Below are 143,045 nucleotides of genomic sequence, written 5' to 3'. Positions count from 1 at the left end.
GGGTGGGCCTTAATCCGCAATGACTACTAGCCTTACAGAAAGGAGAGACTTAGACACAGAAGGGGAAATTGTTGTGAGAAAACATAGGGAAAGGCAGCCAGCTACAAGTCAAGGAGAGAGGCCTGGAATGGACCCTTCCCTCACAGCCTCAGGAGAAAACAACGTGAGTTCAAGCCCAACACTGGGCATAGAGCTGACTTCAATCAATCAGCCAGTCAATAAAAAAGTAGAAGAAACCCGCCCTGCCTTCATCTTGATTTCGGACTTCTCGCCTTCAGAACAGTGAGACAACCAATGTCTGTTATGTAAACTACCCACTGTGTGGTACTTTGTATAAAGCCTATTTGGAGGTGTTCAAGGGGCCCTCCATGACCCACTTTACAATTTAACCAGGATTGGGTTGTTAGCTGGTAGGGCATGTTTTAGAAACATTTTGACAATACCTCTAAAATTACCCCACCGACCGTAATGTAATATCATGGCCAATTTAGCTCCACTGTTGTGGATAATATCATGAAGAATTCTTGCTAAAATCGGTTTGAAAGGATTTGGCAGTACCAACTAGCCACACTGACAAGTGCCAAATATTCTCTTTATGCAATGAGCCTTCAAGTATTTCCCAGGTATCTTTTTTCCAAACTAAAGGCTTCTCTCTGGCGGTTAACAATAGTTAATGACAATCTGTCTCTGACAGTTAACAACAATCTCAGAAGAATCTATTAATTCCTCCAAAGTCTTCTCCTTTCTGAGTGATCACAGGAGCAATTATCTGGGCCAAATCTACTTGTCTAGCATAGTGGCCAGCTAAGGTTTTCTTAGAAGATTCTGGGTCCTTGCACTTTGAATTGCACTCCCCTTTTATTATAGCTGTTTCCTTGCATTAACAGCATCCAGAAGTTCTTGACTTGGTCCATTTTTACAGGTGTTTCTGTCAAGGTCAGCAAACCTCTTTGTTTCAAAGCATTTTGAAGTCAGATTAACCTAAAACCATGTGCTATCAATATAAATATTCCTCCGTCTCTTGCCATTTGGTCAATCTAGGCAAAGACCACCAATTAAGTCATCAGAACTAACTTAATTTCTGTTGTAAGTTTATATTTTAAGAGTAAATTTAAGTCTGTGATAGCACACCCTGTTTGTCAATTTTGGGTTTTTGCTTTTCATGTATGAACAATTAACAAGCACAGTGAAATCGGGAGTCTCTAGAAGGTCTATGCACTGTATGGATAGTTGCTTGTTGTTGTTGTTATTGTTGTTTAACAGAGACAAGCATTTTAGGGGTTTCCTCTTTCAGGCAAAGGAAGGAGGCTGGGTTAATAGTGTTGCAGCAATGGGACAGTGGTGTCCGAAGGAGAAAGCAACACCTTATGGGAGGTAGGTAACAAGCTGAAAAGTAGTGAGCATTGTTTTTGATTTTTTGTTTTTGAGAGAGAGACAGAGCATGCACAAGCAGGGGTGGAGGGGCAGAGGGAGAGGGGAAGAGAGAATCTTTTTTTTTTTAAGATTTTATTTATTTATCAGAGAGAGAGAGAGAGGCAGGCAGAGGGAGAAGCAGGCTCCCTGCTGAGCAAGGAGCCTGATGTGGGACTCGATCCCAGGGTCCTGGGATCGTGACCCAAGCCGAAGGCAGAGGCTTAACCAACTGAGCCACCCAGGTGTCCCGGGAAGAGAGAATCTTAAGCAGGCCCCACACCCAGCGCAGAGCCTGATGCAGGGCTTGATCTCAAGATCCTGAGATCATGACCCGAGCAGAAATCAAGAGTCAGTCCCTTAACCGACTGAGCCACCCAGGCACCCCCAAATGACCATCGTTTTTTTTATTCAATACAAGAGGGCTTTTTTATTTTATTTTTTAAAGATTTTATCTATTTATTTGACAGAGAGAGACACAGCGAGAGAGGGAACACAAGCAGGGGCAGAGGGAGAGGGAGAAGCAGGCTTCCCACGGAGCAGGGAGCCCAACACAGGGCTCGATCCCAGGACCCTGGGACCATGACCTGAGCCGAAGGCAGATGCTTAGCGACCAAGCCACCCAGGCGCCCCTACAAGAGGGCTTTTTTAGTACAAAAGCATGAAGAACCATTAGGTTTAACTAGAACTGACCTAGCTGCAGTTTCACATTTAGCTACTGCTGATATAGTTCTGAAGCCAGGGGGATGTGGCTTGGCTACTGGGGCTGATGAAAGACTGAAATAAGCAATAGGGCCTCTGATGAGTGTCAGGAGCTTGAAAGGCAGCAGCCCCAGTGCCTGTTTTCACTCTTTATGAACAGAAGGAGAGGTGGGGTTGTGCTTCCAGAATTCTGAACAAGTTTGTGGGAAGGTTATTCAGTCATTGAATAATGACTGCAAAGTATTTTTTTTTAAAGATTTTATTTATTTATTTGAGACAGAGAGAATGAGAGACAGAGAGCATGAGAGGGAGGAGGGTCAGAGGGAGAAGCAGACTCCCCGCCGAGCAGGGAGCCCGATGCGGGACTCGATCCCGGGACTCCAGGATCATGACCTGAGCCGAAGGCAGTCGCTTAACCAACTGAGCCACCCAGGCGCCCAATGACTGCGAAGTATTCAGTCATTGAACTATATCCACCTCTAACCTAGTCCTGGTCCAACTATGTCATATTGCAGGCCAGGTCATAGTGGGTTGATGAGCACACAGTAGTGCAGTCTGGGGGTATAAATACAGGCTGACTCCCTGAGACAGCTCAGACACTGGAGAGAGCCTAGATGAAGACGTCTAGAACCCACCTTCGTGGAGGGAAGGCTTGTATCCAGAGAACGACCAACATTTATCCACCTACCAGAGGAGCAGTCCCATCAGAAGAACAAGGTAATGAGGGGTGCGGCAGGTGGGGTACGTAGAACAAGTAGGGTTTAGAGGTGTAACTCTCTGAAAGAGACTATTTCTTTATTATTTCCTTATTCATTTATTCTATTTGTTCCACAACGAACTGGAGATAGCTTACAAGGACTCATTTGATATAGCAATCTTTTTTTTTTCAATATCGCAATCTAAACAAATTTTAAAGAAAGAAAGAGATAGAGGGCCGAGGGATAAAGGTACTAAGCAGCTAAGCTAGTTAAAGATCCAGTTCTGACACTGAGGGTCAGTTCAAACTCACAGCAAAAGGGGGCACTTCAACCAGAGGGGAGAGGGCTTCGAAGGAGAGGTGAACCTGGACTTGGAAGGTAAGTAGCACTCGTATGGGTGAAGATGAAGTAAAGAGGCATTTCAGGCTGAGGGCAAGCCCTGATACCTATGCGCCTAGTGCGCCTAGAGCAGAGATGGTGGGGAGGAGCCTTGGGAGGGGGCGGGGGTGGTGGAGGGGACCAAGCAAGCCACATGGGGTTCTGAAAGCCTGCTAAGGAGCAGGACTGGGCTCCTTTGCAATGGGGCACAGCAGTTTCCAAAGGCTCTGAGGCGTGAAAAACTGAGATACGCCTTAGAAAGTATGTTGGACTCATAAGGTAAATGAGCTGTCTCCACGTAAATCCCTAGGTATGGGAACAGGCGGAGATGAGTATCTTCAACAAGGATTACCTGGTTACTGTGATGTAAGGAGTCTATGACACCACAGAAAAGCAGCAGGGATACTGGGTGGAGATACCAGGGCGGGAAAGACTTCAGGGATCTCTTAGTTGATAGTGGCTCTCTTTATTTTCACTTTTGCCCACAAGGGAAGCTGTTCAGAGGGAGAGATACATTCCCTGACATTATTATTCATATGTGAGCACAAGGTACACTCTTGAGGGGCTGAGGGACCCATGGTAGGAAGGAGCCATGATGCCTCCATTGTGAAGTGTTGATGACCTAACAAACTAAGGACTCCCATTGGTGGAAGCTGGCCAATGGCTGCCTCCTACATAATCACATACTCTGCATCAGCAACCAGTGGGCTTGATTCCCACTAAAGCACCCATATCATAGGGTAGGACTGTTAAGAGGAATAGAGATGGCCCTAGAAGTTAGTGCTCCCCGCCCCAACTTTAACATTTCCACCTCACACACTGAATCCTGCTCTAGGGGAAGGGATACAGTGTAGCATTAATCATCCTTGACATCACTATTCACACGTCAGCACCAGATTTTGTCAGAATAGCTGTGGGACCCGTGGAGGATGGTGGGAGAGGGAGGGGGAGGAACCATGATGCCTCCATTGTGAGGCGTTGATGACCTAACAAACTAAGGACTCTCATTGGTGGAAGCTGGCCCAATGGCTGCCCCCTACTTAATCACATCCTCAGTATCAGCAGCCAATGTGCTTGACTCCCACCTCAGCACCCATATCATAGGGTAAGACTGTTAAGGGGAATAGGGATGACCCTAGAAGGTAGAGTTCCTCTCCCACCACATTTCCACCTCACACACTGAATTCTGCTCTAGGGGAAGGAATAGAGGGTAGCATTGGTCATCCCGACGTCACTATTCACATGGCAGGGGGCAAGGGGGTAGTCATGATGCCTCCATTGTGAGGTATTAATGGCCTTGCAAACTAAGGTCTCCGATTGGTGGAAGCTGGCCCAATAGCTGCATCCTACTTAATCAAGACCTCTATGTCAGCAGCCAGTGGGCTCGATTTTAATTGCAGCACTCCTTATGATAGGTCATTAGGAACAATAGGGGTGGCCTTGGAAGGTAGTAGTCCCCCATGACGCATCCACTTCTACGTGCCAGATCTCGTCCTAGGAAAAGGACTTGAGAGGGTAGCAGAAATCGTCCCTGACATCACTATTCACGTGACAATACAAGGTGCTCTCTGGTTGGCTAAAGGACCCACGTAGGGGCAGATGATGCCTCTATTGTGAGGTGTTGTCAGTCTCTCAGACTAAGGTCTCCCATTGGTGGAAGCTGGCCCAATGGCTGCCTCCTACTTAATCACATCCTCAGTATCAGCAGCCAATGCACTTGATTCCCACCTCAGTACCCATATCACAGCGTAGGGTCATTAGGGTAAATAGGGATGGCCCTAAAAGTTAATGTCTCCCCCCCCACCAATAACACTTCCATCTTCACACTAAACCCAATTCTAAGGGAACGAGTAGGAGGTATCTTAAGTCATTGGTGACATCACTACTCATATGTCAGCACAAGGTGCTCTCTGAGTGGCTGAGGGGGGAGGGGGAGGAGGGAGGAGTCATGATGCCTCCATTGTGAGGCATTGATGGCCCCTCAAACTAAGGTCTCCCATTGGTGGAAGCTGGCCAATGACTGCCTCCTACTTAATCACATCCTCAGTATCAACAGCCAATGTGCTCATTTACCACACATGCATTCCAAATCATAGGGTCAAACCATTAAGAGGAATAGGGGTGGCCTTGGAAGGTAGTAGGCCCCATGACACATTCACTTCTACCCGCTAGACCTCATCTTAGGAGAAAGACCTGAGAAGGTACCATTAGTCATCCCTGATATCACTATTCGTGTGTCAGCAACTAGGTACTTTTCTGAGTGGCTGAGGGACCCATGGTGGGGAGGAGCCTCCATTGTGAGGTGTTGATGGTCCTACAGACTAAGGCTTCCCATTGGTGGATGCTGCCCAATGGCAGCTGCCTCCTGAATCAGATACCCTGTATCAGCAACCAATGTACTTGTTTATCGCCCCAGCACCTCAAATCATAAGGCCTGGCCATTTAGACAGATAGGGGTGACCTTAGAAGGTAGTGGTCCCCCCGTGACACCTCCACCTCCACACAGTACAATTCACCCTGGGGAAGGAATTCAGAGTGCTCCCAAAGTCATCCTGACATTACTATTCATATGTCTGACCAAGGTTCTCTCTAATTGGCTGAAGGCGGCGAGGAGCCATGACGCCTCCATTGTGAGGTGTTGACTGGCCTCTGAAGCTACGCCTTCCCATTGGTGGAAGCTAGGCCAATAGCTACCCTCCTGCTTAATAATGGTCTCTCTCTGCCAACCACAGTGGGGGTTTGTGTTAGATCTAAAGGTGAAAAGGTCTCTCCCCCATTACCACTCTCCTGAGTATACAAAAAGCATAAGTGGGTTTTAATGAAGGGATTATTATGCCTTGAGACATTAAGTGATAAATGTCGCTGAGAGTTTGTGGAATAGGAAAGACAGTATTACACAAAATGGGAAAGTAATTTTTAAACCTTTCTGCATAATTATATGTAAATGTATATAGCATATGATCTATATAATTTATATATTATATAAACATATAATGTAAAAAACACTGCCAGTCAGGAAAGGTATGGGCCTTTTCCTGACCCCATTTGAATCTGTTGAAAGGGATTTTAATTTCCTTTTGGGATATATATATGAACTGGGTCGTGGTTGCTATGGAGATCTCAAAGCTCATCCTAACTTCTCCGTGGTTATGTCTGAAATTATGTCTTTGGGGAGATTCAAATTATGAGAATGAGGACTGTGGGTGTCTGCCTCTTAAGATGCCACTTGTTATCAGCTCCCCTCATCTACTAAACTAGAAAGACTCATAGATTCCCAATCTTAATAGATGATTACATTTCATAGTAGATCTTTTATCCTGTCAACCATCCTGAATAACACACCAAATTAATTTGGGGGCATAAATGGATGTGCTTTTTAGGAGAGTTTGGCTCTATTTTCAGCCGTGAATTATGCATTAGTAAGAATTATTTGGACAGCATTCATCATCATTTCCGAAGTTAATGAAATTCCATTACACTTCAGTACATTTTCATTTCACCCAGTGGTAAATTAATTCTCTCTCCCTCTTTCTGTCTCTGTCTCTTGCTCCTCTTTTGCATCATTTACAGTAGTTACCGAGTGGGAACATGGCGAGGCTTCCTAAGTAGAATAAGTTAAATAAGGGCCAGGAAAGACAGATGTTTCTGATTCCCTCCATAATGACGATGTACTCTATAACTCAATGCCAAGATGAGCAAGGCTGCTTGTTTTCACAGCTGTCACTGCTGTTCCTCTGCTCGAGGATTCAGGGCAGGGTCTGGGTTCGGGGACATAGCTAGGCTACAACTTAGAAGTCTGACATACAGCTCATCTCCTTAACACCCAGCTCCCACTTGTGTGCATGCCACCCTGTCACATCACTGAACACATTGCTTGACCTGGGAGAGCTCTTTGGGCAAACAGGAGGACCAACAGCATTGCCAGGTCCATCTTTGTTCTCACGGAAGAGAAGCAAGCCCGGAGCTCTCCTAGGTGCTGGATAGCTCCCTTTAATTGTTATTGGTCTCATCATTCCTGGTCCCACCCCGCTTCCAGCCTAGTCAGTGGCTCAGGCCAAATCCAGCTCCCACAGTTGCCCAGTGGGCAACAAATCTCTCTCTTCAATCGGGCTCTCTAGCAACCGATCAAAGTGCACCCTGGAAGCTACTTTGACCCCCCCACTCACAGGAGGCCCTGCATGTTTCTAGACTCTTCTTCCGGCTAATAGTACAGTGGTTAAAAGGGAGTTCTGGCTCTGAACTCAGAAAGACCAGGGTTAGAGTGCCTTGGACTTCCATGAGAACACCGCCAAGCTCTGTACCAACGGGAGTCCTAGTTTCCACAGCACGAAATGGAGATAATATCTCTCTCACAGACTCATTATGAGCAAGATATGAGATAATGTATGGGAAAGTATGGAGCATGGGGCCTGGAACTTGGTAAATGGCAGTTATTATGATTATGACTAGCTCATTCTAATGATGCTCACTGACTGCTTTCTGATTTCCTGCACCTTTTCCCTTCAGTTTGCTGTTGAGCACAGCCTCCTGCCCATCCCCCATGAGGCTTCGAGTGGTAACTGGAGGCACTAAATCGTGGCAGGTCCAGCCCCACTCATACTAACAACCCCCAGCTTCCCAGTATAGGCCGGTCTAGGCCAGTCCAGGCTACCCTGAGCGTGCCGTTTGCTTCCTCCCCCATTCCCCCCCCCCCCCCCGCTCTTGTAAATCCACCCGGCCAGCTTAGTTTACATCGACTATTTGGAGGTTGCATTCTGCCTACAGAAAGTGAGGGAAGGGTAGGGCAGCTCTCTTCTAACTGTTCCATTCAGCCCAGCACGGAGCCCCATCAGGCACTGTGCTAGGCAGAGAAATATTTATTGAGCGCCTGTAAGTACTAGGAGATGCTGGGAGTCAGGGTGTTCTAGATGGAGAGAGATAATAGATATGAAAGTCACCCCCAAGATGCTGCAGGACTTGGGGCAAAGAGGAAGGTCATTTCCAGAGTGTTTAGTGATTTAATTATACAAGTAATAGGCAACATATTATCAACTTTCAGCCTTCAGACCGATGTGTGTTTTACCTACGACAAGAATGGAACCTTTGGGATACCTGGGTGACTCAATGCGTTAAGTGTCTGCCTTCGGCTCAGGTCATGATCCCAGTCAGATGGATTGTTTTCTGGTCGAAGGTATTTGGCCAAACTAACCGGAATGAAATCAAGCAACTGGCAATCCCACTGACTGTACAATCGTTGGTCATTTTCTAGTCCAGAAAAATGACCTCCACATGAGCAATTCAGGCACGTTAAATAACAACACAGATTCTCGCTTCTCTCCAGTAGTTACCACTTTAGTTTACTCTTCGGCTTGATTTAGTTGCCCTGTGTAACACAATGTATATTTATTCAGATTATTTGGCATTCCCTATTTCAATTAACTCCAGACAGGTCCCCTCCAGAGGTAAAAGGCAGAGAGCGTAAGTGTATTTACCTACATTAACCAAATTGGCAGGTAGTCAGGCAAACAGAACCATGGCAACATCTGTCTAGAAAGCTGCCCCGAGCTCCGGAGCCAGGAGGGTGATTTGAGTCCAGGGGAGATAAGAGCATAACCTTGACTGTAATTCATAGTTGTCAGGGAAATGGCAGAACTGGGGAGGTGCCTTATTCTTGCTGAAAGCAGAAGCCGTTAATGCGGGGCAGTAATTAGTATTGATTGAGATAGGTACAGTAAATCCTGGGGCCACGTGCAGCCCCTTATCAGGAAATGGTTTCCAAGGGTCACCAATCCTAGGAAGCTCAGGTTGCTGGGACTCATTTGGGACACAGTAAATCTGTACATAAACCTGAGGGCTAAAAGGCTGCAGGAGGCAATCATTAGAGGGGGCACTGAACTGGACCGGGCGCCCAGAAGCTCTGCAGAAGGAGAGTTACACCAGCTGATCACAAGGTCTCTCCCTCTGTCTCTTTTTCCCTCCCGCCTCCCCCCACCGCCCCCATTCCACAAACTTTCCCCTACAAAAAGCAATCTACAGAAGTGATCAATTTCTTAAAGTTGAAAGGAGACGTGTATTCTCTCAATGGTGGAAATTAGGTTTCCAGAGGGGCGCCTGGCTGGCTCAGTTGGTAGAGCATGCGACTCTTGATCTCGGGGTGGTGAATTCAAGCCCCACGTTCGGCATAGAGCTTACTTTAAAAAAAAAAAAGGTTTCCAGGGGCACCCGGCTGGCTCAGTCAGTGGGGAAGGCGACTCTTGATCTTGGGGTTGTGGGTTCGAACCCCTTGTTGGGTGTAGAGATTACTTAAAAATAAAATCTTAAAAAAAAAAATTAGGTTTCCTCGGGGTGCCTGGGTGGCTCAGATGGTTAAGCGTCTGCCTTCGGCTCAGGTCATGATCCCAGAGTCCTGGGATCGAGTCCCGCATCGGGCTCCCTGCTCCTTGGGAGCCTGCTTCTCCCTCTGCCTCTCTCTCTCTCTCTCTTTGACTCTAATGAATAAATAAATAAAACATTTTTTAAAAAATTAGGTTTCCAGAAATATGTAATCCTAATAAAAAGAATATCAAACTCCCCATCTTTGGAGCAGGCTTCAGGCTGAGACTGGGAACTTAGTTAAAATTGTTTCTCCGGAGTTTTTCATTTTACTCTGGAATGATTTAGTCCCCACCTAATATGTGGCCATTACTGTTTTTAGCTAATGCCCTGGTCAGGACCTGCTTATAACAATACTTTATTTTAGCCGCCGACAAGAAAAGGTCCATTCTAGACAAGAGACCAAATTAGTACACATTTTCATCTTGCTCTCCTTGAAGATTTCTCCTCTTACCAGCAATATTCGAGGGGTTCAAATAATCTGCATCCCTGCCAGCATTTTGATAGTATCAGTTTTGTTTTTGCTTTGTCTCTATTTTAACCATCCTGATCTGGTATGCAGTGGTATCTCACTGTGGCTTTAATTTGCATTTCCCTCATGACTAATGAGGTGTGGAGCATCTTTTCACATGCGTGTTTGCCAGCATTATGCCTGGCACATAATAATTGCTCCGTGCCAAGATTTCAGGTGGCTTCTACCTTCTTCCCAAATGCATGATTTCAACAGAGGCCACCGAGAGACAAGATCTTACCTCCCCACTGGGGGTTTTAAGTAGCTGTCACGAGCTGTAGGAGGAAGGCATGGGGGCGCTAGGGAGACAAAGGGGTGTCCTTGGGAACTTCTCACACCACACCATGTAAGTGAACACAAGACTTCTGGTAGTGAGAATTGTCCTAATTCTAAAAATGCTTTTCTTTTTTTTTTTTTTTAAGATTTTATTTCTTTACTTGACAGAGAGAGACACAGCAAGAGAGGGAACACAAGCAGGGGGAGTGGGAGAGGGAGAAGCAGGCTTCTTGGTGAGCAGGAAGCCCAATGCGGGGCTCGATCCCAGGACCCTGGGATCATGACCTGAGCCGAAGGTAGACTCTTAACGACTGAGCCACCAAGGCACCCCTAAAAATGCTTTTCAATACTAAAAATTCTTTTTAATTCTAGCTTCTCAGGATTAAACACACACACACACACACATACACACACAGAGGCAGTTTTCTATTTTTAATTAAACAGTTGTTTCCGTGAATTGTACCCTACAGGTAGACAGCTGGATTGCAAGGTGGCTGTAACCAGCCACTGAAGAAGCTGCCCATGCCCTGGCTGGCTGCATTATTACAGTTATGATTCATGTAAAATGAGATGAGAACATTTACTATCTTTACAGCCTCCCCTTCACACTCTGAAATCAAGTCTCTATAGTTCCTCATTTCTTTTGCTGCTTAACAAGAAAAAAAGCAACTTAATTCTTGAAGCCTGGAACCTGATTGCATTTCGACTCACTCAATATTTATTGAGTAGCTAAAACATGTAAAACTAGGCTAGACAATGGGGGGGGGGAATTTAATGAAATATGAGACATAATCTCAACCCCAGGAGGGCAATTTGTGGTCATATACCTTGGGCTTATTTCAGGAAACAGCTGAAAATTCTGCTTGTAGTCCAGACTTGGCCCATGGGGCCTAGGCATGAGAGGCAAGGCTTCCTTAAAAAAAAAAAAAAAAAAAAGGTCTTTTTCTTTTTTGATGAACACAAAGTTTCCTTTAGTCCCCCACTCACTTCCTCTTTTTAACGGCATTCTCAGCTTGTGTTCAACTGTTTCCTGTTCACATTTTCCAAATGCCCTTTATTATGCTCCGCCTTAGAAGAACTACAGAGAGACAGCATAAAATGTTATCTAAGCCTTAGTATGTATCCTTAGCCCAAGGAACCAACAAAAGTCAAAAGTGCAGGGAGAGGTGGGGCGAGAGATGTACAATAGTACAAATTATCAAATTACAGAGATGTGTATATATGTAGTAGAGAGCTGAATGATAGATAGATGTTCTTGTTTAAGGAAGCTCTTCGCCTAATTGATAATTTACTGGGAGGAGGACAGGATTATATCTGGCAACAAACACTGGAAGGAAGTCCGTCCCTTTCAGCGAATAATTCTGTGCCTGCTTGTTTATTACCGAAGAGAATTTTATGTGAGCCAGGAAGGTTTGAATCACTTAACTACGCAGTCAATTCTTAATTATCCACGTTAAGAGAGAGAGAAGCAATTGCTCTGATAAGCTGAAACAACAGATAATAAAAAATTCTTCCCCTTAATTAGTCACCTGTCCTCCTACAGTCTGTCTCCCCCTCCGCCCACCAAACATTTGTTGTAAATTAGGGAAAATGTTTTCCCGAGGTAATCTCTCCCCCTACAGGCAACTAGCCTACCAAACCGGTGGATCGGCTCCCCAAGGGGAGGCTGTCTCACCAGAGTGCCCTGGCACTCGTCTCGGGTGGGGTCTGGGGGTGGGGGGCTGGCGAGGACAGCCTCCTCTCCGCGAGTTGGAAATGTGCGTGTCCGCTAGCCAGAGTGCACACGCGCATCTCCTGCTTCCCGTCCTCGCGCATCCGGGAGGCCGAGCTGGCTGGGAGGAGGAGGTACAGGGTAGTGATCAAGGACTGAGCACGTCAGGGGGAGCTGCTGGGGCTCTGGGTACGCTGCTCTCTGAGCCTCAGCTTAAAATGAGGATCATAACAATTATTACCTCATTGGGCTGTTGTCAGATGTAAACGGGAGACAATGCAAAGCCTCTGACTCACAATGGATGCCCTTGGTGACGTCAGCCATTTTAGCCTTATTATTAAAGATTGTTGATTGTGCGGGGCGCCTGGGTGGCTCAGTTGGTTAAGCGACTGCCTTCGGCTCAGGTCATGATCCTGGAGTCCCTGGATCGAGTCCCGCATCGGGCTCCCTGCTCGGCAGGGAGTCTGCTTCTCCCTCTCCCGCTCCCCCCTCTTGTGCTCTCTCTCTCTCTCTCAAATAAATAAATAAATAAAATCTTTAAAAAAAAAAGATTGTTGATTGTGCAAAGAACTATTAGAGAGTAAGTGGATCCCCTCAACTGGGCACCGTGAGTTCGCTGCAAGTGACTCATTACAATCGCACTAAAAACTTTTGACTGCTTAAAATACATTCTAGCAGAGGCAGGTTAGCCTGCAAGAACCATTGCTTTCGTTCTCACTTCTGAGAACTCTTTCCGGGAGGCAGAGGGGAAAGCTAAGATTACACTTGGGGCCCTGGGGGCCCTGGGCACGCCCCCAAGGGTGGGAAATGTCTCTCCGGAAATTGAGATTCCCGGGCTGGGGGCCTCAGGGAGTCCCGGGGAGCACTTCCTGCAGCACCGAGCACCCCGTTGAGCTTAAAGCTCGGGTAAGCGAGGGCTCCTGGCGGGGGTGGGGTGGGGGTGGGGCTTTCCGGCCTGACCACCCTCTCTTCACCACCGGAACTACTCAGGCTTTCTTTAAATATGTAAATATCATTGATTACATCTCCAAACCTTGCTCCAGGCCTGGGAGCTATTCTCTTGGGAAGGTGATTTTGCAAAGAATTTAATCTCATCCATTTTGGGTGGATTTTATCAGACCACCTTCCGAAATTCTGGGACCAGTCTACTGTTACCGCCGCCTACATTAACTACCTGTGTGACCTTGGTCAAAACACTCGTCCTCTGTACTATGAAATGGGTTGCCCTAGAAATTCTCTGAGGATGGTTCTTTCCTGCTCAAACCTAGGGTTCTAGGATTACAGGTGGGAGGGGGATATGGGAAACAGAGATGGGTTACGTGTACTTAATAATACCACCCAGAGAAGCTCTTCTCCTAACCTCATTTTATTTATTTGTTTTTAAAGCTAATCTTTTTTGAGAGATTGAAAAGGAGCAGAGGGAGAGGGAGAGAGAATCTTAAACAGGCTCCATGCCCAGCACGCAGCTGCTAGCGGGGCTCCATCACAGGACCCCAGCATCATGACCTGAGCAGAAATCAAGAGTTCGTGGCTTAATGGACTGAGCCACCCAGGCGCCCCTCTCCTAACCTCATTTTAGATAAAGGGAGAGATGGGCTTGCAGAAACACCGTAAGGTTTAACTGTGAAATCCCGTAAGTTATCTGGTCAATTGAATGATTTCTGCTAGTTTTTCCCTAGGCCACCACAGAAGGACCAGACCTTGCCCGGAGGCCGTGCTCCTTTTCCTCACTAGGTGGCAGCAACACTTAGCTTTGCCAAAGAGAAAAAGGGTCTATTGTCACTAGTAGGAGGATCTCTATCATCTCATGTTTGATTTGGGAGCCTTGCCATACTGTTTGTTTCTATTTCTATTTTTATTTTCCTGAACAACTAGTAATTGTAAATAATGATACAGGTTTCAGGGGGGGGAAAAGCCATAAAAGAACCAAAGCCAGAATGGAGTAGGAAGCTTCACCTTGTAGAGAATGAAACGGCTCTGGCCAAGGTCATACCGACGGGTGAAGTGGCAGAGTGGGAAGAGCTCCAGTCTCTTAACTCTGCATCCCAATCTCTTCCACTTTCCTTCTTTGGGGAGGTAAAAATGCCCAAAGGTTTCATTTAGCAACTGTGTGCCTTGAGGCAGATTAGTTAACCTCTCTGGGCCTGGAGTTCCTCATCTGTAGTAAGGCCATAATGATAGTATCCACTTCCTAGGATTTTACAAGACTTAGAGACCAGGGGACCAGGGGCACCTGTCTGGCTCAGGGGGTAGAGATGACTTCAGGAAATTAAAAAAAAAAAAAAAGAGTTAGAGACCATGGGAGTAAGGGACAGAGAGGCACGTGACGGAGTCTGATACAACATACTACGTACACATGCATTTTTTAACAAAAGCAGTAAAGCCATCCTCGGGAAATCGGGAATGAGGAGAGGGTATTCAAGGCCTCTTTCAAAACTTAACAGTCTCCCAGCAGTCTCTGATTCAGTATGAAGGTGAACTGTGTCTAACTCCAGGTCTCTTCCTTAGGAAAACAAGTGAGACGGAGGCGCCTCCCATTATTATCCCTTAACATCATCACTCGCCCGCAACAATAAGACCTGCGGTAGAGAGCCCAGCTTGCTCAGAAAATGAGTCTCTGAGTACCACGTCCTGTCTAGTTCATTGAACTCTTTCCGAAACATGCAAAAGGACATCAAGAACAAGAACATCAATCCAGGTGAGTTTCATCTTCCATCTTCGTACAGATGGGTAGGCATTTTGTCAATGTCAGCCATTATTATCACTTGGATTTAAGTTAGCTGAGGGGACTCTGTAGGACTCTACACCAGGCCACATCACTTAGCGGGGCCCTAGGCTTTCTGGAGAGACTTGGTGGTTTCTATCCTAAGAACAATTTCTGTCAAGTGGGTCCCTGATTAGAGGAAGCACGAAGGCCTTCGAGTCAGACAGACCTGAGTTCATATCACAGCTCAGGCAGTTTCTAGCTCTGTGACTCTGGGCAAGTTAAATCATCTTTCTAAGCTCATATTTCCTCATCCATAAAATGGGGATGATAGTAGTGTTCACTCCAAGGATGGTTGTGAGGATTAAATGAGATGCTGCATGGAGGCAAAGGGCCTTGACACTCAAAAATGTAACTTATTGTTATTAAATCAGTGACAATTTGTAAGTGACAGAAGTCAGAACAGGCACCCCCTCAAGCCCAGTGGGCCGAATGTTTGAATTCAAGCCCACAGATACATAGAGCCACAGTTAGATTTTTCTTTCTGAAATGGCAGGCTTTTCTTCAAAACCCAAATCGCCATTTTGTTTGTGATGGAAATTCACAAGTAAATCTCCAGCATTTGATTTGGTGAAGCCCTTGGGATAGTCACACTCCATGTGAGGCTTTTGTTAGATTTTAGTACAGAAACTGTTCATCCTGTTCTGTATTAGCACCGTCACTTTTGCTCCAAGACCCTGAACAGGAGGAGGAAGTCAGAAAAAGGCCAGGAAAGCATGATCACTGCCAAGGGTACAGGGGTGGGGTGGGGGGGTGGGAAAGGAAGTTTCAGGCAAGAATCCCCAAGTTCCTTTTCTATGCCTAGACAGAACAGTTAAACCACTTTTTTTTTTGCAATAATATAGCCTCCCGTCACTGGTGACACACAAACACAGTAAACTGATGGTATTTCTCTGGAGAGCAGTCTGGTTTGAGAGCTTTCTCTGTCTCATTCCATTTTTGAGAACATATTCCAGGGAAACAACCCCAAAAGGGGTACAGGGGTGGGAGGGCGGTAAGCTATGTAAGATTGTTCCAAGTCCCACTATTTATAATGATGAAAAACTGAAAACAACCCAAATGTTCAATAACGGTAAAGTGTCTAAAAAAAGTGGAGTCTACCGACCAGATGGACGTTCTTCAGACATCAAAATCGTAAGTATGCGGGCTGTGTTAAGTGTAAAAAGGAGATCACAATGTGGTAGAGACACAAACATTACAACCATGGAAACCTAAAATATATGTGGACGTGAATATAAAGGAAGGAAAATGTGTAGTGCCTAGAACACGCTCATTCAGTTTTGTGCAGCTACTATGCTCCCCGCTTTACAGACATTATCTCATTTAATATTCATGGCAACTAATCATCTTTTCAATTTCCACACACAAAAAGGCCCCCTGCTGGGACTGGATTGTGTATAACACAATTTTGAAAATGGGGCTTTAAAACATATGACTCTGCCATTTACTAGCCGTGTGACCTTGGACAAGTCGCTCCCTCTAAATTGTTTCCTTTGTAAAAAAGAGGAAGCTGACTAAAATTTAAATCTCAAGCTCTCAAAATCGAGTGCCTTTGAGCTATAAAATAAGCCATCATTTAAGTTTTTCTCTCTCTGGTGCTTCTGAGGAATCTCAGCTCAGAATGCTCTCCCCAAAGTGTTCCTTAACTTGTTTATGGCACAAAATGCCACCTGAGAAAAATATAACTGACTTTCCTATTTTATTTTTTTTATTATTTTTTAAAGATTTTATTTATTTGACAGAGACACAGTGAGAGAGGGAACATAAGCAGGGGGAGTGGGAGAGGGAGAAGCAGGCTTCCCGCTGAGCAGGGAGCCCGATGCGGGGCTCGATCCCAGGACCCCGGGATCATGACCTGAGCCGAAGGCAGACGCTTAACAACTGAGCCACCCAGGCGCCCCTTTCCTATTTTAAAACAATACACAATTCCAAATATCGTATTACTGTCATTCACATTTCCACGACTTTCGGAGACCGGACTGAAAGCGCTTCCTTTCTCCCACACCCAGAGAATTGGCAGAGATTTGGGGGGGGGGAGGGGGAAATGTACTCAGAAAAAATTTGGAACTATGCACCGATAGTGTAAGTGAAAAATGTTGAAATTCTGTGCTGTGACATCCCCAAGGCCAAAGGGAAATTTGAACCTGCTTTGGTTTCAGTTAGTATTAAAATAATCTTGTCATGAAAGAGACACCATGTGTCCTGCAAGTGCAAGCTGTCCTTCTGGGATGGGAGGAGGGGTGTGTTTAGTCATGTGACCTGGCTTAACCCCAACAGACCTGAGGTTCTTCAAGGCCCATGTGCTTCCCTCTTTGCCTTTCTCTTAAGAGAACTGCTCTTGCAAGATCTAATAAGACCGTGTCCATTGGGAAGACATGAGGGGAGTGCCAGCATCCTCATGGCTGCAAACTACATGTTTGGGCTCTATCTGCTCTTTCCTTGTGCCTTCCCCACGAGGAGATGTACCTGCAGGTGGGGGACGGGGTCTGTGACTGCAAGCCACCTCAAGGGAATAGACCCGACCCTGTTCCCTTCTGAAAAAGGCCTCCCCTCCCCTACAGCAAAGGAAAGCAGAGAAGGAAGGAGGGTGAGGAGCAATGACGCAAAGGGTAGTGACTCTTCTGGTTTATTATAAGATTTCAAGTGTGTGAATGATTCCCGTGTTTGTTTCCCCCCAAACAAGCCTCTTTGTTAGTTGCTCACAGTTATGATTCTTTTTGTGAAAACCTGACCACCTCTTGTCTCTGACTGCAAACCCCCTTCCAGCATTTGAGCTCCAAAATGCTCGTTCTCTTGGTCTCCGGTCTTTACTATCCTATTGCCTTGTGAAACATCTCCAGCCCTCCAGCCGCAAGTGAAAACTCGGTAGCGGAAGGTGTGGGGGCGAATAGGCAGGATTAGAGAGTGTGGAATTATCTATTCCAATCTGAGTTGTGTGCTGTGTTGTCATTATTAATGGTATTAGGCATTTTAGGGGGTAATTCTATTGGTCTCGTAACCTAATTGTCAAGAATAAGTGAGACAACGTGAAAAAAGCACGTAACTCAGGCCTGGCACGTGATACGTGCCTCCAAAATGTTAGCTGTTGTTGCTACTACTATTTTATATTGAGCTCATACTGAGAACTGTACCTGATCCTTTCTATCAACAAAACAGTTTTTTAAGATTTTTTTTTTATTTATTTGAGAGAGCACAAGTGGGGGGCGACGGTCAGAGGGAGAGGGAGAAACAGACTCCCCGCTGAGCAAGGAGCCCATCGCGGGCTCGATCCTAGGACCCCAGGGTCATGACCTGAGCCAAAGGCAGACATTTACCCGACTGAGCCACCCAGGTGCCCTGTCAACAAAACCTTTTAAGCAACTGTTATTATCCTCATTTTACAGATGCAGAAACTTAGACTCAGGGTCAAATAGTCTTTAAGTGGCAGGACTGGGACCCAGGCCACCACACCGTAATGGGTAAAGGGCATGTTTGGGTACTTCACAAATTAGCCAATCTGTTACTCTCCTAGCCAGTCAGTTACTAAATTTTGAAAGCTTATATAATGACACCATTTCTCCCAGAACCAATTTTCTTCAAATGTCATTTCCTCCTTCCATAAACAGACTGAACACATCCCTGACTCACATTTGAACAAATTCATTTCACATTTTGAATATTCTTTCCCCTGCAGTCAGCCCTATGGCAATTCCACAGGCCCAGGGCCAAATTCCAGCTCATAGTGGAGGATGTGTGAATACCATAGGCTGGGAAAATAGCATGAGACCAACTGACAGTGGTCCCCGAAGTGCTATCTTACCCAGCTATTCCCCAGCAGGCTGTGGATTAAGATATAAATGAAACATATGGAGATGGGAAAAAGCATATGTCAGGCCTGCTGTGGCCCGTGTTCCTGTCAAGCTCACGCACTGGGTCATTTTTAATCATGAAAACACCACCAAGCAGGCTTCCCAAATATTTCTACAAAACTAAAATTGAAATCAGTGCTGTATTTCTCACACCTTCCTTCTGAAGTCAGGCTCAGCTGCAGTATCCCAGTGTACACACATCCAGAAGGAACCAGGATTTGGCACATACCCTCCTCCTCCCAGAGAAAGAACTAGTTAGTTCCTCCTGGGTGTGTTTCCGTTGAATTAATCCCCCCCCAGGCATGATAATAAATAGCATCAATAACAGCATAAACCCTCTACGGAACACCATGCAGAGTTCTGAGGGTACCACATGTAAGAATTTACCATCCAATAAATAGCAACCATTTATACAGCCTTGGTTGTAAGAGCGACTTCTTCCGGGAAGCCTCTCAGGCTTCGCGGGTGCTTGGCCATCCCATGCCCACTCCCAGACTCAAAGAGCGATCCGATGTTGCTACTCTTTTTGCCCTTGGCATAGGCTGCCAGGCACTGTTTTTAGGGGCTCTCTCTTGCTCTGGCTCCTCCTACCTCTGGAAAGCTCGAGAACTCTGGCATCGGATTATCCTGAATCTGAATCATACCTCTGCGAGGTGGGGGAAGAGTGAAGAGGTGCCCAAGAATCAAGGTGTTTGCCTGGTTCTGCTGTTGCAGAGAAGAGTTCCCGGGAGGAAGTAGTGAGAATTGAGTCCAGCACAGCAGACAGGGGCCAGCCCATTGGACCCGTCACAAAAATCATGGTGGCTCAACATCCTTTTAAGCACGCCAACGTAGCCGTATCTCAATCTGTTTCCCTCCCATGTCCCTTTTCTGTTTCATTGGGAGGATATGGGGCAAATTCCAGCTGGATTACCTAATGGTTCCCAGCACCAGATCAGCAATTCTCACTTTTTTTTCTTCCAAGATTATCTAGACAGCCTTTCACGTGTGCGCAGGGAACAGCGCCTTAGCTAGGGTTCCAGCTATGGGGGCTGGAGCCGAAGTGAAGGACTAAACTTCGTGGCCTTGCCGGTCGTCTCTAGCTCTCACCTTTTGTGGCTGTCTCGACAGTAATATCTAGAAACTACAGAAAAGCCAAATCAAGGGTGTGTGTCTTTCATGAGAGCAGAAAATGATGGTCTGTGTACCCATTGGCCTCAGAGATAACCTGCACTTTCTTTTTTTTTTTTTTTTAAAGATTTTATTTATTTATTTGACAGAGAGAGACACAGCGAGAGAGGGAACACAAGCAGGGGGAGTGAGAGAGGGAGAAGCAGGCTTCCCGCCGAGCAGGGAGCCCGATGCGGGGCTCGATCCCAGGACCCTGGGATCATGACCTGAGCCAAAGGTAGACGCTTAACGACTGAGCCACTCAGGCGCCCCTAACCTGCACTTTCTCTTCTCCACCTCATCCACCCCGAGAGTCTTCTCTGAAAACACTCCTCGAGCCTCGAGGGGCTGGCTGTTGGGCGACTCTGACCCTGAGTTTTGCTCTGTGTTGCTGAGTCCTTCACCCCAGCCGCACACATGGATGAGAACCCATTGGTGAAACTTGCCTGGCCTCTTGGCTGGCCAAGTGTGCATTCTGCTAGACCCACGTGGCCTGAGGAGTGTGCACACAAGGTTCCCTTGTACTCTCAGGCCTGTTTTTTTTTTTTTTTTCCTGAAAGTACACATTCTCTAAATAGATCTGCAAGTTGGCCCTCAAGAAACAATGGGCTTTACAGTGTAGGCTTTCCACTACCACTGCATCGGCCCGTTGACAAACAATTGAGTTTTGCAAAGGGAAATTTTTTTAAAGATTATTTTTATTTTTAAGTAATTTCTACACCCAATGTTGGGCTTGAACCCATATCCCCAAGATCAAGAGTTGCATGCTCGAGACTGGGAGAGCCAGCACCCCCCCCCCCACCCCCCCGACTGCCACAAAGGGACATTCTTAAGAAGAGCCAGAATAAGGATGGAATTTTTTTTTTTAGAGGGAGAGAGAGGAGGAGGGGGAGAGGGAGAGAGAGAATCTTAAACAGGTTCCACACCCAGTGAGGAGCCCAACACGGGGCTTGATCTCACGACCCTGAGATCATGACCCGAGCTGAAATCAAGAGTCGGACACTTAACCGACTGAAAAAACTGACAATGGTTTTATTAATTCTTTTTTAAGTAAACTCTACCCCCAAAGTGAGGCTTGAAGTCACAACTCTGAGATTGAGAGTCACATGCTCTACAGACTGGGCCAGCCAGTTGCCCTGAGTCTCAAAGTCTTAAAGACCTAAGGAGTTTTTATTTTTTTAATTTATTTTTTAAAGATTTTATTTATTTGACAGAGAGAGAGAGAGACAGCGAGAGAGGGAACACAAGCAGGGGGAGCGGGAGAGGAAGAAGCAGGCTTTCCGGCGAGCAGGGAGCCCAATGCAGGGCTCTATCCCAGGACCCCAGGATCATGACCTGAGCCAAAGGCAGACGCCCCAGCCTAAGGAGTTTTTAGAACAGTATGCAGTCCCAGATAAAATTTGATGACTAATGAAGTGCAATATATAAATATGGATGAGATTCCTTCTATCCACATAACTTTCAAACTTCTAGATCAAACCCAAAGCAACAAACCATTCCCTCTGCTGCAGAGGCATGAGCTTACTGCATGATAAACTAGGGGCTGAGTGTAGTGGGTAAAGGGACAGAATCTACGCTAAATCTGACCAGAGTTCCCTGGGAAATGTCTCTCCGTTTCTCTGTCAGTCTCTCTCTCCAGGAGAGGAGTTTCTTTTACATTTCACTTCCTCTGGGTGATCTGGGTGTTTCTCCCCTCGGTCATCCAACCAGCTCCTTTTAAAATGTACACTGTGCTGTGGGGTGGAGGGAAAGAGAAGGAAAACCAAGTGTGTTGTGTGTTGTATCAGAGACTGGCATAGGGAACTGTGGTACAAAATGTCCTCCGGCATCCCGGCCACGCCTCCCTGGATGTGGTGCCCCTCCCTCCACTGTGATGCTCTTCCCTGTGTGACGCGTCCAGGCGTTGCCATGACAATACCTTGGCTTTCAATGCGCTCTAGGGCAAAGCATCTGCCTGCCCTCAGTCTAAAAAAAAAAAGGTTAAGTATTAGGAACTAGGAGACACTAGGTCTGTATTAGAATTTTTCAGATTTATCATCATCAAAGCGAAATAACATTAAGTACTCAGGTGTACCTGACATCACACTAGACATTATTTGATGTATTTCCTTAGAGGTATATGTTATACAACTAATAACACTTAAAGAATCAGAAACTCGGGGAATGAGGCTCAGCAATCTGCGTTTTTAACAAACTATCCCAACTCCTCTTTTCTTATTTTCTCCCATCTGGATTTCACCGATTTTTAGCTCTGTTAGAAATTCCGAAGTGCCTGTAAAGGGCATTCCTTGATATTTTATGCTTTTTGGCATCCTCTGAAGCGTCCTTTATATTACAGGCCCATATTTAGAATGAGAAGGCCCAGCCCGTGTTTGCTCTACTTTATTTCAAGTTAAGGGGGAAAAATGAGGACATTTTCTTGCCCTTTAATAATTTTAAGTCTAGACCTTTTCAACCCCCTGGTGGCCATCCAAAGTATTTTCATTGCTTCCTCCAGTACTATAGAGGCTTTTAGTACTTGCTCTCATTCATTCAACCAACATTCATTGCAGGATAGACTACAATAGATGGGGCACCTTTCTCTTTACACGTGCATTTTTTTTTTTAACATGTGCATTTTGAATCCAGTCCTGAGTACTCAGCATTCATTTATTGACTCTGTTGAGCCTTTCTAGAAGAAAGCTGTTTAAGATTCCTATTGATTTCCACTACAAGACCTGTATTAAACACCCATTTACAATGGTTTCTTATTCAAGAGCTTGAGTCAAAATTTTTTAATGATTTATTTGTTTTAGAGAGAGAGCACGTGGCAGGGAGGGGCAGAGGGAGAGGGAGAGAGAAACTTAAGCAGGCTCTGTGTGCTGGGCACGGAGGCTGACACCCGACAGGGGCGGGGCTTGATCACAGGACCCCGAGATCACAACCTGAGCGGAAACCAAGAGTCAGAGGCCTAACCAACTCTGCTGTCCAGGCACCCCGTGTCAATCCTATTAAAGGCTTAAGAGCCAGCTACAGACACTTGGGTTCGAAGATGTAGTTGTAGGAAGACTGCCAACTATAGAAAGGGCAGCTTTGAAAAGGCTCAGGTGCCTGAGTGGGGGGACTGGATCAATGGCAAAGCAGAAGACATGGGTTAGGAGTTAAGAGTGGACTGGAGATCATCACCTAGTAAACTGGGAGACACAGCAGAAGGCTTACTAGACATACGTGGGCTTGAGTCCTGGCTCTGCGCCTTGCTGGCTATACTAACCATGGATAGGCGGGTTAGTCAACGTCCCCGTGCCTTTCTTCATCTGTAAAATGAGGATGAGAATAGAAGCTATCTCATAAAATTACGGTGAGGATTATGTGAAGGGATCCATGCAAAGCCTTCAGCACTGTGCCTGCCATTGGGTAGGCACTGGATAAATGACAGCTCTTACTGTCTACCCTAAGTGTCCCAAGACTCACCTACTGCTCCAAGCAGAGCTCCGCCACTGCCACCACACGCTTTCCCCTCTGAGGTTTGTCTGAATTGCCAGTTTGGAGGGAAAGAAGGTGGCCTCTTCTTCCTCGGAAGCTCACTGCCCCCACCCTGGTGAGCTCAGGCCATGATGATCAATCAGCCCCCCAGACCAGCCCAGGAAGGGCCAGGGACTCCCTAAGAAGGAGAGGGTATGGAGAGCAAGGCCACCCTCGTTCTCCAGGCAAAGAGAAAGGGGGATGGCTGTGAAGGGTCATGGCATGGGTGGGGGGAGGGTGCTGCTGAGGTGGGAATTCCAGAGCTGGGAAAGCTTTGAGAAATGACCAGAGCCTGTAACTTAGGAGGGAAGAAAAGTGCCGATTTGAGGAAAGAAAGGAAAATGTGAGTAGATTTGGCAAGAGATGAGTCCAGAATGAAACCTCACTCTCCCCCCCACCATCCCCTCGGTGTCATGGCCAAGCTGTAACAGATGGGAGGTAAGAGTCAGAAATGAGAGGCCAAGGAACTCAAAACCAGATCCCTGCCTCCACTGTGTGCCTTATGGATGAATCTGACAGGTAGTTCAGGGATGGAGAGGAGAGCCATCTCATGGCTGTGGAGCTTTAAAATCACAGTACAGTGCTTTGGTGGTGGTAGTTTCTATGCAAATTTGTTAGACTCGGTCACTCCACCGAGTGTTTATAACACGTGAATTCCACTTTTAAAAACGTCACCATTTGATAGAAAAAAAAAAGTGATAAATCCTAGACCTATTGTGCCTGTGGTTTCTGAATGTTCTTCCTGCTGGTGTCAGGTTTAAGGGAAAAAAATAACCAAGTGGGGAAAAAGTGAGCAGGATTCCAGTTCTTTTTTGCTCACTGGAGAACATACGCTTTCCAAACACAGGAGGAGAGGAGCCGCCTGGGTTCCTTCCCAGCTGAGTCTGGCTTGGCTCCAGAACAGACTCACTCTACCCAAGCTGACAGCCTTCAGTTCCAATATTTTTCTGAGAAATATACAGTGTCATGGGGGCTCCTTAGGGAGCTGCCCTAGTCCCAAGGAAATTTCTAAGGTGGGGCCCTGACGTCTAATAATCAGCATAGACTCAATGGAGGGCGGGGCTCCATCCCTGTCTCTCAGGTACCTACCAGTTTGAGTGACTCCACCTATGGAATGAACAAATGAATGCTAAACTTCACGTTATCTGTAGATTAAAAGAGACTTAAAAGGCATATCGATGCCGTGTATGGACCTTGTTTGGGTTTTTAGTCAAACATAGAAAAGGAGACAGGAAAGTTGACCACTGATGAGATATCCGACCATTTTATTTGCCTTGCGACGTGTTTTCCAAAACTTTTAACGTTGTCATCATTTTTACAATAAGAGATTTCACATTAAAATCCAGATTTCCAGCTTATTTTGGAAAAATGGGAAGATCTGGCCACAGATAGGCCCATCTCCTCACTCAGCTCCCACGGGCTGGGATGAAGAAGTGATTGTTCTCTTTTGGTCTTCAGGTCCAGAAATAAGTGCCAATTCTTCATGAAGGCTTCTCTGAACACCCCAACCAGAAGTGATTTTTCATCCCTCTGAGCTCTTGGAACACATTTTAATTACTCACCCAGCTCCCAGCAAACACTGCCCATACTTGTTTTTTTGTAAACCTCTTACTACCCCTCCTCCCCACTCCCCTTACACCTGGGCGGGATTAAGGCCTTTATTTTTTTTTAAGATTTTATTTATTTATTTGACAGAGACACAGTGAGAGGGGGAACACAAGCAGGGGGAGTGGGAGAGGGAGAAGCAGGCTTCCGGTGGAGCAGGGAGCCCGATGCGGGGCTTGATGCGGGGCTCGATCCCAGGACCCTGGGACCATGACCTGAGCCGAAGGCAGATGCTTAACGACTGAGCCACCCAGGCGCCCGGGGTTAAGGCCTTTAAAGGCTCTAAATGCTGAAAAGATCATGGAGGGCGCTTCCCCGTATGTACTTTCAAATCAATTTTATTTTATTCAAAGTGGTGGTGTTTACAGGTCAGCTGAAGCCACACTTTCTAGATTAAAAAAAATTCTCCAACTTCTGATTTTGAAAAATTTCAAACCCACAGAAGAGTTGAAAGAATAGTAAAACAAACATCTAGATAATTCACCGATTTTTAACATTTTGTCATACTTGCTGTTTTTTCCCTCTGAACTGCTTGACAGTTTCAGACATTAAAATACTTTGCCCCTAAACTCTTCAGCATTGATTTCTTAAGAGAAAGGACATTTTCCATAGTATCATTCTCACACCCAAGAAATTTGACCTTGATACAGTATTATTTAATACATGGTTCATATTCAGATTTTCCCCATAGCCCCAATAATCAATGCTCTTTAAAGCTGTTTTTTAAATTTAGTTTCTTTTTTTTTTTAAGATTTTATTTATTTGAGAGAGAAAGAGAGCACAAGCAGGGGGAGTAGCAGGCGGAGGGAGAAGCAGGCTCCGGGCAGAGCAGGGAGCCGACTCAGGGCTCGATCCCAGGACCCCAGGATCATGACCTGAGCTGAAGGTAAATGCCTAACTGACTGAGCCACCCCGGCGCCCTTTAGTTTCTAATCAAGGACCATGCTTCACACTTGGTCTCTTTAGTCTCCTCTGATCCAGAACACTCTGATGTTTTTAATCTTTCATGACATCAACATTTTGAAGCATCCAGGCCAGTTGTTTCATAGAATATGCCACAGTCTGGATTTGTCTGAATTTTCCTCATTAGATGGGCTCAACATCTCACAATGGGTTCAACATTTTGAACATTTTTGCAAGAAACCATAAAGGTGGGGCGCCTGGGTAGCTCAGTGAGTTAAGCATCTGCCTTTGGCTCAGGTCATGATCTCTGGGTCCTGGGATCGAGCCCAGAGTTGGGCTCCCTGCTCAGTGGGGAGCCAGCCTCTCCCTCTCCCTCTGCTGCTCCCCCTGCTTGTACGCTCTCCCTCTCTCTCTCAGGTAAATAAATAAAATCTAAAAAAAAAAAAAGAAAGAAAGAAACCATAAAGGTGATTTTGCATTTTTCTAGATTGTGAAGTTCCAGATAAATTCATCAAAGCTGAATTTATGTAGATCTGCTTTGCTGGCGCCTTAATCACATGTGTGTCATATTAACAATCATGGCTACCATCATGTACATCATGCAAAACATTGGTCTCTGCATACACATAGGAGCAGGGCTTTGGGTACTTTATAATGCCAAACTTCCTTCTCCCCACTCCCACCTCACTCCCACTCTACACTCCCCCTCCTGAGTCCCACTGAACCCCCCACTCCCCCACTTCCACCCCCAGTATTTTTTTTCCTCCATCCCCAGTATTAATCTACAACCTCACCAACACTTACTGTCCACTCATTAAATTTGCTAAATCTGTAGGTGTAACATGGTATCTTGTGGGTTTCGTTTGTATTCTCTCAACTGCTAAAGAGTTTGAGCATTTTTTCTTATGTTTATTGGTCATTCGTGATTTTTCTCCCGCGGGAGACCTGTTTATGCCTTTTGCTCACTTCTTGGAGGTTGTCTTTTCCTTATGTATTTTTAGATCTTTATGCATTCTGGATGCTAATCATTTATGAACTATATATATATATGAATATCCAACTTTCATGAAACAGTATCGCTTGAGGCTAAGCACCTGGAGACTACTGGTCAGATATTTTGGGTTCAAATTCCAGTTCTGATAGTAACTGTGTGACTGTGAATAATTTAACTTCTCTCGGCTTTAATTTCCTTATCTATGAGATGGGAGTGATAATTGTGCCTACTTTGTCAGGTAGTAGGGGGATTAAAAGAATGAATATAGGTAATGCAGTTAGAACAGTGCCTGGCACATAGTAAGAGTCAATAAATGTTTGCTGTTATTAGCTTCTTCCATTTTATAGCTCCCATGTAATTTTGAGATACAGAAGGCTCATCAAAGTGCATGTCCCACAAGTGGCCTCCTGCCCCATACCTACAGCCCCACCATAAACTGCTTCCCTGTGCCACACCACACTAATAATAGGGGTGACTCGACCTTTTACAGGCGAGCACCCAGGAAGTGATGTCTGCCCCTCAAACGTGCATCAGGCAAATTAAGTTTTTCCTTGTGAATGGGAAAAACATTCTGCAATCTTGAAGGGCCTCCTCCAAAACCTAGAGAGATTAATGTCAGTAAGCCCTCTCCTTAAATAAAATCTTAAAAAAAAAGTAAGCCCCCTCCTTCACTGTGAAGACCCACAAACACCCTAGAGATAATTCATGCAACTTTGAGATCTAACCGTGTCATGATTTATTTCGCAACACTTTATTTTTTTTAAAAGATTTTATTATTTTATCTGACAGAGAAACACAGTGAGAGAGGGAACACAAGCAGGGGGAGTGAGAGAGGGAACACAAGCAGGGGGAGTGAGAGAGGGAACACAAGCAGGGGGAGTGAGAGAGGGAACACAAGCAGGGGGAGTGAGAGAGGGAACACAAGCGGGGGGAGTGAGAGAGGGAACCCAAGCAGGGGGAGTGGGAGAGGGAGGAGCAGGCTTCCCGCCGAGCAGGGAGCCCGATGCGGGGCCGGATCCCAGGACCCTGGGATCATGACCTGAGCCGAAGGCAGACACTCAACGACTGAGCCACCCAGGCGCCCCTATTTCGCAACACTTTAAAGAAAGGCTCTACTCTTGATTGAGCCCCTAGCACCTCACAGGAACCTCTCCCCGCCCCCAGCCTGTCTCTGGGCCTCTTCCCCCTAACTTGGGCCATTCTGTAGTGTCTCAAAGACTAGCAAACTCCGGATACAAGCGCACCCAGCAGGCACTCAGTATAATGCTCCCTAAAGGAACGAAGGAACAAATGAAGAAAGGAAGGAATGTTAACTGCGTTGCTATGCAGACGGGATGAAAGGAAAAAAGGAATGTTGGAGGGCCAAGCCGGCTGATGATTGGCTGGCTCCCCGCACAGGGTTGCGAGGAGAGCATGGAACGTACGAGAGGGTTTCTTTAGACCAGGAGGTCCCTGCCCAGCAGGTCAGGACGTGGTGCGCAGGGAGCAGCACGGCAGACTTTGCGGGTCCCAGGCGGGCGCGGCGGCTCTGCGGGCCCCGCCCCGCCCCGCCCCGCCCCTCGGCGCCCCGGCCAAAGCCGGCCAGACGGCCGCGCCGGAGCCTGCGCACTGGGCCTCCAGCGCCACCAGCGGTTGCAGACGCGGCTGCTCGGAAGATGGCGGAGCGTGCCGGCGCCGGCGGCAGCACATCCCTGAGGGGGATGCGCGAACGGATGGGTGAGCGGCCTGGCGGCTCCCGGGGGAACTCGGGCCCGCGCGGGAGGCGGGCTTCTCGCGGCCCCGGGGACCGTTGGGGCGGCGCGGAGGGCGCCAGAAAACTTTACTCCGGGGTGCCCTCGCGCCGTCCGGTCCTCTCCTCACCCGCCCCGGAGTTCCCCTGGACGGGAGAGAGAACCGTTGTGGGACGGGGGTGGGGGGACCGGCCGGCCGGCAGCACCGACGGCCGAAGTCCCCGCCAACGGCCCAATGGTCGCCGCCACCGGCGGAACCCCGCGGGCGGGGCGCGAGGGAACTAACGGGCGCTGTGGGCGCGCGGGGGGGGTGGAAGGGCCTGGGACCCCGGACCCCGCGGACGGTCCCGAGCTCCGCCTGCCGTTGGGGGGCGGTGGACGCCCGCGCAGCCGCCGAACGGACGCGCCACAGCCCGGGATGTGCGGGCGCCCGCCCAGACCCCGCGCGCCGGGGCAGCCCTTGCAGGCTCCGAGAGCCGGGAGTTTTCCGTCTGCGCGGGGCGCTCGCGCTCGCATCCTCTCCCACGGTCGCAGTCCTTGCCTCTCCCAAGGGCTTAATCTGCCGCACCCTCCCGGTCAGTGTCGGGTGAGGACGGAGCCCTGGGGGGCTGTTGCTTTGAAAGTTGGAAGAAACTTGCCTCTCCGCTGCTCCTGATTTGCCTGCTGTAGCACATGACTTCGCCAAGATGTCACCTTCCGTGGGACATCTTGCAGACCCTAGGCTTCAGTGAACGGGAAGCAGCACTTCAGTGTGCTTTCTTCTAAACTGGTCCCAACGCCAAAATGTTTTCCCCCCTAAAATCGTTAATTTTATAAAATTTGGCAACGCATTGCTTAGCGCAGGAGACTGCTCCGCTAGCTGAGGGAAATGGTATTTCTCGCTTTGGGGAGATTACTTGCTGTTCTCAGGCTAGTTTCCTATTACTATGAACTTGAGAATAAGACGATCTTAAGTGATTTTATTGAAATCCTTAGGGATTTTTTCATTTGCAGTTGAAAATTGGCTGCGAATGGGGAGGCTTTGTGTCACTTCAGATTACTTCGAATCAACTTCCCAGCGTATCAGAAGCAAATACACTTTCCTCTTTACCTTGAGAATCAGAGTTTGCAGTAAATTCGGATTGTTTTATTGCTTGTTGACACCTAAGGCTCTCTGCCGTTGGTTTATTTCAGTGATTTAAAGTAACCAACATTCTGGATAACCCCCCTCCGAAGCATTTTTGGGTATTGAATGTTGTGAAGTATTTTTAAATCTTGTATGAGACAGTTGATTGGATTCACAGTATTTCAAGCCAAAAACTTAGTCATGCAAAAAGGGCTTAACCCAGAACCCTAATTGACTCCTTGCTGCCCATTTCCTATTAGGAATTGAAAACATCACATGTTATATGTTAGACTTTTCACAGAGTACCAGCTTTAACTAGATTTGCCCTCATGGTCTCAGCATTTTCTTGAAGGGGACAAGGAGTCATTGAAATGTTTTGCCACTTTGTGGCAAATGAAATGCCACTGTGACAGTTGCTTTTTATTCTGTTATCCAAATAACTGTGAGTAGCCCTGAATCTGTTAATCTGGTCAATTTTATTTCCTGCTGGGAGCCTGGCTCCAAGAGTTAAAACATTGTCCCTGAACAAATAACTTCTCAGGTGCAAGAATTATGTACATTCATTGAATTATGTTTTCTGTGCATAGCACTGTGCTAAGATTGTAGCATACTGAAGAAATACACTTTTTAGAAATTTTTATTTACTTGAAAGGGGGAGGGTGGGAGCATGACGGGGGAGGGGGGTGGGTGCTGAGCAGAGGGAGTGGGAGAAGTGACTCCCCGCTGAGCAGGGAGCCTGATGTGGGGCTCGTTCCCAGGACCCTGAGATCATGACCTGAGCGGAAGGCAGACGCTTAACTGACTGAGCCACCCAGGTGTCCCAAAATACATTTCTTTTAACAAAACGTGTGTTTTATATTTTTATATATGATTGTTTTAAGATAATTTATGTGAATGTTTCAACCTGATGAGCATAAGAAACTTTGCCACTGACTTGTCACCTTTTTTGTTTTTCTAAATTCACAAGTAATTTCTAAGTTTAGGGTAAGTTACTCAGAATACTTTAAACAAATACAGAAAAAGCTACTAAGATTGAGTCAGATCATTATAGAATTTTAGAGCTGGAGAAACCTTAAGGTTCTCAAGTCCAGCACCCAGAGTCCTAGCTATAAAATCCTGGGCAGCTTCTACAACTTGAATGTGTATTCTAATAGCTTAACAGTTTTCCAAGTAGCCATTCCACTGTAGATAGCTCTGAATGGTAGGAAACTGTAATTTACTTTAAGACATGCTGTCTTTGAGGAGTTTTTTGTTTTGTCTTAAATTTATTTTTTAGTGATCTCTCTACCCACTATGGGGCCCAGAGATTAAGAGTCTCATGCTCTTCTGACTGAGCCAGCCAGGTGCCCCAAGACATACTATCTTTGGATTGGATCTAGGGATCTTTAGGAAATCTCTCTCAGCCCTATGACTTTGTTGCTGTTTTAGGCAAAACTACATGAATCTGCCTTATTTTTGTGTGCCCCTAATTGCAGATATCTTTGATTTCCTTTTTTTTTTTTTAAAGTATTTTCCCACCCTCTTCCTTGCCTAAAGACTGTCCTAATGCCATGAGGAGAGATCCTTGGTATGGGTGGAATCGATCTGCCAGGGACTATGCCACTCTCAACTGCTCAGCTTTGAATGAGAGTGGATCTAGGACAGAGCCAGCAGCTGTGGGAAGAGGGGTCAGGTATTGAGCTGCTGGAACAGTCTACTGCTAGACCCCCCCCCCAGTGCACTATATCCAGCAGGAGCCCATGATAGGAGTTTGTGGCAATCGCAGCTGCTTATTCTGTTTTCCAAATAACAGTGAGTAGCACTAAATCTGTTAATCTGTAACAATTAGTTTCATAGTATAGTGGTTCTCTGCCACAATCATAGCCATTCTATTAAAAAAAAAAAAAAAACAACCTTTCAGTCATTTTTTGCAATCTATGCCCTTTGCTACCTAATAAAAATACTAGTTTATGTGATCTAATATTTCTAATGAGTACAGAAGAAAGGAGCTTGGGGAAGAAAGGTCATGGTGAAGTGGGGCTACAGGTGTTATGTTGAATTCTGAGTGATATCAAGAGCAACAGCTGTGGCAGACAACAGAATTGCTGAATAAATATTGGGATGAGTATTTATCATTGGCATCTCATGGGATTAAGCATTTTGAAGTGATTGTGCAGCTTTAGGAAGATTATTACCGTACTTGAACTGGTTGTCACGGAAAAGTGTTCTTCCTTTGTTGTGTTTAACTTGCCCTGGTGACACAGATCCAGTGTGTATTGGGGGGGGGGGGGCTGTGGCAGAGAGAAGCAGAAATTTCCACTATATTGAAGTTGGTAATGAGCTAAAATACTTTATCTCCAAAAGAAGCCTCAAAATTTCAATGACATCTTTTAAAAAAATCTATTAAATGTAAAGCATTCTTTAACTTTGGCATCTTTAATGGTGCCTATTTTTGGTTCATTTCATTCTGAGGCTTTTATTGGGCTAGATATCCAGGATGATTGAGTTTTTAATTAATTTTCCCCTCCTAGAAGGAGAATGGTTTACTTGCATTGTCTTTCACATGTTTTTTTCTAAATTTAGGCCTTTCTTAGTCACAGCATATAGTGCTTTATTTTAAAATATTTGCATTGCTGTATTTTCAAAGTCTGTTTTAAACCAAAACACCTATATTTCATTTACTTATTGTTGAGTCAGCATTTAGATCTTAATTCCTTCTTTGTGATGTTTTTTTTTTTTTAAAGATTTTATTTTTATTTATTTGAGAGAGAGAATGAGATAGAGAGAGAGAGATCATGAGGGTCAGCAGGAGAAGCAGACTCCCTGCTGAGCAGGGAGCTGGATGCGGGACTCGATCCTGGGACTCCAGGATCATGACCTGAGCCGAAGGCAGTCGCCTAACCAACTGAGCCACCCAGGCGCCCGATTCCTTTTTTGTGATGTTTTAAACAGAAGTAACTTTAGAAGTAGCAGAGGTGGGAATAAAGAACTAAGTCGTATAAAGGTTAATGTGGGTTTTGTACAGTCTGGTCCTTGATAAGAAGTAAAGTTGTTTCGTTTTTTTTTGTTTTTTTTTTTTTTTTAATACAGAGAGAGACAGCGAGAGAGGGAACACAAGCAGGGGCAGTGGGAGAGGGAGAAGCAGGCTTCCTGCTGAGCAGGAGCCTGATGCGGGGCTCGATCCCAGGACCCCGAGATCATGACCTGAGCCGAAGGCAGATGCTTAACTGAGCCACCCAGGCGCCCCAGTTGTTTCTTAATCTACAATTGAATCAAGGTCTGGCTTCACCAGTTACTACCTGTGTGATCTGGGAAAGTAATGTTTAGCTTCAGTTTTTCTTATCTATAAAAAATATAGGATTGTTAGAATTTAATGAAGTCATACAAATGAGAAGAATTTCGTAAATGGTGAGGTGATACACATTATTTGTTATAGCAATTTTTAGGAAAGTACCATAAATATAGATTAAGGTTCATATTTCCGTTTTAGTAATAAACTCTATGCATTTTCTTAACTTCCAGGCAAAAGGTAACTTTTTTCTTTAAGATTTTATTTATTTGAGAGAGAGAGAAAGAACATGACTGGGGGGGTACAGAGGCAGAGGGAGAGGGAGAAGCAGACTCCCCGCTGAGCAGGGAGCTGGATGGAGAATGGATGCAGGGCTCCATCCCAGGACCCTGAGATCATGACCTGAGCCACCCAGGGGCCCTGCAAAAGGTAACTTTTAACTTTAATTTGGGATTCAGAATTAGTATAGGAACTACAGAAATAACTGTAGTATATTTAAACTGTACCTTACTGTAGCTTTAAAATGAATGGTAAGTGAATTCCTTCATTCAACGGAGTTGAATAAAATACTCTGTTCAAAGTTCAGACATAAAGCCTTTCTCTCATTGCCTGGACATTTTAAATAACTTCTAGAGCCTGTCCTTTTGGTGAGTATATTTCTTGCCAGTGGGAATTTGGATATGAAGTTCTATGAAGTTCTAAAAATCAGACTTGATATTATTACCACATTAACCTTTATTTAGTTCATTATTCCTACCACAGCTAATTCTGAGGTTACTGCTGTTTAATAAGATCTTTAAATATGGTAAAATTGTACCTTTCGAGAGAAATTGTCCTTATGGTCAGGTAATTTGTGCCAAAATATGAACTTTCTTTGGGACTTCTAAGCAGGAAAACGGAATGTGCAAAACCAACTGTTGTTTTTTCTGTGCTCACATAGAGATGTCACAAGTGGGAGAGAGTGTAGGAGGGTTTAATTAATTTATAGACTATATTTAAGAATTGTTCCTAACATACTAGTATGCAAATTCAGAGGATAATCTGTGGTCCACAAAATTGCTGGTAGTTGAAGGAAGCTGAGAAGAGTCTAATCTTCAAATTTAGCGAAATCATGGATTATCTGAGCTGTTAGGTCTCTGGGGTAAAAAAAAAAAAAAATCCTTTTTCCCTTTGGAAATAGTGGTCCCTATGGCAGCAATTATGACGTCACTTTCAAGGTAAAAATGACTGTAAAATGACTCCCAGATATCTTTCCTCAGTGGCAAGGAACATCTCAGAGTCCTTTCATTCTTTAAGGACAATGACAGCTACTCTGTTCCTTTAATTATTTTAACTGCCCATCTTCAACTGTTATATTTTTTCTTGATATATAGAAAACAGAATTGTGTGCAGTATCACAGGGGCATATTTCCTGTGCTTTCACAAAGGTAGAGGAGAGTTTTCAGTGTTAATCTCCAGATCTTCCTGAAGATGCCCAGCATTGTGGGGCATTTTAGATACAGCCATAAATGGAATTAAAGGGCTCAGGAATCCCCTATAATAATTGGTGTGTGTATCATCCTGGCATTTGTTTTTCTTACTCTCCCTCAAATTGTGCTCCCCTAATCTTGTATTTCACTTTTATTGAAGTTATTTACCACTTTTGGGCCTGTTTTACAAGGCATGTGTAAATTTATCTTTGTTTGCCTAACATTTTTCTACCTAGAATAATACTATCTCAATGGAAATTCCTTGAGTGCTTCTCCACTTTCCCTGCATTAGAATAGAGCTTTTAGCAACTGGAAATGCCTGGGCCTCCACCCCAGAGACTGGGGGTGGGGAAAGGCAGGCATCACTAATATCTTTAAAGCAACGTAGGTGAAGAAAACCCCACATCTAGGTAATTTATAAATGTACTTTTTAATATTGGGCCCAATCTCTGAGGATCTCACTGTTGACACTTCTGCTTCCAAATTCAGGTCCGTAAGCACCAAGTCTTTTCTAAATTCTCAGTTTATGGTAAAACAGTTTTTCCAATTCTGTCCCGGTTCAGTTTTTCTAGTACTTGGTGTAATGTCTTATCTGAGGCATTTTTGAAAGCTATTAATCATTAGCTCCTACTCATCCACAAGCTCGTGCTGCCACTCCCACTAACAACTCTCTTTAAGTCCACAGATAGGCTGGCACATCCACAAGAAACAGCTTTAGTTTTTTCTTCAATTGTTGAACATCACAGGAACTCAATATGGCTTTGTTGTTGACCTGGATTAATCTGTCATGATTTTGTCTTCTAGATGAGAGATGCTATCCTGTATCATCAAGGATGATTGCTGGAGCTTTGTCTCCCCTTGTATTAGCTGTTTGTATTCATAGTATCTAGTCCCTTCCCTTTATCTCCCTGTATTCTAGTTGCTGCTGCGCACGCCATTGCTGAAGAAAGACGGAGTCAGAGTGGTTTCTGCCCCCTTCCATCTCAGTCTGCAAATATAAGATCAGCTTTTAAACCAGGTGTAATTTCTAGAATGTTTTTTGATAGATGTCAGAGTGTCATGTCATTAAAATCGGATCTATTAATGCCTTACTATATTTTCCTTTTTTGTTTTTAGTAATCGATGGATCCGTACTTAAAAGCGTTGTGAGGCAGAGGTTGGCAAAAGAACGTAGAGAAGAGAAGACCAGACAGCAAGAAGGTATATTTTAGACTTTTTTAAAAAATCGGAATGAATAAGTTTTCTGTCAAGGTTACGTATTTTCAAAGTGATTTTATCTACTTTTCCTGATCCGTTTTATATCATAGATTACATTTTTTCTAGGATGTATTTTATTGGATTCAATGATTATACTAAGGCAGATAAAGAAGGCCTATGAAAAATATTTGATTAGTTTAATTTTTGAAGTAGTTTCTGTTATCTCTAATTTTCTGAAAACTAAGGTCTGAACATTTCAACATTTGTAGAAACAAGCAGAATGGGGTTTCAATAAAAATGACTCTCAAAAGGAAAATGAAGTTGCTAATAATCCTAACATAAGCTTCTCAAGTGTAAATTAGGATCTAAAAGAATAATCTTTTTACACCTCAAGAGAATGCTTTTCTCAACTACTACCCATTTTTCTCTGGCCTTTGAAATCCCTTGACAAAACTTGTGCTCAGCTTTACTCAAATGGATATCATTTGTCTTTGTTTTGGTGAGGAGTTATTTCTTCCTGGAGCTCTTAAGGAGAGTATTTTGGAACTGCATAGATGCTCTCCAGGCTTTAGTGAGGGGAAATCTGACACAGGAAAACATCATGCTGTTCCAAGTGTGGTGTCGAACTCTGTGAATGTAAAACTGGCATGCTTAAATACGGTCTGCATAGCTGAGGCCTTTGAAAGAAGTTTCCCAGTAGAAGGAGAAAAAGAACATTCTGGCCATGTGTTTTCTTTTTAATTCTCATTTTAATGTATTTAGCATGTTAATCTGGTGGGGTTTAACTTCAGCTCAAATCAGCGGAAATATCCCATGAAAGAAAATATTTGTTTTTAATTTGGAATTTTCGTTTGGACAGGATATGAGGGTCATCTAAGCCATCTCTGTTCTCTGGAGTTAAATGAACACCCAGTGCAAATGCTTCTTTAGTGGCCATTCTCGTTCACTTATATAATGTAATCGTTTGTTATTAGCATAGGTCATGTTATTTTTAAGAAAGAGAAGGCGATATATTAACTTTGTGGATTGTGGAAAACTTAAATATTTTCTTGGCTCTTACACCTCGAAAATGTATTTGGAATATTTCAGCTAATAAGGAAACACAACTGCTTGAAAAAGAAAGAAAGTCCAGGATCCAGTATGAAAAACAGATGGAAGAGAAGCAACGAAAACTGAAAGAACAAAAAGAAAAGGATGAGCAGCGGAGAATATCTGCAGAAGAAAAAAGGAAACAAAAATTACAGGAAGAAAGGGTACAGTACATGTTTCCTAGCCTGTTAATCAGATGCCACACGGTGTAGCCTGGCACTGGAATACTTTTTTCTTAGCCTTTCACTGCCTTTTCCTGCCGCCCCCCCCTCCCCCCCAGCCAAAGGACCCAGCCCCAGTTCTCTCTTCTTCCCTTCAGCAGTAGAACCTCTTGTCCCTGTCCTCTCAGATCCCTGAGTTTCGACCTGCTAGCTGAGGTAAAGAGGAGCCTCACAGGCCCGGGAAGAGAGCCCTTCCACCCTCCGGGATGTGGCCCACTGGTGTCGAGGCCCAGGGTTTGCTCTGAGCTCTATACCAGCGCCCTCATGTTCACAGACCCTTCGATAGGCCCCCATCTTACTTCTCACAGGGTCTTCTCTGACTTGAGCGCAGGCCAGTCAGATGACAGTGCTTGCTCTCCTCCCATCTGGCTTCCCCTGCCTTTCTGCCCGGCGCGCTCTTCCTCCCCGCTGTGCTGGGGCCCTGCCTCTCTCTTTACCTTCCTGGACTCTTTTGGTGTCTGGCACTCTGTTGGTATGAGTCACTGCCTTCATGATGCCCTCTCTTTCCCCTTCTGTTCCTCTTCAGTCAGTTTGTCTTTTAGTGTCCGTACTTGGGCATTTAAAGGCTGTCTTGTTCTGACGCTCTCTGACACCAGAGTTTTCTCCTGTAGGTCATTCCACTACTTTATTCTGAGGATCCTTGGCTCCTTATGAATCTGCCATGGTCTCTGGGACACCATTCTCTTTCTTCCTGGCATTCTCTCTTTTCCTTTATTCCAGTGATTCTCAAGGGTCCCTAAGTCTTTGTCTTCTGGTACTCCGGCTGACTGTGACCTTTTTCAGCCTGAGGCGCCTTACTTTTCCTTCCTCTTTGTCTTAGCTTTTTTCTCTCTCTCTCTCCACCCTCCCCCCCATCTTTGGGCTTTCTGCCTGTTCTCTCAGTATGTGTGTTTTTATCTCTCCCTCTTTTCTTCTGTTGCTCTTATTTATTTATTTATTTTTTTTAAGATTCACTTAGAGCGTGCGCAAGAGAGCAAGCAGCACGAGTTGGGGGAGGGGCAGAGGGAGAGACTCTCCAAGCAGATTCTCTGCCAAGTGTGGAGCCCAATACAGGGCTGGATCTCAGGATCCATGAGGTCATGACCTAAGCTGAAACCAAGAGTCAGACACTTAAAACTGGCTGAGCCACCCAGGTGCCCCTGTTGCTCTAATTTAAAATTTTCTTTTTCTGTCCTTTCTTTTTGGTTTCATTTGTCCCCATGAGGCTTCTTCTCTGCGGGGCTCACTCTTTCTCCTTGTGCACATAGTTGCTCTCAACACACCTCACCCCCAACCCCTGCCCCATCTGTGGCTCTTCCTTATTCTAGGACTGTTCCCATGCCATTTCTTCCCCACCCCTGGTCCACTATCCCTTCTCTCTCTTTCTGTACCTTTTTCTATGGTGGTTTACACTGTTTTTTCATATTCCAGTATTTGATGAACTCTCGTTCAGAATTTCTATCACTTGCCATCTTCCTCTGTGAAAGAGCTCCTTAATTTACTTCTGTGGTGAAGAGAATGAAGGCCAGAGATAGAGAGATTTGAACTAAGAGACTGAAAGAATGTAAAACAGAACACTGCACAGTGTCCCTGGAGGAGAGAGACTCCCAGAGACCGAGAAAAAAAAAGGCAATCTTAGCGAAAGAGGAACCTGAGAGAGATCCCAGAGAAAATGTGATAAAACGGCACTGCAGAGGGGGAGGGAGCCAGAGGTGTGGTGGGAGAAAAGAGGCAGAGGGACAAGGAGAAAAGGGGCAAAAGAGAATCAGCCTCACAAAACTAGTGTGGTGGAGGGAGGGTGGTCCCCGACAGAGCAGGAAGGGTCCATGGGACACTGTGAGCAGCCTGCACATAGAGAGAGAATGATTCCTTAGAGCAGGCGTGGTGCCGAGGAGTGGGGGAGTGTGGACAGGAGACCTGTAGGAACCACAGATGCTAGAGGAACCTGAGAGCACAGAGGGCCAGCGCATTTGGAAGCAGGGGCATAGGGTTCTTACGAATCAGAAATGTTTCAATAACACAAGACGAATCACTGTTTTCAGTCTTTATTATACTTTCTGGGTTGTCAGTAATTTGAGCAACTTATTTTCTGTTAAAAAATATAATTGTAAAATATTGCCATTAGATACATTTTACTTTAAGAATTGCAGTTGCTTTTCTCCTCAGAGGATATGGATGACTCTCCATTTTCCTAGTATGTTTATCTTTTCCCTCAGAGAAATGGTGGGGGCATTGTAAGGATGATGTTGCTATGAAACGGTCCTTGTCAGGGAAGAATAGAAAGCCTCCTGGCCCTGCAGTTGATTGCTTACCTGAGTATAGTCCACGGTCTGTTACAGCACAAGGACTTGAAATATCAGAAAGGAAAACCAGGCATGCCTCTTTCTGGCAAGTGGGGTTGTTTTGCCACAGTGTGTTTACAGTTGAACAGCTATTATCCTGAGCCCTTGCAATTAAAATTGAGGTCAAGGGGCACCTGGCTGGCTCATGCAGAGGAGCCGGCTTGACACTCTTGATCTTCTGAGTTGGAGTCCCACGTTGGGTGCAGAGATGACTTAAATAAAGAAAACTTAAAAAAAATAAAGTTGAGGTCAAGACAGACACATCGATTATCTTTCTTTTAAACTTTATTATCACTAGAATTTAAGATGTTACAAACATGGGTATTATAGATGATTCTGGCATAGATTTCACTTATGTGTGTGTTAGTTGATTTTTTTCCCTGCCTGATTCTACAAAGAATTTAAGGTGTATTTTATTTTTTAAAGATTTTATTTATTTAGAGAGTGAGCAGGGGGAGGGGCAGAGAGAGAGGGAGACAGAATCCCAAACAGACTCCATGTAGAGCGCAGAGCCCAGTGTGGGGCTCCATCCCGTGATCCTGAGATCATGACCTGAGGCAAGATGAAGAGTTGGACGCTTAAGTGACTGCATCACCCAGGCGCCCCTTAAGGTGTATTTTAAAAAACATACCACAGGGGCACCTGGGTGGCTCCGTTGGTTAAGCATCTGCTTGGCTCTGGTCGTGATCCCAGGGTCCTGGGATTGAGGCTCGCATCGGGCTCCCTGCTTCTCCTCCCTCTGCCTGCCACTCCCCTTGCTTGTGCGCATTCTCTCTCTCTGTCAGATAAATTAATGAATGAATGAATTAATTAATTTCCTAATGATATAAGTAGAGGGAAGCACAGTCTGTTCCTCAATTCATATCCACAGGGTTAAAGCCTGTTATTTAAGAGAAGCATTGACATTGATTGATACCAGAAATATGATCTTCAATTATTTTTTTTTTTTGGTCTTCATTTTTAACTATTACCTGATGCCCCCCCCCCCAATTTTGCTTGATACAAAAATTTGGTAATGGGTTGGTTTTCTAATCCACAGATCTAAATTATACTAACCAATATAATGAATGTGTAAAAATTTGTTGGCATTTATTTTAAATAGGAGAGATTTAAAGCTGTTCTCTATCGGACATCGGAACGGAGCAACCGTGTTGATCATCGTCAAAAAAGATGGTCATGGGAAGGCTCTACATCCATGAACCCAGAAACCAAAACTGGTAATTAATACCACTGTTTAAGTTCATTCATGTTCATATTTAGATATTGGCTATTGCTGCAAGGTTGCATTTACAACAAGGTTTTGAGCTTTGTATCTTAAGTGAAAATGCTGCCATGTGTGTGGTGTGCACAGTAAATTTATGTTTAAATTTATGTCATGTAAAACTGCAGAAGAAATTTTATTATCATTTTATCCAGTATATCCAAAATCTTACCATTTAAATTTGTAATCTCTGTAAAAATGATTCAGCTTTATACAGCTTTATCCAGTGCCTATTTTAAAAATAAGTCTGCCCCATTTACTATTGAGGGTACTCTAAATTTTCCTACAAATGGACAGAATTCTACAGTTTCTTAAAACTCAAATTTATATTATTTGTAAGGAATGACAGTGAACATTGTGCACCTAATTAATGCACATACTCCATAGAATTACATCATGAACATACTTTGTTTCAGCTAAGGATGCTTTAAGTATGAGTACAGTAAATATTACATCTTTTCTCAGCTAATACACGTTCTGTATCGACTGAAAAACTTGAACAAGAGACTTCTGGTTTACACAAACAAACGTCTGTGTCATCTGCAGGTCTTCAGAATTCTGTTGCAAAGAGTAAGTAGTTATTTCATGTATTCTGAATTTTAAACCAATGAAATAAATTCTTTTTATATCTTTTCACAGTACCACTTATCCTTTAGATTGTGGAACATTTAGATGTATTTCAGAAGAGCACCACCTTGTTTTATAGTAGATAGAGATGATCATTACTATTTTGTATTTTCATCAGTATTAATCCTTGTTTCATAATTTGCATATGAATCATCAGAGGGGTTTGTTGAGTTCAGGTAGCCCAAACTGAAACATATTTTGACCAAAAGACATTGCCATTACCTGGCACAATAACTTCTTATAAAAGTGATTCATAGTGTACCTAACCAGTAAATGAAATCCTTTTTCCTAGAGAGTAGCTAGACTGGTAATTCAGTTTCCATTAAGTTTTACGAATAACACCTCATTTAAGGGAAATGTTAGCATATATACAGCAGTGGACAGGTTGATCTGCTTCACATGTGTCATACTTGTTTATTCATGACAACCTTGTAGAGGTGACAGGCAAGTGTAATTACCTTCCTGGCTTTAGAGTTAAGACCTCAAGAAATTGAGTGCTCTTTACTCTGTCATGCTTATGGTTTGTATTTTGGTCATTTGATAGATGGATCATGATGTTGAAATGGCACATTTCAATAATAAGCCTGTGCTTTCCTCCAAAGCAAATAAAGTGGTACCCATGTTTAATGAGCAAAGCGTTGCTAACCTCTACTTTACAACTCTTTGTAGTGCTAATGTGGTGGTGGTGTTTTTTTTTTCTTTAAGATTTTATTTATTTGACAGAGACACACACAGTGAGAGAAGGAACACAAGCAGGGGGAGTGGGAGAGGGAGAATCAGGCCCCTCGCCGAGCAGGGAGCCTGATGGGGGGCTCGATCCCAGGACCCTGGGATCATGACCTGAACAGGCGCTTAATGACTGAGCCACCCAGGCGCCCTGCTAATGTGGTGTTCTTGAAAAGACAAAGAGATTATCTACTATGACTACCTCAGATAACCTTTTGCTTCTGGTGTTTGCCCCCTTTTTTTTTTTTTTAAGATTTTATTTATTTATTTGAGAGAGACAATGAGATAGAGAGAGCATGAGAAGGGGGGAGGGTCAGAGGGAGAAGCAGGCTCCCTGCCGAACAGGGGATCCCGGGACTCCAGGATCATGACCTGAGCCGAAGGCAGTCGCCCAACCAACTGAGCCACCCAGGCGCCCCGGTGTTTGCCCTTTTAATTAGTGTTCCTTTTTTAAAAAAAAATTCCTTCACCTGACTGTCAGTGACCATTTCTGGCTTGTTGTGCATGGTGCTTCCCACTGATAATTGAAATGGATTAGGCAGCCATACCCATCAATGAATTAAAAAAAAATCCTTTCCAGAGGCAAAAACAGAAGTGATCTTGGCAGGAGGAAGACACAGCAAACGTATTCCACATCATTCCCACTTTAGTGCCTTATGAATTGAAAACAAAAGGACGTAATTACGATTTGAATTTAAAAATATTTTTTTAAAGATTTTATTTATTTGAGAGCAAGCGAGAGGGTGATAGGGCACAAGTGGGGGGAGGGGCAAAGGGAGAGGGAGAAGCCGACTCCCCAGTGAGCAGGGAGCCCCCCATCTGGGGTTATCACATTTTTCTTTTAATGGTCTAACAAAAGTTGATCCACTTATCACCCTAACCCTCGATAGGCTTTCCCAGAGCACTTATGTGTAGCCTGGGTTCATTTGTAGGTTAATGTGGGAAGGTTTTCTCTAGCACCTTCCTTGTCATATAATGAAATTAATTTATTATTCACCAGTTCAATCCTTTAGAAAAATTAGATAGCATTCATTGTAATGTTGTATTTATATACCTTCATTTTATATATGTATATACATTCATTTTGATATATATATGATTTGTTTCACAAGCATTCACTCTGTTTCACTATCTAATTGCTTTGAGGAGTTAGCAAATATTTCTTCCACAGATGTGTATGATGTTTTTAATATAATGAGCAAATGCTAGTATGCTTTTATTAATAGGTCTCATGCTGTATTAATGAGACTTGTAAAGAGGAGGAACAGGTGATTACTTTTAGGATAATTAGTTAAGTTACACTGAAAGAGCAATTCCAAGTAACTTTTTAAATGATTTTTTTACTAGTTTTTAATACGAGAAGGTATGTGTGGAAGATACTTTGTGAAATAACTTACAGGTACAGTATATTGAACACTCTGAAACAGTGAATGTTGTAATTAATGATGTCAGGGAAAATAAAATCTGTATTGGTGGTGGCTTACCTTTGTAAAATCTCTGCAAATTGAAATGAAACCTGTTTGATCCAGAGAGATGAACATTTCACACTCAAATGAAGTTCATAATCTAATAACCTGTAATATTTTAAGTAGCCCTGTTTTAAAGCTTGGCCGATTCAAATTGTCTATTTTTCTTCTGCTCATTGCTGACTCATAATAACTGTTCACACTATCTTGTCATTACTTGCAGTATGAAAATAAAGGATGTGTGATTTAATCACGTGATTGAATTCATTATACCTCTGGTTCATGCTGTTTAATTACATTATCAATTCAGGAGTTTTCAAATGATGCTATGTTGTCAATATGTACAGGTCCCCAATTTAATTTATACGTTCCCAAAAGAGAAGTTATTCTTTAAGTAGACACTCCTCAGTATCCTGAGCCAGAATATTTCAAGTGAAGTGGCAAAGTGTCTACACAAACTGTGTTTTTCATTAGTTTGCTAAAATGCCATCTGTGCCAAAAGTTAATGATCATTTTTGTTTAAAATAATAACCATTATAACTGAAGTATACATTACTTTAGTAATAGATATCATGGATTGTGTCCAAAATTAAAAGTTGTATATTCCCAATTTGGGAATGTTGATTTTGTCAGGTAGTATTAGACATTGTCCTCTTAATTTTTAACTGTTTTTTTCCTAATTAATTTTATTTTCCAGATAAAGAGTAAACTAGTTTTAAGTTTGGGGATGTAGAATCTCTACATAAGATTTGAAATTTAAATTTTTACAATCAAGAGTAGAGAAGATAAAAAATGTTTGAAAAGAGGAGTGACTCACTCCTGAAGTAATATATTTAAATAATTTGTAAAAAAAATAATATTCCTTTGCCTTTGATCTCCAGAAAAAATAGAGAAGAAGAGAAGCTCATCCTTGAATAGAAGATCTAACAAATTGCAGACACCTGGAGAAACTGTACAAGCAGAAGAAAAACCAACTGGTTAGTTATTTCTAAGTACCAGTCTTAAATAGTGGTTTAAAAGCGATCTATTGGGGTGCCTGTGTAGCTCAGTCAGTTGAGTTCCGACTCCTGATTTCGGCTCAGGTCATGATCTCAGGGTTGGGGGAGAGAGTCCCGAGTTGGGCTCCATGCTGAGCTTGGAGCTTGCTTAAGATTTTCTCTCCCTGCACCTCCTTACCCCCCGCGTTTTCTGTCTTTCTCTCTCTCAAAAAAAAGGATCTATGTCAACATTTGGTTGCTTGAGAAGTCGTTCCTAAAATTCGAAGCCAGAATATCCCTTCTTTAGCTAAAAAATGTCCTTTGATGCCATACTTATTTGGCTGAAGCCAAGAGTCTGTCCTTAAATGAATTTATAATTCTGCTGTCATCTGAGCAAGAAGTCTGTAATGAAGCTGAGGGACTAGATCACAGAGTGTTGGTATAGATAAAGATTTGTGCTGGAGGACTTGATTCTCTTCAAACATTTCATCAGTTAGTGTTTAGAAGGTCTTAAGTTATTGACCATAATTTGAACTTCAAAGCTTTGCTGTGTTGCTTCATAGCATTACCCACATCTAACCTTTGTGCATGTTTTCACTGCTGATTATTATACACAAAATTTCATACTTATTACTGAAGTAGTTTTTTTTTTTTTTTTAAGATTTTATTTATTTATTTGAGAGAGCGCGCATGAGCAGGGGTGGAGGGGCAGAGGGAGAGGGAGAAGCAGACGCCCTGCTGATCAGGTAGCCCGACATGGGGCTCAATCCCAGGACTCAGATCATGACCTGAGCCGAAGGCAGATGCTTAACTGACTGAGCAACCCAGGTGCCCCTGAAGTAGTTCTTTATTTAAAGTAGTTTCTTTCTAACACCATCCCCCCCCACAACTTTTCTCTGCCAAACAGGACTGTTGCTTTTTGTTTTATACCAAACCATTCACTGGAGAATACTCTCCAGTTTGTTGATTCAGGTCAGATCCTATTATAACAAATGCCATTGTCACAGGGATCGTTAGGAACATAAAAACTTTTGGAGCAAGGTATTTACAAGATGCACTTCTAACAAAAGAATTCAGTCAGTCCCTTGGAGCTTTTGGTAATGAACTTGACCACTTTGACTGTCAGTGGCATATCTGTAGAAATCCACGCCAAAGTTGTTTTGTCACATACCACTTCTTTCTCCATACGTGAATTCCTCCGTAGAGACTATACATTGGATAGGGCTTCGTTTAGATATAGTTACCTAGATTTCTTCACTGGGGTTATTGTGTATGCCAGGGCCTTTGACCCTTACTTCAGGTGCTCTCTTCCCTAGCAAGGCAGTCTGATCCAGTGGCGGTGTTCAGTCCCATTATATATATGTTGCTTTCGTAGCTTCTACTTTTAGGCTGGGAAAGTTCTCATTTGCAGCAGTTCACATTGCTCTTTCTTGCTTTGCATTTATTTGTGAGACCTCAACTTGAATCTTTTTTGTTTGTTCTCCTCATTTAGCTCGACACCCGTATACCAGTCTTCGGGAGAATGATTTAATCACTCGCCTGCTTGTCCCTACAAAAGCATCAATAGCCAGGAGCAAAAGTGCTGTTTCTTTGTCAGTTCCCGGGAAAGATACTCCAGGTAACAGGCATAGGGCAGAAAGCCTGAAAGTGTTAGTATTTGCACTGAAAAAGCAGGTATGTCATTTGATTTGTTGCAGTAAGGCATAAAAATAATTTGAATCAGTAGTTTCCAGATGACTGATTTTACCCAACATTTTATGTTGCATATTTATTTTATGCCTTCTGGCATGGTAGATTAGTTATCTGGGTGATAGTTAATTGGTAGGATGAGATAAGGTAGTTGTGTGGTGGTGGTTAAATTTTTAAATGATTTTTTGAAAGACTTTTTAAAAGATTTTATTTATTTATTTGAGAGAGAGCACAAGCAGGGGGAGTGGCAGAGGGAGAGGGAGAAGCAGGCTCCCCGTGGAGCAGGGAGCCCCACGCGGGACTCAATCCCAGGACCCTGAGATAATCACCTGAGCTGAAACCAAGAGTTGGATGCTTAACCGACTGAGCCACCCATGTGCCTCAGCCCTAAATGTTTAAAGATCGATGGGTTTCTTGACCTGTGCTTCAGTGTGCCATCCAGTAAAAGGTACTGGATGTTAAGAGTATCAAAAATTTTTATAGTATCAAGGGAGAAAGTTTCCTACTCTACCCTCCTTTTTTCCCTAAAATGTGGAAGAATGACATTGAGCTGCTCTTCAGCTTTTTATTAATAGCTAGTAAAATAAAACCCATCTTCAGGCTTATGTGGATTTCCTCACTTACAGGTCACATAGAGTGTTAGACATGCCTGTGGGTAGTAAGAAGTCCTCAGTAGTGGAGAGCTCAAATGCACTGTTCCCATCATTCTTTTATTTATTTATTTATTTATTTATTTGAGAGAGAGAATGAGAGAGAGAGAGCACATGAGACGGGGGAGGGTCAGAGGGAGAAGCAGACTCCCCGCTGAGCAGGGAGCCCAATGTGGGGTTCGATCCCAGGACTCCAGGATCATGAGCTGAGCCGAAGGCAGCCGCCCAACCAACTGAGCCACCCAGGCACCCTATTCCCATCATTCTTTGTCTTTTTTCCTCCACTTTTTTCTTTCCAGAATTTATCCCACCACCTTTATTCTTTTATTTTTTCTTCTGTTCATATTCATATGATTAGTAAAATAAATTACAGTGCTATCATAGACTTTCTGGTAGTGCAGCTTTATTTGTTTTGGTTCAGATTCCTGACTTTGTTTTTGCCCTGTTATATGTATGTCACATTATTTTCTGCCAGTCTTCCCCCAGTCTTCTGTAAGATATTTCTTGTATTAACTTTCATTCTTGTTTAATAATCTCTTACTTCCATCAAAAATGTAATATTTTATCTTAAATTTCTATACCTATACTTAATATGTTTTTTGTAGCACAGATTGTCAGTGTTAAATAATGTGACTGTTTAGGTACGTATAGATATGTCAATAAAATACATTTTCCACCAAAAGTGGGGGACTAAAAAATTTAAGTCAGTCAAATTGTTTATTCATGAGTAGTCAGTCTTTGGTAATTTGTTCTATTTTGATTATTTGATGAGATCATGTAAAAGTTTACCACTCAGATTTAAAGAGGAGGTGACAAATTTACCAAGTCTTACAAAAGCTACCACCAAATACTTTCTAAAAAATACTTTTCTTTATTATACAAGCAATAAATATTTAGTGTAGAAAAAATTTTAAATGTAACTTATTATCCCAGTAACTCACTGGTAACAATATTTTGTTTATATGTTTTCTTCACAAAATGGGATTATAACCTGTTTTTGTTTTTTTGATCTGCTTTTGTCTAAATATATACCGTTTTCCTGGGGGCGCCTGGGTGGCTCAGTTGGTTAAGCATCTGACTTCGGCTCAGGTCATGATCTCTGGGTCCTGGGATCCAGCCCTGCATTGGGTTCCTCACTCAGCGGGGATTCTCCTTGTCCCTCTCCCTCTGCCCCTCCCCCATGTGTGCAGGCACTCTCTCAAATAAATTCTTTTAAAAGTATATATATATATATACCATTTTCTATGTTTAGAAATTGTATATTATTACTGTGAATGACTGCCTTAGTATTTTCTAAATTTCCTGTTGAATATTTGGATTATAGTTTTGTTTCAATATTATCAATAATGCTGTAAGTAACCTTATTACATGTTTTCATGTCTGGTTTTTTCCTAAGAATAGATCTAGAAGTAAAATTGTGGGAACAAAAAATAGGTCCTTTTAATGGCTTTTGATGCCTTATTGCCCCAATCCCTCCTACCAGGAGCATACACAGATCCACACCCCACCAGCAGTGTGGGGCTGCCTGGTTCTCAACATTGGTACTATCCACTTTCTTTCCTCCTCTGCTGGTACTAAGTGTTACCATTTTTATCCATTTATTAGGCAAAAAATATTTAGATTGTTAAAGATGGAAGAGACCTTGAAAATCTAGCCCATTCTGATTAATGTCTTATTATAGTTTTTAGTATGGGGGAGAAAGTGCTCTTTTTTTTTTTTTTTACATTAAAATAGCCATATATGGAGTTTCTTACATAATCACTTGAAATGGTAAGATCTCTGGCCCTGGTGAAGTTGTTCTAGATCACTTTTTAAAAGTATTGAATATCTTGTGTTATGAAAATCATTCAAAACCATAGTATGATTAAAAGAAAACTGGCTTATTGCAAACATCAACTTTGGAGAAGCATCCTCTTTTCATCTGTAGTGGATTGTTGCTTTCACAACACCTCTTAATGGTGGCGCTTCTGAAGTAACCAACTTCGAGATGCTTCTGTCCCTTGTCTGGGTTCCTTTTCACTAAACACTTATGTGTTGTGGGTAATTCCTGCAACTTACTAATGAACATAGTCTCTCTTTTTTCTCTTCCTGTTCTTATACTGTTACGTTGTGCATTTCTGTCTTGTCCGGTTTCTGAGCGTATGCAATTTCATTCTGTCCTCATTCACCCACAGGCACCCACAGTACTTTAATCCAGTATATAAACATGCCCTTGCGTAGCCGTAGCAGTGACGAATTGAAGAATACCACAGTGCTTCGCAAGGCAGCCGTGGCAGGGCCTCCCCAGGAGAAGGTGGACACGGCCCCCCATGTGAGTGTGGAAGCGGCCCCCGAGACGAGCGTGGAAGCGGCCCCCGGGGCGAGCGTGGAAGCGGCCCCCGGGGCGAGCGTGGAAGCGGCCCCCGGGGCGAGCGTGGAAGCGGCCCCCGGGGCGAGGGTGGAAGCGGCCCCCGAGGCGAGCGTGGAAGCGGCCCCCAAGGTGAGTGTGGAAGAGTCCTCTGAGGGGAACACGGAGGCGTCACGTGAAGCAGGTATGGAAGCACTCCCCGAGAGAATGGAAATGTCACCTGAAGTGAGCGTGGACGTGTCGTCCCCCGAGGCAAGCGTGGACCCGTCCCCCAAGGTGAGCCTGGACTCATCTCCTGAGGTGAGCCTGGATGCATCCCCTGATGTGAGCATGGAAGCGTCATCTGAGGCCAGTGTGGAAGCCAGTGTGGAAGCCAGTGTGGAAGCGGCTCCCAAGGCTAGTGTGGGCCTGTCACCCGAGGCCACGGTGGAAGCATCGCCTGAGGCCAGTGTGAAAGCACTCCCCAAAGAGAGTGTGGGAGCGTCCCCTGAGGCATCCCCCAAGGTGGGCACGGAAACATCTTCCCAGGTGAAAGTGAGCGACTCTCCACAGGTTTGTCAAGTGCCCTTTATTGACAAATTTTCTATTAAAATCTGTATATTTAGTTGTATAGGTCATGATAGGTTAGGTTTCACAACATAAGCAACTTGTTAATATTTATAGCATTCTGTAATAAAATTAGTAAAATAGGATAACTTTATTTAAAATTCTGATATTTGTTGTATAGTTTCCCCTCAAAGCTGGAATATTAGTTCATTTTTAGTAGCAGGGAGTTACTGTTATTTGAACTGTTTCTAAACTGAAGAAAAGTTTTTTTGAGAAATACTGCAAACCTCTTAATCAGGATTTAGAAATAGAATTAGGTTTTGAAGTGAAAGATGTTTTACGGTAATTATTTATGTGACCTTGAATTTTGTAATCTGAATGGTTAGTCAAGAAGAATATATTTGTACCTAATTCTCATGCTTGAAAAGAAAATGGGGAGTTTAAGGAGCTCTAATTGTATTATATTCAGGGTATTTTTGTCTAAAAAAAAAAAAGCGAGCTGCAGTAAGTAAATGCTCATTTCTTAATCTGATGATCTTGCTCTGCTCAGAAATCGGAGCTGGACAAACAGGCCTCAAAGCCTGCTACCAAGAAGCGCCTGGTGTCACACATACCGTGTTATAAATGGCCGTCTTCTGTGAGTGCGCGGCGCCCGCCTTCCCCCGTCACTGTGAAGTAAGTGGCTTATTTGCACCTGTTCCTCATAGGTATTTTACCAGGATAAATTTCACATCAGTGTTTCACAAATGAAATAATGTAGTATACATTACAATGTAAATATAAAGAGGAAAAAACTTTTAAAAATGGATTTACCCCATCCTAAAATAGTATTTCATAATATCAAGACATGATATTTTATGAAATGGCACATTATAAACTTAATTAGCACATATCTATTACAAAACCATATCAGTTTTCCCCCATTAACGGTTACTTTTTCCCAGCAGGCAAATGCAAAAGAATCGCCCCCCATCACCATCACCCGTCATGTCAAAACAGTCACAGTCTCCTCTTTCCTATAAAATAATCCCTGTTCACCGTAGCCTGTTGGCACAAAATGCATTAGGTACTCTTGGAAAGAAAAGAGAAGGAGTGCCTAAAACTGCTAACAGCTCCGAGGCTGTGAGCCAAAAGCAGATGGTCTGTGAAGGTAAGCTCCTTTACTAAGAAGTTTATTTTGGCAACATGGAAAATCTTAAGGTAGTTTGGGAATGGTCACCTTTGTTTTATTCCCCAATCTGAGGACTTCAGGGAGCGAGCCTTCTTTTGATAAAGAGAATTTAACCAATCATTGACACACTGTTTACTTTTCCTTGCCAGAGCTTCTTACTCACCCCCACCCCCTTGTTGTTTTGGGAAATCCATTTTTGGAACTGATGTTAAAAGTACTGGTTGGGGGGCACCTGGGTGGCACAGTCAGTTAAGCATCTGACTCTTGGTTTGGGCTCTGGTCGTGATCTCAGGGTCGTGAGATTGAGCCCCGTGTCAGGCTCTGCGCTCGGCATGGAGTTTGCTTGGGATTCTCTCTTTTCGCCTGCCCCCTCCCCTCAAATAAATAAACCTTAAAAAAAACAAAAAAGTACTGGTTGGATGAGCTCATTGCTCTAGGTGATCCCTGGGGTCCCTTCCAGCTCTGATAGTGGATGGTTCCATGAATGGCCCTAAGGTGTCGTCCATCCTTGGAGAGAGCACATCTGGCCATTTGTGGCTGAGCAGGTGTCCATTGAGAGCTGATGGTCATTTCCATACAAAGGCCATAACATTTTACTTACTTATTTATTTATTTTTAAAGATTTTATTTATTTGAGAGAGAGTGAGAACTAGAAAAAGAGCACACACACACAGAGGGAGAAGGGGAGAGAGAAGCAGACTCCCCGTGGAGCAGGGAGCCCGATGCGGGGCTCAATCCTAGGACCCCGGGATCATGACCTGAGCCGAAGGCAGATGCCCAACCGACTGAGCCACCCAGGCGCCCCAAGGCCGTAACATTTTAAATACACTAATAAATTTTTCTTTTGGAAGGATTTTCACAGTGATTTTTCTGATCACAGGAATAATCTTTTTCTTATAAATTATTCATTCCTGATGTCTTAAGATCCCTGTCATATGTGATTTATTTAAAATAGTCATCATGTGGACTGAAATAATTACAGTCTGCCTCCATGTGGTCACCTTATTTTACTGAATGTCTTAGTTTCTTTGGTTATGTAGTTAGCCACTGTATGATCAATCAGATATATTATTACCAGTGTTCATCTAAGTAGTAATTATTTAGTAAAAATTGTGCACAAATTTCAAAATGCATGCTGGATATATTTTTGTTTAGTCAGGTATTTGTATACTTCATATAGACTTTGTATACTTTCATATAGACTTTATGTATTTTATATACTTCTTATAGACTTTCTATACTTCATAAGTTTGTCTTCCTCTATATTCAGTGTATTTTAATCCTTTTCCCCATAAGATCAGTTTAGTCAAGTATCTCTCAAAACGGCTAAGCCAGAGTGGGAGTACATTATTTCATTTTGGAGCAAGTAGTTGTTAAAAAGAGACAAACTACTAATTCTGTTATTGGGAGTGGGGTTGGGGTTTTGAACCAAACCTGTTTTGTAATCACCTACTTCTAGATTGCTAGTTATTTGTAAATTGTAGACCGTGTGCATATTGTTTGGGTTTTTAACGTTGTTGGTTGTCTCGCATCTCTTTATTGGACTTAAGGGTGTTAAGTTCCCTAAGCTAACTGTTTTCCGTGTTAATTTCAACTAGAGTCTAGTAATAAAAGCACACCAGGGACTATGAATGCCAAGGAGGCAACAAAAATTTTGGCAGAAAAACGACGGCTTGCTCGCGAACAAAGAGAAACTGAAGAAAGAATACAAAAGGAAAGGGGGCAAAGGTCAGCACAAACCCACTCTTCCTATACACTCAGTCTTGGCCGGGGCCCAGATTTTGAAAGTCAAAATGTACCTTCAGGTTAGATGTACTATAGATAATCGAAGAGTAACTGACTTTTTCTTCAGTGTGAATCAGAAATGACTCGTTGCCTTCGAAACAAATGGGGAAAGCATCTCCAGCAGAGAGGACGCTGGTCTGTAGAGAGAGGGTGTAGTCGTCTGTGGTAGCCATGCATCGTGCGAAAAGATGCATGAGGAGGCCAGCACTTGGGTCAGGGTACCATATCTCCGCAGGAACATCCGAGTGATCACGCCAGGCCGTTTCTGTTGGCATTCACTGGGCTCAGCCCCTTTCTTTGTTTCAGAAGTCTTTTGGAACTTTAGAATTTGTAAACCTTGAAAGTGTACTTCCTCATTCATGTTTTGCTCGGGGTGCTTTCCAGTGACTTTTGTGACACCTCAATCTCCTCAGTCCTTCCCGGAAGGCTTTCCGTGGGCAGCAAACCTCATGTACACTTGGGTTCATTCTAACTCCATCGCAAGGTTTCCGGACCCTCAGTCTTGAAGCTTACTTGATTTAGGGCCCTGGAATACAAACCTCTGTCCACTGCCCGCACCGAATAACTACAGTCCTGAGTTTGTTTGAAAGTATTAAGTGTTTGAAATGCAGTCACATGCTTTCAGTACACTTTATATGGGTTTGGAAGAAAGAAGGGATGTTGTGAATAGCAAAAACATGTTAACTTGAAGAACATCATTGCTTCGTGTAAACAGCTCATTTAACATTTTATTTTATTTTATTTATGTATTTTAAACATTTTATTTATTCATTTGACAGAGACACAGCAAGAGAGGGAACACAAGCAGGGGGAGTGGGAGAGGGAGAAGCAGGCTTCCCGCCGAGCAGGGAGCCCGATGCGGGGCTTGATTCCAGGACCCCGGGATCATGACCTGAGCCGAAGGCAGACGCTTAACGGCTGAGCCACCCAGGCGCCCCTCATTTAACATTTTAAAAGCCCTGCGTACTGGTCATTGTGGATGGGCTTCCCTCTGGGCACCACTGGATCCTCCTTTAAATTATCATGTGTGAGATTGGGTGTGAACATGTGTATAATGAGGCCTTTTGGAGGGCCCCATGCGTTTAACAGTTAAGGAGTGCCATTTTTTCCTCTCCTTTTAAAATGCAGAGTAGCCCACTAATTGATCAAAATCTTTTTCTACTACCAAGAGCTAGTTTCCCCCATTTAAAAAGGGTAACATTGGGGTGCCTGGGTGGCTCAGTCGGTTGAGCGTCTGACTCCTGGTTTCAACTCGGGTCATGATCTCGGGGTCGTTGGATCAGGCCCTGCATCAAGCCCCGAGTTGAGCCCTGCTTCAGGCTCAGCGGGGAGTCTGCTGCTTTCCTTCTCCCTCTGCCTCCCACTTGCACAGGTGCTTGTGCACTCTAAAATCTTTAAGATTTTATTGGAGAGGGAGAGTTAGCACGAGAGGGGAGAGGGTCAGAGGGAGAAGCAGACCCCCTGCCGAGCAGGGAGCCCGATGTGGGGCTCGACCCCGGGACTCCCTGATCATGACCTGGGCGCCCCTAAATAAATAAAATCTGAAAAAATAAATAAAAAGGTGAAATTGTGTAAATTCTGTGCAGTAACATAGCAAATGTGGTGAGTCTGGTGTAAGTATAAGTTGTGTTCCTATATATAAGTGGTTTCACTGTAAAAATGCATGTACAGGGGCACCTGGGTGGCTCAATTGGTTGAGCATCTGACTCTTGGTTTCAGCTCAGGTCAGATCTCAGCCTCGCGTTGGGCTTCGTGCTGAGCGTGGAGCCTGCTTGGGATTCTCTCTCTCTCCTTCTCCCTCTGTCCCTCCCCCCAAGTCCTGTGCGCACGTGTGCGGTGCACTCTTTCTCTCTAAAATAAGTAAGTGAATCTCGCTCTCTCGCTCTGTCAAATAAATAAAAATCTTTAAAAAAAAATGCATGTACGGGGGCACCTGGCTGCCTCAGTTGGTGGAGCATGCGACTCTTGATCTTGGGGTTAGGAATTCGAGCCCCATGTTGGACGTAGAGATGACTTAAAAAAAATGCACGTACGACTGCAAGCTGTATATGGTAGAGACTGAGACAAATACTAAGGGCTGTTTAAATGTGCTGTGTCATTAGCAAAACAAAGGACGTAGCAGGGAAAGCTGTGGAAGGCCAACAAGAAGAATTCTTGAAACTGGAAGATGGGCAGCAACAGAAGGAAATAAAGAAAGGATGTCCAGATCCAGAAGACCAGAAAGTGCTACTACAGGTTTGCTGGCTCTCTACTTTATCAGGGGTTGAGAACCAGATTCTAAAATTCATTTGAAACCCAAGGCAAAAAATCTGTTTCTCCAAGAAAGATGGTGAACAGATGCAGCCTTCTCTGGCTGCAGTTTTCCATTATAGTCTAGCTGCTACCCAGTGCTGCTGCAGGTCATGGCCAGCCACCCTTGGCAAAATCCTAGAATATTTTCCAAGTGAAACAGAAGCAGAAAGCTGAGAATTATAAATTAGTAGTTCTTTATTTTGTCTTTATAAACATTGCAGCTTGGTTTCAGGAAGTCCCATTGCTCGCACAGATTAAATGTCCTGTGTGTTTTCCCAATCCTGCGCTTTTTGGTGGCGCTCACAGCTGCAGTCCACATACCCCCTGAACAGAGACGATAAAAATTACGATTGCCTTTAAAAGTTTAAAGTCCTCCAGTTCCTCAGTAAGAATGTCTCACCCATGCAAATTCAGATCATCTGGTAAATAAATCCACAAACTGAGCTCAGACTCCACTCAGCTTGAATTACTAACACAGCCTACTTAATATTCCAGTTTTAGTGTATCACTTAATAAAATCAGTTGTATGTCGCATAAGTGGTTGTGTGCATTTGCATTCCTCGGGAAGCTACCTTTAAGGATCCTCCCAGTGCTTTTGAAAGGTGTAAGACTTTTGGCCCCTGTTGCTGTGGTAATGGATAGCTACATAATCACTGACTTTGGAACTGTAGTGGCCTGATGACCCCTGTGCTGGAATGGTGACCCTGAGGTCCTGGAGGGGACTGACATGGCTTCTAAATCCTCGACGATGGTTAGGCTGGTTTTGTGCATTTTTAGCTAATGTTTTGAAAACTGAGAATTTATGAATGTCGTGCGTATAGGTACTGTCAATCTGAAGGTTACATTCTTTTATGCTGGATAACCTTTATTTAACTTTTTCAGCTGTTGTTCTCAGTTATCACTCATATATTGAGAGTAAGTGGTATTTTTATGCAAATTTTCTAGAAAGGGGCCGCCAAAATAAAAGCTCAGGAGGAGGCTGAAAAACGCAAGAAGGAACAGGAGAGAATTATGTTACAGAATTTGCAGGAGAGATTAGAGAGAAAAAAGGTACTCTTTCTGTTTTGGGAGTTCGGTTCGTTTCGAATATAATGTTGGGCACATGATTTTAAAACGTGTTCTTCAGAGTCACAAGTAAGCGGTGTGCTAGCCTCTGGTAGTTTTCCCACTGCAACTCTCTTCTTCCTTATCCAAGGATCTCACCCTTCCTACGTAGAAGGGTCTCTCTTATTGACCTCACCTGTCCATCACGGACCACTGGTGACCAGTACAGTGACACCTCAATATCACAAACCCCTGGGAACAAAGCTCCTTTGAACAGAATCACTCCGGTCATGGGAGTGGTTGGTAGAAGTTAGTTTCTTCTGGACTGGGCTGGAAATTGCAGCAGCTGAGTGGGAGGGAGCAGCAGGTGCAGGCTTCTCTCAAAGGCCGAGGTGCAGGCCGTTTGTAAGGTGGGACCTCACTTTGCAACTCATTTGGCTTGTCTGGGGTCAGAGGAGGCCCCAGTCCAGGCTGCAAGGCCTCTCTGTTGGGAGATAAGTCACCCTGAGGAGGCCAGGTGTGCACCAGGGAGAACATTCTTTCCCTCCCGTGTGTGTACTCTTTGCAGCCACAGACTTCTGACAATGTCACATCATTGGGGTGCATTCTTTTCATTAATATCCGCTTCAGTCATGGTCTGTTCAGACTAAAACGTTAAAAAGTCTTAACTGGTTTGCAATAGTATGTGCTTCTAAGTCATGAATTTCTAAGTCTACAAAATTAGTAGGAGTGAAAGGTAATTGGATTTCGGGGTTAAGATGGCTGGTTTAGCTGCTACCCCTCCAGATGTTTCCTGGATGGCGGACACTGGGGTTGGGAGGACCGCGGCAGCCGCCTCGAGGTCTCAAGGTGGTGAAATCCGTGGCTTGGGAGCAGTTCTGATGCATCTGCTTGTGGAAAATGGAAGTAATCAACTTCTTCGGGACCGCTGGTTTTTTTTTAAATCTGTATTCATGTTTGAATTTTTATTTCCCTTTAAATAGAGAATTGAGGAAATTATGAAGCGGACAAGAAAGACAGATTCAAATGCCTCAAAGGTAGTCTATGTGTCCCCACCAGCAGTGCGTAAGAAATCCTGTCGCTTCACCTTCTTGCCGACTTTGCCATTTTTGCCAGTCTGGTGGTAACTCAAGCATCTCGCTCGCATGTCCCTGATTATGAAAGAGGTGGAGGAGCACATTCTATCCTTAAGTAGCTGTCCTGTTTTTTCTTGTGTGAGATGCTTGTTCGGGTCTGTGCCCAAAGCCTTTGGGTTGATACTTGTCTTTTTCTCACTCACTTGTGGTTCTTCAGCTGTTCTGGATGCTGCTACTTCCTTGCTTGTTTGTGCTGCATCTATCTTCCGCCAGTTCGCAGCCTGTCTTAACGCGCGGTCTGCTGTTGCATAGAAGTTCCTAATTCGCACACTACCGAGTTGATCAGTAGTTTTTGATGATTGATGAACTCGAGTGCCTTTTCATCTGCTTTTTGGCCATTTGGAGATCTGCTTTGGTGAAGTGCCTTGTCAAGTCCTTCGTCCATGTTTCTGTTTGGTGGCTGGCCTCCTTTTTACTGATGTGTTGTTTTCCCCCCTCTGCTTATGGGCCCTGTACATGTGTAGTGGTATTGCTGTGGTTTGCCTCATACTCTCGTATAATGCCTTTTGATGGACAGAAGTTCATTTTCATGAAATCAGATTGAGCAGTTTTTTTCCTTTATGGTAAGTGCTTTTTGGGGGTCGATCTCACAAGTATTTGCTTACCCCAGCATCCTGTCTTTTGAGGCATCTCATGCCTCTAAGGCCTCTTCCCTCCAAATTCTATGCCCTTTACCCTTTGTGCTACCAGACTGGTATTTTAGCTCTTTCCAGTTCCCCAGTGTGGTCATTCATATCATGACAATTTAGAATACAAATGTCATTTCTGGAAAATGCAGCGAGTCACCACCTGAAAGCTCATTTAGCCTGCTGGCCTGAGAAGTTTCCCCTCAAGAGGCAGCCAAGAATTTTTTTTTTTTTTTTTTTTTAGCTGTTCCATCAGTTGGCCCTACGTTGGCTTAGTTCGGACTCTGAGCAGGCAGAGACCCCATGCCAACCATGGCTCCCACTCGGGGAAGTCTTTCATTCTTGGAGTGTCTTTCCCTAACTGAAAGACACAACTAGGGCCACCTGTTCTGTCCCCTGGAGTCTTGGGGCCCAAGAGGTTAGATTTTCTTTACCTCTTAATTGAAATGATGAAAAATAGCCATCAGTCAGTCCAGCATGAAGCCTGTTTTCTTTGAAATAGCCAAGTCAGGCTGATGGAATATTAGATGTAATCGTGACTTCTTTTCTCATCCTAGGCTGCAGAACCATTTGTTGATAACACATACGAGGAGGACGAGGCGGACGACGAGGACGAGTCGGAAAGTGACGACGGTTCCTTTGATGACCTGCGTCCATCAGGTTTGCTTGCCTTTTGAGTTCTGTTAGTCACCATGTAGGAGTTGGACTGTCTGGGTTCATCTAGGGGCTCCTCTGCTTCTGAGCTGTGTGGCTTTGGGCACCTTACTGAAGCTCTCTGTACTCAGTTTCCCTACCTGAAAAAGGGGAAGCGAATGTGGTCCTCCTAGGGTAGCACGAGATTGCAATGGGGTGATCCACGTCGTCCTAAGAACAGTACCTGACGCATAGGCAACTCTCGGGAAAGCCCACTACGGTGGCGACCGTTATTCTTGTACAGCTTGTGCTGTTAGGCTGTAGGTAGTACCTCTCACCCGGATGCGAGGCTTACGAGCACGTCCTGGCTCCCGGCCTTGTACGGCACCCGTGACCGACCGCAGGCGGACTGCCGCTTTCCAGCTCCCGGAGAGAACCGTCCCAGCTGTCTGAGATGCCTGGCTGAGTCCCTCCTGGGTGGGAACTGCTCTGTGCAGCAGTACGAGGCACTCTTTACCCCACAAACGGAAACGAACATGCAAGTCAGGCCCTCTACTGGGGCAGCAAGGACACAGAGGGGAGGGGACCTCGCCTCAAGGGAGCCCGTGGCGAAACGGAGGAGCACACGGTGACACGGCTGCCGGCTGGTTGGCCCAGATGCGGCGAGAACAGAGCAGGCGGAGCAGGGCCAGGTGCAGGCAGGAGGCAGCAACTAGAATCGAGGCTAGAAGAAGAGTCGGGAGGAGGGGTAAGCAGCCCGCTGCCCGCTGCCGTCTGGCCTGCCACTCTTGCCTGGCAGAGGAAGGAGGGCAGGTTCCTCAGAGGTGGCCCCTTCGTGCTTTGAGGCCGGAGCAGGCCCGTGCGCTGGGCGGCACCCTGCACCCCACCATCCCGCTGCATGGCCCTCCCTGCCTGTAGGCGGCCGCTGTGCCCTGGCCCACCACCATCACAGCCTTCGCCTTCTGTTGCCTTCGTTGTCAAAACTCCAGTTTTAATCTTCTTCCTTTTGTTTTCCAAGCCTTTATAAATGGCATGGATTCATCCACAAAACTCAAAACACATTTTAAAAACATGAAGAAGAACACTCCCAAGCTGGTGTTTTTAGACGCCACTTCTGGCCAAGTCCATAGAGAGACAAAAACATTTTTTAATGGCGACATGAAAAACTTCAGACAAAAAAGTGCGAAAGACCCTTTGGCTCAGGCAAAGGGTACCAGGTGAGTCACTCAGCGAGTTTATCAGAATAAACTTGGTGGGAGTCCTACACCACATTATTGACTGAGCTCTTAGTTTGTACCAAGCACGGTGTCAAGTACTCCCAGAAATAAACTGATCCCCACAGCAGCCTTACTAGGTAAGGGCTATCATCTTCACTTTTACAGACGAGGAAACTGAGGCACGGAGAGATGACGGGCCTTATTTGCCCAACATGCCGTTGTGATAGGGCAGAGCCCACATTCAAACCAGATACATCCGGCTCTAAGCTGTGCTTTTGTGCCCACTGGTTAGCATTTGCTCATAAAACCTGGCGGGGGCCGGGGGGGGGGTGGGCATTGAGTGACTGCTTCGTACCCGGTGTTTGATGTTGCCTATTCTGATGCTCATTGCAACCCTGACTTCAGTATGGATGTCATTTTACATACGGGGAAACTGAGGGTCAGAAGTTAGGTCGGAAGAGTGGGAATAGGTTCTTAGGAAGGCTCCCTGGGGGTTGCTTAAAAAGATATGAACCTCCAAGGCCCACGGGAACATGAGGGGCCGAGAGGCGCAGTGACGGGCTGGACCGAGCCCTGGAGCGGGGAGAGCCGTGTCCGTCCTCCCTCCACGGTTCCGCCCGAGTCCTGGATCTGCGTGAAGTGGGGACGGGGCTTCTGGAGCCCTGTGTGCTCAGCTGCTCCTGGCCTTGCTTAGTGTTTGCTGAACCCTGGAACTTGGCAGGACACAATTTGGAAACCAGTGTGGTCTGTGATCTCCAGGCTCCCTTCCCGCCTTCCCATGCTAGGATTCTGAAGGAGAAGTTCCTTATCCTTCGTTTAAGGATAAAGCTGCTTTCAGGACAAAACCTTGGTTTGGGGATAGTCAGGATTCTAACCCAGGCATCTCTTACCAGATCGTCCAGCAAAAGAATGACGAGCCGAGCAACAAAAACCAGAAAGGCAAGTGAAACCTGTAACACCGTGGGACCCTCCAAGAGTTTATATCCAGAGGCACAGGAGTGGATCTGTGACAAAATTATTGACATCAGAAATGAGGCAGAGTCCCTTATGTCCAGTATCCCTCCTGATAGCCGAAAATACCATCTGAAAGGTTCCATGACATTCCACCAGAGTCCCCCGTTGCCTTTACACAACAAGAAAAGCAAATCTGTTCCTGCTCCATCGGGTAAGGCCTCCTCCTGTTTTTACGTTGCTTGAAAGGCAGTTGGCCATGAACCCTCCTGCTTATGGCTCTTCCAGGGCCTTCTTGGCACCCTGTAACTTTGAGGCAAGTAGGGAGACGGTGGTGGGTCTGAAGGCTAGTTTGGTATCAAAGGGTCTTCCATTAAGTTGGTTTTGAGAGAGTAAATGACTTGATTCTAGTTTTGATGCCCTGCGTTTCCTACCAGATACACAAAGTAGGTTCTCGTCAGCCCCCCTGATCCACCAACTGCTTTCTAGCATGCAGATAATCATTTAGGGCACAGGGTTAGTCAGCCCTTTGGACTTAGTCTCCCAGCCTGACTTTCCAAAACCAAAAGGCCTTTCCTCTTCTTTCTTTTAAGAAGCTTTCTTTGAAATTGAGAGACAGCTTGGGCCTGTTTGGGGGTTGGGGTCCTGGGGGCACCAGTGTGTCAGCAACGTTGGGTCAGGGAGGGGGGGCGTTGCGGAAGGTCCCGGGCCCACCACAAAGAGAGGCTGGGGCCCAGTGGCAGTAAGACCAGCATCTTCTCTACTGTTCTTTTTCTTTTTCCCTCCGGTCAGATCTGTAAACTTCGCGCAGCCCAGAAGAGAATTCGTCATCTACTCTGGATCTCAACTTCCAGACCCCCTAAATTTTGTGCCTCTGACTACCAAAATGACCATCAAAAACAGGGAAAACATCAGACAGACACCTTAATGTCACCTTAATGCTCAGAAGCAGGTTATCATCTTGACTCTTGCCAACAGCAAGGGCTCTGAGTAAAGAGTCATTTTTGTTTTCCTGTAAAAACCTCCACTGTCTCGTTCTTGTTTTCCGGCCGGGGTGTGTGAGCGCGCCCAGCAGTGGTCACTCTTGAGTTTCTAAGCCGAGGGGGAATTTTCTCTCTCAAAGTACTGCTTATCCCGTTTAACAGGTACCTTACTTCAGCAATTCAGAACAGACGTTCGATCTCGTAGAGGCCGTATGGGGTGTGCGAGGGACTCGGGATTGCTCACAAGAGCTCTGCTGGCTTGTTTCTAATAATCAGGAGGTTGCAAAATGTAGTACGTCACATGTTACCATTACGTCTGCATGTTTTTAACTCTGCCATCACCCGAGTGCACAGGCCCTGGCACCCCGAGATGCTCCAGGTCCTAGAAAGTGTGCCCTCGGGACAGTGTTAGCGCCTGCCGTGCTCATCAGTGTTACTTTGTTGAAGTGCACCTTGGGGGTTTATTTCCAAAACTGTGCAGTGGTTTTATTGTACCTAAAGCAGTATCTGGCTGCTGTCCGGCGGGGCACATGCCATTCCCCTGGGTGTTGGCAGCAGGTCGTCTTTGGGTCCTCGTGCCCGCCAGGCCTGCGCTTTGGGGTGCGGGCCCAGAGCTGCTTGCCTTTCCCTAGCCACTGGCTGCGAGTGAGCACAGAAGCAGTGCCATTCTTTGGTCCCCGTGCTAGATAGGCGTGCACGCACGTCTGCCCGTGCATACACGTCCGCGCACACACAGGATAGGTTTCCTGAAATCCGTCAAATTCTGCTTATACACACCATCGACTAAGACTTGAGTGCACAAACCCCTACCCCTGATGGGTTTTCTGGTGAATCACAACGACTTTCAGGCAGGCCTGTGTTCCTTTCTAGCCACCAGCCTTGGATTAGTGAAAGGAAGGAATTCTTTCTGATCCCTTAGTTCTTGGCCGTTCAGAGGACTGTACCGTTGAGGATTAGAGCTTGGTGCCTTAGAGTTGAAAACTGTTTTTATACACTAGCTCTTTCGTATAGAAGGCAGAGACAGTCATCCTGACAAATGAGTTTCTGGTATTTTTCTGCACAAATGTCACATGTTGGAACACTGTTACACCCGCATTTGTATGTGTGCTCTGTAAAATAAACTTTGCAGATAAAGCAAGTTTTCTTTTTCATTCTCATCACAAAACACGTACTGCTCGCTGCTGGTGCTGTAAAGGGGTCCCTAATAGGTAACCAGGCTTTGAACGGAGGCAAGTGGCAAGTTCCGTGGAAGGCGAGCAGATCCTCCGCTGCCCGCCTGCAGCTCCCGGTGACGTGGCAGAGCTCCACTCGTGGGGCGCCGAGGTGCGAGCCTTGGCATTCTGTGCCCGTCTCGGTGCTCGTTAGCCTTGCCGGCCGTGGCTCTTCGCTTCTCCCTGAGGCCGTGACTGTAAAGTCTTCTTCTGTTGGGCCGCCTGGGCGGCGCCGTCAGTGAAGCGTCTGCCTTCGGCTCAGGTCACGATTCCGGGGTCCTGGGATCGAGCCCCGTGTCCCCTCTGACCCTCCCCCCTGCTCATGTGTTCTAAGTAAATAAAAAAAAAAAAAATCTTTGAGAAAGCTTTTAACTGTGGTGAAATCCATATTCACCACCTGTATCTGGTTCCAGAACATTTTCATCACCCTCAAAACACCCGCCCCCTTTAAGCAGTCACTCCCCACACCTCTCCCCAGCCCTTTTAGGGGCCTCACTCAGTGCCTGGCACGGAGGAGAAGTCTGCGTGTGCGCTCGGGCCGCGACGGGGCTGTGACCGTGCACATCTCCGGACCTCCCCTTTCCCGTGCGTGGCTGACCCCGTGTTCTGACCTACTGCAGGTGTTCAGTGTCCCACCCGGAGACCTGGGACACATGTTCTGTTTTGCTCGGTTTTGTTTTCGTCGGGCGAGGTCCCCGTTTATCCCGTCTTTGGGGTCTGGTGCCGAGGAGAACGGTGGCGCCCGGCCCCACTTGGCCTTCCACGTTGTGGGTCCAGCTGCTGCAGCTGCCCCCCCCAGGATGCCCCGGGGCGCGCGCACCACCCGCAACGCGCCCACAGCTCCCGGGTGGTGCACCCTGGCCGAGCCCCCCTCCTCTCTCTGGGCCGGTGCCCTGGAACCTGGTGGGGGGGGTGGGTACAGGACACCTTGGTTGCCTCACGTGTTCTTTCCTCTCTGGGCAGTTTCTTGGGGTCTCTGCCCCTGAGGGACAGGCCCCTAGCTTCTGCCAGTGGGTTCTGTGTGGGAGCCCGTTTCCTGCGCCCGCGTCATCTCGCGCAGGTACGAAGCCTTGGGACAGTCCCGCCCTCTGGCCGCCGCCGCCGGGCGCTATGCCAGACGGGGACTGCAAGTCCTGAGTCTTCGCTGAGGTGGCAGTGAGCTTGCTCTGGGACGTGGCTTGCGTTTTCTTTTTCTTTTTCTTTTTTTTAAGATTGATTTATTTGAGAGCGAGAGAGCACAAGCAGGGGGGAGAGGCAGAGGCAGAGGGGAGAAGCAGGCTTCCCTACGGAGCAGGGGGCCCGACGCGGGGCTCGATCCCAGGACCCCGAGATCATGACCTGAGCCGAAGCCAGACGCTTCCCCGACTGAGCCACCCAGGCGCCCCTTGGCTTGCGTTTCCATGCGACTGTGCTATCATCTCGGAGTCCCCTTTTAGTCCCGAGGAATCCCTCCTTGTGGCGAGAGCCAGATCAGGAGGTGAGGCAGAAATCGGCCGCAGAAGCCTGGAGGCAGGCTGGCCGCCACATTCCATCAGGGGCCCATTCCCGGTGGCCCTTTGGGGCCCCCGCCCCCCGGGGCCATGCAGGCCTGGTTTGTGGAAGCAGGCCCTGGAAGAGGCCGCCTTGCTGTTGCAGTGTTCCTGGATGGGTGTGTCCAGGGGTTCCCCAAGTCCCGCAGTAACTATAGTTACATTTACACGTGCCGTGTGCCAGGGACTATATTAGTAGTCATCTTTTTAAGCCCTGTGAGGGTGGGTATTCATTTTTACCTAGGAGGACACAGATCGGTGCAGATTGGCGCTCGTTCAACCTCGTACAACTAGGAAGAGGCAGAGCTGATGCTCAAATTCAAGTCTGATCGTAAAGCCAACACCCCATCCTGCTTCGCGAGTGGGAAGGGTCCTGTGGCTTGCGTGGCAGGTAACAGACTACCTTTGGTGCTGGAGGTACAAGTAAATTTGCCAACGTTTATCGAGTGCTTTTCCTGGGTGACAGTCGCCCCGCTAAGCGCGCGTCGTACTATGTGATCTGCATGTGATTCTGGGAGGTCGGAATTCTGTCTCTGACAGGCGAGGGAGGCAGCTCCGAGAGGTCAGGTAAGCTTGCCTGTGGCCTCGGGGGCCTACTGAGGGGCTGAGCAGCTGGGATTTGACCCCAGGCCGTCCGCTCCAGGACCCACCCTGTGACCCACAGGTAGGGATGTTCTTGATATTCTGATCCCCGTAATTACCAGGGAGAGCAGGGTTCTCTGATGCCAAGTTGCTAACTAGAAATCGCCCCTCCTTCCTCCTGTGTCTTAGTCACTCTGCAGACTGAGTACTGAGCAGGGACCTGATGGTTTCCTCATTGTGGTGCGGCCCCCACTGCCCCTGCCGCGGGGGCTCACCATTCCTGTGGCAATGCCTGGTCACAATGGCCCCTGGCAGACCTCGCGGACCTTCCGCATTCGCATCTGCAAAACGGGGCGGGAGTGCCGTCAGCGGGGGCTGTGAGGGTTCGCCATCGAGCCAGCCCGGTTTCCCCGGGCAGGAGCGGGGAGGCGGCGGCCTGCCAGGAGGCCAGGGCAAGGGGCGTGTGCTGGGCCGGGCGGGGCTTGTGCGGCGCCCATGGCCGTGGTCGTGGGGCAGCATTTTCGCAGCAGACCCCGGGCCTGCCGTGGGCTGGAGTCTTGCAGGCCTAGTGGGATCGGAAGGCCGAAGGGTGGCACAGGATGGAGGACGAGCGTAGAATCTAGGGCAGATGGGGGCAGCTGGGGAAGGAAGGGGCTGGGACCAGTCAGGGGACTGGGGGGGCGGGGGGCAAGCACCAGCTCAGTGAGGAGGCGGCGGCGGCCTGAAGAAGTCCCCACTCCAGCCCAGGCTTGTTCTCTCTGGGCTCTGTCCCTTGCCGCCATCTCCGTAACCCAGCCAGCTCCCTTGGGAAGCAGAGGGGTGCCACCCCAACTCCCCACCCCGCCCCTGCTCCCTTGGGGCCCCAGATGACCACTTTTCGTGGTTTTAACTGCTCCTTTCTCTAGGGAGACAGACACAAGGGGATGTCACCTGTTCACAGAAATGCCCATGGTTTCTTGCTGACAGGTTTTGATTGCCTGCTAACACGGTCAGGTCCACGTTAGCACCAAAGGGTCCCTGCCTGTGGCCCCAATGCTCCTCAGACCGTCGCCCTCTCCTCGGGCCGGCCACCAGGGGGAGCGAGTTTCTCCCGGCGACCCGGGCCGGCGGTGGGGGAGGGGGGGCGGTTGGCGCAGCGGTTGACAGCAGCGGATCCGCACTCCGGAGGGCACAGGGAAGGGGCAGCCGACCAAATGGGGCCCGTGATCCTCTGACCCCCTCCAGCGGCCATTCCCTTCCCCTGGCCAAAGAAAACCGATGCCCTTTTGAAGGGATGTGAGCATCTGCCAAATGCTTCTTTTGGGTCAGAGTGGGGTTTTGTTTTTAACTGGATCCAAGTGCTCTTACAGGTTTTATCTTGCTTAGAATTCCTCTGTTCTGTGCAACCGCACTGAACGGAGCCCGTGCTTGGAGGGAGGAAAACCGTCACTGGGGTTCTGGGATGAGTCGCGTCCCCTGAGGGCAACCCCGGCGGCAGAAGTGAAAGGCCCAGGCGAGTTATTTATACGCTGCTTTATTTCTGTAAGGATACACTGAAACGGTAGAGGATAATAGCGAATGACACAAGGTAGCAATGAGACCACTCCTACGAGAACGTCCTATGCACTGGCAGTACGGTTTTACTCGTGATGCTGTCCCGTTACGCTACGGCCTAGAACAACGTCGATGAGAGTACAGGAGGGAGGGCAGCCTGCAGCTCAGGGAAGCACTACGTGGGGCTCCGGTTCCGCCCGGGAGGGTGGCCGCCGCTCCCCCAGAGGTCCAGCTAAGCTCTGAGGGACAGTCCGAAGAGCCACAAGAGGCGGGACTGGGCGGGCCTGTTCACCGACAGGGACCAGGAGCAGACAGCTCCCGCATGACAAGGGATTCAGCTCGGCCCCGTTCGGAGACGTCCTAGTGTGGCCGTGGCCGTGGCCGCCCTGGCGCCTGCTCAGCTACCCCTCTCGAGTGTTTGTGGGATGAATTTCAAAACTGCAGGAACCTTTGAGGGCGTGAAAATATCGACATGCAAGTCTCCAAACCCATAAACTGTTACTATTCGTTAAAACAAAATCGTTAAAACAACAACAACAACAAAACAAAACAGAGAAAGGGCAGCTGGGTTAGTCTTGTTAAGCTTCCAGAAGGATTCGCTGTGACAACGTTCCTGTGAAACAGGTTCGTTCTCTCGGGTCTGCCTGCACGTTCCACGCTCGGAAGTAGGAACGTTCAGAAAACACGCCACACGGGGAAATGGAGGTTAGTACTGGGGCGGGGGGGCGGGGAGGTCAGTTTAGAGGGACTTACAGCTAAAGTTCAAATGTTAACTTTCTGGAAATTCGTGTTAGTCGTTTGAAAGCACAAAAGAACGGAAGGGAGATCCTGATGAGGAAGTTCAACCATGCATTTCGCTAAGCTCGCTGTCTGCTCACGGAAGTCATGGGCAGCCGCTGCAACTCTCGCGGGTCCCGGGGACGCGATGGTCCCCGGGGGGGACGGGGGGGGGGGGACACGCGGCGGGACCCGGCTGAGCGGCGAGACGCAGCTCAGCGGGGGCCCCGCGCCGGGGCGTCTCGCTCGCGTCCCTAAGCAGCTGGACGGCGGCCGGGACAAGCATGCGGAAGAGCGGCTCTAGCTACGTGCGGGTGTCCTCGCGGGGGGACCGAAGCCGGCGGCTGCGGCCTAGTGCGGTCACTAGCGCGGTGACGGGCGCCCTCCGGGGAGGGACACCGTGAGATGGGGGCAGCGGCAGCAGGAGCGCTGCGGGGGGGGTGGGGGGGGGAGGCCGCTCTGGCCCGAGGGGGGCGGAGGGCGCGGAGAACAAGACTCGATTCCATTGTACAGGACAGGAGCCCCTGTCGCTTTACAGCTTTTTGGCACAGTCGGGGCAGTACACCTGCTCCTCGTGGAAGACAAAGCGCTTGTTGGCCAGATTCACGGAGCACTTTTTGCAGTGGAAGCAGTAGTCGTGCCAGGATTGTCCTTCATAGGCCACCACACTGGAGCCTTTACCAAACCCTGCGGAGACAGCGAGAGCACACGGACGAGCCGGCTGAGCGGGCCCGGCGGGAGGCAGGCCGCCGCCCGGCCGCTCACGGAGCCGACAGGCGCGCGGGGCGGGGGGGCCCGCGTCGGCCCGGCGCCGCCCCCCCAACCTCCACGCACCGGCCGCCACCCCCCCCCGCCCCGCCCCCCCCCGCCCCCGCCGCCGCCACCCTGCTCCGGCTCTCCAGGCCCCGAGCCCGCACGCCCCGCACGCCCCTGCCACGGCTATCGCCCCTGTGACGCGCACCGACCTCCCAGCATAACCAGTTTCTTTGATTTAGGTCAGGGCCATGGCATCAAAGTGGCCACCAGGAGGCAAACTTGGGCTGTTCGTGGGGTGTGCACTTACCGGGCCTCGAGGAGCTGCTAAGCTTCGATTTTTTCTATAAAGAACCACCACCCACGAGGGACAAGTCCTCTCTCCACCCGGATGCCTGCCCCGGAGGTTGGCGCTGGGAAACAGGGTGAGAGGCAAGCGTTTCCCGTGGCACACTGGGGGCTTCCTAGCTTTAGAGACTGGGTGGCTCACTCTTGACACAGTCCTTTTCCCTGAGGATGGCAAAAGTCTTCTCAAATGTACATTTCAAGGCTCCCCGGGGAGATGGGAAAATTGGAGGCGGGGAAAGGGCCCGGGGCACGTGGATCGCGGCCGCGAGATGAGAAATGAAGTGATCAGCTCTGCTTCTGATCGCAGCTACCGCTCAGCTAGCCTGCCGCTCCCCCCCAACCCCCCCCAACGCCGCCCCCCCCCCCCCGTCCTCTCCCTGCCCCGCCGGACCCCGCCCCTTCCCACCGCTCCCCTCCCCGCGCGTGCGCGCGCGCGTGCGGTGCCTGCCTGCCTGCCCGCCCGTGGCCGTGGCCGTGGGTCTCAGGCTCGTGAACTCCGGCAGCGTCGTTAGTTAGTCAGCAGCAGTCAGGAGGTGTGCTGTATGGCAGAGGCTAAGCTGGCCTGAGGGAGAATCCAAACTATCGGGGGCCCCGGGGGGCCTTCGGGACCACCATGGCAGGGGGAGAGGACATTCTCTGGGGCCTTTGTGGATGAAACCGACGACGTAGGAGAATGCGAGATGGTTACCATGCGCGAGACCTAGCCCGGCGGACTTAGCAAGGACTCTTCAGCCTACCGGTGATGGGGTTCTTGCAGCCGGCACACTTCTTGGCCACAAAGTTCTTGTAGCAATCCACGCAGTAGTACTGGTCCTCGACGGCGGTGAAGCGCTGCCCGGCCAGCTTCTTAGAGCACGTGACACACACAAAGCACTCGGCGTGCCAGGGCTGGTCCTGGTAAGTGATTCCTCCGGATGTGATGGCCTAGACCAGGGAGCGGAGCACCGGATTCAGAGTCAACAACCACTTCGCTGAAGGCCTACTACGTGCCAGGCACCGAGCTGGGCGCTTTGGTATACGTTATCTCATCTCATCGCCACAGCGGCCATGGGAGGCAGGGGCGACTAGCGGCCCCGGGTTACAGATGAAGACACCGAGGCCCAGAGAAGGCGAGCCCCCGCGTGAGGTCCCGCAGGGCAACTAGGCGGCGGAGGCGGGCCTCTAGAGCCCGGGGGGGGGGGGGGGGGCCGGAGTGAGCGCGCCCTCGGCCGGCCGGCCAGCCAATGTGGCCGATGTGGCCCGGGCGCCGGGCGCCGGGCGCCGCTTTCCCCTGCCACGGTCTCCTCATCTGCAATCCTCATCTGCAACCCGAGACCAGGAATTCCTACGTCGCAGGGCTGTCGGGAGGATGGAGCGGGACGGTGTGTGTGCAAGTGCTTCTAGAAACAACGGTCGGCGCAGAACTCCCCTGACCACGTACCTTGTTGCACTTGACGCAGTGCTTGGCGAATTTGGTCTCGTGGCAAGTCACGCAGTAGAAGTCCTCCCCTTTAGGGAAGAAGCTTCCAGTCCCGATGACTTGCTTGCAGTTGCTGCAGGTGAAGCAGTCTTTGTGCCAGACGGTCTTCTTGTACTCCACGTTTTGATCTCCTGCGGTGGGCGGGGGGGAAGCAGGACCGATAGCCCCACTGACGGTGCCCTGCAGGGGGGGCTGCATCCACTCCCCCCCGCCCGGGCCCTCCAGAGGGGAGGGAATGCAGGCCCTGCAGTCGTTGGCCTCACGCTTCCAAAGACCCTCCCCGCGGGGGGCCTCTGTCCACCGTCCTACTGGGGTGCTGCCGACCCAGCTTCTGTCAGGGGAGGGGACCCTGGCGGCGGTCACGTGCCAGGATTCGGTGCCTGAAGCCCCGCCCCGCCCCCCACGGCCTTGGCGGACCTGGCCTGGCCCAGAATTGCACCCGGAGGAGGTCGCATGCTTTGCTCACTCACTCTACCCAAATGAGAAAGCGCTACATACTTTTCACTTCTTTCTCTTGCCACAGACCGCGCTCTCCAGTGTCCTTTAGCTGCCGCGTGTGTGCGTGTGTGCGAGCGTATATGCGTACGCAGATACACGGCTATATACATGCGTGCGTATATACGCTAAACCTAAGCGCGGCTCGCGGCAGCATCGCGCCACCGCCGCGAGCCCCCGGCACCCCCTCCGCCCGTGGGGCCTCCTCCCTGGCTGCCCGGGGGGGGGCGGGGGAGAGGGGACACTACCTGCCACGATCGGCTTGAAGCACCCCTTGCACTTGGGGGAGTCCTCCCGGGTGGCGCACTTGTTGCACAGGATCTTGTTGTCCTTGGCCACAAAGGTCTCGTTGGCCAAGGGGTGAAGGCACTTGGCGCAGCGGAAGCAGGTCTCGTGCCAGTAGCGGTTCTTGTAGTGCACCTCCTGGAGACCAAGCGGAAGGGGACGGGCCGCTGGCAGAGACGGTGCGGCCGGGGGGGGGGGGGGGGGAGGGGGACGGGGGGGGCGGACGGCCGCGAGCCCACGGTCCCTCACACCTGGGACGCCGGGCGGGGAGCGGTCTTGTGAGCGAGTCACGTGAGCGACGCCGAGGAGGGGTCCCGAGCAAGGGCCTCTGGAGACCCTCAGACTGGCGGGGGGGGGGGGGGGGGCAGGGCCTCCAGCCCCTCTGCGCCACCCCCCTGCCAGCCGCCTTACCTTGGAGTCCGCGCCGATGGGCTTCCGGCACTCCACACAGGTGTTGGCGCAGAACTTGTCGAAGCACTTCAGGCAGCAGTGGTGGCCATCCTTCTGCACGTACTTCTTGCCCTGCAGGGAGTCCCTGCAGTAGTGGCAGTCGAACTTCTCGGTCATGGTGCCCACCTTGTAGCTGGAGGGACCTGCGGGGGCAAGCGGGCAGCGCAGATGAGCCCCGTGGGGCGGGGCGGGGCGGGGGGGGAGCGCGCTGCCGCCGAGGCTCCGGGGGGCGCGGGGGGCGGGGGGGACAGCCGCGCGGTGCCACCAGGGCCTGGAGGCCGGGTCCCGGCTGCCGCCCGAGCCTGGCTGGCCACGGGCGCCGCGCCCGCACGACCTTCACTGGGAGCCTGGGAAGAAACAGCTCCCCTCCTGCCGGGGACCAGAGTCCGCGGCCGCTGGGTCCCCGGGGCCATGGGCGAAAGTCCCGCTGGGGGGCGGGGGACAAGCGGGTCAGGGCCTCTGGACAGGTGTGGTGGCTTCGAGCAGTGAGGCGACGGGTGCAGGCGAGAGAGAGGGGGGCTTTCAGGGCAAGGGACGCAGGGCTCGGGCGCGGCGCCAGTGGCAGCTCCCGGAGCCAAGCTGCTCGGCAGCAGGGAGGAGGGCAGCCCAGGGAGGCGGCGGCGGCGGCGGCGCCTGGGCCGCTGCTCGGCTCCCCGCGGCCCTGCCAGCCTCGGGCTCTTCCTCCCAGACCCCGCTCCCTCCTCTCTGCAGGCGTCAGCTCCCCGCACGGCCGAGAGGACGCGGGGCCCTGCGAGCAATCCTCACGGATCCGTTCAAAATGCCCGCATCTAATCCTGCAAATCCGGCAGAACACTTTTCAATCCCAAACGGATCCTAAAGAGTTCCGCCCAACACAGGTCCCGGACCCGAGGCCCGAGCGAGCCATCACCCCAGAGAGACCGTCTCACGACGGCATTCTCCGTCGGTACCGTGAACGCCTGTCACGGTGATGTGCCGTGATGTGCCGCTCTGTGACACACCAAAATCAAGGCCCCCCCCCCCCCTTTGTTCGAGCAAGTGAGGCTCGAGAGTCAACAAAGTGTTACTAACTTCGGACATTTGCGGTTTTAAAAATTGCAGCGTGAAAGTACGATGGGGCGGGGAGAGAAAGGCTTTTAAAAAGCGTTAAGCTGATCATTCCAAGAACCCCTTCCACTGTCTTCATATGGAACAACTTCCCTTGTCCCTCGGCCCCCTGCACCCTCCCTGCCCCAGACCCCAGACCCCACGTCTGCAATCGCAAGCCCGGCTAAGGCACTCTGTTCCTCCTGCCACCAAAAAGGTACCCAATGTGAGTTTGCATTAGCTCCCAACTTCTTGAAACATACGCTAACCTTCCCCGCTCCCCCCCGAAAAAGAACCCTACGTGGGTAAGTAGATAGCAGTTATTTAATTTGCACAGGGAGCACGAGAATGGAGAGAATTTTCTTCAACCACCCACAAGCACGGTTATTGTGCTAGCAAGTATCCCAGCTGAATCCAGAGGCAGAACGAGGGGAGACGAACGAGCAGCTGCCCAGTACTCACCGCGGCTCTTCCACTAGCTGAACGGTCCTAGACTCCCACTTTGGGTCCCATTCCCGGTTTTTTTTATACAAACACATGTCCGAGTTGTTTGGATCCCGTTGCCACAGACAACCAAATAGCAGAGAGTGAGCTAAGGAAACCACACCCTGCGTCTCGGAGCCCGCCTCGGCCAAGGCTGGTGAACTCTCACTCAGAACTGGGTGCATTTCAGAAGCTGGCCTCCAAACAAAGCAGATCGCACCATGGACGGGCAGAATGTTCTGGGCCAGCTGCAGCCCCCGCTCGGGCCGGCCCTTGCACAGACCGCCTCAGCCCCAGGGAGTGAACGACTGAAAGCGAGTGGGTGGCATTCCTGGGCAAAGACAGTTGCCCGAGGCGGTTGTGCCAAGTCATCGAGACCAGAGAATGGTCCTTAGTGGCACTTTCTCCCCCAAAACAAAACCGGGATGTTCCCTTGCGTAATCGGGTTAGAGAGGAACAGTAGAAACACAGTTGAGACCAAGGTCTGTGTCCCTGAACGGCGCACTGTTTACCGCAGGCAGCTTTTAAAGAGCCATTAGCCTCTGTGCAGACAGAAAACAGTGCCTGTCCCAGGGAGAGCAGCTGAAAATCACTCTCCTCCACTCATTCTTGCTGGTCTTTCACATGGCACATAAAACCCTCGTCCGACTAGCTTTTCCGTATGGAAATTGTGCCCTCAACAAAGATCTGCTTTCTTGTTAAGAGCGGAGTAGAGCAACCAACTAAATCTCCAGTAACAGTAAATGCCAGGAAATTCAATTATCAGGGGCTCCTAAAGGCCATTTGGCAGGAAATCAGCATTTGTGAGATTAGACGGCACTGGCTTCCTGCGTGGCGAGTAATCATGGCTGCCTCAGCCCTTCAGACACTATCTTCCTGGACCGCACTGGCACCTCCCTCCTCCTCCCTCACCGAAGTCCCTATTTAGAACCGAACTTGGAGCCTTACTCCTCTTCCTATCACTCTTTTGCCGTCTTCCGAAGAGGAAATGGCCTCCAAGTGTCTCTACGCGGCAGCTCCAGGCAGAGCTCCGCCTGACGGGGCTCCCGTCTCTCCCGGCTTGATGGCCCGAGTGCAGGTTCCGTGTCGAACCACCGCCAGCAAGAAAGCGCAGGGCGGTGCGCTCAGGTATGCGGAGCTTCAGCTTCGGGGAGAAGGAAAACCACTGCGGGTTCACGGTACCAGAGAGATCTCAGCTGCCAAGCCCTTCTCACTGCAGAACCACATACTCTGAAACCGTCCCTGTACCAAGGCCAAGTTCTTCCCTGGCTACTTGCACGGTTCTAGAACACGGCGCGCTCGGAGTTTGTACGCGTCCAGCTGGTGAAATGACGCACGGCTCCCCAGCTGAACACGCCAGCCCCCGAGTGGCTTGCAAGTGGAGGCCTGTCAACGCTGCTGCTCGCCCCGCTCTTGGTCCCTGTCCTAACAGGGTCCTGAACGGAGCCAAAGGAGGCTTTAACAAGTCACCCCGAATTAATGGTGCCGCTGTGGAGAGTCCTACGTCTTAGAGCTTTCGAGTCCTGGCTTTTAGGCATCACTACTTTTTCTTTCTGTAGCATGGAAACCCGGGGTCATCTTCTATCCCCCTGCGCTGCACACTTAGACCCAGAGTCTGCACCCACATGGCCAGACTTCAAAGGGCACATCCTCTTCAGAGCTGGTTTCCACGGTTGGCTCAAGCCTTTTCCGTGTGTGTGTGTGTGTGTGTGTGTGGAAACACGTATTTGTCAAGATAAAACAGGCACTTCTAGGAACGTTGGCTTTTATTGCCTAATAAGTAAACAGGCTGCAAACACTGAAAGCATGTTAACAATGCCGATGTCAAATTCATGAACTTTAGTACTTTTTTTTTTTTTGCAACGAGTCCAATGAAGTCGAGCTCCAGGGTAACCTGAATTGGCTTGCCTCATGTTTTTCTAAACTTAGGATTCCTGGGTCCCCAACGGTTTCGAGCCTTCACGGCAGCGTGCTCAGGAGGAAGCTGCCGTGGAACATTCCTGCTGACGAGAGCGCTCCTCGGCGTGAAGCACGAAGGGGGACGGGGGGGGGGGGACGGGGGGGCCAAGGCATCCTGTTCCCGCTCATCTTCGGATCGGCTAACGACTCTGAGAAAGCAGCCCGCCGGTGACAATGCACAGAGGTTCCTCAAAGCCAATGCCAGCGCTCTGGTGTGGGGGCTCCCGGAAAATGAGCCACAGGGAACCTCGGACTTCACCAGAGAGAGACGCTTGGTGCCTCCCTTTGTTTCCCCTTTGTCAGAAATCACAGAACGGACAGAAATGAAGATACCGTTCTACCTCTTCTTCGGGGCTCTCCTTGATCTTGCTGAATTAGCATACACTTAAGGCGTTTCTCTCTTAGGGGATACTTTTTTTTTTCCCCCTTATCCCCTTCCCCAGTTCTAAGGACGTGAAATCTGAAGCCTTCTAAGCTCCCCAAACTTCCAGATCTGCCTCCCCCGACCTGCTGTCCTTATCTGGGAAAGGGCGCCTCATCAGTCATCACACGGGCACAGGCTACAAAGCGACTTCCCTCCCTGCAGCCCTCTGCCCGCCCCTGCCCTCCGGCAGCTCGGGGGCTAATCTTAGCCTCCGAGGTGTGACCCGCATCCGGAGGCAGGAATGAGGTTTCTCTAGCACCGAAGAAGTTTGCAAATACCCCAGGAGCCCGGGGGGGGGGGGGGGGGGCTGGCTCGAGTCCCCTAGTCACACACTAGGGCTGTGGATGGACAGATGGGGGGGGGAGGTAAGTCACCACCACTAAGCTCCTAAAACCTCTTTCGTTCAAAGCATTTTATAACAAATACTTGTTTTTAAAAACCGGGGCACAGCTCCTGCCACCCTAAGGGACCACGATGTCCGACCCTCAGTCCTTTAGAGACGTAGTAGGTTCAAATGCGGCTGGAAACGTGACTGGCTGATCGCATTTTAGAGACTGATTCCAAGATGGCAGGCTGACTTTCTTGCCGTGCCTGCTTCAAAAGACACATCGTTCCTCACTTAGTAAGTAAGCTTCCTCTTTCAGAAAAGTCCTGGACTACATCCAACATGCTAAGAGGTGCCCACATAAACCTCAGGGTCTCAAAGAGAAGTTTTGGCTTTGATGTCATCACGTACGCATCGGAGAAGCGTCTCATTAGAGAAGATTCAATTTGTACTCAATAACCTTGCTTGTGTTTTTATATGGATTTTCTCACGTAGTTCTTGCTAATGTCCATCTCCCCCCTCATGGCCGAGAGGCTCAAAATTGGAAGATTTAAGGAAACTGTGAATATTAGGGCAAAGCAACATTCTTCGACGTGCTTTCCCTGCGTGGCATAACGTACCGTGTGAACGATGAACTGCCACCCAGAGGGGGGGAAAATCGGGTTATTTCTGGTCTGTTAATTGCTAAGTCCAACATACCAGTCCGTTAGTCACCCCGTGTATAAATACTGGCTTCCAAAGAAAGGGTATATTGCTTTCCTGAGAACATTCAACACGCGGAGCGAGGCCGTCGCCGATGAATAGGACACTTGTACGGCAGACGTACCGAGGCACCTGGGGGTGTCGTCAGACATTTGGGGATAAATACCTAACTTGCTGCGACGAGACGGAGTTCGTGAGTCATGGCTGAAAAGGAGTCTTTCAGAGAATTTCACAGAAAATCAGAAAGTGGTTTTTTTCCCTTAAAAACAGAACATGTACGAAATGATTCAATGCTACTTGCAATTTCGCTTGTACATTTAGAGAAAAACCCATTAATCTCTTTTGGGTCACGGATATGCAGGTTTCGATTCCATGTGGCAACAGGAGGGTGGGACAGATTATTCAACAACCAGTATGTGCCGCTGAACTTCCACCAGGCCGGGTTCTAATCCCAGTCCTACTTCGGCCAGACGCGAAGCTTTTCTTGAGGTTGCGCGTATTAGGTGAGCACCTTCCATCTTTCTCACGGGCAAACAAGGCAGCCCCAGAACACAGGTTCTTAGTTTCCCTAGTTGTGGTACAGTCGTTGGCGGCCGTTGGGTGGTCATCAGAAGTACACAGCGCTCACGTTTCACGCTTGACCAAATCTTCTGACTGCCATTTTTCGGTTGTTTTAAGAACCCAACCCGGTTTGATTACTCGCCCACCCCACCATGGCATTTTCTATCCCTAACCCCCCCCCCCCAAAAAGACTGCTGGGTAGGTGTGAGCCACCACTGGGCAGTGGCAGGCGAAGGGAACTTAATGGCCATAATAACAGGCCAAATGGTCTTACTTCCCTCCCCATCCACACCCCCAGCCTGGGCCTCCACTTGCAAGGCCAAGGGTAAAGGAACCGAATCTACATAATTTTGCAGACTGGAAGTGTTCAATAACAAAAGTATAAATTCTTGTCCTTGAAATGTCCTCTCGGTCTAGGGACGGCCACTAAAAATGGATCCGGGTCCAATGATCTGAACCTCTAATGAGTCCATAACAAAACCCATTTCAGGGCAACGTGCATTTTTCTTCTTGTGAGGACTTCTCTCTCGTCTGCTTTCACAGACCCATAAGCTTAATGCAATACAAAATGATAGCCCCTGGTTTTAAAAATCATCTAAAAGGTGTCAATAATCTAATTTAGTCACGGTTATGGTCTCCAGATTTATATAAGCAAGAATCATGTCTGGATTTGGTGCAAAGTAAAACCAGAGGTTGGGTATGTTGTAAACAGGTCACCTTTTAAATGTATTTCCCTAATCTGTCACTTAATTAGTGGACAAAACGGGGAGTTACTCTACCAGTTAACACATGTTCAAGGTCCACTGGAACAACTGGTACAGCTGAATAGTTCGCCTGCACCCGGAGAATGTGTATGTTGACTGATTATCACAATCTCAGGCATGTGGTACCAGGTTTGTAAAATGGCTCCTGGGGGTGGGGGGGTGGGGGGACAGACCGCTGTTCAACATTTGGGGACAAGAAAGACTTTGCATATTAATTCATTAAAGCACGGAATGCACTGCAGTGCATTTGTTTTAAAACACCTGAGGAGAAATTTCCCAAAGTATTCTCAGTATTTAGATTTTGATGGGAGGGGCGCCTGGGTGGCTCCGTGGGTTAAGTGGTTAAGCGTTTAAGCGTCTGCCTTCGGCTCAGGTCGGGATCCCGGGCCGTGGAATAGAGTCCCCACATCAGGCTCCCTGCTCAGAGGAGAGCCTGCTTCTCCCTCTTCCTCTGTGCTCTCTCTCTCGCCAATAAATAAAATCTTTAAAAAATAAAATAAAATACATTTTGATGGGCAACTGCAAGTTTTCGAAAATCACTCTTCTAAAAGACTGCCACCAAACACTACTTTGTCCCGTAATCTGAAAGCCGGGAGACAGGACAAAGTGCCTGCCTGTTTCTGAGAGAGGGGACCGTTACTCAGGCAGAGGGCGAAAAGAGCCAGAGCGACATTCCTGGCTTTGGAGGAGAGACAGGCAAGCAGGGTGACTTCAGAGCGCCGGGCTTTCTGGGGAGGCTGGCCTGTCTGTCCTTCAGTCCCTTCGGCCCTGTTCCGCGGCTGTCCGCCCACGGCCGAAGGGCTGCCTTCACACCAGGTTACAAAACAAGACGACGACTCTCATGGTCATGACGGTCTGGAGATTCTGAAATGTTGGCCCCTTTTCTGTAAGAACAATCCCTAACCTGCCACATCGAGAGGATCATAGCTGCCTCGAGAGGCGGCAGGACTCACCACATCGCTCAGGAAGGGGAAGATGTGGGGAGTCGTTACGGGCTTTCTCCCTCCGGCTCCACATTCAGCTGCCCTTGCCTACACACCTCTGCCCTTGCCTACACACCTCTGCCCTTGCCTACACACCTCTGCCCTTGCCTACACACCTCTGCCCTTGCCTACACACCTCTGCCCTTGCCTACACACCTCTGCCCTTGCCTACACACCCTAAATTCGACTTAAAGCAGTCAAGGTCAACACTCGTTATCTTACAAATGACAAGGAACTGCTACCCCCCCAGCCCCGCAAACTCTTTCCTCGCACAATCTCTTGCAATTTCACAGGATGTCCTGAAAAATGTAAACTGCAGTCGTTAAGTTTAGATTAAAAAAAAACCAAAACAAAGCCACAAAACAACAACAACAACAAGCCCCTCACGCTGACTTTTGTCCCTGCAACAACAGCACTTCTGTAGAAAGCCAGGACAGAGCAGAGATGAGCTAGGACTGACGGACTCTCTAGACAAGCCTAAAATCATTTCATCAAAAAGTACCTTTTAGTCGAGCGACAGATCCACTGCCCCAACAAAACTGTGCTCGACAGAAGATAAAGAATCGGAAGCTTTACCTGAGTGTCTGTGGGAAGCCATGGCTCAGAGGCCCAGTGCGGGAGCGGCACCTAGACCCGTCTTCCCTCGACCCCAGCCGATAAGGCTGTGGCTCATTTGTGAACATACATTTAAGGGGAAGCGGCTAACACAAAAATAACCGAGAGCAGATGGCCCACCCCTCCCCAGAGATCACAACCTTAATCCTGCTAGAAAATTCTTAACCATTTTAGGTGATCCAAGGGAGAAGAATAGGACCCAGTAAAAATACCAAGCACTACATATAAATACCTGTGGAGCTACTCAGCCTCCAAATTAGCTCCAGAGCCAGAGAGGCCACAGAGAAAGTCATCCCTGTACCGGAATAAAATTTGGACTCGGCCCTGGCATAGCTTAACGCTGAGCCACCCTTATTAATCCACTTTGTATGCCTCAACAGCTTGCACCGGGCCCTCATTTTGGGGCTGCTAATGATAGAAAGAACTGTTAAGAGACAGACTTATGTTAACCAGTGTAATTAGAAGGCATTAGACGCCAGGAACACAGAGATCAGGGGCATTATCTACGTCCTCCTTGGTATGTCCCAGACACCAGCACGACAGTGACAGAGCGATTCTAGCCACACAGACGAGAGACAGACGCGTGTGTACCCGCCACGTACACAAGGAAGATACTTTGTCCCACAAATGAAATCTCCTGCTTTTCAGTGTCAGGGACGACAAAAGTAAAAACACGGAGGAAAACGAAGAGGGTAACCTCACATGTTGTAACGGCTGGAGGATGGCCTGGAAGTCCCTCCAGGACCCCGAGCCGGTTCCTTCTCTGCCCTTATCCCCGCCCCCCTCGCGCCCTTCACTCCGGCCTCACCCTGGCCTCCCCGCGGGCCTCTGCACCCTCCAGACCCGCCCCACCTCGGGCCCCAACACCTGTCCCCCCAGCATGGAGCCTCCCACGGGTGCTCCTCTACTTCCTTCCAGGCTTTGCTCCAGGTCACTTTCAGGGACGTCTCACTGGACCACCCTATTGAAAACTGCAACCATGCTCCCCGTCCCCACTCTCTACCCGCTTTCCCCAGTGTATTCCCCACACTAACTGTTGAAAAACGAGTTAAAAGCAGCAAAAAGTGTTCGGCAAGCCTCATATAAAGCCAAAACACAGTCCCACCTGGAGCCCAGACAGTGTCTTTGGCCACTGAACGTCAAGAAAGGCATCCGACCTTCACTCACGGACAGGCCCTGGGCTCGGTACCTTATAGACGCTGCCTTGTCTAGTGCATGTCACCGGTTTCAGTGCAATTCTGTGCCTCCCCTAGCAGGCTGGGGGCCGGGCTGGGCTTTACTGTCTTCCTCTTCCCAGCCTACAGCAGCCGAGCCAGAAATGCTTCATGGATACGTGAATGAATGAGTTTTACGATTCTTATGCTCTTCAAGTGTTTAATGAAAAGGTTATTCTTTTTTTTTTTTTTTTAAAGATTTTATTTACTTGACAGAGAGACACAGTGAGAGCTGGATCACAAGCAGGGGGAGAGGGAGAGGGAGAAACAGGTTTCCCGCTGAGCAGGGAGCCCGATGCGGGGCTCGATCCCAGGACCCTGGGATCAGGGCCCAAGCAGAAGGCAGACGCTTAACGACTGAGCCACCCAGGCGCCCCGAAAAGGTTATTCTTGAGGCGCCTGGGTGGGGCAGCCGGTTAAGCGACCGACTCTTGGTTTCGGCGCAGGTTGTGGTCTCAGGGTAGTGAGATCGGGCCCCGCGGTGGGCTCTGCACTCAGCAGGGAGGTCTGCTGTGTCTTTCTCTCTCTCTCTCTCTCTTTGTCTCTCCCTCTGCTCCTCCCCTCGCTCATGGTCTCTTTCTCTCAAATAAATAAATAAATCTTTTTTTAAAAAAAAGAGAGAACACATGAGCAGGGGGAGGGACGGGGAGAGGGAGAAAGAGAGTCTCAAGCAGCCTCCCCGCTGAGCCCAGAGCTCGACGTGGGGCTCGATCTGAAGACCCTGAGATCAGCACCTGAGCCAAAACCAAGAGTCAGACGCTTAACCGACTGAGCCACCCAGCGGCCCCTGAAAAAGTTATTCTAAAAGACAGCTGAGGGCGCCTGGGTGGCTCAGTCGGTTGAGCGACTGCCTTCGGCTCAGGTCATGATCCTGGAGTCCCGGGATCGAGTCCCGCATCGGGCTCCCTGCTCGGCGGGGAGTCTGCTTCTCCCTGTGACCCTCCCCCGTCTCATGTGCTCTCTCTCTCTCATTCTCTCTGTCTCAAATAAATAAATAAAATCTTTAAAAAAAATAAAAATAAAAGACAGCTGAAGCTGTAAGTCCCAGTTAGCTGGAAAATGCCAGAACAACAAAAGCTGGGAGGTGGCAGGCACATTTATCACGTGTCGTGTCCAGGAATCAGCCTGGGAGAAGGGGGGTGGCCCTGTGCCCCCCAATGCGCTGCGGCCCCTTTCTCAGCGGCCTGACGAAACGCTCTATGTGTTGTCCCAAGCGGCCGGTCTCCCTGCAGCGATATAAAGGGCCACGTGTCGCCTGGCGGACGCGCGCGCGTCGTAGCACGTGACTAACCTCCACGAGCGGGAAACTCGGTGTTAGCGCGGTGCGTCCTGCGGCAGAGCCTGCCCGGGGAGGCCGGCTGTGGCCTCAAGCCCCGCAGCCGGGCAAGGGCCGTCGCTCTGGGGGCGCCCCGCCAAGTGCCGACCGAGCACGGACGGGCGGACAGCCTGAGCGAGTCGGCGGGCGGACAGAAAGCGCTTCTGTCCGAGACCCCAGAGGACATACCCGAAGCAGAGAGCGCCTTCCGGACCGGAAGTAGTCGGCGGCCGAGGACAAGCCGGGCTGCGGCCCCGCCAGCGGCAGCCCGCCCGCCGTGCCAGGCCTCGGGAAGGCCGAGCGCGACCTGCGCCCACAGCGGTCCCCGCCGCCGGGGGCCTCGAGTCGCAACTACAGCTTCCGCGAAACCAAAACCGAAAGGGCCCTTCCTTGGTGAGGCGACGAACAGCTTGTCCTGAGGACGGCCGTGACTCGGCCCGGCCTGGCGCCAGGGCTTCGCAAACCTTGGCGGTCACCGAGCCGGCTCCAGAACAGCCGCTGCTTCCGTTGGCGTCCGAGGCGACTTCGTGACACGCGAACAGTGTGATGGTTGATCATCTGCTCCGTAATCGCCGTGCTGCCTGCCAAGCGCCTTCATTTACTGCCGCGGGGGCTGGGGGCCGGGGGCCGGGGGCCGGGGGCCGCCCGCCGAACAGCTCTGCTCACCGCCCGAGGGCCCCGTCGCGGCCCTCCAGGCCCCCACGGCCCGGCGGCCGGCAGACGGCGGTTCGGCGGTTCGGGGAGCGGCAGGCCGCAAACCCCCAAGCCGCCTCTCGCACGCCATCCGCCGAGAACCCCTCGCTTCAGAGGCGGCCGGCCGCACGCTTTTGTCTTCCGACTGCTCCGCAGTGAAGCTGGGGCCTACACTGGGGGCCACTGCAGAAACGCCAGCCCCCGCCCTCAGGTCCTCTCTACGGCCAACCCCCGGCGGCGTCCTACTATGCGGCGCCAGCGCGCGAGGCAGTCCTTTCTTCCAAGTGCTCCGGTGACTGTCAGCGCGAGGCAGGGCACGGCGGCCGCCCCGCCCACATGAGGGGCCCCGCGACTTAGCACCGGCCGAGCTCTGCGGGGGGGGGGGGGGGGGGGCTCGGAACAGACGCGGTGGATGTGAGGACCTGGCGCCCGGTCCCCGAAGGACGGCTGAGAGAGAGGCCCGGCGAGAGCAGAGCGGGAGCGCGCGGGGCCTGCGCCGGAGGCATCAGGAGGGCTGCGGCCGCCGGGCGCCCGACGCAGGGGGACAGGGAGGGAGGAAGGAGCCTCGGAGCACGGGAGCCCGGACGCAGGGAGAGAGCCTGCAAGGGTACTGCTGGCCCGATGATGGGGCGAGACGGAGGGCCGGGCGGGCGGCTGCAGCCGAGGCGATGGGCCCGGGACGACGAAGCAGCGCTACGAGGGACGCGGGCGGGCAGGGCACCGGGAGGGGGGGGGGGCTGGGAGGCAGAGCCGGCGTGAGGAACAGTGGCTGTGTGTCTGGCACGTTCTGAGGAGGTCCTTCTGAGAGGTCCACGGCTCCCCGCTTTAAGGGGATGATCCGAGCTGCCGCGTCGAGAGAGACATGGGCCTGCCCGTGAGGTGCCGGGGGAGTCGAGTCTGTGGGCATGTCCCACGGGGCAACCCAACCCTGCACCCTCTACGTCAGGGACACCACACCCCTGGGAGCTACAAGGCGGTGATCCGGGTGGCCCCCACCGCGGGAGCTTCCTCATCTCGCAGCCTGGCTGGTGGGCGCCCTCCTCCCTTCCCTATAGTTTCCTTTGACCACAGAAATTTCCAGATGGTTGAAAACTTATGCAGCCGATGACCGCCAGAGGCCAGAGCCTGATAACCACGTGGGATGGGGTCTGCGCAGGCACCGGTGGCTCCGAAGTAGCCATTTCTCACATCCACCTTCGTCCCCCCCATGCCCACCACTGGTGAAAACACTGTAACCGGGGTTTCTTCCTCCAGAGAACTCTGTCCGGCCACTCGGCCCTCCGCCAACGATTTTACTGAGTGACTCCAACTGCTAGCTTCGGGCATCTAGTCATGCACTATGATATGACAGGACTCCACGTCGCGCTCTCCGGAGTATCTCCTGTCCTGTGTGCTCTTGCCAGGAAAGGCCCAGTACAGCTTCAGCCATCTTATGCTCCTGGCAATCTTTAGGGTGGGAAGAGGACTTTTTCTTACTGACAAGTCAAATTTTGCAAAGTCACTGCGCTTAAATGTCACAATTCGGGGCAAACACGTCAAGGAGTAAAAGGAGGGAGTCCCCCTCCCGCCAAGAACCACATGGGGGGCAACTTCATCATACAAGATCCAAATGAAAGCAAACCCCCAGAACTGTGCCTCCCCAAAGGCCCCCTGAATTGCAGGGCAAAGGAAGACGGGACCCCGGGAAAGGGGAAGGCCTACCACCAACGGGGCAAGCTACAGGCAGCGAAGACCCTGTACAGAGCCAAGCACCTCGAAAATGTTCATCACGCCAGAGAAGACCTGTCCCCCTCACAACTGACCAAGCAGGGCTTACACGGTTTCCTGGTAATCCTCACTTGGAGATGAACTGAAACACGTGCCATGGCCTGCGCCATTTGATTTTTGAAAATGTCATTCTACGATTAGGAAGAGTTTTCAATGTCTCCTGCCCCCAGAATCTGCCCATCCTAAGACCCTCACCAAGATGTAGGAATGATCCCAACCACATCCTATAGATATTTTCATGGGCCTCTGACCAGAAATCGCCATCGGGACAATGCTGAACAAATGATTTTCAAAGTAAGCCAAAACGAGGACCTCAGATTTAAAAAATAAAAAATGAAGTGACACTTAAAGGAGTAAATAAACAGGAAGATGATAGAAGCAAACAAACAGAAACCAGAAAAGTTTTAGAAGGAAATATGTAACGTGAATGCAGAATCTCAGATCAGATGAAAATAAATGTTTCATGAAACTGAGAAGCTAGCAGGGATAAATCTTTGTCATATTTTAGGTGTTAAAATTCTCTTCCAGTCTATTTCTACCACCCACTTGTGATATATCTGTTTTATTTCCATGTTGCCATGTGCCATGACTCAAAACACCCTTTCAATCATGCTAAGTCCTGGCATTCACCGAGCCCACCTGTTAGGGACATTTCAAGCCTCTGATAGATGCTCCAGGGCTAAACATTCCGTGACCCTAGTCTATAATTTACCCAGCTGATTAATATCCACAACAGGAGAGGACAGGACCTCGAATAAGCTCCCATCCCTTCATTCTTTTTTTTTTTTTTTAAAGATTTTATTTATTTGAGAGAGAGAGAATGAGAGACAGAGAGCATGAGAGGGAGGAGGGTCAGAGGGAGAAGCAGACTCCCTGCCGAGCAGGGAGCCCGATGCGGGACTCGATCCCGGGACTCCAGGATCATGACCTGAGCCGAAGGCAGTCGCTTAACCGACTGAGCCACCCAGGCGCCCCCCCATCCCTTCATTCTTAATGCTGCTAACTGGGATCGACTCCCTTGACCAGAGGTGTCCTCATAGGACCTCATGAGCCCTGCTTCCTGATGGGAGACCTCACCTAGTAACATACATCCTGCCTTCATTTACCAAAAGACTGTAATTATTATGCTACCTTACCATGCATTGGTGCGGCCCTGGAATTCAGGGCCAAGGTCAGAAACCCTTTTGAGTGGCTCTGCGGGGTTTGGTCATGGCGTACAGAGTGGCATTGGGAGCACAGGAGAAGGAGATGAAGCAGGGATCTGGGGGTCACTCAGGAAGTCCACATTTTGTTAGGCAACCGTGTTGACTGAGGGAGGGCAATCCAGGTTTCTGGAGGATTCGAAGGACATCAGGGTGAAGGCCTCACTGGGTGCCCCCCTGCCGGGTTTCCCAAGGGCCATGATCTGGCTGCCTGAGCAGCGTCGCAACCCAGATTCGAAGCACACACCCACAGGCAGACCTGGGAGGGTGGTGGACCCCAGTGATTCACGTCTGAGAGGGCAAACGTGAACTGCTTTCTGTGGCAAGAGCTACTCCGTGTGCAAGGACAGGCCTCATACCAGAGCAAAGGCCAGTGTGACCTTGTGGGCGGCCTGCCACGACCTTACTGCCCCAAAGGGTAGCTTGTTTTCTCTTGTCAGTCTGTGCACGGTGAGGACAGAGTCTAGCGGGCGGGGTCTGTGCGAGATGCCACCTTCACAAAGACTTGGAAATGACCTGGCTCAGCCACCCCCTTTGACAGGCAGGAAAACGAAAGCCCAGAGACGGGACACGACCTGCCTCACGGACTTAGCGGCAGCTCCAGATCTAGAGCCTGAGCGTCCAGGCCCCCGATGCCCTGCTCAGTCACGCCAGTGTCAAACTTGGGGATGCAGTTTACGGTCCCTTGACTTCAGAGAGTCATCAGCAGAGGCTAGGTGTCTGGGTCACAGACCTCCAGACTCAGGGACGGCTGTATGATTTGCAGGTGGAACAGTCTGCGGATTCTCTCGTGCTACGCCAGGAGTCTCATCAGAGAGCAGACACCTCAGCTGAGGCGACCGGGACGGAGCAGCCGAGCGAGAGCCAAGACAGGGAAGGTCCAGGCTGAGGGAGGAGCAAAGGGGCCACCTACAACAGCTGACACACCAGGAGCACGAGTGAGTCGTTCCAAAGCTCCTGAAGTCAAGCAGTGCGCTCGCCATGCCAGGCAGCGGGTACGTGAACAGAATGACGGGAACACAAAGTCCGGCAAAGAGAACACGAGAAGGAGTCTGCAGCCAGAGTGGCAGAAGCCACCAAAGGTCACGCGCTTGGAAAGACTACCTCACATTTACCTCAAATCCCAGCCTTCCTTGTTCATTTTCGAGCGGTGTGATCATCAAAGAAAACAAATACGTGAATGTGGACCAAGCGTAGAGGGGCCCAGCCGGTCTCAGGTGTGGAGAAGGAGACCAGGGGCCAGGGCAAGGGCTCCACCGCGTTCGAGGGATTGCAGATCAAATGGTGTAGACTGGGCCATGAGGACTTTTGAGGGCTTCCGTGAAAGGAGTCAAGTCTTAATTTTTGTATGAGATTGTCTGAACAACTAACATCGTTCTAAGACGAACAACATGGGATTTGCCCGGAGTTTAATAGGGCTCTACCTATTTTCTCAAGGTTCAGGGGAACAGTGTAGTGGCTAAGGGCACGGACTCTGGAGCCAGAACGTCCAGAACCGAATCCTGTCTCCACCACTTACTGGCTGTGTGCCAGCAAATTCTACTTAACTTCTCTGTGACTCAGTTTGCCCCTCTGTACAATGGGGATGACAGGAGCACCTATGTTAATAGGGTTGTTGTAAGCACTATATGCTGCTGTTTATTCAATTATACTCTACAAACAAGTGAGGATTCCTGAGCAGCAGATTCCTGCAAAAGAAAAATTTCTTGGGGCGCCTGGGGTGGCTCAGTTGGTTGGGCGACTGCCTTCGGCTCAGGTCATGATCCTGGAGTCTCGGGATCGAGTCCCACATCGGGCTCCCTGCTCGGCGGGGAGTCTGCTTCTCCCTCTGACCCTCCCCACTCTCATGCTCTCTCTCTCATTCTAGAAAGGAAGGAAGGGAAGGAAGGGAAGGAAGGGAAGGAAGGGAAGGAAGGGAAGGAAGGGAAGGAAGGGAAGGAAGAAAGAAAAAGAAAGAAAGAAAGAGAGAGAGAGAGAGAGAGAGAAAGAGAGAGAAAGAGAGAGAAAGAGAGAAAGAGAGAAAGAGAGAAAGAGAGAAAGAGAGAAAGAGAGAAAGAGAGAAAGAGAGAAAGAGAGAAAGAAAGAAAGAAAGAAAGAAAGAAAGAAAGAAAGAAAGAAAGAAAGAAAGAAAGAAAGAAAGAAAGAAAGAAAGAAAGAAAGAAAAATTTCTTACCATCAGAAACAGTAGCTCCGGCCATAACATAGCTTAGTTCTGTATGTATTATGTGAATTAATTCTGAATGAATGCCAAGGGCATGGGTCTCAAGGACCTGTCTTAGGGGCGCCTGGGTGGCTCAGTCAGTTGAGCGTTTGACCCTTGGTTTTGGCTCAGGTCATGGCCTGGATCGATGCAGGATCGATGCAGGATCGGGCCCTGCATCGGGCTCCGCACTCAGCAGGGAGTCCGCTTCGGAGTCTCTCCCATTCCCTCTCCCTCTGCCCCTCTCCCCACTCGTGCTCTCTCTAAAATAAATAAATAAAATCTTAAAAAAAAAACAAAAACAAAAACCCCACCTATCTTACTAGGCCACTCAGAGGAAGGGCTCAGCAGCCGACCTGAGGTAAGCCGGTGTGTGGGGAGACTTGGCCTGAGGTCTCAGGGGCTGGCGGAACTGAAAGACGCATCGTCTACCCCGCTCCTGACCAAAGACACGTTGTGGTCAACCTCCCACGCCCACCCCAAGAGGAATTCGGGTTTAAGCACCCGGAGTTGGGAACTCTGACACAACACTGTTACCTGCCCGACCCACGGACAGGCTAGCGGCCATGATGGGAATTGTCCTGCTGGGGGGACAGTCGGCAGCGCCACAGGACCTGTGAAGGGCGAGCGACGAGGGGGAAGAGGAGCTATGTTTGTCAGGCCCACTGGTCTCCCGTCCTTTTAGGAAGGGCTCCTTAAACCCTGCGACTCAACTCAACCCAGGAGGATATAAGCAAGGGAACAGGGGCGGCTCCTGGGAGCAGGGAGGCAGGACAGGGACGGGGGGGCCCCTCTGGGACCAGTTACCAGGAGAGAAAGGGCAGACTAGTCCACACGATTCCCTGAGGCTCCTTTCAAAGCTGCCGTGACCTTCTGTCCAAGGGGCAGGGACCGGGGAAGGCCTCTAGCCACAACACCTCGATCCCACATACTGCAAGTCCTTTATACGGATCAGGGCTTCCTTCATCTGAGTCACCAATACTCCCCGATGAAATGAGATCACCGGCGAGTGTCAGGGAAAGTAGCTAAAGGATAAGAAGGTCCCTGGTATCATTAGTGACCCTATGTGAAATATTTTACTATGGAAATATTTCTTAGGTGGGAACGTAAGGAAGCTGTTCACTGCTTCACAGGTTCACAGTGATTCTTAGTTTCCATGTTCGTGACTCCACCAAGTTGCTTTTCCGTTCACATATGAAGGTCCAATTTACACACCATAAAATTTATCCTTGCAAAGCGTACACTGTGGTGGTTTTTTAGCATCTTCGTAAAGCTGCGGAAACATCACCCTCACCTGATTCCAGAACATTTTCATCATCAAGAAAGACACCCTGTGGCCATCAGCAGTCACTCCCTGCCCACCCCCCTTTCCTCCAGGCTCCCAGCAACCACTCATCTACTTCCTGTGTGTGGAACTGCCGATTCTGGACACTTCATGTAAACGCGATCATACGATGTGTGGGATCTTTTGTGCCTGCCTGCCTTCCTTTCTTTTTTTTTCTTCCTGCCTTCCTTTCATTAAGCCTGCTCTTTTCAAATTTCAGCCATGTCGTAGCACGTACGACCCTTCATTGGATCTTACTGCCGAATAATATTCCATTGTGTGGATGATAGACCACACCCTGTTTATTCACTCGTCCGCTGACGGACAGGAGCTGTTTCTACTTTTTCACTATTATGAGTAATGCTGCTGCTGAGCACTGTTTCGTGTATGGATATACTTTATTTTTTAAATATTAAAGTGTTTTTTAAAAAGGCACAAAGAGTATATAGTGAAAAATCATCCTTTCTTGCCCATCCCCAGATCCCCAGACACCCACTTCCCTCTCTCCATCAGTCACCGGTAACACCAGGGTCTTCTTATGGTTCCAGAGATACTGGGCCTAGGAAAAGAGGGAGCTGTGTATGTTTTGTCTTTTTCCCCTTTTAAAAACGTAATGGTGATGTACTTACTATACATACTCTTCTACACCTTGCCTTTTGGACTTAATATATTTTTGAGAATTTTGCATGTGAGTGCATAAAGAGCTTCCTACTTTCATAAGGTACATAGTACGATTATCTTCATCAGTCCCTTACTGACAGACACTTAAGTTGTTCCCAGTCTGTTAGTACAAACAACGAACCAACTAATAAAAGTAGTAAGTTCATTTAATCAGATTGCTTTCCTCTCGCACCCAGCAGGGGGTCGGATGCACGAGAGTTGTGATTTACAAGGGCTGCAAGGGAGCAAGAGAGAAAAAGGAAAAGGATGAAAGTCTCTCAAGTGGATCGGGTGGCACCCACCAAAGCTTACTGAAATGGCCGATTATTTTTGTCCACGCACAGAGGATGCCATCTGGAAATCCATGCCAACTATGCTAAGGTTACCCTGAGTTAATAAGCCACCCAGACAGGAAGTGGTTTTTGATTCCAAGTTTAGTGCTCTTTGCACCAAACCACAATGCCTCGCCAGTGAATTACAAAACAAGAAAGGGAGCAAAACACTTATCCGGACAACGTACACGTACGCTCACACCGAGCCGCACTGCGCCACATCGCTTGCCGTCGGGGGCGGGGGGGGGGGGGGGGTCCCTGTCCCAACACTGATGAGGCACTTGGTGTTCATCAAGTCTTTGGGCTGAAAAGCTATAAAAGTACATATGGTATCTGATTTTCAAACGTTCGTGTTCTCCTCTTTATCTATTTTTAAAAACGAAAGGGGGTTATGATGGAGCGACCTGAGCCGGGCACAAGGCCTGGCGGGTGATTAGAGGGTGATTAGACCCGGGACGCGTCCCTGGTGCATACCACCACCAGAGTGCCCGGCTCTGACTCACAGGTCTGACCTTCAAACTGCATGCTGGGAAAACAAAACGCCAGCCTCGTTCGTTACAGAAACCGGGCAGGGATTTTTTGGACTCTAACTATAGCAGGGTTTTAAATGAACCCTGTGAGTGTTCCTTCTTGAAAGCAGGAGAGCAGCTTGAGGTCTGTGGCCTCAGAAGTCGGTCTTTCCTGAAATGGGCTCTTGTTTTTCCAAGGTCACATCACTAACCCCAGGCCAGGTGACTCGTGTTCTCTTCGTCCCTGACTTACCAGCTGAGACCAACGAGAGAAAGAAATGTCCCGAGCACCGCACTCCAACCTCACAGCAGACACTTGACAAATTAACTCTTTGGAGGTCAGGAAACAGGGCAGAAGTTTATAAATCAGTGTAATAAATGCAAATCGATTTAGAAGTGTGCCTCCCAGCTATTTCTGTTAGATGTTAAAACAGGGATCCTCTCAGTCTCAGGGTTGTGGCAACTCAGCGCGGCAAACCGGGAGTATGAGAAAAATCACAAAACCAATTTAATTTTAATTCACTTCAAACTGTCTACTCGTTTAATGTCACAAATAAATGCCGAAGCCCATATTGGATAAGGAAGTGGGCAGAGAAGAGCTTAATTCAGGAGCTCAGCCACTGCAAAGCCAATTACAAGTTAACTTTGTAAAAAGAGAGACAAGAGTATAAAAGTGAAATTAACTTTAAGCTTTCATTTAATGAAAAGACCAAGGGAGTGTTTTGTGGACTTGACTGTTTTCTAACTCAAGGAACGAACAATAGACGTGGAATCAGAAATCCCAGAGAGAAGCCTTGGCTCCGCTGGTTCATTTTCCCTCCTCATCAATACGATGGGGACATTGATACCTGTCCTGCTATCCCTATCGGGTTGTTTTAGGAACCGAATTCCATCATCTGCTCCCTGGTACTGTCCGAACTGAAAAGGAACGCTGAAAGGACAGATTTGTCGAAGAAAAGAAAAATACTACATAGATCAGGCTTTTGTACCCAAGCAGGCAGTGTCTCCTCATTTTTCAAGTGGATGAGTTTCCACCTGATTCACACCCCACGAGTTTCACAAAAAACATACACCTATTTATTACGCACCATAAAATCTAGGAGCAGATCATCAGAAAGAGACTGACAACCTCCGTGACACGGATTCTCCCTCTCGTTAGCCCACGCTTCCCAGGAGAGAGAATTCAGAAGGTAGTCATACGGGCATTTCACTTTTACTTGGGGTCTAGCTCTTTAATCCTCTTGTATTTCGTTCGGATTTCATTCTCTGCAAAGACACAAGGAGCTGGGAACAAATGTGTAATAGGCAAGCTCCACATAATCTTGGCGCTTCGCTTTGATCTACAAATCAAAGGCATACCCTCCCCCTCTGCACACTTCAGTTGCTCTGAGTCTCTGACATGGTTTACCCTTCCGTCTCCACAAAGAGAATCACTTGGAAAACACTCAACGACAGAAAAAATTACCCCTGAATTTAGAAGTCTGAAGACTTCTATCCTAGAAAAAGTAAAGAAAACAAGGAGCACTTTTTATTTCTGTTGTGGAAAGGGCTGGAGATTTAGTAATAACTTGAAGAAGTGAGTTAATCCCTTTGTAACACAGCCAAGACAGGGTTTATTTTCCTACTGTTATGATGGTAACTTAGAACACACAGGACAACAATATCAAATATCAATTCCCTCCAGAGCTGTAACTTTCTAAATGTAGTAAGTAGTAATTTGTCAAGATCATCATTCAACATACAAATAATTTCTACAGAGTCATTTGAACCTCCGTGCCACGTACTGTTATCACATCCTCAAATGCCATATATAAACCCAGGTAGTGTTTTCATGAAAGAAGGCTACAGGTGTTATAGAGGGATAAACTGAGACATTAAAAAGATTAAGCGTCTTGCCTTAAGTGAGGGGGGTGAGATCAAACCAAGAATAGAAGCGCCAGTCCTGTCACCTGTCCTAATCATAAATACAGACAACTGTCTGTCTGCCTTCCTGCTAGCAATAAGTGCACAGTCTAATCAATTTCGATGTGTTTTAAACATACGCTTTGCAGGGAGAAAATGCATCTTCTAAACGGATCTGTGGGACTATTTAATTAAGACGGAACTATACATGTGGACGACAGAACATAAAGTATTCGTAGCTGGGACGACCCTTTCCAAAAATTAACCCTGCTTCATGATAGTATCTAAATGTTAATGAAATAATTCAAGCGCCTGAGCTGTAACAAAAACTAGACGCAGCTGTAACCTGCTCTGTCAGAGCACAGACAGTTCATCAGCTGCAGTATCACCTTCTGAGATCAATGAGCAAGTCCGAGGCGCCTGGGCGGCTCAGATCATGATCCCGGGATCCCGGGATCCTGGGATCGAGTCCCGCGAGCAGGGAGCCCGCTTCTCCCTGTCCCTCTACCTGGCACCCCCCCCGCCCCCCCGCCCCGGCTTGTGCTCACTCTCTCTCTTTCTCTGTCAAATAAATAAAACCTTAAAAAACAAACAAACAGGCCAAAAAACCAAAGAGCAAGTCAGTGGTAGAGAGGGATAAAAACCTCTGCGACCTAACGGTCTCTTCCGAGACCAAAGTACATATTGTTCTATGGTGCCAAGGAGTTTTTATGAGCTTGAAAGGGTAGTGCGTCTGTCTGAGGAGCTTGGTAAAGTTTGTACAACTCCCTACGCATAATTTGGTCCTAGTCAAGTTCTATTGACACATTTAAAATGTACCCAATCACCCAGTTCTCCACCCACATCCCCCACCTACTCCCCGCCCCAAAGATCTTCTATCCTAACTTTTCGTTCATCTACACTAACTTTTCGTGGAAGGTCAGAGATGGGGACCACAGCAGCTGGAACCGGGGTGGAAGCTACAGGATTAGCCCCTATGGGGAGTGGGAAAAGCTGCTTGGAAATGCTTTTAAGGGATCTGCCAGCTAACTCAAGAGCGCAAGTGAAGACTTCCAGAAGGAAATACACCCAGTCAACCCCCTGGGCCAAGGGAGAACGTCTGGACACGATTCTGGGGACTGAGAATAAAGGGGACAACAACACAGCTTTGCAAGAACGTAGAGTGCTTTCTGTACAAATAGGGGCAAAAGCCATACACTCAAATCTTTCATCTCCATCTGTATCTCACTGCTCCAATTGTAACAAGAGTGTTTTTTAATAATTTGCACTTAACACCTTGACACCAGGGTTTGGGATCGGATCCAGCATAGACCAATTCAGTCCCCAGTTAACTGCTCCCCTCTGCTTTCCAAATAAAATAGATTTTGTTGGAGTGACCAACACTGGCTGTTTATAACATTTCTATTTTTTTTTTTTTTCCTGCCTCTCTGTAAGAGGTGGAAGTTATCTGGCTCCTGTCTCAACAATGAAAACAAAATTTACAAGGATACCCCCCCTTCTTTATTAGGGGTCAGTAACGTCTGAGTCACGAGAAAGTTCAGATTTAAAAATACACCAGTATTCTTTTCCAACACCATGCCAGAATTCCAGAAAATCTGTTACTTTTAAAAATAAGGCTTCTAAATTTTTTCCCAGTAAAACTGAGCATTTATTTTACATCTTTCATAGGACTCTAGGCCGACGTATGCACATTTGCGTAGTGTTCAAAAAGCCAGACTCCAAGTGTGTAAAATACGTAAAGCTACTTAACTGGTGAAATCTACTGCATTTACTTTGAAATGCATCCAAAAAGAATACGAATTTATGGATAGACAGAGGGATGGGTAGATACTGTGATCAAACAAATACAGTAAAATGATGGGGATACAGGTGTGCACCACAAAATCACTTCAACTTTGAAAATCTTCATCGTAACATGTTAGGGGAGAATAAAATATAGATAAGCAAACATTTCAAAACACAACCACAGCCACATACAAGCAGGTGCTGGCTTCCAAAAGGCATTTGAGACGGTCAGCACAGAACACGGTACAATCCAGAACGAAGGGCAGTGAGTACCACTGCCTCCATCTGAAAGGAATCTGCAAAAGCCATTGTAAAGCTTTTCGGGCATAATCCAAGAAGCCCTGAAAAATCTCATCGTAAACTGCAATACTGCACACATACATCTTCAGACTTAGGTTGAGCAGTTTGAGCTATGGGCCAAGAGAGTGAGCTATGGGCCAAGAGAGAGACCTTTGAGAAGGTTCCCCAGTCCATTCACATGGCCCCAACCGAGGGATGGCACAGGAACCAGCCTCCAGCCTCTTAACTACCTTTCCCCCTTTTATGGCCATTTCAAGTTGAAAGCATATACTCATCGGTTTCCAGATTCCTAAAGGTACTAGACAAAAAAAATCTAAATATAACAGATGGCTAAGCGCTCATGGTAACTGGAAACCAAACTGTAACTTCAGCTTTCTCAGGCCAATGCCTTAACACCATGGCTTTAGTGGAACAGTTTTGCTGAAGACCTTTTGTCTTCATTCCTGTAACAGAAATATTACCCTGGCTTTGATGGATGACAGATAGGTGTTATCCAAAATTTTATTTTAAGTTGACATGAATAACCTTTACTTATTTTCAAGTCAACTGGTAAGTGTTCTCCAACATGTCAAAATTTACTACAATACACCGTTGAATAGGTCTGTTGCTTTTTGTCAATTTTTTTTTTAATAGTTCAATACACTTTGAAAAGTCTAATTCCAATGTTGGTGAAACCTCTGCAACATTTCTATGCATTCTAGGATTCTATGGAATATAACGTGAAAACCACTGGAACGGAGGAGGGACCCATGGGGCGCTTGGCTGGCTCAATCGCTAGAGCGTGACTCTTAATCTTGGGGTTGTGAGTTTGAGCCCCATGATGGGAGTAGAGATTACTTAAAAATAAAATCTTGGGGGGAAAAAAAAGAACGCAAGGACCCTGTACTTTGTAAGAGGTAGCGCACTGCTCAATTCCTGGCTCTGAACCTCCTTCCCCATCTCTTGTCGGACCTAGCTCTAACCTTCTGCCCCACTATCCTCAACCCCAATTCTCCAGTCTTCCTCATATAAATGAGACCCTCAACTCTAGGGCCTCGGCTGGCATTCCAAGTCTCAACAATACAAGTAATGGGACCATGTGACGTGGGGGTCAAGTCCATTTCCTGTACAGCTTCAACTTTTCTGCCTATTGGAAAAACTGCATAATAGAAGGTTGGAAACCAATGATGCCATGTTACAATGAGGTAAGAAGGACTGATCTATTCGAGACCATGCTCCAATGATGTCTGGTATTAGAGGAACAGGGAGTCAAACGATGATCCCGAGGCAGTCCTGAGTAATGACATGGTAATGCTTTGTATGATTTCTAATTCATAACATGCCCTTCATTCAATTAACGGTTTCTCCAGTGACTGCTTGCAAAGCCTCCAGCACTGAATCACAGCTGACATGGAGGACATCAGAGAAAACACAGTATTTCCACTCCCAAAGAGCTTCCAGTTTCCTGGGGAAAGCAGAGGACAGCGGTGCCCCCTCACCCGCAGGGGATCCGTTCCAAGACCCCCCGTGGATGCCTGAAGCCGCGGACAGTACCGATCCCGACACAGATTATGTTTTTTCCTGTACATACATACCGATGACAAAGTTTCATTTGTAAATCAGGCGCAGTAAGAGACGAATGATAATAACTAATAATAAAAGAGACCGATTAGAACGATGATACCATCATAAAGGTTATGCGAACGTGGTCCCTCTCTCGATATCGTATCGTGACGCACTCTTCTTCCGCGTGGTGCTGATGTGAGGGGAAATGCCTCCGTGATGAGACGAAGCGAGGTGAAGGATGGAGGCACCTTGATGTAGCATCAGGCTACTTCTGATCTTCTGACGCTACGTCGGGAGGAGGATCACCTGCTTCCAGACCATGGCTGACTGCAGGTGACACAAACCCCAGAAGGCGGAACCGCAGCTAAGGGAGAACCACTGTACAAGATGGCAGCCCCAACCAAATCCTTGACTCTCTTTGGGCCTTCCATTGTCCGCGTGACAAAAAGGGAACACCCAGGAGAGGACCAAAGGAGCTGGGCAAGGTCCTGTGTAAAGTCCGTAAGGCCTGAGGATATGGAGGACACAGCTAGGAACATGAAGAAAGGGCTGAAAGAACGCAACATGCCGTATTGTCTCTGGGTTCAAACCTGTCACGTGAGCCCAATACCAAGAGTAGAACTCACCTTCTGGAAAAGAAACACTTGGTACATCTTATGTAAGTCACTACTTCGCAGCCCTAAAGAATGTATGAAAACGGTCATATCATGTACACACATCACATGGTTGAAGAGATGGCCACAGACTCACAAAGAGCACAGATTTTCACCAAACTCCCTAAGGAGCACTGCCTGACTTCTTAGGTGAAGAAGTGTTACAGAAACTGACCGTTCACCCGCTCCCTGGACATCCCTCTGGGAGAGACACGATACGAAGGGTGAAGCTTGTCTGGCTGACAGGACAGGAGAGTGAGGCGGCTATTCTAAATACATTTTTTTTTGGATATTTCATCCTTTTTAGTTAAATTGATCTGATGCCTAGAGCTGTTTAAACAAAATGGAAATATTCACAATTATAGAAATAATAAAATAAATTACGACTAGCATTAGCACAGTTCTCCATGCCGGGCTTTCAGCATATAAGGTTGATAGGATGAGAATGATGGTGACAATGATAATGAGGAGGATATAAGTGCTACTCTTTCTCAAAAGCATCGTAAAAGCATCGTCAAGGGCTTCGGCCTTCAGGGTTTGAGGTCTGCAAAAGCTTTGACCTCAGCTGGGCTTATTGTACTGACCATGATAAAAATGTACATGATTTAGCTGTGACCTTAATCTGAGAAGTTTCAAACCCAGGACTTAACTGACTAACCCAACATTCATCTCCCAAGTATGGATCTCTTTACAGGCGAGCATCTGTTGTTGGCTCCTCAAGTCTTTGTCCTATTAATAGATGAGTTGATGATGGAGAAAGTCTTAAAAACAACTTCCACATCCAAGGAGTTTTATGACGTTAAAAAATCTTAATAAAAACATTAGGTATTCACAAGTCCCTATTTGACTTGAACTGAATGTGATGACTGATCCGAACCCTAATATTTCACTGGGGAATAAGGATGCAACACACTCATGTCACCTCTCCCCTTGGCCTTCGCGCAATGCTTGTTAGTCACCGATGGGCTCCTTTGCTTTGGTTTTAAAGAAAATTCACATATATGAGTTTGCGCCTAGAGAAGATGAAAGGACCTGCAAACAGGTACATTCTCCGTGAAAAGACTAACAGCATACACAAGCCTTAAACAGAGTAAAGTAAAGCACTCTGACGTGATTATGGATAAATCGTTTAACTTCCTAAAACCGGGGTATCCTTCTAAGTCTCAAAGCATCATATGGGAGAGGAGCCAAAGTTTTAACAGGTCAGACCAAAGTCTGAACCAACTTTAGCTGAAGATAGCTTGACACCAGCTACCTTGGAGGTCACTTCAAGTGGATACAGGTGGAACACTAGACCTGAATTTCAGCGTCCCAATCTGGCTTCTTCCACGGGAATCCTTGTCCAACCCAATCTTTATTACGGACTTCCGTGGCTCAGTTCAGTATGCTTAAACTCTGAAATATGGTTTAAATATGTATATGCATGTGAATTTATAAGCCTGTAATGGATAAAGAAGATACGTTTTAAAAATAAAAAAAATGTAACATCCAATCACTGTTCCTTCCCATTGATGGACTATTCTTACAAATGGTTCTCTTACAAAAAGTTCTTACAGGCCGTTCCTTCACAGTAACTACATAGTACTTTATTCCACTGAAAAGAAATGCTTTCAAGTAATGTGTGCATGTGTGTGTTTCTCTAGAAGACTTCTCAGCTTTCTTTACAAGTGCTATACGAACTCTGATCGAAGACGGCTGAAGAATCCAAGACTCTGGAGATTCCACTTTTCAAGAGTCCTGTGAGGACCCTTCCTCTAAGTGAGGCACAGTTTCTCTCCTCCAGTGAAAATGAATTCTTTCTGTATCAGAGGCTGGGAAAGCTAGGCCATGTCCAAGAGGTCAAAATTAAGTCCATTAAATCCCAGCGCCGGACTTAGTCACCATAGAGACAGGGGAGGTAAATAAACCACTAACCTTAACAAACGGGCTGCACCTTTGCCAGACAGATCTCTGACTTACCATTATTTTTACTCAAGTATCTCTCAGTCCAAACATAACTGACGAGGAAGACTACAAAACCAAACAGAACTGGGCCCAAAGGCAATAGGAATGCTCATGCAGGCAAAGGGCAGGCAAAGAGTCAAGAGCTACCCACCCCCCCAGTAATGTGCTCTCTGTTCCCCTTGAACGACGATTGCAACATGAAGCTCTAGAGGCAATGACATATGGGGAAAATATGTGGTGCTCAAGCCAGAGGAAACCATGTCAGAAAAGAAAAACAGACATGAAGTAACTGACCTAATTAAAGGAGAAAAGTACACGTACAGCAGGGAAACAAGTCTATCGGACACAGGGAACCCAGCTGGAGGGGAGGGGCCGCTGTACGGAGGCTCAGGACACCAGAGAGGAGTTCTGTCACTTAGCTCAGTGCCACCAGAAGATGAACTAGGCATCGCCCTTGCGTTGCGGCCCCACTGAGGCTCTAGTCGAGAGCGCCCGGAACCTTCAGACAGCAAGATTCGTTCCCTGGCCCTGCTACGCTGTAAGGAAAAGCTCAGGGACCAAGATTTACACGCGACCACGTGGGACACCAAGATGCCTCTCTACCAACCACAGAAAACCAAAGAAAAATGGGAGAAGAGAAGAAAAAGGGAAGAAACCCCGAAGTGGAGGATGATGGGACGAAGCAGCCAGTAGGAACTGTCATCAGAACCCCAGGTCTAGGCTCTAAGCAGGCGTCCTCACCATGTTTCATAGTCTCACAGGTATTCACTCGACACCAATGGCTTGTGACACAAGTGAAGGAGGTGAAAGCCGAGGAAGCTGAACCTCGAAGCGAGCCGTAGACTTCTGGCACAATGTACAAACCGCAGGACAATAATACGGAAAAAACCTCAAATGAGGTGCTGCCCATCGCTCTTGTCCGCACGCACACGGCTCTTCACAAGGCTATCATCACAGCACATCAACAAGTTTACATCGTGCATTTTCTAGCAAGGCTGTGTTACACCATTCTTCCGTATCGGTCTGCACGCCTCAAGATGATCATTTTGAGCAGATTCACGGAATTCCACTGCACAGATGTATCCTAATGGCTTAACCAACAATCCTTCTAGAGTACATAAACCATTTCTCCAATGTTGGACACGTAAATTCTTTCAAACTTTTTGTCCCTGTGAATACCCCTGCGATGAATACCTGTAACATACAGCTCTCATCCTCTTCTCTTAGAAAAATTTGTTTCTTAGAACACATTTCCCAAAACAGGATTACTGGACCAAGGGGTACCAATCTTGGTGACTGTGGCCATAAACTGCCAAATAATGTTCCAAAAGGCTTATTACCAACTTACAGTGCTACCAGCAGTGAGTGTTTCTCAGTTTCGAGGCAACCAACCGTATGAGCTCTAGGTTTTCCTTTTGTTTTTGTTGACTTAATAGGTGAAAAATGCACCTTTGTGACATTCGAATATGCTTTACCTTCGCATACCAATGAGGCTGAGCATTTTTCCATGCGTTTGTTCGCTCTGTGATACAACGGGCGTGTCTTTTACCCTTCTAGCTGCTGGGGAATTCATTCAACCAACAGTTATGGCGCATCCACCATTGGCCGGGCTAGTGCCAGACCTTACGATCTCTATGAGCTCTGTGCACGATACGGAAATTAACTATCTTATCAAATGCACCGCAAACTTTTCCTGGTGTGTTTTCCTTTCATTATTTTCCCCAGCTTTCCTGAGGTTTGATTAGCAAGAATTGTACATGCTTCTGAAGGTAAACAACACGATGATTTGACATAGCTGATTACCACAATCAAATTAGTTCACACATCTGCCACCTCAGGGCTCCTGTTTCTTGTGTGGGTGGTTAAGAACACTGAAGACCCACTCTCTCAGAAAATTTTCATATATGTAAGTCTGTTGATACTCTTCCTGACTACCTTCTATCATTTTATAGCTTACAAGGTTATCATTTATCCAGGGACTTGATAAATGTCCTATTTTCTGTCGTCTTATTTATAAGTTTTCTAAGCGTCTCATAAATATATTCTTCTACAGTTACAAAATTCACAGCTCTCATTCCTACTTCGTGGTTTGCCAGCTTTAACATGTGTAGCTATTTTACTGTAAGTACTTAATTTAAAGCACATTTTAAAATAAAAATTTAGAGTGCCTGGGTGGCTCAGATGGTTAAGCGTCTGCCTTCAGCTCAAGTCATGATCCCAGGGTCCTGGGATCGAGTCCTGCATCGGGCTCCCTGCTCCTTGGGAGCCTACTCCTCCCTCTGCCTCTCTCTCTCTCTCTCTGTCTCTCATGAATAAATAAAATGAAAAAAAAATCTTTAAAATAAAAATTTATCTTTTACATGGCTATGTTGTATTAAAAATAATGGACTTTTGGGGCACCTAGGTGGCTCAGCCGGTTGAGCATCCAGCTCTTAATTTCAGCTCGGGTCATGATCTCCGAGTTGTGAGATCGAGCCCCACATCGGGCTCCACACTCAGTGGGGAGTCGGCTTGGGATTCTCTCTCTCCCTCTCCTTCTGCCCCTCCCTACCTCTCCCCCCCACACCTCAAATAAATAAATCTTTAAAAGATTTTTATTTATTTATTTGAGAAAGAGCGAGAGAGTGAGAGAGAGCGAGGTGAGGAGCAGAGGAAGAAGCAGGAGCAGGCAGCCCGATGTGGGGCTTGATCCCAGGACCTTGGGATCACGACCTGAGCCGAAGGCAGCCGCTTAACCGACTGAGCCACCCAGGCGCCCCAATAAAATAATCTTTTTTTTAAAGATTTTTTAAATTTATTTGACAGAGAGAGAGACAGCGAGAGAGGGAACACAAGCAGGGGGAGTGGGAGTGGGAGAAGCAGGCTTCCCGCTGAGCAGGGAGCCCGATGCGGGGCTCGATCCCAGGACCCTGGGATAATGACCTGAGCCGAAGGCAGATGCTTAACCGACTGACCTACCCAGGCACCCCCCAATAAATAAATCTTAAAAAGAAAATAACTGACTTTCTAAACTTACCCTACTGGTGGAGTGAACTTGAAGTGAACTCAGGTTTACCTATGAAGATTCAACCACAAATAGCCTGTCCAAGATCTCCTTCTCTTTCTAGGGCCAAAGAAAAAGACATGTAGAAACATCACTGCACGACTGCTTTTTCTTAGGATTTCTTTACATTTGAGTCCCCTTGCTATTCAAAGGGACATGGGTCCTCAGACTAGCAGTGGTACAATCCAGTGCTTATTGGAACTGGGCAATCTCAGGCCCTTCCCCAGACCTCCCGTGTTAGAATCCACGTGTGAAAGTCTGAGAAAAGTGGGGGGAAAGAGCACAGGAATCCCCCAAACTCTGTTAATGCTCCTTCTTCTTAATCAGACACCATCAGAAAGTAGCTCTCTCCTCAAATGTTTACCCTCAACCCTTTTTTGGCAAGTCATTTCCACACCCAATGTGGGGCTTGGACTCACAACCCCAAGATAAGAGTCACACGCTCTACTGACCAAACCAGCCAGGTGCCCCAATCCTCAACTCTCTTAATGCATGCCCTTAAGTTAAAATGAGTACCGCCCAACATCATGTACCTGAAAATTAAAAGCTAATACTTTGAAAGGATGGCTCTCCGTCTGGAGCCTCAACTTCATCTAGACCGGAGGTTGAAATCTTACATGCCTCTAAGAGCCAAGCAGGTCTTAAAAATGAGTAAAACACTCAGATAACGGCCACCGACCCCTGTCCTTGGGGTCGAGGAGGTAAGAGAGTGGTGGGGGCTATGGCAAATTTCAGAGCTCGCCTTCCATCTGAAGACAAGAGCAGCCACTCGGCTCTGCCGCCGAGTGTTGCCCAACAGGAATGCAGGCTCGATGTTGCCAGATCTTCTGATATTTCAAAAGAAGCTGAAAGTCTGGGTTTTTAAAACATGTGAAATCTCTCAATTTTTCAATGCTGGCAATTCACTTAAAATTTTAAAAGAACACCTCTGTGTGCCAGATTCAGCCCACCAGTTTGATACCTTGGCTCTAGACTGATGATTTCCAAATTCTTTAAGCTTGTGTAACCCATCTGTGCTGGTTTTCATGCTTCCTTGCTGGTCACCAAGAAGAGAGGTCACGTCAATATAAATGGTACAAACCAAACCACTACGACTACTGTATTTTAAGTTTTACATTTTAATATTACAAATTATATTTTAAATATTACAAACTGCCAAATCAATAATGAAAGTGACCATATGTCAGTGATACAAATATTTCCTAGATGTGAAATACATGTTTAATTCATTCACTACGTTGTCACTACTAAGAAACAAATACATAGAATACCCAGCTCATGGGTGTGTTAACAATTATGTTGGGTTCGGGGCGCCTGGCTGGCTCAGGCAGAGGAGTATGCGACTCTTGATCTCGTGGTTGTGAGTTCAAGCCCCACGCTGGGTGCAGAGATGACTTCAACGAACCAACGAATGAATGAATCAATGAATCAACAAACGAATAAGTAAATAAATAAAAAGTTTAAAAAAAAAAAAGAATTATGTTGGGTTTAAGTTTTCATTCCAAGTAATTCCATAATTAAAACGTGGCCAAATGAAATAATTTCAAATTCTTGAATGATTAAGTTGACCTGTGACAAATGCTGTATTAAACATAAGCTGGGACCCATTATTATTTAAAAAACAAAATACCCTCAACGTGAAAACTGCAAAACCCCCATTTTCTTAAACCATTCAATTGTTCCGAGCAAACTTAAACAATGTGGTGTGAATACGCAATTTATATTTGCTTTCATTTTGGGGGCATTTGGGTTCCAGGCACAGCTGTGTCCCCAGCACTGTGCTCGCAGACTTCATTATTTGCACATGCCTCGCCGGCGGTGGCATAAATCACAGGCTCAGAGAGCAGACTGGTGACAGGGACTTTGATCTGCCCCCTTGAACCCATCCGGGCCTACTCAATATTGGGCAATTTAATTAAAAAGGAAAATCAACTTTCGGCTTCCCCATCTGCAAACAGGAAAAGCATCAAGGGATGGCCTATACTTGAAGAGTGTGAGACCAAACTGTAGTATTCTTTGTCTTTGGCCCACTTGCAGGGGATCTTGCAGGGACAGTGCACACCTTGGCTCCCTGCACCCCAGACAGCTGACTGGGTCGGCCCGACCCGCTCACGTGGGCCTACGCTCCGGGCCTAGTACTCAGTAGGGCTGGGGGGATGAACCAATCAGGACGAGGAGTGAAGGAAGGTCACAAGATAGAGCTGCATCGTGACCACTGCACTGCTTCCCGTCAGGCCTATAGATTCCTGCCACAGGGAAATGGCATGCAACAGATTCCATCGAATCACTGGAGAAACTCACTGCTCTAAAAGGAAACCCACAGATGCTAAGTTTTGGTTAAATTAAAGATGTCACAGGGGTGGTTTAGTATCACAAAAGTGCTTCGAGTATGTACTCAAAGGCCTCCAGTGAAAAGGTTTCCTTCTGAGAACACGCACAGGTTCTGTGGAAGCTTTCTACTGATGAAGTGTGTCTGTCGGAGTTGTAGAGGGCCAACGAAGTCGATGGGCTGTGCCCTTCTGTGGCCCTTCTTAAACAATCTAGTCTCTGTTGCTGCGGGAAAAGAGAGGCAAGGGCTGTTGGCGGGGGGCAGGGGGGGCACAGAGCTGCACCGTCTGCTCCTCAGACAGAGAGCACCGTGCTCCCGGCTGCCCTCGGGCTCCTCGGAGGACGGTGAGAGTCACGGTTCTGCTCTGGTGTTCTCTACTGGGAGAAGGCCTAAGATTTTATTTGAAGACCGGTTTCTATCATTATAAAAGAGAAAGTTTGAAAACTACCCTTTTAGGTAAAGGCTACAGACGACAGCCACGGCAGGGCTGAGACCCTCGGAGGGCAGAGTCGAGAACGTTCGTGGCTAAGAAGCTGCCGACGCTTTTGTCTTTCGGCCAGTTGGAAGCCCCGGGCCCTGGGAAGATCTTCCAGCTTCCACGTAATTGAGGAAACTGACAAAAATCAGATTAAACGGTCCTAAAAATCTGTCCTATGTTTTTTATCCTTTAAGGTATGAATATATATATATATTTCAAAACGTGTGAAGAATTCTACAGCAAGTCGATGTCAGGGAAACAACGGCCAGCTCGCGAGCCTCTACCCTCACCGAAATCAACGACCCACATCGAACGTGAGACTGAGCATGGGGGGCGGGGAGGCAAAACCAAAAACGCAGCAAGCCTTGGATGGATGAAAAGTGCAAATCCTGAGTAGTCTGGCACTGGCACATGTCACCTCCTCTCCGGCAAACGTGTGGGGGAGGCTGGGGCCCAGAAAGCAGAAAGCCCAGGGCCCCGGACGCTGGGCCTGGATGAACCATCTTTGAGATTTGCAAAGGCGAATGCCCCGCCTCTCCGGGAGAGCACAGTAACCCTGAATCATCCCAGAGTTCGACGTCAGCCCTGTGGCTAAACGAAGACGACCGAGGACGTTTGCTAAGTGAAAGGGTTGCCCAGCGCTCTGAACCTCGGTTCCGATCTGCAAACAACGTGCTGGCCCCCACTGACATAACCCCACAGAAGCCCTCTCGGGCGTTCCTACCTCGAATCTTGCAGGACCAGCGCACACCTTGGCTCCTTGCACCCCGGACAACTGAGGGGGTCGGCCCGACTCTCTCACGTGGTCACCTGGGCAGCAATCTCCTCCCTCGATGCCACTACCGCTCCGCGGAGCTTTCCTGCTCCCTACTGTCCACGCTGGGGCACGAGCACCTCTTGATTCTCAGGCAGACCTTCTAACAGCTCTCTTGTGCTTGGCACATTCACTTTCCATGCCCCCCAATTAAAAGCAAATGAGATTTTTTTCCCCCCTCGAAAAGACCTTCCCCAGAGAGCTAATATGTAGGACAAGCAGGGATATTGGTTGGATCAATTAAAATGATTCCTCTTCAGTCTACTATACAAATAAAGCTTTTTTTTTTACACTGTCGACCCCAACATCACGAAGATCAGTGTTCGAATTTGTGACAATCAGTGAAACTTACCTCACGCTGGACGTGTGGAGACTGGGATGTAGTCAGCAAGGTCTGGACACAGTGGACAACAACTTCCAATGCGCCTAAGTCAGGAAAAAATGAGAAGCAAGACGCAAAATTACCTTTTCAGAAGAAAAGTTAAGAAATTCTAAAAAAAAAAACCAAACCAAACCAAAACACCCCAAAATCTACTTCCTTTGAAATGCCTCACAGTTAACACCTTCTACTTTGTATTTACAACCCTCAAAGTTAAACTGCCAAGACGTTCCGCATATTTCCCCACTGTCTGTTTATCATCTAACATTCGCACCAGGCGGTGGAGCTGGCCCCCTCATTATCAGGCTGTATTAGCTCAAACACTCAGCATTGTTAGCACAGTGAGCTCATGGCCTATTTCAGTTTTAAATTAACATTTGGCAATCACCCGGGTAATCAAAACAAATGACTCAGTCGTTTAGAATAGACTTATTAGTTGAGCCTTTTTTTCCCCCTCTTTTAACATCTTTAGAATATTTTGCCACAGGAGGGCTCGGATCCAGGCAGAATGTAGAGCACAAGTCACCAGAGGAATATTTAGAGGTGTTGCCATGGAGACGAGGTGCCGCGTGACCACTGAAGTTATCTCCAATCAACAATGGCATTAGGATGCGGGCAGGAGAGCAGGCTCATCCCTGCCGGGGGCGGGCGGAGGGCTCGCATCACTAGGAAACAGGTGTGCCCTGTGCTTTTCCCGTCACCCAAGCGAAGACAGTCCCCTGACATGCCGCCCTCCCCAGAGGCACCTCACTGCCTTACCCCCGCCCCCCCACCCCATTCAGAAGGGCCGGCTGGGGCTAAGGCAAAAGGAGGTGTGTGATATCCTGAAACACAGACCAAGAGCACCTTTACATCAACTGTGAAATGGACACGAGCAAATGAGATCTGAGGAAAAGATGGCTCCCTGAGAGTAGGGCCCCCCATCTGTTCTGTTCCCTGCTCTATCTCCATGCCTGGAACAGTGTCTGATGGACACACAGGAGACTCTCAGAAAGCATCTGTGGAGCGGTGCCTGGGTGGTGCAGTCGGCTAAGCCTCCGATTCTTGGTTTTGGCTTGGGTTGTGAGATCGAGATTGGGGGGGGGGAGCCTGACTGATGCGGGGCTGTCTCTCCCTCTCCCTCTGCTCCTCCCCCTGCACTCTCTCTCTAAAATAAATAAGTTTTTTTTTTTTTTTTTTTTTTTAAAGAAGTATCTATGGAACGAGGCAGGGCAAACAAACCATGGATTATAACCAGGCTCATGAATGCCCACCTCCCGCCCCCAACCAAACATTCCTGGGTTGCTCACCCAACAAGCAGGGGTTAGAGAGTTTTAAAAGCGTTCAGTGTACTGGAAAAGAAGTAGCTGGTCCAGTTAGTTTAATAGGCCGACGGGTTCATCTGTGTAGAGATCTTAATGACAAGTGTCACATTGAAGACAACTCTTCCCCACTCAGGACCGACAAGGGTGCTGACTACAGGGACAGGTTCTTGTCTCCCAGGTCAAAAGCCCAGAGGAAGGCAATCTGCGCCAAGCGGCCAAGAGCTAGTTTTCAAAAGCAAATGTCTGAAAGGGACGGACTTCAAAGAAACAACTTCTAGTCCCCCTCCCACCTCTATTTACCTAGAGCTGGCATTTTCACATTCTGTCATATGAATATGTGTTACTTGTTTCAGGTTGTGTGTCGTCCGTCCTACGGACCCTGAAGTGTCTTTGTCTTGGGGGCAGGCCCAGAAACCCCACCTCTCTTTCCTGACCCTACTTAGCAGGGCACGGAAACATCTACAGAAAAGGCTTCGCCCCGTCTCCTTTCCCACTACCCACAACCCATTTGCACGGAACTCACTGTTTCTAGAAGGTACCACACCCTTTCATGCAACTGGGGTGTGAGTGCAGCATGGCACAGCTGTTCAGACGAGGGTGCCAGAGTCAGACTGCCTGGGCTCAAACACCGGCCCTGCCTCATATCCACTGTACAACCTCTGAGCCTCATAATGGGAAGCTATCTCACAGAGCAGCTGTTAGGCAGGAGGGCAGCGCCTCACCCGGACGGGGCACTCACCGAACAGGAGACAGGCCATGATCACCCCCAGGATCACAGGCACACCCTAAAAATGGTATCAAACTCGGGGCGCCTGGGTGGCTCAATTGTTAAGCGTCTGCCTTCGGCTCAGGTCATGATCCCGGGGTCCTGGCATCGAGCCCTGCATTGGGCTCCCTGCTCCGCAGGGGGCCTGCTTCTCCCTCTCCCACTCCCCCTGCTTGTGTTCCCTCTCTCGCTGTCTCTCTCTTCAAATAAATAAAATCTTAAAAAAAATAAAAATGGTATCCAATTCAGATAACGATTTCAGGCGCTGCCACAAACACTTGGCACCAAATACGCCCCTGTTCACATTCAACCCAACGTAAACTTCGAACCCGAATCCATCCCACACTAGCCTTAATACACTATTTCATTCTACTCCCCCTTCCGGAACGGATTTTTCCTGGAGATGGGATTCGATACACACTGGGCTCTACCCGAGGGAATCGGTTCTGAGCTTAAAGAAGCGGAAGAGCTTCTGCCCTAACAGCCCTGCCAGGACCTTTCCTGCCTTCTCGGTCTGCTCCCCAACCTCCCACAAGTTCAGGCTCTGAGAGGCGGGCGGGGGAGGGGCAAAAGACCGGTCTTCTAGCAACCACACCAAGACCCCCGTTCTCCTTTTCGTAGGGAATCCTTGCATGTCATGTCCCACACACCCTCCAGAGGGCAGAAGAGAGAAAGGCCCAAAGGCTGAGCAGGCAGAGTTCTCACACTGGGGTCCCCCTTGGGCCTCCCCCCACCCCCGCCCCCGAGTTAGCAGAGCCACAGTTCGTGCTTTCCCTATCAAGCACTAGACCGCCAAGGGCAATAACAACGTGCACTGAGATTTCACCAGCATCTGTATCTCCGCCTCACTTTACCGCTGGGGCTAGTGTGGCCCACTGAACATGGGAGTCGGGGCAGGGAGGCTGAAGACACTCGTGGCAGGTGGGAGTTGGGTACCCCTCCTGACCCGCGGTCTGTGACCGTGCCTCTGAACAGACATCATACAAATTGTGTTGACGACTGTGCACAAGTCAAAGAAGAAAAACCCAACAGCAGCCAAACACACTGGGTAAAATGTGATGACAGCAAAGTCAAACCCAAACACTTTAGGGTTAGTCATGCTTTAAAATAAATCGTGTTCCTCTCATCCCACCCTGACAAGATTAGTAAGTGAAATTAGGCAAACCATTTATGATTCCAGAAGAAGCCAGCAGCTATGTTCTAGTGACACTGAACATACGTAATCATTCTCCTTCGGGTTTAACAATAGTTTATCGGGGTCACAGACAGTGGTGACCCCATCGCTACTGACAGCCAAGCTTAAACGATCCCCAAATCACCAGGCAACTGGGTGAATTACATGGAAAAAGAAAATCCAGAGCCAGCAGCTGTTTGAATGAACCTAAAAGACCAGTTGAATCAATCAAAATGGATGAGCCCCATAGATTGTCTCCTCTAAATTCTCTGAAATGTGATTGTCATGGTAACCATTCCTTAATCATGCTCTTCAGACTATTCTCTCGTACCTAAGAAACCAAAGAGCGGTGAACCCCAAACGTCTTCATCGGGTACACTTAGCATGGCAACGGGCAGCTCAGACGTCTCATTTTTCCTACCTTTATTCAGGTGCTCACCCTACAACGGCAGTCAGAAACACTGGCAATGTTAATGTGTTAACATTAATGTTATTAATCGCCTTTAATAATGACAGCAGAGGGGTGCCTGGGTGGCTCAGTCGTTAAGCGTCTGCCTTCAGCTCGGGTCATGATCTCAGTCAGGGTCCTGGGATCGAGCCCCGCGTCGGGTTCCCTGCTCCGCGGGAAGCCTGCTTCTCCCTCTCCCACTCCCCCTGCTTGTGTTCCTGCTCTCGCTATCTCTCACTCTCTGTCAAATAGATAAATAAATAAAATCTTTAAAAAAAATGTTACCATAAATGCAATAAATACAAATGAGCTGGCCATGGGCTCGTTTCCTTTAGCAGAAGAACTGATAAACTGGCTCTCATTCAGCAAAATAATTTATTGGTAAAAATAAACACAGAAGAAAGATGCCTCATTTCTGGTAATTTCAACATAATCAAGATCTGTAACATCTCAGATCTTTAACAACATATTAACTTAATAAATAAACAAAAACCGAAAGGATATTACATTACAGAAATGCAATAAAACCTAATTTTGTGTTTTTATATTAGGATTTAGTATAGAGTATATCACAAAACATACTCTGGAAGATCATTTATTTACTCCACACAAGTTTCTAATCTTCATTTTATATGATATAACCATAATATTCTTCACAATTTTTTCTTTGTTTTACTTATCAGTTTATTTTGAAGATCATTCCATATTGGTATATACAGAGCTGCCTCATTTTTAAATGGCTGTCTGGTAGTCTATTGTAGGGGAGTACTATTGTAACTTTTTTTTTTTTAATTTATTCGACAGAGAGAGACATAGCGAGAGAGGGAACACAAGCAGGGGGAGTAGGAGAGGGAGAAGCAGGCTTCCCCGCGGTGCGGGGAGCCGGATGTGGGGCTCGATCCCAGGACCCTGGGATCACGACCTGAGCCGAAGGCAGATGCCTAACGACTGAGCCACCCAGGCGCCCCTATTTTTTTTATGTTTTTAACTATGTCTAGCTGGTTTTTTTTTTTTAGAGAGAGAGGGAGAGTGAGGGAATGGTGGTAGGAGGAGGGAGAGAGAGAATCCTAAGCAGGTTCCACGCCACGGGACTCAATCTCACGACCCTGAGAGATCATGACCTGAGCCGTAATCAAAGAGTTAGATGCTTAACCAACCGAGACACCCAGGTGCCCCACTTTATTTTTATTTCTATTAATTTATTTTTATTTTCTGAGTCTAGTTGACACACAATGTTACACTAGTTTCACGTGTACAACACAGTGATTCAACAAGTCTACACGTTAGGCTGGGCTCACCATTATTCTTCACAATTTGGAAAGAGAAAGGTTTGATCCTTATTCAGTTTCAGAAAAGATAGGTTATATTTTTAAAAGATATCCACTAGATACACTACACGTTTAAAATTGTGATCACTCGGGGCACCTGGGTGGCTCAGTCGTTAAGCGTCTGCCTTCGGCTCAGGTCATGATCCCAGGGTCCTGGGATCGAGTCCCGCGTCAGGCTCCCTGCTCGGCGGGGAGTCTGCTTCTCCCTCTCCCACTCCCCCTGCTCGTGTTCCCTCTCTCGCTGTGTCTCTGTCTGTCAAATGAATAAATAAAATCTTAAAAAAAAAAAAAGAATACTTTTGCAACATAAACAAAAATAGGGGCACCTTTGGCTCAGGTCATGATCCCAGGGTCGTGGGATTGAGCCCTCCATCAGGCTCCCCACTCAGCGGGGAGCTTGCTTCTCTTTCTCCCTCTGCCACTCCCCCCTGCTTGTGCACTCTCGCTCTCCCAAATAAATAAAATCTTAAAAACAAAACAATAAATAAATAAACAAACAAGTGGGACTACATCATACTAAAATGCTTGAGCACAGCAAAGGAAACCATCAACAAAACAAAACGGCAACCTACTGAATGGGAGAAAATATGTGCGAATCATATATCCAATGGGGGCTCATATCCATTACAGAAAGCACTCCCACAACTTCAGGGCCAAAACCAAACAATCCAATTAAAAGATGGGCAGAAGATCTCAATAGACATTTTCCCAAAGAAGACGTCCAAATGGCCAACAGATACATGAAAAGACGCTCAACACCACTCATCATCAGGGAAATGCAAATCCAAACAACAGTGAGCTTTTACCAGAAGGGCAGGAAAAAGACAAGAAAAAACAAGTGTTGGCGGGGATGTGGATAAAAGGGCCCCCTTGTGCACTGTGGGTGGGAATGTAAATTGGTGCAGCCCCTGTGGAAAACAGTATGGAGGATCCTCAAAAAATTAAAAATGGAGCTATCATCTGATCCAGCAATCCCACTGCTGGGTATTTATCCAAAGAAAATGAAAACACGAACTTGAAAAGGTATCTGCACCCCCACGTTCACTGCAGCATCATGTACAACAACCAAGACATGGGATAAAGAAAATGTGGCGTAGATGCACCATGGAATATTACTCAGCCATTAAATAAAAAGATCAGAATCCTGCCACTCGCAATGACGGGGATGGAACTCGAGGGCATTGTGCTGAGTGCAGTAAGTCAGAGAAAGACAAATGCCAAATGATCTCACACGTTATATGTGGAATCTTAAAAAAAAAAAAAAAAAAGCTCATAGATATAGAGAACAGACCAATGGTTGCCAGAGGCAGGGGTTAAGGGTGGAAGAAATGGGTGAAGGGCGTTGAAAGGTTAAAAAACGAAACAACAAAGACTGGAGCTATTTTTCCGTGTATATCATCATATAATTGCTGGTAAATGAGCTTGATGAGAATAAAGTAGAAAATGAAAAAGTATAATAAGACTTCAAGAATACTTAAGAATAGGGCCGCCTGGGTGGCTCAGTTGGTTAAGCGTCTGTCTGCCTTCGGCTCAGGTCATGATCCTGGGGTCGTGGGATCGAGCCCTGCATAGGGCTCCAGCCCTGCATCAGGTTCCCTGCTCAGCGGGGAGTCTTCTCCCTCTCCCTCTGCTGCTCCCCCTGCTTGTGCTCTCTCTCTCTCAAATAAACATCTTAAAAAAAAAAGAATACTTAAGAATAAAAAAGCCATCAATAACAGAAAGGGGGACACTAAAATTATCAGGCATCAGGAACAAATGTGAACAATGCAAAACAAAACAAACCAAATGGCAAAATCCAGCAAGAAAAATGAAGTGGCAAATATTTGCTAAAGTCAAAAGGTAAAACCTTAAAATTCTTGTCCTTTGCCCTAATGTCCAATGGTATTTTTGTTTTGTTTTAAAAATATGAAGATTGATGTCCCTTCAATGACTATTACAACAGCTCCCAAATAAAACAAATGATAAAATAAAAATTCACTTAATTGACTGATAGGCTCGAATTAGTCATTGCCAAGTTTATGACTTTCCCACAACTCCAAGCATTCTTTTGTTAACAGGATTGTTTCCCCTGCCATGATGACTATGGGTAGCTTTCTGGGTGACCACAGTTCTGTACTTTTACATAACTCACTGGGGAATACCAGCTCCCTAACTCAAAGCAATGAGGGACAAAGGATGAGCACAGATCCACAGAATGTGACAATTCTGATAAAAGCATCTAGAGAGCGCTGGCTGTCTCAGAAGTTTGAGAGGAAGTACTGGGCCAAAGACATTCTAATGCTGCCCTCACAAACCATCAATCACCCAGTCATGTCTGTTTGTCCTGCAAAAGAGCCCCCAGACCTTCTCTTCCTTATAATCTCAAGTCCATGATCCTAATTCGGCCCATCATCACTTCACACCTAGACCACTTCATCAGACATGCCCCCTTCTTCATACAGCTGCCAGAATAATTTTTCAAACGTACCACCTTGAATGCATCACTCCCTTTCCCCTAAACCTTCCTCCATTGTAATCTAAAGACCAAATTTCTAGTATGAAATTCAAGGCCTTCCCATCAGACCCACTTTTCACCTTCCCCCATTCTCAACTCTGGCTTTGGCAGACTCCCGGCCAAAAGGTTTGTCACCACTGGAGAAGAACAGGTGCTTTGGCTCATGCCCCCCTCCCCTTAAACCACAGATTCTCGAATTCTGGCTGCACCTGCAAAGCCAGAACCACTAGCGACGGCTGGGTGCCCCCCCCAACCAAATTGCCTCAGATGAATCTGATGTGTAACCAAATTTGAAAACCACTACCCCAAATTCCTCTAACCCGTAGCTGTGAAAGTTTAGTGGGCATCAGGGTCTCCAGGGGGAGTGGGAGTTGTCAAAACACAAAGTGTTGGGCCCCATCCCCAGTGTTTCTGATTCAGAAGGTCTGTGGTGGGCCCATGAATCTGCATTTCTAACAAGCTCCCAGGTGATGCTGATGGTCCAAGGACCCCACCTGGAGGAACCGTGGTCAGCAGTTAAAATCAGTAACTGTATACATACTACAGTAACTACCGTAGGTACACTTCATTTGGCAAAAGAGAATGTACCATCTTCTGGAATCTCTTCCATGATTGGCAAAATTGGGCTCGGAAAGTCAAGACTCCCGGCTCTCTCCTCCTCCCCGTCAGTTCCATACTCTCCACCACACCCTTCCCGTGTCTCTAACAACTTCTCCAATTAGAACGGAAGTTTCTTGCTTGAAGAGATCACTTTTGTTTTTAATAACTCTCCACAGCATCTAGCAAGCTTAGCCAAGTGCCTTGCACATAGAGTAAGCGCTCAGTAAACATTTGCTGATTTCATTTTATGACGTTCTCTGGCTCCTACTTTATAAGCTGGGTCTGGCACTCCGTGAACTGTTTCCTCACACGTGGGCAACTGGGCAGCCCTGCTCCAATCAATTAGCCACAGGGTAAATCCTCTACATGAGCGTGCACTCTGCTGGAATCTGCTACAGGGACAAGAATAAACACACGAAGAAAAATGGCAGGGGCTTTAAAAGTGGAAGGAATGAGAACTTTATAAGGGGACACAATTCAACTTTTGAGCTGCGTGTCAGAAAACACTTACGAAGTACCCCTAGGCTCCATCGTCCACCTCACAGTCCAGTGCAGCAGTAAAAACCCCGCCCTTAGGGAAGGGCATTGCTCTCGTAGTTTGAATGCTTAGGCCAACAGTCCCCCAACTCTTTCGTGCTGAGGTCCTCCTTGTTCCTTAACAGAAAATCCACAAGGAACGGAATTACAGGTGAAGAGCAGACAGAGGGCAAGGAAGAGATCATGGGCCAAAGGGCTGGGAGAAGCACTCAAGCAAGCATTAAGGGGCAAGAGGATGCTGTCACAGGCATGCCCGGCATGCCCCGGCCACAGCACCTGCCCGGGCCTTCCAGCTATTTCCGCGCAGTCTGAGTGGGAGGAGCAAGACTACTGGAGGCCTCGAGACTCGCCAAGCCTGTCTATACCTACGATGCAAATACATTACGATGTGGTTGGATGGTCGCTTTTGCCACATCTACGACGGCCAGGGATTTCTGTACCATCGAGTCAGCTGCAGGCCAAGGTATCCACAGTGAGGGTGACCACGAAGAGTGTGCTGGCCGTGCCTCGATTTGGTCACCACTGGTAGAGAGTAACCTGCGATCCTGGCAGCTGACCTGGAATCCCCCAGCCTCCACATGGATTGTGACTCAGGGGAGAGCTTATTTCTGTGCCTAACAGAGGGATCGTCAGGCAGTGCAACCAGGCGGTGGCATCGAGAAAAAAATACAAAGAAGTTTATCTAATAACAAGTGTAATGATAAGTATACACAACAGATCCATACATAAAAAATTACTTCTGATATGTAAACTAAGTTTTAAATAGGTGAGCTCTATAACCAACTGTCCCCTTTATTCGTATTTTTTCAGGCAACTCTGGAGTTTTTCACTCTGGGTCTAACCACAGACCCAATGGGACACATTCTATGATCAACCACACCCCTAAGATATCCATTCCCTGCGTGATCACCTTCATTTATGTTCTAATCCTGGATGTCTTATCAGTTGTTTCTCTTCTAGTCTCCCTCAGTCTCAATGCCCCTCTCACAACCCATCCCCTGACCTCTGCTTACTACCACCTGCCATAGAATGTTCTGTGGTTTTGTTTTTGTTTTTAAGTAAACTCTATCCCCAACATGGGGCTCGAACTCATGACTCCGAGAGCAAGAATTGCACGCTCCATCAACGGAGCTGGCCAGGCGGCCCTAGATTGTTCTGTTTTTACAGCCAACTCAAGAAAGCAACACATACTTGCAGTTGCTCATAATAATCACCCGGTTTCAGTATATAGAAACCAATTATAGTAAGACCTTAAAAACCCTGATCTTCTCACCCGGGCTTCCTGGCGAGCTGGCCACAATGAGTAACTGCATGGAGGTTCTGGTGTTGGGTCTTATGCTACCACAAGCCATGCGATAGCCTTTGGCCCAAAGCAATCCAACTCTGACCAGGATATTGGCTCAGAGTCGGCGTGAGCTCACCAATTGTCACTGTTGCTCATGACAGCATAAGTGCAGGGTCAAAAAAGCAATCATGGGATTGTAGGGCAGGGCATTATGTTAAGTCCAGGGCCCTTCTCCAACACAAAGATGGCATGATGTCCCAATGGTGGCAGACAAAGCAAGGCCCAACCCAATGCTCACACAGACCTGTCCAGTAACTACTGTGCAACCAGCCAGTGGTCAGCGGAACTGGGCCGCTCCCTTGGAAGCTCACCCTTCCACTCTGCGGGGGGAGGGGGCCCAGGATACCAGTTACATCACTCCAGGAGAAGCACTTCTCTTAGTCACTAGCGCTGAAAAACACACATTGCACTTGTATCTGCAAGGTAACAGTAAAAAAGTGCCTGATACAGTCTTTGTATTTCTGAATCTTAAGGGGTTTTTAAATAGATTTGGGGGGCAGTTTTAGGTTTGCAGGGAAATTGAGCAGAAAGTACAGTTTCCATTTACCTCAACACCTCCCTCCTGATTTCCGTGGTTAATATTTTATATTACCGTAGCACGTTTGTCATAACCAATGAGCCAATATTCACACTTTTATTATTCCTTAAAGTCCATAGTTTACATTGGTGTGGTGCATTCTATGGATTTTGTCAAACGTTGAAGGTTTTCTCCCCTTTAGAGTACATGCTGAGGAGCGATGAATCACCTACCTTACCTCGAGACAATTGTAATTGCTTTAGCTTTGTAAAAGGAAGTGTCATAGGATTATAAGGTAAACCATTTGCTTCTTTTTAATGATTCATGGTTTCAAAGTTTGTCCCTCCCATAGTCCACAAACACATTCACCTCTGATTATCTGAAAACCAACCGTTCACCACTCTCAAACCTCCAGCACGGCCCCAAACTTGAAAGGAGTCTGGAGAAATGATTGGACCACAAAACAAAAAGTAAGAAAAACAGCCTCCTAAACGATAGCTGACATGTTGGAATTAGTCAGTCTTGTTGGCAACTCAGTCTGGAGAGGTTTACAAAAACAGCTTTGTCATGAGAAAGCAGAGCAGTGTGAGGGCAGGAGCATCAGGAGACAGAAAAGACGAGGAAGAAGAAAATGGGGAGCGGAAGACGAGAGAGGGCAGATGCAGTGGCATGCAGGAGTGACAGATAGACACTAGCTGGACAGCCTGATGGCAATGAAACAGACCGCCAGCCAGATGCAGAGAACAGTGATGTGGACTGTTTTCTTCGAGGGGGTAAGGGAGGAAGGGACAAACTGCATCTCAGTACTCTGGCCCCGAAATTGCCTAATTATTCTTCCATCTCAATACATCAATGGGAAGGCAACGTTTAACATATTAAAAGCTTGCTTTGCACCTAAGCGTGGAAAGATGGTATGCCTTCCACCCGCAAAAAATGCCCTCTGAAACCTTCTGGAAGGCTCAAGGGATAGGGTTTGTTTACTCCTGTATACTGATTATGTATATACGCTAGCTAGAGATATAAATATATAGAGATGCAAAATATTTACTCTCATTTTTTTCATTTTTACTTTGTAAGTGTAAAGCAAAATTCGAATTATTTTATTTGTCCTGTTCTTGGGGGATATGACAGCTCACGGTAACTACTTTAGAAGAACACAGACCACTTTTCTGTTTTTATCAGAATCGTTTCTCTCTGGGCTGGAATCTAATCTTACAAAGTGGCTCTCACACCAAAGCAGATCAGTGGTTGCCTGAGGATGGGGGCAGAGAGAAGAATGTAAGGCCAAAGGAGCACAAGGAAAGTTTTGGGGGAGTGATAAAAATATCCTACCTCCTGTTGGTGGCACTGGTTTCGTGGGCACATACATCTGCCCAAACTCATCAAACTGTATGCCTTAAGTGGATGCACTTTATCATCCATAAATGATAATCAATGAAGTTGATTTTAAATTATCTCAATCATTCCACAATGTACATGTGCACCATATCATGTGGTACCCTTTAAACATACGCAATTTGTTGATTATTCCTTAATAAAGGAGGGAAAAATTTGACATTAAAAAAGGGGCTCTAGCTGGAAAAAAGGAGGGGGCTCTAACAAAGGCAGGCAGCTTTATCCATAGATGCAAGTATAAACGTTCACCTCCTATTAGATATCTGGCTGCTTGGTTTCTTTCCTTCGCGTGGTTAGGTGTGCTTACTACATTGCAAAATTCCTTCCCAGGTCCTTCCTTAAAAGAGGCAGAGCTTTTTTGTAGCCTAGAAGGGAAGGGCCTAGGATTTGAAAATTTGAACTGACCCTGGCATCTGGAGATGCAGAATCGCTGACAAGGAACTTAGTGTCCCCTTAGCTTCCAGAAGCTACCTGGCTGAGGAACTGATCATTTTAGGTATTTGAAACTACAGTTATTTACAGGCTGTTTCTTAGAAGCTGTTGAAAAACATAAAATCATGTTAATTCAAATCTCTAAATCCACTACCATGGCTTAGTGATGCAGAAATGTTTGGACTTGGGGCGCCTGGGTGGCTCAGTCGTTAAGCGTCGGCCTTCGGCTCAGGTCATGGTCCCAGGGTCCTGGGATCGAGCCCCGCAGCGGGCTCCCTGCTCCGCGGGAAGCCTGCTTCTCCCTCTCCTACTCCCCCTTGCTTGTGTTCCTGCTCTCGCGATCTCTCTCTCTCTGTGTCAAATAAATAAATAAAATCTTTAAAAAAAAAAAAAAAAAGAAATGTTGGGACTTTATGGCTGCTCTATGTGCCTGTGTCTACTCTCTGGTCTCTAAGAAACCTGGGTGGGAGGGGGGAGACACCTGTTACTTGCCTTCACCTGGCCACGTATAGCGCAGGTGATGGATTATGCCTGGGCTTCACAAACAAGAATGATGTGTAAAACCAATCCTCGGTGTCTTCCTAATGAATCACGCATTTCCAATGTGACACGAGTCAAGCCGTCTTATCCACACCCGAAAACTGAAAGCGAATAACAAGTCTTAATCAAATACAGAACTTTAGTTTTGTCCTCTCATCAAAAATCACCTTGACGATAAAACCTGTGTACTCCCAGCTATCATTTTCTTAGTATTGAAAAGTAAATTTAAACCCTTGTGACTATTACAAATTCTTGTGATTATGGTGCATATGGAACGCTTTCTGGCTTGGAATATATGTAAGACGCAGAGAGTTTTTATGGGGGTAAATAAAATATGCATTCTAGGGTGCCTGGGTGGCTCAGTTGGTTGAGCGACTGCCTTCGGCTCAGGTCATGATCCTGGAGTCCCGGGATCGAGTCCCGCATCGGGCTCCCTGCTCGGCAGGAAGTCTGCTTCTCCGTCTGACCCTCGCCCCTCTCATGTGCTCTCTCTCATTCTCTCTCTCTCAAATAAATAAATAAAATCTTTAAAAAAAAAAATGCATTCTACTAGCACTGAAGTGCTGACAACAAAGACTTATTTCGAGTGTTCTTTTTCGCGGTTTCACCGCATTTAAAAACCAGTGCACGTATACCTTCTGTGCATTTTAGATCCACGGCAGTTCAAAAATGAAGCACAAGCAAACCTCGCTGGTTTCAATACAGAGGAAAAGCCCTTTTCCGAAGAGAAGTACGGTGTACTCCAGGACGCCAGGAAGAGCTGGTTGCTCTCTGACGACGCACATACTCATTAGCAGGCAATAATGAGGAACAGGAGTAAAAACGACTTAAGAACACACCCCTAGGCAAGGGTACAATTTTCTCATTTGTTCAAATGGTAAGCCCTTGGCAATGAATATCCAATCCATATTCATTATCTCATGTAGCTGTAGCTTTGCTGGGGCCCCGGCTGTAGACGAGGGAGGATGTCGTGTTCGCGGCTTTCTGTGTCTATGCAGCCCGCGTGATGTCCATACGTAGTGCGTGCTTAATTCTAGTCTCCTGGTGACGTTTCTCTACTGAGGGCCGCCAGCTCTCCTTACCCCACACCTGCTCTGGAGAGCAGCTTCCCTGCTGTGCCAGGCAGAAAATACCTGCCCGGCCCGGGTTGGGGGAACCCTAATACTGGCGAGTGGGGTCGGATGAATGGGACGATGTGGCTACACGCTGAGCCCAGAAAAGGCAAATGGGGAGAGTCTGCTGGACTGAAAGGGGAGTGACCCCAAGAGTGAGAGAGACACACAGACCAAGGAGACGCAGAGCGAGCGAGCTACAGGAAGAAAGGAAGAAGGGTAGGGGAGGAAAGAGAGGGAAGCTTACGGACGGATTTCATAGTGCCACATTACAACCACCACTCTGTGGGCCTGTGTTAGGCAGCATTTGGTACAATTTTGTTAACTTCCTACCGAAGTCTGGAAGCAGATGCCATCTTTAAAATTTCCTTCCTACAATTTGAACAGACATCCCATTTTATAAAGGAAAAAAATTTCATGCAACAATGGCCCTGTGGTCTTCCAGACTACCATGTGGGAAGACTCTCATAAAGTCATTTCTCACTTCTGCGACTACAGGTACTTGGTACTCGCTCCACAGGCCAGGGGAAATTAAACTGAGGGCTAGATGCACGAAAGAGCTTCCCCACTACTAACACTCAATTTCAATAAAGCAGACAAGAGGACAAATTCCTGTAATGCTCCCAGCTGATTTTTTTTTTTGGTAAAGATTTTTTTTAAGTCCTCTCTACGCGCGGTGTGGGGCTCGAACTCACAACCCCAAGATCAAGAGTCACAGGCTCTACCGACTGAGCTGGCCGGGTGCCCCTACTCCCAACTGTTTTGATCATTTTCTGAAATTGGGAAATACTTGGCCTTTTTGGTATCCTTTAATATAGTTAATATACTTCCACCATAAAAGTCTGTTCTTTTGAGGGACAGGCCAACAAAAAGTTCGTGACTGTGAAGAGTTTTTATTTAGGAAATAAAAACTTACCCATGGGGGCACCTGGGTGGCTCAGTCGGTTAAGCAGCTGCCTTCGGCTCAGGTCATGATCCTGGGGTCCTGGGATCGAGCCCCACGTCGGGCTCCCTGCTCAGCGGGGACCCTGCTTCTCCCTCTCCCTCTGCCTGCCACTCTGCCTACTTGTGCTCTCTATCTCTCTGTCAAATAGATAAATAAAATCTTAAAAAAAAAAAAAACTTACGCATGTACAGAGGACCTAAAACTTCAAACTGGAACTCCAACACTAACACGCTGTATGACCTGGAAGCAGATGCTCAACCTCTGTGAGCCTCAGTTTACTTATCCATAAAAGGAGGGGAAGTGGGTCCTGACAGCCCTTTCTAGCATGGGAATTCTATCACTCAAGTTGGAGGAGGAGAAATTTTAAGGAGCTTATGTGATCGTTCTCCAACTCCATAGCACTGTTCCCATTTCACTTAGGACTATGACTTCTCTCTAGAGATGCAATAGTAACTCAAAAAACCTTTTGGTAAAATTCTTAAAAAACGACTTAGGCTACATTTGCAAGTTGGACTCTCTGCAGTGCACTCGCTCAAGTCCACCTTTAAAAAGAAATACGGGGGTTGGGGTGGGAGGGATGGGATGGCTGGGTGATAGACACTGGGGAGGGTATGTGCTATGGTGAGCGCTGTGAATTGTGCAAGACTGCTGAATCACAGATCTGTACCTCTGAAACAAATAATACATTATATGTTAAGAAAAAAAAAAGAAGATAGCAGGAGGGGAAGAATGAAGGGGGGGAAATCGGAGGGGGAGACGAACCATGAGAGACTATGGACTCTGAAAAACAAACTGAGGGTTCTAGAGGGGAGGGGGGGTGGGAGGATGGGTTAGCCTGGTGATGGGTATTAAAGAGGGCACGTTCTGCATGGAGCACTGGGTGTTATGCACAAACAATGAATCATGGAACACTACATCTAAAACTAATGATGTAATGTATGGGGATTAACATAACAATAAAAAAATTTTAAAAATAAAATAAAAAGAAATACAAAAAAAAACCTCACTAATTTATGGGTGGTGGGTTATAACTGATTTTTCTATTCTTCTTTAAGCTTTTCTGTGTTTTCTGAACTTCCCTACAATGAGAAAGTACCACTCCTGTCATGAAAAAGTTGGATTTTTGAAAGGATTCGTGCATTCTTGCAAGTTTTATCAGATTTCTCAAGTCTACTCTAAAATCATGCGGGGGCAGGTACAAAATCCGTATCACGATGCGTGCCCATACCCAGCGCTTGATCACCCCAGTGGCTGATTGCTGCAGTCCGAGCCACAACATTATTATTATAACCAGAATCTATGGCTCCCAGACCTATGTGGAAATCAAAGCATGCATTTTATCTAAATAACATTTCTTTTTTTTCCTCCCAGCATCCTGGCCCTTGAGAATCATGGTTGAAATTCCTTTCCAATTTAAAGTAAATGAAATGAAACATGAAGTCCTCCTTCTACCCACCAAAAAAAAAAAAAAACAAAAAACAAAAAACTGCTTGCCAGACAAAATATGATTGCTATTGGGCTGTTTTTTTAATTTTTCCTCTTGTTATGTTCGAAAACACAACACATCAAAAGTTAAAATATTTAGCTGTCAAAACAAAACACACCCCTCATATGGAAAACACAAGTATGAGTTTGATGACGTTTATTATAAAAACAACTTCCACAGCAAAAACAAATGTTTAAATTGTTTAAAAAGATGACAGAACCAAATGCTGTCATTACTAAGTTCTACAAGACAGTCCCAAGAGGTAGAAGGTGAGCCGCAGAAAGAATATAAACACCATTAGCTAACTTCCAGTGTGTCATGGTTATCAAAACAGTGTTTGAAAAATTCAAGTAAGATAGCAAAGATAGCAAATGAAGTTCTCCAAAATGACAATTACAGGCTTAATTTGGGTAGATCCCTAGAACAAATTCCCTGTTGACTTCAATTATCAGTGGAGGAAAATACGGTGATTCACCTCCCCATTCTCTACCTGAATGTAATCCATCATCTATGACACGTTACCTCTGAAGTCTCTTTTATCCAGGACCAGTTACTCACCTTTCTGCAGCATGCTCAACTCACCCCCCTTCACCGACCACAAGATTTAGAAAGCAGCAAGGCACCCGGGCTTAGTCATGGGACTTACGTTCAAATCCCAACTCTCCCACTGAGTTGTGCAATCTTAGACAAGTTACTTTCCTAACCTCATCTGTGAAATGCGCATCGTTCCTTTGCAGAGTTTCTGGGAGGATCAAATTACACAGTGGGTGTAAATTCAATGAATGTATTTTCTAGAACTATAGCAGGCCCTCAAGTAATGTCCATTCCCTTTCTCCCCCTACTCCCGGCCACTTACTTCCAAGTATGATCAAATTTAACGTTCACGGTTTTAATTACTCTCAAGCAAGCTCAATGGTATATAGGACATGTAGTAATTTTAATGTTGTTAAGTAAGATTTTGAATGGAGCATGCCACAAGGGAGATGGTACAACGACGTTGTGCTCAAAAACCATGAACTTCTTGAAGAGTAAGATGATCTTTTTTTTCTTTTCTTTTCTCTTTTTTTTTTTTTTAAAGATTTTATTATTTGACAGAGAGAGAATGAGAGAGAGAGAGCACATGAGAGGGGGGAGGGGCAGAGGAAGAAGCAGACTCCCTGCCGAGCAGGGAGCCCGACGCGGGACTCGATCCCGGGACTCCAGGATCATGACCTGAGCCGAAGGCAGTCGCTCAACCAACTGAGCCACCCAGGCGCCCAAGATGATCTTATTTTTGATGTCTGCTTCCAACCCTGACCAGCCGTAAGACCTGTAGCAAGTCACTTTGCTTCTCTGAGCCTGGTTCCTCATGTATAAGATGAGAAGAATATAGAATGTATACAAGGGCCTGGCACAGCGCAAGTCCCGTAGATGGTAGCTCTTACTGGTCTTTTAATTATTCAGGTCGACGTACTGGGACTAGTCAATTTTAAGACTAGTAGGGTGAGTTCAGCAAACACAATGTCTCGTCGAGACGCTGTTACTGCTTTCTACTCTGCCTGAAGTTACGTTTTACTGCATCTCATAGAAGGAATTCCATCAACCTCAGCACAACTGCCATTTCAGGTCAGGTAATTCTTTGTTGTGGGGGCTGCCCCAGGTGATGCAGACTGTCGAAGCCAAATCCTTGGCATCCACCTGCTAGACACCAGCAGCATGCCGCATCCCAATTCATGACAGCCAAAAATGTCTCCAGACATTGTTCAATGTCCCGTTTGGGGGGGGGGGAACTGCCCCAATTAAAAACAACTAGTCTAGCACTATCCACAAACAGGGCAATGCACAAAGATCTCAGGAGGTACCCCGGCAGGAGGGTGAAGGTTTACTAGAGCTACTCTTCAGTATCATTCACTCTTCTGGGTTCCATCATCCATTATCCACAACCCAAAGTTGACCACAGAATAATTTTGTTCGGCCCCCTCTGCTTTCAGAAGATGATTTTAAGTCACAGGAAGGAATGCTGGCCTGGCCGCTGTCTCCTCACAGCTCCATGAGGTGATATAAAGTATGGAACTTAAATCAGGAAGTCTCCTATGTCCTATGTACTTCACATAAAACGTATCTTTTTCTAAAAAAGGCCATAGACCTTGGGGCGCCTGGGTGGCTCAGATGGTTGAGCGTCTGCCTTCGGCTCGGGTCATGATCCTGGGGTCCTGGGATCGAGTCCCGCATCGGGCTCTCTGCTCCTTGGGAGCCTGCTTCTCCCTCTGCCTCTCTCTCTCTGCTTCTCATGAATAAATAAATAAAAATCTTAAAAAAAAAAAAAAAAGGCCATAGGCCTTAAGACCCTTAAGATAACTTATAAACCAGGTGCCTGGGTGGCTCAGTCGGTTAAGCATCTGCCTTCGGCTCAGGTCATGACCCCGGGGGTCCCGGGATCGAGCCCCACGTCAGGCTCTCTGCTTAGCGGGGAGTCTGCTACTTCCTCTCCCTCTTCCCTGCTTGTGCTCTTTCTCTCTCAAGTAAATAAATAAAATCTTTTTTAAAAAGATGACTTATAAACCATATTATTACCCAAAATGAAAAAGTATGTCTTAGTTGGGAAGGTGAGGTACTATTTATACCATGAATATTTCCCTGGCCAGAAATGACTCCACTGTGCGCATGGTTGAAGCATGTTTAATGTATATAAAGTGCTATGTTAATGCCCCAAAGACTGTGGACACCCCTTGATTATTCAAAACAAATTCATGGTCTGTTTTTCGTTTTAATAACTGCCCCAAAAGGCAGGAGCCATTTCTTAACCACCATGTATCCCTGCACCTAGCGCAGAGCCTCCAACACAGGTGGCAACTCAGTAAATGTTTGCTGAATAAATGAATGGTCATATATTCTGCTTAATTAAGTACTCCGTTGACAAAGGAAAAAAAAAAGAACCTTTCTTTGCTCTTGTCCAGCAGGAGCTGAAAGAAAGGATCTTTTTAAGAGAAAATAATTACAGTCTACTCCCTTTTACCCTAAATCCAAACAACTGGAAAGTTCAATTAACCAAAAAAATGTCGTAGGCAAAAGTTGGGGAATGCAGCCAAATAGATAAGGCCTAAAGTTCAAGCAAGCACGAACATTTGTTCAACTCCCAACTCTGCTGGCACCAGAGGGGGGATAAGGGAGGGGTGTGGGGCAGAAGGGAACCAGGAGGTGGGGAGCAGAAAAACAGGGATCGGCCTCTGAAGGTTGGCTTCCATTCCTTCAACAAACTGTTATTTTTTTTTAATGTCAAAACTTTAGGGGTGAGGGTCAAATTTATGCAAAGGCTTGATTTGCCAATTATTCTTCCAGTGGCTATAAGCAAAATCTTTAAGACTATTTAGAAAGACATTTGATCATACTTCCATTAATTTCTGAGATTTCTTCTTTTTTCCCCCCTCCAGTCCTGCAGGGCAAACAAGAGGTTCTCAAAAAGCTGGCTAAAGACATCCATTTACTCCTCTTGTCTGGAGAAACTGAAGTCCCCACCACCCATCAACATGTTTCCCTCTTTTTACCACTCTCAGCATTCTATTCCTAAGAGAGAAAACAATCAGACTTAAATTGTATTTTTAAATGCATAAGTTTTAGATTGTTGCCTGTATAGAGAATGTGTATCGCAGTAACATTAGAAATGGTGCATTTAATAGTGCTTATTTAAATGCACCTCATCAATCTGAGACCAGAATCTCTATTTCCAGTTTAGTATTTCCAGTAAACAAAGTAATTATTTAAGTGGTCCATTCGTTTGGTAGATAACTAAATTAGCTCCAGTGCACTGGTATCATACAAGAGGAATCTTACACAAATTTTTTTGAAAGTTTCACTCAAAAATCTAGACTTGGTTGGGGGAAAAAAAAAAAAAAAGCTTTCCTTCTCCAAAAAATTCAATATGGGAATGGAAGCGTAGAATTTTAAAAACCATATACGGTTACAGATCCTATATGGTAGTCTTCGACTACATACTTATTGCAAGGCGGTTTGTACAAATCATGGCCTATCTGACCAACTTCCTGTTGCATAAAGATTATATTTGCTCTTAAAAATGTTAAATAACCATTTTTAAAGACTGAAGGTAAAGACTAGATTGGAACCTTATGTAACCAAAATAGGAAAGCACGTATAGCCTCACCACATTAAAGGCGTATGCCTTTTTAGTATGTACTCTTCTTAAGCAAATACAAGCATGAGTTTCCAAAGGCAAAGCTACCATCCCAGAAGCCCTTGCTTCTTCAGTGTAAAGAACGGGGAGGGTTCTGTTCCTGGAGAAGATGAGTTGGGGAGGGAAAGGCTTTGCAAAATTCCAAGGGATTCATAATTTAAACTTACGCTATTCTGTAAATGTTCACATCAAATTTACATTAAAACTGTCTTAATCAAGATAACGAAAAAAAAAATTATTCCTACTGCTCTATAAGCTTGCCATAGATTTGATAACCCAGGGAAGAATTACAGGCAATTACGAAATGATGGTTCCAATTAGGAAAACTGGATTTGTTCCAAATTCAAATCAAAGGGGGCTCAGAAAATCCCGACGGAATAATTTAAACGAATACAGGGGGACTTCCAGCAAAGACATATGTTTATTCTATTATTACCTCTTCTAAAAGTCAAGCAAAATGCTAACACGACGTATCTCTTGCCCTTCAGGAAATTAAAAAACCAAACCTGGAGTCCCCTTTATAAACCCTGTTCTCTCTTCTTTTCCCAAGGGGTCTCCCTGGCACAGGGTTTTTATTGTAAAGGGCAATCCAAACAAACCTGAGAAACTCGCACAGTCCCCAGTGCAGAAAATAATACAGCACTGAACACGAACCACACACAGTCTTCCCTTGCTCCTTTGCACACCTCTACCTAGTCCTGGACGGCTGAGAAGAGGTCACTAGGAATGGAAGAGAAAGAGAAGGAATGGAAGAGAACGAGAAACTTCGAAAGCACAAACCTCTCTCCCAGAACCTAGAACAAACAGCACCTTGTAGGGATTTCACGCTTTTCGAGGCGGAAAGGTCACACCCTGCAGTTCTGAAAATCCACCTTCTAAGGCTCAACCCACGTGACAGAACCTTCCTCTGGCTTCTCTAGGTTCCACGCTGGAGCTGAAATCCCCCACTCTCCCCACCCCCATTCGCCCACCGCCCACCCCCGCCATCCCCTCAGTAGGAAGAACCGCTGCGGACCCTCCCCGCCCCCCTCACTCTCTCTGCACCCCACCCCCAACTCCTCCAACCGCCCCCCAGCATCCCCGTCGTCGAGAAAACCCCGCGAGCCCGCTCACCTCCACGGCCCGCTTGTCCCCACCCCCGCCCTCTTCGTTGTGCGAAGCCGGGCAGGTCCCCCCTCGCTCCCTCCCCATCCCCGCCACCCCGGAGGAACACGCCCGGGGGGGCGGGGAGCCCCCGCCTCGCCCCCGCCCCGCGCCCCCCAGCCATCTCGGCTGAGAACACCTAGGGGTGCCCCCACCTCACCCCGCCCCCACCGCCCTCCACCCTCCGGAGGAAAACCAGGGGCCCCTTTCCCCCGCCCTGCCCCCCCATTCCGCGGAGAAAGCACCCGGAGCCCCCCCTGGCACGCCCGCTCCCCCGCCCCCCACGCCACTCCCTCCCCAGTCGCTCCCCATCCCCACGCCCGCCACCACGGTGGCGCAAGCCCGGGGTGGCCGAGACACGCACCCGAGGGGACCCCGCGGCCCCCACCCCGGCCGGGCGGCCGAGGCCCGAGGCCGCAGGTACCCGCCGCGGCAGGCCGGGCGGCCGGGGCGGCGGCGGGGCAGGAGGGCGGCCGCTCCCCCGGGCCGCGGGGCCGGCGGGCGGGCGGCGCACCCGCACGCACACGCGGAGAGAAAGCGGGCTTACTGCCTGGCGATGCTCGCCCGCGCAGCTGTCTCGGCGGCGGCCGCTGCCTGCACCGAAGCCGAGGCGCGGCGGCGGCGGCGGCGGCGGCGGCTTCGGCGGCGGCTGCGGACTGAGCCCCCTGGGCCGGGCGCTGGATGTAGGGCGCGGGAGGGGCGCGAGGGGAGGGGCGCGCGGGGGAGGCGGGGAGGGGGCGGGCGCGCGCGCGCGCGGGGGCGGGGCGCGGCGCGCGCTTGCCCGGGCTCTGCCCGCGGGGGCTGCGGGGCGCGGCGCGCGCGGGAGCCGGTCGGGCATGGGGCGGGGGCGCCACGCACCCCGCGCGGCCACGTGCCGCCGCCTCGGGAGCGGCCGGGCTGCTGGCGCGGCGCGAGCGCGCGGGGAAGGTGGCTGCGGGAAGGCCGGGGCGAGCGCTCCCCCCGCCTCCCCCGAGGGGCGGCTCTGGTCTGGAGACCGAGGGGGAGGGCGGGCCGGGGGCGCCTGGGCCCCCGCCCCCCTCCCTCGCGCTGCAGCCCTCGAGGCCGGCGGGGAGTCACGAGTCACTGCAGGCAGCCGCGGCCAGGGCAGGGGAGGTGCGAGCAACAAAGAGAGGCGAGCGAAGGTGGCCTCACCAGGGGCCTCCGCTAACCTGCGCACTCCCTGCAAAGCGGCCGGGGTCCGGGGTGCGCCCGGTTTCGGCGCCAGACTGCGGAACCCCGTGGGCCGGAACGCCACCGGTGACCATTCCGCTTGGTAACAAGCTGGTGGGAGCGAAAGGAGCTCCATCCATCCAGAGGGCTTTACCGCACTCAGAAAAGCACTGATGGCAAAGCGGCAACGTGGCTACTCATTCACTCGACATTTGGTTTACTGAGCCCTCACCACGTGCCAAGCACTGTGCCAGGTGCTGGGGATACAGCGCAGAGTCATGCGAAGCACCATCCACCGTGCCCTGGGAGCTTGCAATCTAGTGGGGGAGACAGATGATAAAGAAGGGACAAAATAATCGGATTTGGGCGAAGGCCTGTGCAGGAAAAGAAGAGGTTGCACACTGTGTGATTAGGAAAGGAGGAGGTGACATTTAAGCGGAGCCCTGAAAGTTATGACAGAGGCAACCATAGAAAGAGCCAAGGAAAAGCCTTCCGGAAAGAGGGAGCAGATGTATGAAGACCAGAAGGAGGCAAATATTGATGCCTTGGAATTAAGAGGTGGGGATTGTGACTGGCACCAGCAGAGCCCGGGAGAGAAGCACAGTATAGAGCTGGACAGGACAGGTTGGCAGGGACCGGATCTCCTACTGCGTCCTAGGCGATGGGCAGACCGTTTTATTCCAAAAACAATGGGAGGCCATTGAATGAATGGCTTTATCCCGGAGCATGACATGATCTCATTTATATTTCTTTTTCTTTTGGAATAATTGTAAATTCACATACATTTGTAAACACTTTTACAGAGAGATGCTATGTACAGCTTAGTCCATTGCAGAACAATGGAACAAGATCACAATCACAATATTGACAGTACAATCTACTTACTCAGGTTTCCCTGGTTTTACTTGGACTCATGGGTGTGTGCATTTAATTCTATACAATTTTATCGCTCGTGTAAACTCATGTATCCACCACCACAATCAAAATGCAAAATAGTTCCATCATCACAAGGATTCATCCTGTTCCTCTCTTATAGCCATACCCACTGCCCTAAGCCCCCAAGTCCTTCGCTGCTGGCAACCATTATTCTGCCCTCCATTTCTATAATTTTGTTATTTCTAGAATGTTATGTAAATGAATCATACAGTATGTAACCTTTGGGGATTGGCTTTCCCCCCCCCATCTTAATTCTCTTGAGCTTCATCCAAATTGTTGCGTGTATCCATCGTTCTTTTTTACTGCTGACTAGTATTTCCAGTCTTATTGATATTTTTAAAAGATTGCCTTGATTTTGGACTTAAAGGAACAGATCTGAAGAGGAAATTGGAATTCAAGTAGAGACAGCATAGTGTGGACAATGGTTTTGAGACCTTTCATTGTAAAGGGGAACAGAAGTCAAGTGGAACAGGAGGGACAAGTAGGGAGCAGAGAAAATTCCCTTTTCTCTTTTGAATTTTGAGAGATGAGAGCATGTTTGGGAATAAACAGGAGGGAGGCATTGCTGATGAGAGAAGAGCTCCCTAGAGTCCCTGCCCAGGCAAGATGAAATGAGAGCTGGATTCCGTGCAGAGGATGGGCCCTCCAACTGCTCAAAGGCCTTCTCCACCGCAAGACCATGGAGGTATATGTTGATCGGGGGGCCGGGTGGGGGCAGCTGGCTGTACGTATAGATCAAGCAAATCCAGTCTGATGACTTCTGTTTTCTCCCGTGGTGCACACACTGGGTGCTGGCCTCCTTTAGGAGAGACCATAAGCCCTTGCAAAGTTCCCTTCTCTCTCCCTGGCACCAGTCGCCTGGGCCTTCCCTTTTCCCATTCCAAGTCCTCAGAAACACTGAAGTTTGGTCTTTCTGGATGGCAGAAGAGGCTCCGGCTTCACACTTGCTAGGAAAAGAAGAAGCTGATGTGCCCCACTCTGATCCCCAGAAGGCTCTGAATAAGCAGGCAACTCCCCAAATGGAATACCAGCCCAGCGTCCAGCCCAAAAGTAGCCAAGAGACACCCAAAGATGGAGGACTCTGAATGGAGGGCCCTCTCCCGGGAACCTCCTGGCCATCCTTTGACACTCAATCAGCGTTACTTGTGGTTCATTTCTCACTAGACCCCTTTCTCCACCCCTTTCCTTTCTCCATCTTTTCTTTTTTTTTTTTTTAAAGATTTTATTTATTTATTTGACAGAGACAGAGACAGCGAGAGCAGGAACACAAGCAGGGGGAGTGGGAGAGGGAGAAGCAGGCTTCCTGCTGAGCCGGGAGCCCGATATGGGACTCGATCCCAGGACCCTGGGATCATGACCTGAGCCGAAGGCAGTCGCTTAACCAACTGAGCCACCCAGGCACCCCTCTCCATCTTTTCTTCTTTCCTTCCCCTTCCTTCCTGCCCCCCCACCTTCTTTCCTGCCTCCCCCACTTCCCTCCCCCCCTTCCTCCCTTCCACAGATATTCATGATGTGCTCCTTGCAGGTACAAGGCACGGATCTCCCACATTGCCCCCGCTGGGTCTACAGCGCAAGGCCAGTCCTGTCTGCCTCTTAACACTTCATCTCCTCGGATTTGAACTCAACTTCTGTGGGTCACGGAAACACATTGTTCCACTTAAAATATGTAGGGGACTGTGTTGCAGAATAAGCAGAATGAATAAAAGGAAAAAGGCTACCCAAATTGTGAACTTGTGTGCTACATTCTGGTAATGTTTTCAGCATTAAGAAGCAAAAATAAATTACACAGGCTAAACTCAGATGGGATGATCTCAGATCTGATCTTTTCAATTTCTGTTTTAGTAAAGAAATAGGCTGGAGAAGGGTCTTAGATTTCAGCAGAACTTAAAATACCTTTGGAAGGAAATATGAAGCATTTTTTTAAAGATTTTATTTATTTATTCATGAGAGACAGAGAGAGAGAGAGAGAGAGAGGCAGAGGGAGAAGCAGGCTCCCAAGGAGCAGGGAGCCCGATGCGGGACTCGATCCCAGGACCCTGGGATCATGACCTGGGATCATGACTAACTTTTCAAGTTAGTGTTTTCAATTAAATACGCAGAAGCTGATGTGCCCCACTCTGATCCCCAGAAGGCTCTGAATAAGCAGGCAACTCCCCAAATGGAATACCAGCCCAGCAGACGCTTAACCATCTGAGCCACCCAGGCGCCCGAAATATGAAGCATTTATCAGCATATGAAATAGTTAAGTCCTTTGCCTTCTCTTCAAAAAGTACCATCACGACTAATGATTCTAAGTTCTTGAGAGGGTATTACTGTACCAGTGTATTATTATACCAGTTTATATGCACCCTTTTATTTGCTCCTCATTTTCTTTACTCTTCACATTAGATACTCATCCCCGCTGTACAGATGAGAAGACTAACAGTCAGAGATTTAGCAACTTTGGAACCAGGACTTAAAACCAAGCAGCATGGCTCCAGAGCCCACAATCCAAAGCAGAATACTATACTTTCAAGACCGTAAAAGAGGAGAGCTCATCACTTTTACTATGGTCATCCAAAGTGGCTGAGTCTTTCCAGTCAGTGATTCTTTTTTCCGAAGTGATGCCAAGTCCTTCATCTCAATGACTTTTCCCTATCAATGAAACCCATGGGGTTCAAGTGTCTTCTTCCACAAGGGCCTCAAGCCTACAGATGATTGCTCCATTTCATGATCATCACACCCTGTGGAACCTGGCGCATCTCCCAGTGAGCACATCTGCCTCTCTGATCAGCCTTACCTCCTATTTCTTCCTTCTCAGACTCAGTGGGCCAGCGGCCTGGGGTCTAGGAGGATCTTGAAATACATCTTGTGCACTCCCCTCTGGAAAATTTTGTTCCTGCAGTGCCTTTGGTGACAATATGGTTTCAACAACTTCCTGGACATCACCCCCCTGCCTGCCCGAACCTACCCAGGGGACCCAAAGTAAAAGCTTCCATGAGCTTTTTTTTTTTTAATAGATTTTATTTATTTATTTGAGAGAGCGCATGAGCAGGGGGAAGGAGAGAGGGAGAGGGAGAAGCAGACTCCCACTAAGCAGGGAGCCCAACGCGGGGCTCGATCCCAGGACCCCGAGATCATGACCTGAGCCGAAGGCAGATGCTCAACTGACTGAGCCACCCAGGCGCCCCTTCCACGACCTTTGACTCCTTCTTCACATCCATTAAGTTGCCAAATCCTGTAAAATCTGCTTCTGGGGCACCTGGCTGGCTCAGTCAGTAGAGCATGTGACTCTTTTTTTTTTTTTTTTTAAGATTTTATTTATTTATTTGAGAGAGAGAGAGCATGAGGGGGGGAGGGTCAGAGGGAGAAGCAGACTCCCCGCCGAGCAGGGAGCCCGATGCGGGACTCGATCCCGGGACTCCAGGATCACGACCTGAGCCGAAGGCAGTCGTCTAACCAAATGAGCCACCCAGGCGCCCCTCTTTTTTTTTTTTTTAAAGATTTTATTTACTTATTTGACAGAGAGATAGAGAGCACAAGTAGGCAAAGAGGCAGGCAGAGGGAGAGGGAGAAGCAGACTCTCCACTGAGCAGGGAGCCCGACGCGGGGCTCGATCCCAGGATCCTGGGATCATGACCTGAGCCGAAGGCAGCCGCTTAACCAACTGAGCCACCCAGGTGCCCCTGAGCATGTGACTCTTGATCTCGGGTCGTGAGTTCAAGCCACACGTTGGGCGTGGAACCTACTTAAAAAAAAAATGGGGCGCCTGGGTGGCTCAGTCGTTAAGCATCTGCCTTCAGCTCAGGTCATGATCCCAGGGTCCTGGGATCGAGCCCCGCATCAGGCTCCCTGCTCGGCGGGAAGCCTGCTTCTTGCTCTCCCACCCCCCCTGCTTGTGTTCCCTCTCTAGCTGTCTCTCTTTCTGTCAAATAAATAAATAAAATCTTATAAATAAATAAATAAATAAATAAATAAATAAATAAATAAATAAATAAATAAATAAATAAATTCTGCTTGGGAAATAGTCAAACCTCACCTCCTCTTCAGAGTCAACCCTGACAAACTGGCTGAATTCGTTGCTCCCATGGCAATAGAATCATTTACATGATTAGCACAGCAGGGAATCATTTACAATCCTGCTGATTTCAGGGGTCTGTTTCCCCCAACCGATCATAGGCTTCTTGAGGGCAGACAGTGTGTCTTTCCTGTTTATACTTCCAGTGTTTTGGAACCCAGTAGGCATTAAATTAATATTAATCTTAAAAATTATTTCATTATGGGGCACCTGGGTGGCTCAGTTGGTGAAGGGTCTGCCTTTGGCTCAGGTATTGATCCTGGAGTCCCTGGATCGAGTCCCGCATCGGGCTCCCTGCTCGGCAGGGAGTCTGCTTCTCCCTCTGACCCTCCCCCCTCTCATGTGCTCTCTCTCATTCTCTCTCTCTCAAATAAATAAATAAAATCTTTTAAAAAAATTATTTCATTATGATAAAATATAGACATATACAAGATAGAGAAAATAGTATAATGAACTTACATGTACCCGACAAGCTTTAACAATTATCAACACATGACCAATTTTGTTTCATTTATATTCCCTACCTATTCCCTCCAACGCACACACACACTGGACCATTTTAATTTTAATTTTTATTATTTTTTAAAAGATTTTTATTTCTTTATTTGTCAGAGAGAGAGAGAAAGCAAGTGAGCACAAGCAGGGGGAACGGCAGGCAGAGGGAGAAGCAGGCTTCCCGTGGAGCAGGGAGCCCGATGCGGGACTCGATCCGAGGACCCCGGGATCATGACCGAGCGGAAGGCAGACACTTAACTGACTGAGCCACCCAGGCGTCCCCACACTGAACTATTTTAAAGCATATGCAACACATCATATTCCATCCAGAAATAATTTAGTGTACATCGCCAAAAGATATTTTTCTTTTTTTAAATTTTTATTTATTTTTATTTTTTTAAAAGATTTTATTTATGTATTTGACAGAGAGAGACACAGCAAGAGAGGGAACACAAGCAGAGGGAGGGGGAGAGGGAGAAGCAGGCTTCCCGCTGAGCAGGGACCCGGATGAGGGGCTCGATCCCAGGACCCCGGGATCATGACCTGAGCCAAAGGCAGACGCTTAACCACTGAGCCACCCAGGCACCCTTCTTTTTTTTTTTTTTTTTAAGATTTTATTTTTAAGTATTCTCCACACCCAAAGTGGGCCTTGAACTTACAACCCCGAGATCAAGAGTCTCACACTCCACCAACTGAGCCAGCCAGGCATCCCCAACTTTCTTCTTTTGTTTTAACAGAAGTGCAGCATCATTATCACACCTCAAAGCAATTAACTAAAATTCCTGAATATCAACAAATACCCAGTCGAGATTCAGAATTCCCCAAATGTCTCCCAAATGTTTTTTACAGTTTATTTATTCCAATCAGGACATTTTCAAAGCCTCATTTATTATATTTGGTTGATGTCTCTAGTTCATGGTTCTTGGATGAATGGATGAATGGATGAATGGATGAATGAATGAATGAATGAATGCTCCCTACCTTCTCTCACTAACACATCTTCACTAGTTCAAATTCTACCCATTTTACAAAGACCCATCTATCTGATGCCAGAGTATGTTCCAGCTCCTCTCTGAGACCCCAGCTAAAAGCAATCTCTCCCTTGCCTCATAACATTTTTCAAAATATCTGTTGCTCTTATTACATCTAATTTTATATTAAAGATTTTGTGAAGACAGCTTATCTCTCCTGTAACGTTTTCAGCTCCACAAAGTAAGTAATAGACCTTAATCACCATTGTGTATCTAGTGGTACCAAGCACAGAGCCTTGCTCATATTAAACAACCAAATAAATTATTTCTAAACTGGATGGAGCTTAATTAAGACCAACATTCATAGACTCCTTTGTCTCCCTCAGGTACAGTGAAAGGACCCACACTCTCTGGAATCTTGCAGACATGGGTTCAAGTTCGAGATTGGCCACCTGATGGTTGTGTGGCCCAGGGCAAGTTATAAACTCAGGTGTCTTCAAAGATTTTGGCTGGTGACTATAGCAAGAAGGGGAAAAAAAAAAAAAAAACCTAAAAAAATCCAAAACCCAAAAACCGTTTTTGCTCTCACGCTCCCTAAGATATCTAAAAGTTTTTCATCCATGTTTAGTTACAAAGGAAGTTATTTTTAGTATATAGCAAATATCGACATTCTAAAATAAAATGGTTACATCACTCCTTTGAGTTTGTCCAACTGAATCTGAATACAATGGCCATTTCATACCCACCATCAGCTATTTTAAAAATACATGATTAAGATCTTTAGCAGCTGGAAGTTTTACATCTTTCCCCTTTTCCCCTTTCCACCTCTCCCACAGAAGGTTGTCCTAATGTAATATATTTTATGCTTCTATTTTTGATCACTCTGTATTTCTCTGCAACAAAAATATGAACATAAAATCTCCACCACTACCACGCCCCCCCCTCCCCCAGCCTCTGGCAACCACCAATCAATTAGTTCTCTGTATCTATGGACTTGGGGGTGTTTTTTGTTTGTTTAGATTCTGCCTTTCTCTGTCTTATTTCACTTAGCGTAACGCCCTCAAGGTCCATCTAGGTTGTCACAATTCGCAAGCTTTCATCCTTTTTTGTGTGTGTGTGGCCAAGTAATATTTCACTTTATTCCATATATTCCATTTGATACCACAGTTTCTTTATCCATTCCTCCCGCTGATGGATGCTTAGGTTGTTTCCACATCTCGACTATTGTAAATAATGTTGCAGTGAACATGAGGGTGCAGATAACTTTTCAAGTTAGTGTTTTCAATTAAATACGCAGAAGTGGAATTACTGAATCATATGGTAGTTCTATTTTTAATTTTTTTGAGGAATCTCCATACTGTTTTCTATAATGGCTGCACCAATTTACATTCCCACCAATAAAGCCAGGGCAGTTACAATTAATTTTTAAAATGTCTTATCACCATAAAGCTCTATGTGTTTAAAAAAAAGAAAGTTTTTTGGATAGAGTTAGCTTTAGTACACAACTCATCAAAAGAACAAATATTTTATGAAGTTTGAAAAATAATTTAAATAGACAATGTAAAGAATGTTTTGAAAATGTATCTCTAAGGATGGATGAGGTGTTTTTTCAATTAGTTCATGCATTTGTGGATAAATATTACTTATTGCTAGAATGAGACGGAATTCAGCATTGATTTTATTTTGATCCTTTTTCACTTTTTAAAAATGTAAATGCTTGAGAAGCTTTGTTCACAAAAATAGGTAGAATGAAATGAAATTTTTCTTTCTCCCAGCATGGTCCCACAGTTATTTGTATTTCTTCTGAGTTATGTACCAAAAATCCCATCATGATCTATCATCCCAAAATTAATTTTAATGATTTATTAGCTGACAATTCCATTAGCGCCTTCAGCAATTTGGTTGAAAGCAAAGAATTAGAAACCACCTGTGTTGCAAAAGGGCTTGTTAGGCGGTGATTAGGGTCATTCATTTTTCCACACCAACACCCTGATTTTGGCTGTTCCCTTTGTTTGGTCCCCGGAGGTTTCTGCCCCCCCCCCCCCAACCCCGGGCTCTGCACGAAAGTCAAATTAGTGACGGGGGTGGGAGGGTGGCGGGGGTCAGGATTGTCTTGCTTTTGTAAAATGGGAGAAAGGCTCTTGAGCCAGAGGAGGTGAGAAAGAGAATCCACCTGGCAGACTCCCTGTTCTCAGGAGATCAATTTTAGTCCAGAAACTGATTTTCTTACAACTGAGCGTGCCCAGGGACTCCTGGCAATTCTTCACGTATGCCCATTGATATTCACGACCTAGTTTGACTTAATTTACCTCATCCCAGTTTCCACAGCTGCAATTTGGGACTGGCATTATCTGACTCACAGGATTAATATGAGGATGGAATTGAATTACACACCACATGTAAAGTACTTAGCACTATGTCAGCGGTAGAGTAGATAACTCAGCAAATATTAGCTTCCTTCCCCACCTTTCCACCTTGACTTGCCCGTTTTTACACAAGTAGTGTTGATAATCATTTTTTTTTACAGCCTAAAAAGCATGTTTAAAAAATGTTATGTGGCCAGGATGACACATAAAATCAATAAAAGTGGGCTGAAAATCCAATTCAGGACATTTCCCTGGGCATTATTTTTAACTTTCAGAGATTTTTAAAAAGAAAAATACAAAGAATAATAATAGAACACACACTCATGCTTCCATTACTCAGAATTAACAGCTGATAACAGTTTATATTTACTTTGTTTCTCTTTTGAGAAACAAAGGAATTAAATATTATAGATAAATATTTAATATTGGCCACTGACGTCAGTCCTACCCCCCTTCTCTCCCCTGCGTCAACCCACTATTATGAGTTGGTTTTGTTTTATGATTTTAGGTTTAATGTACATTAGTGGTACCATTAGTATATATCATTCTGCAACTTATTTTTGTTTATCTATTTGTTTTTGGTTTTTTAAAAGATTTTATTTATTCATTTAAGACACAGAGATACAGAGAGAGAGAGAGCATGAGCAGGGGGAGAGGGAGAAGCAGGCTTCCCGCTGAGCCGGGAGCCTAAGGCGGGGCTCGATCCCAGGACCCCGGGATCATGACCTGAGCCAAAGACAGACGCTTAACCATCTGAGCCACCCAGGCGCCCCTGGTTTATCTATTTGACTCAGTATCGTGGCTTTATATATTCCTCTCCTTCTTCCCTGCCATCATCATTTTTAGAAGTTATACATACTATTTATATCATTTAGTCCAACGTAATGTGTATCTCTATCCATCTCCCAGTTTCTCCCACTCCACCCCCAACTCTGGTGTTTTTGTTGTTTGTGACTTTAGTTCCAGTTTTTTGTTCTGCTTTTATACAGCATTTGATTTGATACATTTACATATTGCAACATGATTGCCATTGTAGCCTTAGCTAACACCTGTTTGTTTTCAAACTGAGATATAATTCACCTACCATAAAATTCACCCTTAAGTGTATAATTCATTGGTTTTCAGCGTATTTACCGAGTTGTGCAACCATCACCACCATCTAATTCCAGGACATTTATAGTCCAAAACGGAACCCCGCTAGCAGTCAGTCTCGCCATTATTTCCCGTCCCCCCACCCCCACCCCTCCAGCTCCAGCAACCACTTATCTACTTCCTTTCCCCATGTATTAGCCTATTCTGGATGTTTCATATAAATGAGACTATACAATATTGTGGCCTTTTGTGTCTGGCTTCTTTCACTTAGCTTAATCTTTTCAAGGTTCATCCTTTATATTGCTGAATAATAGGCCATCCTATGGATATTTTGTTCATCCATTCCGTTTTGTTTATCCATTCATCTGTTGAAGGGCATTTGAGTTGTTTCCTCCTTTGGGCTATTATGCATAATGCTGCTATGAATATTTGTGTACAAGTTGTTGTATGGACATATGTTTCAGCTCTCTTGGATAAGTGAAAATTATTAAGGGAAACCTCCTTTAGAATGGAGTCATTTGTCATTGTCAGTTGTAGATCCAACAGGAAGAGAGAGATCTTGCGTAAGGGTACTACTTTACTACCCCAGAGGGACGAAGGAAGGCTTCCTTCTCACCCTGGCAACAGCCCAGCCAATGAGAGACAGTCACAGCTCAGCCAATGAGAAGCCAGTATACTTGGAACTCCCAGTTTACTCCAATGGACTTCTTGTTTACAACAGCCCGCCCCCCCCCCCCCCCCGCCCGCACTGCCCCCTTTCTTCTGTTAGAGTCTTCCTCTTCTTCCTTCTCTGGATTTGCCTATGGTTTTATCTTAACTTGCTTGTGGAGGATTGCAACTCTGTGCTCTTCCTGAAGAAACCCATGTTTGCTGGTAAAATAACTGAGCGTTTTATTTATTTTTATTTTAGATTTTATTTATTTGAAAGGGAGAGTGAGTGAGAGAGAGCACAAGCAGGGTGCAGAGGGAGAAGCAGACTCCCCGCTGAGCAGGGAGTCTGATGTGGGGCTTGATCCCTGGACTCCGGGATCATGACCTGAGCTGAAGGCAGACGCTTAACTGACTGAGCCACCCAGGTGCCCCTGGCAGTTTTATTTTTAAGGTTAATAAATACATACCTAGGAGTGGAGTTGCTGAGTCAAATGGTAACCACATCTTTAAGCTTTGGAGGAACTGCCAAACTGTTTTCCAAAGTGGCTGCACTATTTTACACTCCGGAGGGAAATGCATAAGGGTTTGGATTTCCCCATATCCTCGTCAACACTTGTCTGTTTAGTATAGTCACGCTGGTGTGTGTGAAATGGTATTTCATTGTAGATTTTGCATTCCCCCCCCCAGATGACTAATGATGTTTGTCAATTTCTGCAAAAAAGCCAGCTTGGATTTTGATAGGGATTGCATTGAATTTGTAGATCAATTTGGGGAGTATTGTCATCTTCACCAATTAAGTCTTCTAATGCATAAACATGGGATGTCTTTCAATATCTTTAGGCCTTCTTTAAACAATGTTTTATAGTTTCCAGAGTATAGGTTTTATACTTTTTTGTTAAATTTATTCCCGAGTGTTTCATTTGTTTTTTTTGATGCTGTTATAAATGGAATTGTTTTCTTAATTTCACCAGTGGATTGTTCATTGTTAGTGTGTAGAATTACAATTAATTTTTACATATTGATCTTGTACCCCGCAGCTTTGTTGACCTCGTTTATTAGTTCCGATAGGTTTATTTGTGGGTTCTGTAGGATCTTTCATACACAAAATCATGTCATCTGCAAGTAGAGATAGTTTTACTTTTTTCTTTCCAATCTGGATGCCTTTTATTTCTTTTTCTTGCCTGATACACTGGCTAGAACCTCCAGAACAATGTTGAGTCAAAGTGGTAAGAACGGACATCCTTGTCCTGTATCTGAGCATAGAGAGAGAGCTTCCAGGTTTTCATTATTCAGTATGTTAGCTGTAGATTTTTGTAGAGGAAGGTCCTCTCTGTTACTAGTTTGTTCAGTGTTTTTCTCATGCAGAGATGTTGGATTTTGTCAAATGTTTTTTCTGAGTGTGTTGAGATGATCATGTGTCCTTTATTGATATAGACACTCTACATCAACCCTATTGATACGTTGTAGGATATTGTTTGTCTGATGTTAAATTATCCTTGCATTCTTGGAATAAATCCCACCTGATCAGATGTATAATACTTCTTATATGTGTATATGTTGCCAGATTCAATTTGCTCGTATTATGTTGAGGATTTTTGCGTCTACATTCATAGGAGGTATTGATTATAGTTTTCTTGTGGTGTCTTTGTTTGGCTTTGGTATCAGTATCAGTATAGTATACTGGCCTGACTGAATGAGTTAGGGAGAGTTTCCTCCTCTTCTACTTTTTGGAAGAGCTTGTGAAGAATTGATATTAATTCTTCTTTAAATGTTTGATGAAATTCACCAGTGAAGCCAGCTGGTCCCGGGCTTTTCTTTGTGTGGAATTTAAAAATTACTAAATCAATCTCTTTACTTATTATAGGTCTATTCAGATTTCCTATTTTTTCTTGAGTCAGTTTCAGTAGTTTGTGTCTTTCTAGGAATCCACTTATAATCCTTGTAATTTCTTTTTTTAATCCTTGTAATTTCTATAAAATCAGTAGTAATGTACCTTCTTTCATTTCTGATTTTAGTAATCTGAGTCTTCTCTCTCTTTCCCTTGGTCACTCTCAAAAAAGGCTTGTGAATTTTATTGATATTTTCGTTTCAAAGAAACAACTTTTGGGTTGTGTTGTTTTTCTGTTCTTTGTCTAACTGGAGTCTTCTCTTTTTTTAAAATTGATTTCTTATTGTATGTTCCTACCTCATAATCTATTAAAATTTTATGTGCTACTTTTCCTTTTTTATCTTTGAAAATTGTATTTGTGTTTGGTTTATATTTTTGTTTTCCTCAACTTTTTATTTTGAAATATTTCAAACCACTAGACAAAAACAGTATCATGAAAACCCATATACCCCTCACCTAGATTCATCTATTGTTAATATTTTTCCACATTTGCTTTACCTGTATATGGATGTCTATGTCTTTACCTTCCTATCTCTCTGAACCATTTGATAGTTATAGTTGCAGATGGTAGGATGCTTCACCCCTAAATACTTCAAACATGCATTTCCTAAAAACTAGGGCGTATGCTCGCATAACCAGAGTACAATGATCACACTTAGGAAATTTAATCTTGATATAGTAATACTATCATTGAATTTGCATCCACAATCAAATTTCCCCAGTTGTCCCAGTAATATCCTTTAGAGGTTTTTGTATTTATTTATTTTGTTAAGGACTCTTTTTTAAGATTTTATTTTTAAGTGACCTCTACACCCAACGTAGGGCTCAAACTTACAACCCCGAGATCAAGAGTTCGGGCTCTACTGAGTCCGCTGGGCGCCCCTAGATCTGTTTTTAAATCAGAATCCAATGGAGAATTAATGATGGCGTGTCATGTCTCTTTAGTCTACTTTGTTTTTTTTTTATTAATTTTTTTTTTTTAAGATTTCACTTATTTATTTGAGAGAGAGAATGAGATAGAGAGAGCATGAGTGGGGTAGGGTCAGAAGGAGAAACAGACTCCCCGCTGAGCAGGGAGCCCGATGCGGGACTCGATCCCGGGACTCCAGGATCATGACCTGAGCTGAAGGCAGTCGCCCAACCAACTGAGCCGCCCAGGCGCCCTCTTTAGTCTACTTTGATCTAGAATAACTTCCCAGCCTGTTTTTGCTTTCATGATATTGACATTTTGAAGAATCCAGATCAGTTACCTTCTAGAAGTCCCTTAATCTGGATTTGTCTGACGGTTTACATATTGGCAAGTATACAACATGTGTGTTCTTCTTAGTGCGTCATATCAGAAGGCGCATGATGTCAGCTTGTCCCATTATTATAATGTGAGGTTTGATCACTTGGTTTTGAGTGGTTTCCAGCAGACTTCTCCATTGTAAGGGTTCTTTTCCCCCTTGTAATTAGTAAGGAATCTGTGAAGCGATATTTTGAGACTATTTGAACACCCTATTCTTCAACCTGCTTTCACTTGATAGTTTTAGCATCCACTGATGCATTTCGCTTGACTCAGTTATTACTGTGGCAGTTATAAAATGATGATTTTCTATTTCTGTCATCTGTTTCACATTTCTTAGCTGGAATTCTCCAATCAATAAGAGCTCTCTCTTCTCCTCCCACCTCTTTTTGAACTTTTTTTTCAGTATCTCTATGGACTCATGGGTTCTTTATTTATTATTATTCAGTGTGTTAAAATCCATTCCTGTCCTTACTCATTTTGATGCTCAAATTATCCCAAATGCGTCTAGTGGGGGCCCCTTCCAGCTGGCTGCTGTGTCCTTTTTACATGGTCTATCCATTTTTGAGCATTTCCTTGCTTTCTGACATAAAAAGATATTCCAAGCTCAGTTCATTCTTTCCTCGCCCTGAACATAGAATGAGTCAGTTCTCCAAGGAGATCTAGCACCTCTTCGTGGGGCATAGTGTGGTGGACATGGAGATGTACAGATCACCCTTCAGGAAAGGACTTGTTGGGGCACCTGGGTGGCTCAGTCATTTGAGCACCCTACTCTTGATCTCAGCTCAAGTCTTGATCTCATGGTCGTGAGTTCGAGCCCCACGTTGGGCTCCGCGCTGGGCATGGAGCCTACTTAAAAAAAAAAAAACTAAAAAGGAAAGGAACGGACTTGCTGCCCAGCTGTGGAGCGTGTGGTCAGTGGGGTGCCTGCAGCTGTCAGCTCCTCCAGGGCCTGCCTCAGATGCCGAACCACTTCACCTAAGTGCATGCCCTTCCTGGGGCAGCCCACATCCAGTGACTGAGTGAGACAGCGGTATAAAGGCCCAGCTTTTCAACTGCAGGCAGGACCCTCTGTTAGGGCAAAGTGCAGCTCCAGAGCTCCCTGCTGGGTTGACTGAAGCTTTGTCAGGCCTGAATCTTGTTTCTCTTCTCAATCCTGCTTCCTCCTCCATCTTTACACATTCGTCGATCCCTAGTAATTACCTTGTACTTCACACTCCATCCCAGCCCTGTTTCCAGAGAACCCAACTTGAGGCATGTGATATTTAGTATACAAGATCTAGGTGCTGTGTGCTCCTTGCAACTGGGATGTCATTGCTTCTGGGCCCTTCCAGTAGACAGATACATATTTTTAAATAATGAGTTTGCACTAATAGCTGT

The 143,045-nt window shown here is 47.0% G+C and overlaps 2 protein-coding genes across 12 annotated transcripts; one reads left to right on the top strand and one right to left on the bottom strand.

Moving 5' to 3' along the window:
• Nucleotides 1-28,359: 28,359 nt before the first annotated feature.
• On the top strand, nucleotides 28,360-62,462 carry MAP7D3 (MAP7 domain containing 3). 8 transcript variants are annotated; one of them, XM_045883117.3, is made up of 19 exons: nucleotides 28,360-28,517; nucleotides 35,293-35,391; nucleotides 35,490-35,573; nucleotides 36,660-36,823; nucleotides 40,304-40,418; nucleotides 40,928-41,032; nucleotides 44,163-44,258; nucleotides 45,751-45,876; nucleotides 48,772-49,496; nucleotides 50,041-50,165; nucleotides 50,438-50,640; nucleotides 52,260-52,389; nucleotides 54,549-54,681; nucleotides 55,684-55,788; nucleotides 56,766-56,819; nucleotides 58,102-58,204; nucleotides 59,196-59,394; nucleotides 60,288-60,559; nucleotides 61,138-62,462. In XM_045883117.3, the coding sequence occupies exons 1-19, from the start codon at nucleotides 28,457-28,459 to the stop codon at nucleotides 61,143-61,145; spliced, it is 2,907 nt and encodes a 968-aa protein (XP_045739073.2). In that variant the 5' UTR covers nucleotides 28,360-28,456; the 3' UTR covers nucleotides 61,146-62,462. The 8 variants fall into 8 exon arrangements, 7 of the variants coding, with proteins under 7 accessions (XP_045739073.2, XP_045739082.2, XP_045739064.2 ...); XM_045883126.3 differs by having other exon boundaries at nucleotides 50,435-50,640; nucleotides 60,288-60,333; XM_045883108.3 differs by having other exon boundaries at nucleotides 50,435-50,640.
• A 3,685-nt stretch (nucleotides 62,463-66,147) lies between these two features.
• Nucleotides 66,148-127,433, bottom strand: FHL1 (four and a half LIM domains 1). 4 transcript variants are annotated; one of them, XM_064574621.1, is made up of 8 exons: nucleotides 127,302-127,433; nucleotides 104,993-105,066; nucleotides 70,712-70,893; nucleotides 70,264-70,438; nucleotides 69,482-69,651; nucleotides 68,799-68,985; nucleotides 68,024-68,223; nucleotides 66,148-67,647 (listed from the first exon to the last, which is right to left on the bottom strand). In XM_064574621.1, the coding sequence occupies exons 3-8, from the start codon at nucleotides 70,865-70,867 to the stop codon at nucleotides 67,564-67,566; spliced, it is 972 nt and encodes a 323-aa protein (XP_064430691.1). In that variant the 5' UTR covers nucleotides 70,868-70,893; nucleotides 104,993-105,066; nucleotides 127,302-127,433; the 3' UTR covers nucleotides 66,148-67,563. The 4 variants fall into 4 exon arrangements, with proteins under 4 accessions (XP_064430691.1, XP_045739032.1, XP_064430690.1 ...); XM_045883076.3 differs by lacking the exons at nucleotides 104,993-105,066; nucleotides 127,302-127,433 and adding an exon at nucleotides 78,593-78,736; XM_064574620.1 differs by lacking the exons at nucleotides 104,993-105,066; nucleotides 127,302-127,433 and adding an exon at nucleotides 72,278-72,587.
• Nucleotides 127,434-143,045: the final 15,612 nt, after the last annotated feature.

The sequence above is a fragment of the Mirounga angustirostris genome, unplaced genomic scaffold (genome assembly GCF_029215605.1).
Source record: "Mirounga angustirostris isolate CCGP_5_RB_7025 unplaced genomic scaffold, mMirAng1.0.hap1 SCAF_11, whole genome shotgun sequence".
Classification (NCBI taxonomy): Eukaryota; Metazoa; Chordata; class Mammalia; order Carnivora; family Phocidae; genus Mirounga; species Mirounga angustirostris.
This window is presented reverse-complemented; position numbering and strand designations above follow the sequence as displayed.

Coding starts and splice junctions, on each gene's coding strand:
- MAP7D3 (XM_045883108.3), top strand. CDS start 28,457: ATGGCGGAGCGTGCCGGCGCCGGCGGCAGCACATCCCTGAGGGGGATG. Junction 35,392..35,489: donor AAGATCAGCTTTTAAACCAG/GTGTAATTTCTA, acceptor TTTTGTTTTTAG/TAATCGATGGATCCGTACTT. Junction 36,824..40,303: donor AAAAATTACAGGAAGAAAGG/GTACAGTACATG, acceptor TATTTTAAATAG/GAGAGATTTAAAGCTGTTCT.
- FHL1 (XM_045883076.3), bottom strand. CDS start 78,614: ATGGCTTCCCACAGACACTCAG. Junction 69,652..70,263: donor CTTCAAGCCGATCGTGGCAG/GTAGTGTCCCCT, acceptor CGCCCACCGCAG/GAGATCAAAACGTGGAGTAC. Junction 67,648..68,023: donor TAGCAGCTCCTCGAGGCCCG/GTAAGTGCACAC, acceptor CTGTCTCCGCAG/GGTTTGGTAAAGGCTCCAGT.